This window comes from Garra rufa, chromosome 5 (genome assembly GCF_049309525.1).
Source record: "Garra rufa chromosome 5, GarRuf1.0, whole genome shotgun sequence".
NCBI lineage: Eukaryota > Metazoa > Chordata > Actinopteri > Cypriniformes > Cyprinidae > Garra > Garra rufa.
This window is the reverse complement of record NC_133365.1, coordinates 40,979,559-41,120,284: the sequence shown is the minus strand read 5'-3', so window position 1 is coordinate 41,120,284 and position 140,726 is coordinate 40,979,559. Positions and strand designations below refer to the sequence as shown.

General features: G+C 38.6%; 4 protein-coding genes across 6 annotated transcripts in view; 3 read left to right on the top strand and 1 right to left on the bottom strand.

The window, feature by feature from the left end:
- The first annotated feature begins 28,134 nt into the window (after positions 1-28,134).
- Positions 28,135-70,652, top strand: LOC141335357 (uncharacterized). Of its 2 annotated transcripts, XM_073840785.1 has the most exons (23): positions 28,135-28,226; positions 29,637-29,663; positions 31,691-32,017; positions 32,500-32,549; positions 37,540-37,594; positions 40,034-40,264; positions 40,472-40,518; positions 40,643-40,700; positions 50,538-50,864; positions 51,754-51,803; positions 54,841-54,895; positions 56,267-56,497; positions 56,705-56,751; positions 56,868-56,925; positions 64,919-65,245; positions 66,557-66,603; positions 67,589-67,643; positions 68,500-68,981; positions 69,136-69,163; positions 69,344-69,547; positions 69,651-69,844; positions 69,966-70,002; positions 70,178-70,652. In XM_073840785.1, the coding sequence occupies exons 2-23, from the start codon at positions 29,645-29,647 to the stop codon at positions 70,225-70,227; spliced, it is 2,979 nt and encodes a 992-aa protein (XP_073696886.1). In that variant the 5' UTR covers positions 28,135-28,226; positions 29,637-29,644; the 3' UTR covers positions 70,228-70,652. The 2 variants fall into 2 exon arrangements, with proteins under 2 accessions (XP_073696886.1, XP_073696888.1); XM_073840787.1 differs by lacking the exons at positions 56,705-56,751; positions 56,868-56,925; positions 64,919-65,245; positions 66,557-66,603; positions 67,589-67,643 and having other exon boundaries at positions 68,509-68,981.
- Positions 70,653-82,869: 12,217 nt separating this feature from the next.
- Positions 82,870-93,194, top strand: LOC141335553 (uncharacterized). Its single transcript, XM_073841054.1, has 8 exons — positions 82,870-83,040; positions 86,310-86,410; positions 87,812-91,494; positions 91,657-91,684; positions 91,873-92,076; positions 92,181-92,374; positions 92,491-92,527; positions 92,693-93,194. The coding sequence occupies exons 2-8, from the start codon at positions 86,311-86,313 to the stop codon at positions 92,740-92,742; spliced, it is 4,296 nt and encodes a 1,431-aa protein (XP_073697155.1). The 5' UTR covers positions 82,870-83,040; position 86,310; the 3' UTR covers positions 92,743-93,194.
- Positions 93,195-95,915: 2,721 nt separating this feature from the next.
- sptbn4a (spectrin, beta, non-erythrocytic 4a) lies at positions 95,916-132,488 on the bottom strand. 2 transcript variants are annotated; one of them, XM_073841121.1, is made up of 20 exons: positions 131,842-132,488; positions 131,579-131,729; positions 120,910-121,206; positions 120,618-120,821; positions 118,966-119,055; positions 117,488-117,766; positions 117,150-117,280; positions 114,137-114,341; positions 113,502-113,747; positions 113,262-113,396; positions 111,447-111,691; positions 111,147-111,285; positions 109,732-109,816; positions 109,460-109,650; positions 106,883-107,847; positions 105,702-105,762; positions 104,539-104,792; positions 103,664-103,834; positions 99,224-99,266; positions 95,916-99,125 (listed from the first exon to the last, which is right to left on the bottom strand). In XM_073841121.1, exons 2-20 carry the CDS (start codon positions 131,699-131,701, stop codon positions 98,760-98,762), a joined length of 4,230 nt encoding a protein of 1,409 aa, XP_073697222.1. In that variant the 5' UTR covers positions 131,702-131,729; positions 131,842-132,488; the 3' UTR covers positions 95,916-98,759. The 2 variants fall into 2 exon arrangements, with proteins under 2 accessions (XP_073697222.1, XP_073697220.1); XM_073841119.1 differs by having other exon boundaries at positions 131,949-132,488.
- Positions 132,489-140,085: 7,597 nt separating this feature from the next.
- rpl36a (ribosomal protein L36A) overlaps positions 140,086-140,726 on the top strand; it is a 3,101-nt gene continuing 2,460 nt past the window's right edge. Inside the window, exons 1-2 of the mRNA XM_073840314.1 lie at positions 140,086-140,134; positions 140,549-140,654. Of these exons, the coding sequence (XP_073696415.1) occupies positions 140,132-140,134; positions 140,549-140,654 (109 nt within the window). The 5' untranslated portion in view covers positions 140,086-140,131. The remainder of the gene's footprint in view (positions 140,135-140,548; positions 140,655-140,726) is intronic.

Here is a 140,726-nt window from a genome sequence, read left to right as displayed (position 1 = left end):
CAAAACTAGGCTATTTTACATATGTCTTTTATAAGAACGGATATAAAAACGGATGTATGGAAGCCCGTTTCCGCCAGGTCAGAAAAAAATCCGTGCCTTAAAAAAAATCGAAATTATGACATACCTACTTAAGTCATAATTACGAGATAAAAAGTTGAAATTATGACATTCTATGTCGAAATTATGACTTTAAAAGTCGAAATTATGAGATAAAATGTCGAAATTATGACTTTAAAAATCGGAATTATGACATACTATGTCGAAATTATGACTTAGTTAAGTCATAATTACAAGATAAAAAGTAAAAATTATGACTTTAAAAATCGGAATTATGACTTGCTGACCTGCAGGCTCATGATCTAACACGACGGACGTGTCCAATGAATTGTGAACACATTACGGAGTATTTTAAACGTGGATTTACCAATGATGATATTCTTGCCTTATTAGCGGAACAACATGGAATAACACTGAGTAAACGGACTCTCGAAAGGATTTTAAGCAAGAACCATCTTTGGCGCAGAAAGAACAAAACGGATGTGGCTGACGTGGCAACTTTCATTGAACAGCAACTTCAAACCTCTGGCCAATGCCATGGTTATAGATGGATGCACCAAAAATGTTGGTTGAAAGGTATTGTAACTGATAGGGAAACAGTGCGACTTCTGCTCCGGCTTTTAGATGGTGACGGGGTTAACCTGAGGTCAAGAAATCGACTGAGGCGGGGTGTGTATCATAGCCGTGGTCCTAACTAGATGGCAATGACAAGCTGAAGCCATTTGGAATAAGCGGATGTATAGATGGATTTTCCAGGAGCATGATATGGCTTGAGGCATAGGCTACAAGACCAACAATGACCCAAGACTTATTGCTGGATACTTCATGGATGCAGTAATTAAAGGTGGGGGGTGTCCTGCTAGAGTAAGGCTAGATTTAGGAACAGAAAATGTTCATTTGGCTGAGATGCAAAACTTTTTGACTTTTTCTGAGGATCGACCAGAAACAGACCATGTTATTTTTGGCCCAAGCTCTGGAAACCAGCGCATCGAAAGATGCTGGCTCACTCTGCGAGGTCAATGTGTTCAATTTTGGATAGACCTCTTTGACAAACTAAACGAAGATGGACACTACGCAGAAACATTTTTGGACAAATCCTTGATCCAGTTCTGTTTCCTAAACAAAATCCAGGTAAGATCTCATTTATATCAACTGGTTTGATTGCCTATGCATTAACTTGTTGATTTTTAAGTAGGGTAAATTCAAGTTGATTGGGACACATTTTCCAATTGAAATAACTTGGAAAAATTGTCCCAATAAACATGAATTCACCCTACATAACATTACGTGAGTAAGCTGTTTTATTTGCGGTATAAATACTTGGAAATAATATTTAACGTTTTCAAGTCCATTCATTATTTGTAGCACGCAACTCTCAGCCTATAAATTCTATCAATTTTATGATAAAATGCAAACAATAAATGTGTTTTTTAATCTGTAGTTGAGATAACTATATTCGCCTCAGATCAAGCGGCATGTGAATCAATGATCTTTTAATATTTGCAGCACGACATAAACATGAAATAAAAATATTTGAATGCATTTAAAAAAATAATAAACACAATGTCTCATGAAAGAGAGCAATCAGAGTTTCAGAAAAGTCAATGTGAAGTCATAATAATAACATTTAGCCTACCACATTGTTTTATTTTTTGTTTTATTTTTCTCATAAATCAGCTAGTTAATTGACTTGAAGCCTACTTTGTATTGCTATTTTTCATGTTAAATGTGAAGACAGGTGGAATTTTCACTTTAACTTTACGCAATAAAACATGATTTTATTACATGAATTCTGTAGTTTTAAAGTAGTAATTTAAAGCATTCTGAAGATATATTTATCATGTTTGGCTTTAGCTTCGTGTCCTGCAAAGCGGCTTTAGCTTTCACTCTCCTCACAAACGATTGGATATGTGTCTAACAGCTCACATTTATCTAGGTTAAATGTTTAAATTAATATCGTGAAATGCATCAAGTGTTTAAAGTCTATAGATATTTTTAGACAAGTCCTGTTGATTTGAAAAGGCTAAATTGATCAAACATGCTCGACGTATTGCCGCTGCCCGCTTGGTCATTACTTTAACAAAACAAAAGCTTGAATTTAAAAAACAAAAAATGTTCCAAACATATTTCTAAATTAACTTAATAAAGAGACGAAACGAAATCTAGCCACTTTGCCATTAGAATCCAAAACCGAACTATTTTAATTGCTTCAACACGGGCTCATATGGTCATACTTTCTAGTTCTAGCAAGAACTCTAGCTGCTGCATTTTGGACCAGCTGAAGTTTATTTATTAAGCGTGCAGAACAACCACCCAATGAAGCATTACAATAATCTACCCTTGAGGTCATGAACGCATGAATTAATGTTTCAGCATTTGACATTGATAGCATAGGTCGTAATTTCGATATATTTTAGATGGTAAAATGCCGTTTTGCAAATGCTAGAAATGTGGCTTTCAAAGGAGAGATTGCTATCGAATAGGACGCCTAGGTTCCTAACTGATGACGACGAATTTACAGAGAAGCCAGCTAGTATTAGACTGTGTTTTAGGTTATTACTTGTGGAGGTTTTAGGTCCAATAATTAACACCTCTGTTTTTTCAGAATTTAACAGTAAGAAGTTATTCGCCATCCAGTGTTTAATATCAGCTATGCATTCTGTTAGTTTTTCGAATTGATATGTTTTGCCGGGCTGCGAAGAAATATAGAGCTGAGTATCATCAGCGTAACAATGAAAGCTAACACCATGTTTCCTGATGATATCTCCCAAGGGTAACATGTAAAGCGTAAAAAGTAATGGCCCTACTGAGCCTTGAGGTACTCCATACTGCACTTGCGATTTAAATGATACCTCTTCATTTATTGGCACAAACTGATGACGGTCTGATAAGTACGATTTGAACCATGCCAGTGCACTACCATTAATGCCTACATAATATTCAAGTCTATTTAAAAGAATGTTGTGGTCAATAGTATCAAATGCAGCACTATGATCCAGTAGCACTAATAGGGAGATGCAACCACGATCGGTTGACAAGAGCAGGTCATTTGTTTGCCTATGTACAGTCTGATTATCAACTTTTCAAATATTGCAAAGAACATCTACATTTAGTGGCGCCAGTTAAGTACATTCTTGGAACCAATAGCCAAGGGAAGGAGGACACATTTCAGTACGTGCCTATAGATGTTCTAAAGACACAGTTGGAGAAACCAGACATATTTGAATCATATCGAAGAACCTGTGAACAAGCCCCAAGTACAGATTTTTTAAGTAGTTACACAGATGGAGAATTCTTTAATGAGAGCCCCTTTTTTGGAGATCCTAATACTGTAAGATTACATCTGTACACTGATGAATATGAAGTAGTAAACCCCCTGGGGTCTAAAAGATCAATTCACAAATTAGCAGCCTTTTATTTTACAAATGGCAATCTTGAATCTAACTGCAAATCCCAACTAAAGCACAAACAAATCTTTTGAAGAAGTATTCATACAGAGACATCTTGCTGCCCCTGATTAATGATCTTAAGCTGTTGTACAGTGAAGGACTGCAAATCAGTGTAAATGGTCAGAACATTCATTTGAAATGTGCTCTTGCCACTGTTTCAGCTGACAACTTGTCTGCTCACAGCCTTGCAGGTTTCACATGCTGCTTTAACAGTGGACGGATCTGTCGCTTTTGTATGATCAGCTACAAAGACTAGGAATGTACCGATACGAATCGGCCGATCATGCTTGCGCGTTTTGTCAGTAAAGCCGGTTCTGTAATCAGCGGTAAATGCCATCAGGTGCGTGATTTCACGTTGAGCCGTATATACTACACACAGTCGTTGTTTACCGACGAGTAACAGTGAACAACGGCTGTGTGTAGTATATACGGCTCAACGTGAAATCACGCACCTGATGGCATTTACCGCTGATTACAGAACCGGCTTTACTGACAAAACGCGCAAGTGATTGGCCGATACGGATCGGTGCATCCCTAACAAAGACCTAAGGTCTCACGTTAACGAAGATGATGTAATAATTCGATCTTCTCAGGTACATCAGTACCATCTGCAAGCACTCAGGGAAAGTGCTGGAATATCCAAACGGACATATGGTGTGGTTAGTGAGTGCCCTTTCACTGAGCTGAACTACTTTGATGTAACAAAAACTTTTCCCCCTGACTTGATGCATGATTTTTTGGAGGGTGTGGTGCCTCTTGTGATTACCAGAGTTATACAGGCATTACATTCTTTGCGAATTGTCTCATTAAGTCAAATAAATGCTGAATTGGATGCATTTACCATAGGGAAAAATGACCGAGCTAACCTCCCTCAGAAACTTCCACATAGTGTGCTAAAGAAAAACACACTACCGGGGTCTGCTGCTCAAGTTTGGTGTCTCTTCAGGATTTTGCCTTTTCTCATTGGAAACTACATTCCTGAAGGTGAAGTGCACTGTGACATTTACCTCAAGTGTAGGGATATAGGAGATGTAATTCTGGCCCCCACCATGCAAAGAAAAATTGTCCCTTTCCTAAGCCTTCAGATAGGTGAATTCCTGTCCTGTTTTCAGTCTGTATTCCCTGAGACTTTCACACCAAAACTACACTATCTCATTCATTATCCACAACTTATACTAAAATTTGGGTCACTGAAACAGCTGTGGTGCATGAGATTTGAAGGAAAGCACCAATACTTTAAGCGATTAGCCCACAACACTTGTAACTTCAAGAATCTCAGCTACACCCTTGCGAAGAGGCACCAGTTACGGCAGTGCTGGGAACTGACTTCGCTGGATATCCTGCATCAGAACAACTACACAGAGGGTGAACGGGCAGTACCTTTTCGAGCATTACCACTGGAGATACAGAAAGGTGTCATTGGAAGAAGTGAGGCACAGGACATTCAAGGCGACGAGAGGCTTGGTGTGTTTAACTCTCTTACAACCAACAACGTGAAATACTGTGTGGGAGACAACTTCATTATAGATGTCGTGGAGGAGGACATTCCAATCTTCATAAAGATCACAAAGATTTTGCTGTTCAGGGGTGCTTGGATAATCTTTGGCAAGCTGCGGATACCAAAAGCATTTGACAGACATTACCATGCTTTCAAGTTGGAGGACCAGAAGGAGTGGATTCTGGTGTAGCCAGGGGAGGAAAAAGAGTTTCATCCTCTTGATACATATGTGCATGATGATACTACGTACATTACATTACATCACAGAGTGTCTTCTAGGTAAAAATATTGTAGTAATATTATTGTCTCTTATTTATTATTTCAAAAAAATATTTGAGGTCATTGTTTAAAAAAATATAATCTATTTTGAAAGAAAGTATAAATGTGTCAACAGGACACCATGTTGGAATGCCTTAGGAACAAATTTAAAAAAGAAAGGGTTAACTCATCAGTCGTCTTGCAAATGAAGGAGAAGTATGGGATCAAAAGGACGTGTGACAGACAAAATGACTCTGAAGGACATAGTCAACAGCAAAAGGCAAGTACAGTTTAATACATTTTATGTCAAAGACAGGTTAAATTTATCTTAACATGAAACATATCTATTTATTATTTCAGAATGCAAAATGTAGAAGACAACCGTTGGATATGTCACTGAATAGCACCTAGGGTTGTTCAGATAGTCGAGAATACCGATACTTAGCTTTTTTAAGTAATATTACAATTTATTAACCCCACCACAGTTTTACATACACATTGGCGTATACACCAAAATGAAACATTCAACTGCAACACATTAATATAATCAATTTAACTGTGCCAATTTTATATTATTTTGATATTCGTTTTAATTGCAGTGTCATTTACATTTTATCCAAGAAAAAAGGAAACACTGTATTACAGAAACAACAAGGATGCCTACTGTTTTTAGATAATCACTTTGGGTGTAATTCATGAATGTTACAAATATTTTTTTTTTCGTTCAATGTGAATATAAACTAATTGTTTATCTTTACATATGCATTCGGGTTGCATGTGAATGTATTGATGTGAAACTATGGCGAAGCAAATCAATAATAATATAATAAACTAATAATATTATTAACAGTAGTAATAATTAGCAATATGAATAAAATAAAACTGCATATATGGGCCCAATTAATCGATTACTTTTTAACATTATTGCTATGCTTCTGGAGTGATGGTGCAAAAATACGCTGCGCAAAACGAATGAACCTGAGTAAAAAGGTTTAAATGAACAGGAGTTAAAATTCCAAAATATCTGTGAAAGTAAAATAAAGTAAGTCATTAAATAAATTGCTAAAAAATTAAGAATATAAATAGGTAGGTAAAAGAAAAAATATTAAAAGCTAATAATTGCCCCGCCCAACAAGACTATCGTGTATTGGCGATTGACAAGCTGATGATCCAGGCGATCTGACAAAGAGGGTTATTGTCCAACTCTAGAAATTCATAAATGTTTGTTTTACAGGAACCCAAAGATCCAACACCAACCATAGTGTTTCATGGCTCTCCTGATCCCCTCAAGGCTAAGAGTGTCAGCATCATAATGGACGGTGCAAACATCATAAAAGAGCCAGACATTGACATGACGCAAGCTGTGGAATGCCTGTTTGCGGTCTATTTTCTTTTCAATGTGCAATACTCAGTTGCCATTAAGCACACAATGACTTTTATTGAAAAATATATGCTCAAAATAAGGTGTCGCCATGACACAAGAACACCAATACCTGTACTAAAAATGTACAACCAACTTGTGTTATAAATTGTGTAAAAGATTGTTCATGTTTTTGTTAATGCATTGTTTCTTTCTGCATTGGGGTGTGTATTTCTTACTTCAAAGGTACATGTAAAAGTTAAGTACATAAATAGTAAAAAGTTAAATAATTTAAATTAAACATTTGAATGTAATGTAATGAAATGTTTACTTGTTTTAAACGAGTACACAGAGATGCAGTTTTTTAAAAATAATTGTAATTTTGCTGTCTGTTTAATAAAAAAATGTATTTTTAATATCTGTTTTTATAAAACAAATCAATAAATCTTTACGAATTTTCAGATTTTGTTATAATTTCTTATCCAGTTCAAGCTTTTTTGTAATAATAAAGAACCCTTTATGGTTCAAAAAAGAACCATTTGGCTTAGATTTAAAGAACCATTTGGGGTTCTTTTATTGAACCCATTCAAATGGTTCAATATAGAACCGTTTTGGGGTTCCATATATGAAGCAGTTGATAGAACCTTTTCTGGTTCTAAATAAAACCATTTGTTTTAAGAGTGTGCTTGCACATGACAAGAGTTCTCTCGCTAAATCTCACTTCCTGATTATCCTGGTAACATCCTGGTAACATCATCTATCAATGACATACTGTATACACTGCATTTGCTACACATAAACAGCAAGGCTGGAAAGAAAGCATAGTGTGAATATATGCATTCACATATATATTCAATGTGCCGAATGAGGCACAGAAATGTTCACTTGCAGTAATACAGTTCCAATATTTACAGGTGGAAAAATGTTCATTTAGCAGCCGAAGAAGGAATTCTGCAGAGCCCCTCAGATAATCCTCATTATTGCGAAGAATCACTTCCCTTTTGCATTTACACAGCCATGAAAATGAAAACCGGTGAGTTTGAAGTTTCATTATTAATCGACATATTCTCATTGTTTCCTTCCTTCACTTTTGTAGAATGTATTTAAACATATTTTATGTGGATTTGTCAACACTTAAGAGCAAGAAAATTTGCGTCTTGTATGTTGTACATAAAGTTCTAATGTACAGTATAAGGTTTATTATTATATCATCAAATAATCCATTGAATTATAACTTTATTATAATATATTATTGTGAAATATTTGTTGAATTAATGGCAATCATTTTTATCAAAAATATTTCGCTTTATTTTGATCCTTTGATTAGTGTATTTTACGGTCCTGTGAAAAATAAATAAAGTTTAACGGTGATCCGCTGTTACGGAAGCAGACCAACGAGACAGGTGAGTAGGTGAATACAAGGTTTATTTATAATCAGCAGAGCAGTGAAGATGATGGCGTGCAGGTAAGTTGGGCAGTAAAGATGAGTAGTGATACTTAATGAGCAGATAGTGGAACTGAGTAGTATTATTCTCGTTGCAGGAACGAAGATCGGAGGACGTCGACAAGATGCTGACTTATGGCACACTCACACGCTGGAGACTTGGATCAATGGACTTCGACAGACTTGACTGGAATAGAGCAGAGATACAGGTAAGTGAGCACAGGTAAGTTTTCAGGTAAGGTTTTCGTGAACTGACTGGAGTCACACGAAGAGTCCGCTTTCGAATGAACGAGCCTGGACAGTGATGGCTGTGTGAGGTGTGCTTTTGAATGGTGTGGTTGATTGCTGACAGGTGCGCGTGATTAGTAATCTGGTGAGAGTGATCGCTGAGTGAGGGAGGTGGAAGAACCTGGCCAATCCGTGACATCCGCTGACCCTTTATTTAGACATCAACATCATGAAGGGGTTTCCTTCTTCACAGCAGTTTATGCTAGAATTCACTTGGTAGTTTGGTCATCTCATCATTTTTCTGTCACACAAGATAATTATTAGCTCGAATTGCAGGCCAATATCGACTAGTCTGTTTGGTTGAAAGTGGTCAGGCGAAAACAAATATCAGAGACACTCAAACGACTGTGAAGGGCATGCAGTCTTAAATGCCTTTCCAACACATAAGCACACGAATGAAGGATCTAAAGAAACATATCTGGAGTAATATTTTTGTTTAATATGTTTTTAGAAAGACTCTCAAGACATCTAAGGCAAAACCCTGTTGTTGATGTTAAAAATGAAATCCAACAAAAATCAAGAGAGAGCAATGAACATTGTGTTTCTTGTAATACGTTTGTGGTGCATTACCTGTGATGTTGGTTACCCAGCAAGTGTGAAGCAAGATAAATTCTTGGTTTCTCTGGTAAAGGATAAGAATTTCTTGAACTCTAATTATGTGCAGTTTTTACATAATGAGAAGGAATAGTTCACACAAAAATGAAAATTTGCTGAAAATGTAGTCACCCTCAGACCATCTAATATGTAGATTTGGAGAAATTTAAAGGGGTCATCGGATGCAAAACTCACTTTTACATGTTGTTTGAACATTAATGTGTCTTGGCAGTTTGTGTACACAACCACCCTACAATGATAAAAATCCACCCAGTGTTTATTTTTTTATTTTTAAAAGTAATATCCCCTTTTTAAAATCAGGTCATTCTCAGCTTCTTGTCGAGGGCGCTCCCACGATAGTTGATTGACATGAGGGCCTTACCTTAGACCCGCCCTCGCTGAGCTGGAACAGTCCGACTCCGACAGCCATTGTGTCGACTCAGGTGCAGAGGAAAACAAGAATGCCTCCGATTGAGGTGTTCTGTTGTTGGATGTAATAATGAACATAGCAGTAGTCATTTACTCCCGACATCTGAGCCGCTGAAGATGAAGAGGATAACTTTACTTCTGTTTTCAAAAGGAAAGCGCCGATCCAGATCTACATATGCGTCTATGTTCGGGTCAGTCATTCCTGATGCAGCTTCACTCACAGCAGAAGTGAATATAAGGTTTTTTTATGCATCTTTGCATATAGCCTTTCTTAATAATGTTAATAATAGCTGCTAAATGCCACTTAACGAGGCTAAATTCGGCTAAAGTAAACATTACGGCTCACAGAGATGGGTACGGCGAGCAGAGCTCATTTGCACTTAAAGGGGCCATGCAATAAAATGAGTTGAGTTTTTGCAGAGCTGATTTTAAGAAGGTAAAATGGTGTTTTTTTACACTACTATTGAGAAATTTTAACCAAAGTATATTATAGACTTTTCATTAAGACCCTAAAGAATCATATGATCTTGTGGAAAATAGGCATCCAATGACCCCTTTAACATTACTTCACTTGCTCTTCAATGGATCATATGCTAATGAGTGCGATCAGAATAGGAGTCTGAACACCGGATAAAAACATTACAACAATTCACAAGTAATCCACATGACTCTATAGTCCATCATTTAATATCTTGTGAAAAGCTATGTGGTTGTATTAAACAAATCCATCAAGATGTTTTTAATTTTAAACCGCAGCTTCCAGCTAAAATACGAGTCCTCAAACCATAATATTGCTTCAGTGAAAATGTAGTCTAGTTTAATTTAGGAGAGAAATATACACAGGGGAAAAGGGATGGACTTTTTTCCCTGGAGGCTGCATTATTATGGATTATGGTCTGGTATTTTACGAGGTAAAATTCCTTGATGGATTTATTGCAAGCACACAGCTTTTCACTTGACAAGATGTTAACTGATGAACTGTAGTCATTTGGATTACTTCTGGATTATTGTAATGTTTTTAGCAGTTTCGACTCTTATTCTGATGACACCCATTTACTGCAAAGGATCCATTTTGTGAGTTTGCACTTACATAGAATCAAACTGAGCGAATAGTATTCATTTTTGACATGCTCTCCGATGGGAGGACTCAGAGGTCAGAACTTGAACATGCTCCAACTGTGCTAAATTAGTTGATTATCTGAATGTGCTCCTCCCGAACCTTGGTAATGATTATCATTTGTGAGCAAGTGATGTAATGCTAAATTTCTTCAACTAGTCGGATGGTCTGAGAGTAAGTAAATTTTCAGCATATTTTCATTTCCTTTAATGGCTATGTGCTTTGATATGTTTTTAGAACTAATTATCAGTTATCGGTGTTCTAAATCCAGATCTTCCCATTTTAGAGCTTTGATTTCAGCCACAGCCAGCTGGAATTTCAGAACAGAGATTATTCTAGCCATAGGTCGCACCTATTCACTGGAGCTCTCAGTGGGAGGTAGAGAGCCATCTGACTCAAAGCTGTTATCATCCCAAATGAGTGTCAGTCCTTTCATGAATTCTCAGCCTCACCTTTGCATTCATGTGTGGATTTATTTGGCTCACTGACCACAGCTAATGGCAGACTTCAGTGCCTTCAGTTCTTAAAAAGAGATACAGTGTTTAAATTAAATTTAAAATCATTGCCCCAAAATTGGAGGCTGCAGTATAAATGGAACAATGAGCATTTTAACCTTGCTTGACCTGTGTGCTTTTCTGTAAAGCACATTTAACATTTCGTGTCATGACTATTGCTGTTGACTATGACTAACGCTGTTAATAATGTTCTGTACAAAATATTTGCTCTCTCTCTCTCTATATATATATATATATGTGTGTGTGTGTGTGTGTGTGTGTGTGTGTGTGTGTGTGTACCTGGTATTCATCACGTTGTGGGGACCAAATGTCCCCACAAGGATAGGAATACCAGTAGATTTTGACCTTGTGGGGACATTTCTCAGGTCCCCATGAGGAAACAGGCTTATAAATCATGCACAATGAGTTTTTTTGATGAAGTAAAAGTATGCACAATCTCCTGTGAGGGCTAGGTTTAGGTGTAGGGTGATAGAAAGTACGGTTTGTACAGTATAAAAACCATTACGCCTATGGAATGTCCCCATAAAACATGTAAACCCAACATGCGTGTGTGTGTGTGTGTGTGTGTGTGTGTGTGTGTGTGTGTGTGTGTGTGTGTGTGTGTGTGTGTGTGTGTGTGTGTGTGTGTGTGTGTGTGTGTGTACCTGGTATTCATCACGTTGTGGGGACCAAATGTCCCCACAAGGATAGGAATACCAGTAGATTTTGACCTTGTGGGGACATTTCTCAGGTCCCCATGAGGAAACAGGCTTATAAATCATGTACAATTAGTTTTTTTGAGAAAGTAAAAGTGTGCACAATCTCCTGTGAGGGCTAGGTTTAGGTGTAGGGTAGGTGTAGGGCCATAGAAAGTACGGTTTGTACAGTATAAAAACCATTACGCCTATGGAATGTCCCCATAAAACATGTAAACCCAACATGTGTGTGTGTGTGTGTGTGTGTGTGTGTGTGTGTGTGTGTGTGTGTGTGTGTGTGTGTGTGTGTGTGTGTGCTTTTAACAATAGAAAATAATCATTAACAAATCATTAATCATTAACAATTCAGCATCTCTGCATGTTAAATTGCTCATTGACTATCTTTGTGTCCCTTTGTGTGAAAGAACAGCCATTGCACTCAGAAAGATCAGTACAGAGCTATGCAGCAGTGCTAACACACTCCATTTTGTTCTTGTTCTGCAATTAACTCATCTTTGCCAATTGCGTACAGTATAATCACAGGTTCAAATCCATGAACAAACACAAAGAACAGCAAACATATATAGTTAAACAAACTGAACAGAGCGGAATGTGAGATGCTTAGCCTTGAAGGCCCTTTGACCTGTGTAGGCGACAGTCCTTTCAGGCTATAACATTCCTAGAAACATATTAAGAATTCCACAAATAAGTCTTAAAGGTTCACTAATCAAAACGTAAAGCTCTTTTGATTTGATTAGAATGCTTTCCAGTATTTGTATGTAGGTTTAACTAAAAAAGTAACTTCTCCCAGCTCTGGATTACAGTTGTGTTATAGTTTATGTAGTGACTAACTAGACATCTTAACAGATATCATGGTTCAAAGAGGGTCATGATCAATATTTTTAGTTGATCCATTTCCTTTAATTAGGGGACAAGCACTGAAGGTGCGATCACTCCTATTGTATCCATTGACGTTCCTATTATTATTATTCCTCTTCTGCTCGGTAAGTCAATGGCAGCACATAGAACCGCTTGCGGGAAAATTATTAAATTTGGCACACTTATAGAGGACAGTCTCATCGTTAACCGCAGCAAATTTGGTTTCTCTAACTCAAACTCTCCAGCGCCAACACTTGTCCAAAGTTTCATTTATGTTTATGCTAATAATTTTTGAACCGTAAGATAACTTTTGAACCGTCTAGAAGGAAAATTCTTTTTTCTTCTGAATCCTTGACTGAGTCGAATGCACACCAAAATTTCAAATTCGTAAGATCAAGTTTTCTTGCCATTTCTAATAGTATGAAAAATCTACATTTTTGAATTAGTCCTTGATTGTTTTTCTGATTTTCATCAAAATTGGCTCAGACTGAGTTATAACAATCATGACCTGAGACTGCCTGCACAGTTTTGGCAGCACCACCTAGTGGTCAGGATATATGAAAGATGGCTATTTTTGCTCATAACTTCTGAATAGTTTGGCCAAAAATCAAAACTGATCTCTTTAGATTTGGTGGAGCATGCCAAATCCAAACATACCAAATTTTCCCATGTCAGCTACTTTGGGTGTCGGCCTATTTAAATTTTGTCGTAAAATGCTATATTTTACCAATGCATTGGCGTATTGTTACGGAACTCGGCATGTGTCTTCAGCACCATGCTCTGACAGTAATCAAAAAGTTTGGGGGCAGCGCCAAGTTTTTTAAAAAAATGCTGATAATATTTGAATAAATTGGCCTATTGTAATAAAAGTGATCTCAAAATATTCTTTGGGTCACGCCGAGAACATTGATATCAATTTTGCCATAGTCATTCGAACTTCTTGTCCGCCATTTTAATTTTGTGTTGAAAACTTTTTCGAACTCCTCCTAGACCGTTGGTCTAAGTTTTTACCAAATTTGATCATCTTCAGATCATGCTGACAAAAAGTTATGGATTTCACGTCAATATACAAAACAGTTATTTTGTATTCTGTAACAGCGCCACCTATTGGTCAAAAGTGATATACCATTCATTAGCGATTAATAATTACATTTCCAAAAATCCTAATAACTTCTGTTTGCATTAGCTTTCTGTAATGACACTGTTTTTTTTTTTGTTTTTTTTTAGTGCACCCTCAGATTCCAGATTTTCATATAGTTGTGTAGGATAGGCAAATATTGTTCTATCCTATCAAACAATACTTCAATGGAAAGCTTATTTATTCAGATTTCAGTGAACTGGTTTTGTGGTCCAGGGTCACATTTGTACGGTAAACAATTATACAAAATAGTACTTGTTATGGATTATCTGACGTTAACTGATGGACTAATTGTGATGTTTTTATCAACTGTTTGGGCTCTCATTCTAACAGCACCATCTGATCCATTGGTGAGCAAGTGATGAAATGCTAAATTTCTACAGATCTGTTCTGATGAAGAAACAATCTCAGCTACATTTTGGATGCCCTGAGGGTGAGTAAATTGTCAGCAAATTTTAATTTTGGGGTGAACTATTCCCTTAAACAGCTAAAATAATGGACATAAAAATATTGGACTCTCATTTCTGATTTCCCTTTATTTTTCTCAAGCAAAGACAGACATGTTGAGCATAAGAATACTACCTTTTGTAAGAGTGACACCCCAGTGACAGCTTTTGTACCTGTTTTTCTAAGAGTGCAGCATGATTTGCCATGGCACTTTTTTTCTTTTTTGTAGTTTTTAATGTTTTGCTATGCTGATTCAGAAGAGATTCTGTTATGTTGGGCTGTTATTTAGAGGGGTACCATCATGGTGACGAGTTGAGCATAAGCTTGGTTTGATATATGGTAGAGATATATGTTAAATTTTCTATATTGCCTTACCAACCTAATCTCATGGCAATTTGTACATATTTTACAAGGTGGCTTATTCATTCAAATTCAAACCTTTTTTTGCTAACTTGTATGTATTTTACGAGTTCCCCAATTCGTATGAATTTGTACAAATGACCAACCCCTAAACCTATCCGTCACTGGCGTCTAGACAAATCGTACAAAATCATACAAGTGTGTTCATACGAATTTGTACGAATTAACCAGCTAGTAAAATACATACACTGATAAAAAATATTTTGTGGTGAAGTAAATAATTCAGAAAAACAAATGTAATTTCTACATTAAATAATTTAGTTCAGGCAAGAATAAAAAAAAGTGTAAATTCAATATTAGTACTCAGTTTAAGCTTGTAAAATTTAAAATGTGATCAAATACAAGTATATTTTACTTGGAATTGTTTTTTTGTTTTTTGTTTTTGTTTTTTGTTTTTGTTATTGTTTTAAGTAAATATCGAAGTCATGATCCTGTTGTTCCCATCATGCACTTGGGCATGAATAATTAATAAGGTTACATTTTATTTAGCTGTTGTTCAAAATATATTTACACTGTTTTATAGTTGTTGTTTTTTTTGTTAGGTTAAGTAACTTGCTGTTTTGTAACATCTGGAGTTAATTTTCTACTCAAAATGACCCATTCATACTCAAAAACTATTTACTGATTGTTGCCAAGTATTGTGCCAAGTATTGAGGTCTCTGTGTTCATTTGGTTAGTAACTACACTGAGTCAACATATAACCTCAAAAACAGTAAGGAGATGTCTACTTGCTAATGGCCTTTTTTTGTGCTTTGATGTTTGAGTAAAGTTTACAAACCATGGCTAAATCAATTGTACTTAAGGACTGCAGGGTAAACTTAAATAATTAAGTAGAAATTACTTATCAAACTCTAATTGTACATGTTAAATTTACTTATTTCCTTTGCTAATTTTACTTAGGTAAATTTGACTTAATTCCATACTTAAATTTTACTTGCACAGGGGTAAAACAGGGCAGGCAGGAACACACGCGTAGCTTCACTCACGGCCAAAAAGATGTTTAACACCGGACAAAGGAATCAAACAAAAAGCTTTGTTCGTCTTTGGAACACAATTTAAGTTATTTTGGATTAAAACCGGGAGCTTTGTGGCTGTCCCATTGGCTGCCAAGTAAAAAACACTGTCAAGGCCCAGACAAGTATGAGAAATAGTCCATCTTCCATCAGTGATTCAACCATAATTTTATGAAGCTATGAGAATACTTTTTCTAAGCAAAGAAAACAAAATAACGTCACCATAGAGCCATTTTGGAGAGTATCCACTGGATGCAAACAGCGTACGCTGTTCTCTGTCAGCTGTGTCACACAAATATGCTGTTTTCGTTTAAATCAAAGTGTAAATAAACGTAGACAACATATCCGTGTGTTGCAGCTGACACAGAACAGCATACGCTGTTTGCGTCCAGTGGATACTCTCCAAAATGGCGCTATGGTGATGTGGAGGAGACGAATTGTTGAATAAAGTCATTATTTTTGTTTTCTTTGTGTACAAAAAGTATTCTTGTAGTATTATTATTGTGTATTATGGTTGAACAACTGATGGCAGATGGACTATTTTGACAACGTCTTTTATACTTTTCTGGGCCTTGACAGTGTTATTTACTGGGCAGTCATTGGGACAGCCACAAAGCTGGTTTTCATCCAAAATATCTTACATTGTGTTCGGAAGACGGGTTTGGAGAGACATGGGGGCAAGTGATTAATGACAAAAATTTTCATTTAACCTGTGTGAGTACAAATTTCCATAGAGTGTGCTTTGTATACTACATTGTCATTGGCATGTCTCATCACAAATTAATGTCAACTCGCCATACACATGCAATACCATGTGTAATGGTGGGTGGAAAATTGCAGGGTTTTGTCACCCACCAAAATTACAGCAGATCTATCAGAAGAGCATAATACACACCATGTACAGATTCAGAATAGACCACACAATATATACATTATTCACAATATAGACCCACACATAATGTACAGTGTGTGGGGTGTAAATACAAGTGTTCTAAACGGTGTCAGCAAGAGTGACAATATATTGATTGCGTTATATACAGTATAATGTATAAAGTAATGTACATGTGGGTTTCTAGTGGAGTGTCGGTATACTGTAAAACGCTGACAGTGGGAGAATTCAGCTTGCCAACACTGAAAATTAGGCAAAAGGCGATCTTTAATTTTGGAGAGTGATAACAGATTTATTAATTAGTGAGATGGGTACAAATAAATAGCCAAAACACATTTTGTCTTTCTATTCAGGACCATCTGGGCACTGTTGGAAACATGATATGATGACTTAGTTTACACTACAGTGAATGGTGGTAGACATGTTAATTAGAATTAGCCTTTATTGTGTTTATAAATGTGCATGAGTAGAGAATAAAAGCTGTTTATTTATTAAACTCAATGGGATCGAGCACTGGGATTCACTTCCCCCTGACTAGATAAACAGATTAAGCTGCAAATGGCTAATATACATATAGACATGCACACTGCTGTCAGTGTTGCATTTGTTGGCTCAGAGAATGTCACAGACCCATCTGCTGTAATTTGTTTTCAGATACGTCACTTTGAAGTGCATAACTCAAATTAGAGATTAATTATGTCCTACAGGCGTCTCAAAGGAGTATAAATTGGATTCTCAAACAAGGTGTGAATAGGAAATGTGTGCACAAACTTAATATAGACAACCATGCTTTGATTTATTTATAGATACACAATGTAGAAAGTGTAACCTCAGAGATCTGGTCGACTAAAAGCCAAAGTGTTGTCTTGACAGAATAACAATGATTATTTTCCTTGGAAGGGCTTTTACCCGGTTGACAGGTAGCTGTATGGTAGCTTCTATGCACTTCAGCCATCTTCCCGAAGGTGTTCTCTTTGCAGTTGGAAAAAGTCAGATTGCTTTTTCCATTTGGTGCAGTGAGTGTTTTTCTATCATTCCTGTATGTCCTGCTGAAATGAGTTAAGGCAGGTTTGAAGCAGCACCTCTGGGCTTGAGAACAGGCAGCAGTGCTGTCAGGTGTTTTCCACTGAACATTAATGGACATGACAGCTCAGGCTGCTTTCTCCTAGTCAGCAAGAAATAACTACCATGGTCATTAACTTCGTCTTACATTTCTTTAGCCACACGTCAGCTATACGGAAAAGAAGAAGAATTCAAAACTGAAAGCATTTCTGCCAGAAAAGGTATGTGAAAAAAAAAGATTTCCTATTACTGATTACCCACCATCATTAATTTGGTTTTGACTGTGATTGCTATCACTCTCCCTATTTAATATGCATCATTTGCATTTATGTGACAGGCTTCTTTGCTTTGCAGTTTCTTTTTAATGGGCTGTATTCACTACAGTTTCCCAGTAGGGGGCTCCAAACAAATCAACTCATGTCAAGTATGGGTAATACTAGTATTCATAACAGCGGATTGCCCTCCAAATGCACCTTCTGCACCACTCTAACCGTTGAGGGGTGTTTAGATAGTTGATTTCAGGTTATTTTAGGGTGTTAGTAAGAGTAAGAGCACATTTCATTTCTGCCTCTTCTGTATAATAAGATTATACCTGGTCTCTTTGTAAACATGCCTGGTCTCTACTGCCATCTAGTGGTGTGGAAAGCATAAAGTATTTTTTTTAAACAGCAAAACCACCTGTTTGTATTTGGTTAAACCACAACGTTCTTCTTTGTTTACAAAAGCCTCAATATCTCAGCTCAGAATGTTCCTGGCTTCTTAGAATAAAAACTTTCAAGGCACTGAAGCCACTTTTATGCGTCCGCCAAATGTATATGTAAGTACAGTTTGGTTTGTACTAATCAAAAATGAAGTGTAAATATCATGTATCATGTGATGCTTGTATAATGTGATACATGTATAATTTCTTGTGTCAGCAGGAAAGTATCTGGATGTTTAAATGAATGTGAAAACTCAACATCAGAAAGACCTTTATCTCACTAGCTGCAGATATTTAGAAGTGGATGGTACTCTCAATAATAAAAATTATGACACATTTCTCAACCATATTTTACCTGTTCCCTTCAGAGTAGTATAGTCGTAACTGATATTTAATATAATTTGTTTTATCTATAACAGGGCAGTAGTTTATTTCAACTCTAGAGTGCTTTGTCTGATCTGAATAGGAGCTAAAACACAAAACTTGTTTTTACTTTGTCTCTGTGGCTTAAAAGCAATGGCAGGAATGTTAACATTTTTAGGTCAAGAAACATCTCAGAAATGGGCCTATTCAGTTCACAAAGCTTTATTATTGAGAAAAAAGTGGAGAGACTCTGTATAAACGGGATGCAGGAGCCAGATACAAAATCAGATAAAGCTGTTCAAGTTCAACTCACAAAACAGTTTCTTAAACAGAAAACTATCCAACAAGGGTAACAGGCATCCAAATAAGTTTTGAGTTTGCTCACAAAACCCCTTTCATTCTCACAAAGGGCTTTCAAATAACCTGATAAAAACACAGGTAAATAAATCTCCCATAATGAATAATAAAAACAGCAAAAGCTGAGTGTTTTTTTTTTTTTTTCTTTGTGTGCAAGTGAAAGTAAATGTACTTGCAGTAAAAGTGAAAGAGATTTGAATGCTTAACTAGTGCTTTGACAGTTTTCACAACAGCAGCAACAGCAGGAAAGACGAAGACTGCTAACTTGCAATAACTTGCACTTTTTTCACACAACTCTTATGACCGCTTCAGGCCCTCTGCATTCTCGTCAACTGAGATAGGAGACTTTAGACAGAAAAGGTAAGTGGAGCAACAAACCAAGTAGCTGTTCACACAGTGTTTACGTGTTCAAACTAGAAAAGAATAATAAAAAAACAGTTTCAAGAATAGTTTTTCAAGTAGAGCTTATTTAGCATGAAACAGATTTATAATGTGGCATTTGTCAGTGAGATACTGAAAAAACTGGGGGAAAAACAATTATTTTGATTGAGATGATTCATTAAAACAAACATGTCCTAAACTGTAGTCAGACCTGTTATGTTACTGGTGACGACATACATTCCACAATACTTAATAAAGACAGTATAATACAAAAACATGACATAAAATTAATTAATTAATTTTGTTACTAGTTGATTTTTAAGTCAGTAAAGCCGATAGTATTGAAATACAATTTTTTTGTGATGGGGGGGATGTTGGGTGGTTAGATGGAAATCATTTATTTCTCTCACCATGTTTTTTGTCCCTATTTAGGAGAGAATAATGGCAAATGCAAGCAACAGTAAGTCTTTAATTATGTCTCATGACATATTATTTAATTATCACAAAATATAGCATAACTTACAGCTGAAAGTGTACAGAATCTGCTAAATTAATTATTTTACCAAAATAAAAAGGATCATACAAAATGCATGTTATTGTTTATTTAGTACTGACTTGAATAAGATATTTCACATAAAAGATGTTTACATATAGTCCACAAGAAAAAATATTAATTGAATTTATAAAAATGACCCCGTTCAAAAGTTTACATCCCCTTGATTCTTAATACTGTGTTCTTACCTGAATGATCCACAGATGTGGTTTGTTTGTTTTTTGTTTTTTTTGTTTGTTTGTTTGTTTGTTTTGTTTTTTGTTTTGTTCATGAGTCCCTTGTTTGTCCAGTTAAACTGCCTGCTGTTCTTCAGAAAAATTCTTCAGGTCCCACAAATTCTTTGGTTTTCCAGCATTTTTGTGTATTTGAACCCTTTCCAAAATGCTCACTGATGTTCCAAAAGGAAACGCAATGCATTAAGCCAGGGGGTTAAAGCTTTTGGACTTTGAAAACCAGGGTAAATTTAACTTTTTTTGTCTTCTGGGAAACATGTAAGTATCTTTGGTAGCCTCTGAAGGGCAGTACTAAATGAAAAAATATGATATTTAGGCAAAATAAAAAAAAAAATGTACACATCTCCATCCTGTTCAAAAGTTTTCACTCCCCGGCTCTAAATGCATCGTTTTTCCTTCTGGAGCATCAGTGACTGTTTGAACCTTCTGTAATAGTGGCATATGAGTCCCTCAATTATCTTTATTCTGAAAAGATGGATCTCAAACTCATACAGTCATTGTTGGAAAGGGTTCAAATACACAAAAATGATGGAAAGCCAATTTGTGGGACTTGACGAATTTTTCAGGAAAAACAAGGGACTTGTAAACAACTATCACTAAACAAACAAAAACACAATGCAGTATAAAGAATCAAGGGGATGTAAACTTTTGAACAGGATCATTTTTATAAATTCCACTATTATTTTCTTATGAGGTAAAATAACATAAATTTTCCAGATTCTGAAAGGGTGATGTAAACTAAACTCAACTGTAGATATTGGACATGAGTTCATGTGTTTTTCTCTTCCTTCACAGATAAGTTTCATCTTATTGTTCCTGATGAAGCTCAGAGTGCTGAGGTCAAACTGGGGTCTGATGTCACTCTACTATGTCACCTGTCACCTGAAATTAGTGCTGCTGACATGGAGATCAGGTGGTTTAAGGAGACAGACTGTGTGTGTCTCTATAAGAACAGACAGGTGACAGAGGGGAGAAGCTATGGGGCCAGAACAGGTCTGTCCACTGAGGAGCTGGACAGAGGAAATGTGTCCTTGACGTTGAGAGAGTTAAGAGAATCAGACATAGGAGTTTACCTGTGTCAGGTCATCAGTGAAGATGCAACAGAGGAGATAACAGTAGAAGTAGGAGGTGAGCATCCTTTAATTCCACTTTACATCAGCCTTTCACAATAATCTCCTTTGTGAACTAAAAGTGTAAATCAGTCAGCTGTTGCACCAAATTCAATCAAACACATGTTCAAATTATTTGTTGTTCCCACAGCAAGGAACGATTCTGGTGTCCAACCTGTGAGTAAGCCATCAAAGGTTGAAGGTGGACAAGTTAATCTTAAAATATATGAGGTAAAATGGCTTAAGAAATACTTTCTGTTGAGATGTACATTAACACTGGAGTACCAAAAGCTATGCTGAATCAGCTCTAATCATAAGTGTCTCTGTACCATGTTTACGTCATGTTTCCATCTGCAACTGTAGAGCCATCCCAGGTAAAAAAAAAGTGCACTAAAATGCACTTTATTTAAGTATACTTAGTACACTTTTCAGTAATGTACTAAAAGTGCTCTATTTTCGCACACTAATTTTGTACTTAATGTACTAAAAGATAGTATTAAGTATATGTTAAGATAAACTTAATACCATCTAAGTGTACTCAACTGTGCTATTTTGAGGCACCCTGAAATTGAACTAAAATGTGCTTTTAACATACTATATCTGTATTTTAAAAAATATATTTAGTTAAAACTAGAAATACACTTGAACCCTATTTTTAAACATTTATAAATATATTTAAGACTAATTTAAAGTATAATAGTAATATATTAAAAGAATATTCAAAATGTGAAAAAAGTGTGCTAAAATACACTTTAAGTATACTTAGTACACTTTTCAGTAATGTACTAAAAGTGCTCTATTTTCGCACACTAATTTTGTACTTATTGTACTAAAAAATAGTATTAAGTATATGTTAAGATAAACTTAATACCATCTAAGTGTACTCAACTGTGCTATTTTGAGACACCATGAAATTGAACTAAAATGTGCTTTTAACATACTATATCTGTATTTAAAAATATATATTTAGTTACAACTAGAAATACACTTGAACCCTACTTTTAAACATTTATAAATATATTTATGACTAATTTAAAGTATAACAATAATATATTAAAAGAATATACAAAGTGTGAAAAAAGTGTGCTAAAATACAATTTAAGTACACTTAGTGCACTTCCCTAATGTACTTAAAGTGCTCTTTTTTCGGGCACTGATTTTGTACTTAATATACTAAAAGTTATTCTTAAGTACTCCTTAAGATAAACTTAAGATCATCTAAGTGTACTCAACTGTGCTATTTTGAGACACCATGAAGATGAACTAAAACGTGCTTTTAACATACTATCTCAGCATTTCCAAAAATGTATTTTGTTACCACTTATAATACATTTGAAACATATTTCATAAACCTTTAAATATACTAATTATGCATAAAAAATAAACTTACTGATTATTTAAAATACAATAATAATATATAACAAATGTATACAAGGCGTATTTATAATGTATTGCCCACATGTTTTTTATTAATAAAAAATACACTTATTAATTATTTAAAATACATGAATAATATATAAAAAAATGTATACAAAGCGTATTTATAATGTATTGGCCACATATATTCATTAATAAAAAATACATTTGTTGACTATTTAAAATACATGAATAATATATGACAAATGTATACAAAGCGTATTTATAATGTATTGCCCAAATATTTTTATTAATAAAAAATACACTTGATGATTATTTAAAATACATGAATAATATATGACAAATGTATACAAAGCGTATTTATAATGTATTGCCCAAATATTTATTAATAAAAAATACACTTGATGATTATTTAAAATACATGAATAATATATAATAAATGTATACATAGCGTATTTATAATGTATTTTTTTATTAATAAAAATATGTGGGCAAGACATTATAATTACGCTTTGAATAAATTTATTATATATAATTGATATATTTTAATTAATTAATAAGTGTATTATAATGAATAAAAATGTATGGGCAATACATTATAAATACGTTGTCACGAAACGTGTAGGAAAGCAAAAAATAACGTCTTCAATAAAAAGTCTTCAATAAATCCTCAGGCAGAGTAACAATAGACAGGAATGGCGGGAGAAGACGCGCACACAACGAAGGAACATAGGTGTAACGCTTGTAGCCGGACAAAGAAACAAGGAAATCAAACAAACTTATAAAGGGGAGATAATTACAACAACAGGTGGAGGGGATCACACTAATGAGCAGGAAGACCAAAAAAGGGCATGGGAGAAACCAAACAGACAGTCCAATGGGGGAAACACTGGGAAAAACCAAGACAAACAGTCCAAGGGCGTGACATACACTTTGTATACATTTATCATATATTATTCATGTATTTTAAATAATTAAGAAGTGTATTTTTTATTATTAAACATATGTGGGCAATACATTATAAATATGCTTTGTATACATTTATTATATATTATTTATGTATTTTAAATAATCAACAAGTGTATTTTTTATTGATAAAAATATTTGGGCAATACATTATAAATACGCTTTGTATACATTTGTCATATATTATTCATGTATTTTAAATAATCAACAAGTGTATTTTTTATTGATAAAAATATCTGGGCAATACATTATAAATACGCTTTGTATACATTTGTTATATATTATTCATGTATTTTAAATAATCAGTAAGTTTATTTTTTATGTATAATTAGTATATTTAAAGGTTTATGAAATATGTTTCAATCCTATTAGAAATGGTAACAAAATACATTTTTTGGAAATGCTGAGATAGTATGTTAAAAGCACATTTTAGTTCATCTTCATGGTGTCTCAAAATAGCACAGTTGAGTACACTTAGATGATCTTAAGTTTATCTTAACATATACTTAATACTATTTTTTAGTACAATAAGTACAAAATTAGTGTGCGAAAATAGAGCACTTTAAGTACATTAGGGAAGTGCACTAAGTGTACTTAAATTGTATTTTAGCACACTTTTTTCACACTTTGTATATTCTTTTAATATATTATTGCTATACTTTAAATTAGTCATAAATATATTTATAAATGTTCAAAAGTAGGGTTCAAGTGTATTTCTAGTTGTAACTAAATATATTTTTTTAAATACAGATATAGTATGTTAAAAGCACATTTTAGTTCAATTTCATGGTGTCTCAAAATAGCACAGTTGAGTACACTTAGATGGTATTAAGTTTATCTTAACATATACTTAATACAATTTTTTAGTACAATAAGTACAAAATTAGTGTGCGAAAATAGAGCACTTTTAGTACATTACTGAAAAGTGTACTAAGTATACTTAAATAAAGTGTATTTTAGTGCACTTTTTTTTAACCTGGGAGAATTACCACACTCAAAATCAGTTTAAGTGTTAGTGCTAATAATGCATTCATATTAAGTGTACTTAAGTACAACTTTTGGGAAAATGTACTTCTACTACAATACATTACTAATAGATTTTTAATAAAATAAATTTAATGTAAACTTAAAATTACCACACTCAAAATCAATTTAAGTGTTAGTGATAATAATGCATTCACATTAAGTGTACTTAAGTACAACTTTTGGGAAAATGTACTTCTACTACAGTACATTACTAATAGATTTTTAATAAAATCAATTTAATGTAAATTTAAAATTACCACACTCAAAATCAATTTAAGTGTTAGTGATAATAATGCATTCATATTAAGTGTACTTAAGTACAACTTTTGAGAGAATGTACTTCTACTACGGTACATTACTAATAGATTTTTAATAAAATCAATTTAATGTAAACTTAAAATTACCACACTCAAAATCAATTTAAGTGTTAGTGATTATAATGCATTCACATTAAGTGTACTTAAGTACAACTTTTGGGAAAATGTACTTCTACTACAGTACATTACTAATAGATTTTTAATAAAATCAATTTAATGTAAACTTAAAATTACCACACTCAAAATCAATTTAAGTGTTAGTGATAATAATGCATTCATATTAAGTGTACTTAAGTACAACTTTTGGGAAAATGTACTTCTACTACAATACATTACTAATAGATTTTTTATATATTAACTTATTTTAAACTCAAGATTAGTATGTAAACAGTGTACTAAAAATCAACTAATGTTTAAAGCATTTAAAGCACACTTTTGAAAAACACACTAATAAAACTCTTTTGGATGTTTTTTCTGTAGTGTACTTTATTGTAGTACACTAAAAAAATATTTAAGTATTACTGGTATTTAGTATACTTTTGTCAAGTGTACTAAAGTCCTACTGAAGTATAAACATACTTTTAATTAGTAAATTTATAGTGTATAACCATCAAACTTTTATTTAACACAAAAAAAACAATGTACTAAAAATGTATTTGCAGGTATTTAAGTGTATTTTAATTGCATTTAAGTATATTTTTTTTTCACCTGGGATAATGGACTCTTAAGGCTGTTTTCTTTATACTTCCACAGTCAGACAAGACTTGGGGGGAGACTCAGAGAATGAAAATGGAGGAATCTGCTTTAATGACAGGTGAGTGTTGTGAAAGTTCACTTTCTTTGTCTGTTATAAATCAGGAAAGACATTCAGTTTCATCTGGTAGACTAGACATCATTAGTATGATTTCCCTTTTCAGAGCTTGAAGTAAATTATGTGAAGGTACTTCATCAAACAATTTTTAAGGTTTTCAAAAATCAAGGGAAGAAACTGGAACAAACCGAAATTCAGTTAAAGGAGTCCAAAATGGATTTGGAAAGAGTCCTGCAACAACTACAGACAATCACAGAAAAATCTGGTCTCCTACAAAATGAAAAACACCTTGATATGAAAGATTCACTAATTCAGCAAATAGAAAAACAACTGCTACAGATAACTAAACACATAGAAGAGAAACAAAATCAGCTCCAGGAGAATGACACACAACTGGAGAATATAAGCAAACAGATGAGTGAGAAAGAGAAACTGCTGGAGAGCACAATCAAAGAGATGGAAGCCAGTAAACAACAACTGGAGACACTGAGACAGGAGCAAATGAGACATGAGGAAACATTGGAGAAGAGGATTTCAGGTAAGAATTTTGATCTAATTTTATCAAGCACATATTAATATGAGTGCTTGCTAAGGACATAACTTGATGTTACATCTGGGATTGTTTCTTTTTTCTTCTCTCAGAGATGAATGAAAAATCGAAATGTCTTGAAGAAACAAAATCTCTTCTAGAAGAAAGAAATAGAAAGATTCAGGATCTGGAGAAAGAGAAAGAAAGACTCAATGAAGAACTTCAAGACAAGGATAAACGTCTTAAGGACATTAATGCTAAACTGATGCAGACAGTCAGAGAGGTTGAAAAGAAACAAAATCTGCTTCAGGAGAATATGCACAAAATGTTGAGTGAGAAAATAAAACGCCCAGAGAATAAAGTGATAGAGCTGGAAGCCAGTAAATGCCAATCAAAGGAATAGGAAACTAAAAACACAAATCTGGACATAAAACAGCTAAAGTGTTCAGGTCAAATTACATGCATGATTTAAAGACGATGTATTTGGTGTTTTTATAAATCTGCATGTATGAATAAAAACAAAACAAAAAAGCATACAATTATTTTAAACAAAAGATTTCCCCTTTAATTTTAAATTCAGTTTTCACAATATCCCAGGAAATAACAGATATAAAACTGATACTTTTTTGTTAAGATCACCCTTAGCATCAAAATAAATGATTTGTTTAAACTAATTAAGGATTACCATACAAATCCAGTAGAATATATATATATATATATAATAAACTGTAAGAAACATAATGTGAAACATAATGTTTATGTGGTGATGGGTGTCCATTATTATACTGTATTTCATTTGTGGGATGTGTTGATAGTTAGTACTGTGCCTTTCCTCTACAATTTCATTAAAAGTTGTGTATAATGGTAATGTGTGTTTCTTTTTATTTAACTGAGTTTATGTAATAGGGTCAGATGACATTCCTATAGTTTGCTGCAAGACTATATATGAGATACGTCTGCATCCTCAAATTTTATAATATATTGTTTGTCATTTATTTTTATAGTTTCTTTAATTTTTAAATCATTATATGAGGTATAATATGGTCCTTAACATGTCTAGATGTTACTAGCATGTTGTTATTAAATGCATAGAGACTTTTGTAATAGCTGCCCTTTTCCTCCAGGGCCATGCTGTACAAAAATGAAACCTGCGGTGCCAGTTTACTATACATTCAATCTTTTTTAATAAACCAAAACCAAAGGGAATAAAGTACAAAATGACCAGCAAACATTACATTACATTACATTTATTAAAAATGTAGTGAGTAGAAAGTAAAAGTTTATAATTTGTGTGATACTGTCACGAATTGAGTCGTCCTGTCTTCATAAACTCTTGCACTACACATCATGGACTTCATTCCCCACAAGCCACTGCACTAATCACCGCATTCACCTGCTCCTTGTTTCTCACTGCACTGATTACCGCTCACACCTGCACCTCATTTCTAGGACTGCATTTAAGCCACTCTCACACTCAGCTTCTTCGCGAAGTCTTGTATTGCCCCGGCTGCATTTCTTCCCATTTTTGTTTTCCCGTGTTTGATTCCTGGACTCCCTCCCACGTTTGATTCTCGCTGCCAGCCCCAACCTTTCTGCCTGTGTTTTGACTACGATTTCTGCATGTCCCTGTGTGTTTGTTTTGTTTTGTCTTATCTAATAAATGCTGCGAATGGATCCGCTCGTCTCCGACCGTCCCTGTGACAGATACTCAGTAAAACTACAGAAGATACTCAAGTACAGTTATTAATTACATTTACTCAAATACTTTCCATCTCTGCTGCAGGGGGATTTTAAACTGTTTTCATTTGGCAAAAATCCAAACACCAAAACAGCGCGTGGGAGGTGTAACTGCAGTTACAGAGAGATTGAAAGTGAAAGAATTTTTCATCTGACATCAGACCAGCCTGAGAGGTTGTTCAGGTTATTTCTCCTTTGCACTTAAGCTGGATAGACAGCATATTTAAAGAAGAAAGGTAAGTGAAGTTCATGTTACTCAGCATCGAAATCTGCAAGGTAACATTTAGGCTACTGCAAATTCATTTAAATATCCTTCATTAAATTGACGGTTCTAAAATGCATCTGGAACCGTGTCCTAGCTGAGACGGCGACACGCGAAATTTCTATTTTAGAAACGGTTTCTATTTCAGCGACGTCACGGCTAGAACAACAACATACAAACTATGACAGTGATAATCTCGAGTGCTTATTATGTGCTTTATTCAATGTTAAAGGTGTCTAATGAGAGTTTAAATATCATATTGCGTGACATTTATAGCCATACTGAAAGCAATAGCTTACCTCAGATCTTGAAAATACATTAAAGCAAACAGACGTTAAAACTGCGAACCAGACAGTCACTCAGTATGTAGTTTTAATAATGTTAAAAAGGTTTAAGATTTATGAATTCGATTATAAACGTGTCCATTTCGTTAGGAGTGCTGTGCACTTCTGCAGTTCTGTGTGGACAGGCAAATTGCTTGTCGCTGGAATATTGTCTATTCGCGTGTTAGGACACGGTGTTGAACTGCCCATAAAGATTCGACTTAATTATATTTTCGGGATGTAGTCTACATGTTGCATATCGAAATCTTCCTCTATCTAGCCCTATAACCGTCTGTTGAGATGACTTGTGATATCATTGCGCTTCTATAAACAATCTCATACATAGATTCAATGTAGAAACAATTTTTTGCAACAGCTATATGTACCTACGAATGACTGTGCTAAGATTTTTAATAACGACTTGCTAACTTGGGAAAGTGGGTTTCTCAATGTGCAGTCGTTTTTTTCATTTCGCTTTCACTTTTGAAATCAGTCATTAGGGAGGGGAGGGTGATGGGGGCGTAGTAGCCTAAGGGCAAAAAAAAATTATATCCGATAATGACGGCTTATGCAGGAAGGTGGAAGCCTATTGTGGTCATCTCTTACAGTTCAGATGAGATGTTATAATTGTCATTTGTGTACATAACGCCAACTTTGTCCGTCGATACCTGATTTGTATCGAACAGTTCAGGAAGCAGTCCTTAGAAAAAGGATGAGAAGAACACAAAAGTATTAAACACAATCACTTGCCTTGTTGGTGTTTAAGGCTGTCCCCATTTGGCATGGACTTTGTGTTTTGTTACATATTATTTACATGCACAAACATTTATATTAAGGGGCGTCTGACAGGGGGTAATAGTGGAACAGAGTAACTGGAAAGACATCATTCATGAAAAAAAGATTTTTCTGCCATATGATGATACAGATTAAAAATGATTAAAAAAATGTTTTTACTATGTGTTGTAACAGTAGAGTCTTGTGAGAATGAAGTTTGATGGGGTGATGTTGCAGTCAGTCTGAAATCATTCTGTTCTTACTATGAGTCTTGTGCCCATGTTTAGGAGAGAAAATGGCCACTCCATGCAAAGGTGAGTAATTTTAAAGTAAAGTTTTTTTAAAAACTTTTAAAAGTATTTAAAAGTAATTATTCTAAAGTAGTTTATTTTCAGCCATACTCATAAATAGCATTAATATAATGCTTTATATAAATACAGTGGGGCAAAAAAGTATTTAGTCAGCCACCAATTGTGCAATTTCTCCCATTTAAAAAGATAAGAGAGGCCTGTAATTTTCATCAAAGCTATACCTCAACTATGAAAGACAAAATGAGAAAAAAAATCGAGAAAATCACATTGTTTGATTTTTAAAGAATTTATTTGGAAATTATAGTGGAAAATACGTATTTGGTCAACTACAAACAATCAAGATTTCTGTCCCTCACAGACCTGTAACTTCTTCTGGAATAAGCTCCCCTGTCCTCCACTCATTACCTCTATTAATGGCACCTGTTTGAACTCGTTATCAGTATAAAATACACCTGTCCACAACCTCAAACAGTCACACTCCAAACTCCACTATGGCCAAGACCAGAGAGCTGTCAAAGGACACAAGACACAAAATTGTAGATCTGCACCAGGCTGGGAAGACTGAATCTGAAATAGGTAAGCAGCTTGGTGGGAAGAAATCAACTGCGGGAGCAATTATTAGAAAATGGAAGACATACAAGACCACTGATAATCTCCCTCGATCTGGGGCTCCATGCAAGATCTCACCCCGTGGTAGAGCCCTGCGCGGGACTGTTTTCTTCATCCCGCTCCTGCCCGCGCCCGCCGAATTTCTGACCATTACCGCCCCGCTCCCGCAACGTGTGTGTTACACTTCCGCCCGCTCCCGCAATATGTATGTCCACTCCCGCCCGCACCCGCAAAACTCTGTGAATTTATTCCCGCACGATAATAGAAATGCATTGATTTTGCCTCTTCTCCCGTCCCGCAGGGAAAAAAACGTATTTGAATTGCTGTTATTAAAGAGATTCATGTTTGTTTCTTTCCCTGGCCTGCATGTATTTTGACAAACTGGTAGGGAATAGTAGCCCGGGTTATCGGGGACATCTAAAACGCTTAGGCTACCGACTTCAAGTACTTTTTTTCACGTAATCGCCGTATGCAGCCAGAGGAGGGAGCGCCGCGCCACTCATTACAACACACAGACTAATCCAGCGCGTTGTGCCGTAGACAGGCCGTTAGAAGTACAAAACGGATTTGCATCGGGTTAGGGAAGAGGGAGGGCACTGCGGGGCAGCCCAAACAACGGGAAAAAGGCGAATGGACGGAAGAAAACTGGACAGGTTTTCCCGAAACCCTCTCGAAATCCCCCTGCAAAACAAGTTAAGCTGTCCAATGAATGGAGTTGCACTTTACCTTATTGGAATACCTCCGTATCCTGAAAACGAAGTAAGTGCAAGACTTTTTTCCTCACTGACGCAAAGCGCGCTGAGCATCCTGATCCCGCAGTGCTTGTTTTTAGCCGCCCATTCCCGCCCGCAGCAAAGTTCAAACCGCCCGCTCCCGCGAGATTTGCGTTGGGTCCCAATCCCAATGCAGCCCTCTACCCCGTGGGGTCAAAATGATTACAAGAACGGTGAGCAAAAATCCCAGAACCACACAGGGGGACCTAGTGAATGACCAGCCGAGAGCTAGGAGCTAGGACCAAAGTAACAAAGGCTACCATCAGTAACACACTACGCCACCAGGGACTCAAATCCTGCAGTTCCAGACATGTCTCTGGGCCAAAATACCAACAACAGTGTTTGAAAACCTTGTGAAGACTTACAGAAAACGTTTGACCTGTCATTGCCAACAAAGGGTATATAACAAAGTATTGACCAAATACCTTTTGTTATTGACCAAATTTTTATTTTCCATTTTATGGATTTTTTTTCGTGTTGTGTCTCACATAGTTGAGGTATACCTATGATGAAAATTACAGGCCTCTCCTTATCTTTTTAAGTGGGAGAACTTGCACAATTGGTGGCTGACTAAATACTTTTTTGCCCCACTTTAAGTGTAAACATTTGCTTTGTGTTTACATGAGTCTACAATCTTTTCCATTACAGATGAGTTTCACCTTATCATCTCTGAGGAAGCTCAGAGTGCTGAGGTCAAACCGGGGTCAGATGTCACTATACCGTGTCAACTGTCTCCTGAAATCAGTACTGTTGACATGGATATCAGGTGGTTTAAGGAAACAGACTGTGTGTGTCTCTATATGGATGGACAGATGATACCAGGGATGCTCTATAAGGGCAGAGTGGCACTGAATAAGGAGATAGAGAGAGGAAATGTTTCCTTGGAACTGAAGAATGTTAGAAAGTCAGATGGTGGCAATTACCTGTGTCAGGTGACAAGTGGAGACAGAACAGAGGAGCAAATAGCAAGAGTATGTGAGTATTCCATGTAGCTTAATTCTACATCATTGGTTATTCAAACGCAAGTTTTAAGCAGAGTAGTGCTTATTTGTCGTATTTACAATCACAAATGCAGACATGGTGTTATGTTAATGTGACGTAATGTGTAAAAAGACAGTATGAGTCATTATAATCAGTAATTAGGTCCTCACTGGATGCAACAAATGCATAATTTATAATGGGTTTTATTGTCTCATTGCATCAGGACACAGCTTCACAACATAGTAATGGGCATGACATTTCCGTCACATGCATGTTCTTTTTAGCAACATCATATGACCCCTTTAAAAGTCACCCTCAGCCATACAAATTTTTTTCTGATTACTTTCACTGTAAGTGTTTCAATGTAATGTTATTAGGGGAAAATACATTTGGTTTATATATTTGTTGTGAAATTATATTCTCTGTATTATTTATCTAAGCTTGCTATAAAAACTTAGATCTTTGTTTCTCAATAGCATTAAAGGCCAATGAAGGTACTGAAATGCTTCAAAAAACAATTGAAAAGGTGAGAGAACTTTTACCTTATACTGAATGTGAAATTCTAAGATTTTGAACCTTCGTTTCATTCTGACTTTAAGCAAATCATTTTCCACATAAATTCAGTATTTACAAAGTTGACTCCACAGCTAGAGATTCTGGTTTATGTAAACTTTTGTCTGTGAACGGATAGTTTACGTAGGTAACCCATGTTCCCTAAAGGAGGGAACGGAGACGTTACATATGGGAACTCGCTAGAGAGACCTATCACCTCTGAGCTAAAGAAAAAAGGCCAATGGGAATTGGCGAGTGAGATTTGCATGCACAGCCACTCCCATGTACATACAGGTATATAAGCTGGTGGAGTGCACTCACTCATTCAGGTTTTTCGCTGAAGAGCCGAGCCGGAGCCCAGCGTACAGCACAGCTCAGGATTCTTGCAAGGGGATGTAATGTCTCCATTCCCTCCTTCAGGGGGGACAACGTTACATATGGGAACTAACCCATGGAAAACGACACAATCCTGGAGCCGCATTACGCATGAGGATCGGATAGGGGCCCACCAGGGGTGCTAGTTACTTTGGAACTGAAGCAGATCTTCGGGGGGCGGAGCACATGTGGTTAGGCATGTGGAATAGCGGGAAATTACATCTATTCTAGCTATAGATATATGAGGGGAACGGTCTCTTGATGACCATGGATACTGAGACATGGTGCCACAACCGGCTGGCCGAAGGAGACCCAGCTGGAACACAAACCAGACTACACCGTCTATTTCAGACTGCAGGGCACGGAGGAGCCAGAGTTCACACAGGGGGGAACAACTGGGGGAACGGTGCACAGATCCGTGAGGAGAGGTGCAGCAAGCCGACACCGAGCCGGCCTCTCGCAAATTATCTGATGTTACCTTAACACACGGGAGGACACAGGCTCAACACAGAGATTGTAGAATCTTGCAAAGGTATTGGGCGTCGCCCAGCCGCAGCTCTACAGATGTCTGAAAGAGAGGCGCCATGCGCCAGCGCATAGGAGGAGGCAACACTCCGAGTGGAGTGAGCTCAAACTCCTAGAGGACACGGCTCACCTTGCGACTCATACGCCAAGGTGATGTCATCAACCACCCAATGGGCCAATCTCTGTTTGGAAACAGCATTCCCCTTCTGTTGTCCTCCATAGCAAACAAAGAGCTGCTCGGAGTGGCTGAAGCTCTGGGTGCGGCCCACATAAAGACGCAAGACGTGAACGGGACACAGCAACGCTAAGGCAGGACCTGCTTCTCGTCCTCGCTGATCTTGGTCTGTGCAAGGAGGCTCACTGGGGGAAAGGCGTACTTGGGCCACGAAGGCCAGCTGTGTGCCAGGGCATCCCTGCCAAGGGGGCCTCGCTGAGGAAGTAGAAGAGCTGGTAGTGGGATAGACTCCTGGGACGCAAACAGATCTATCTGAGCCTGCCAGAATTGACTCCAAATCAGCTGGACCGTCTGGGGATGGAGTTGCCATTCTCCAGGAAGAGTGAGCTGTCGTGAGAGCAAGTCTGCAGTGCGATTGAGCTCTCCTGAGATATGAACGGCACGCAGCGACTAGAGCCGCGTCTGACTCCAGAGGAGCAGATGGCGGGCGAGTTGCGACATGCAACTGCAGCGTAGACCCCCCTGGTGGATGATGTACGCTATGGTTGCAGTGTTGTCCGAGTGGAAGAGCATATGCTTGTCACGCAGCATCGGAAGGAACTGATGCAGCACAAGAAGTACTGCTGGCAACTCCAGGCAGTTGATATGCCATTGAAGTTGAGATCCCGTCCAGGGATGCGTTTACCAAAAGCATCGTTAGCCAACTATGGTCGCAAGTTCCGTCGTTACCAACATTGTTTCCCGAAATCATAGTTCAAACGAACATTCGCAAACAGCGTCGCAAACTTACGTGGTTGGAGCTACAGCTCTCAACCTGTGGTTAGAAGCATAGACATATGGGCTCAATAAATTATTTTCTTGGGCACAATAACCTAGCTAACATGCAGTATAATCTATATCGTCCATTCAATGTAAATATAAATGCATTTTAATCTATGTATTTTTGTGCGTCCTTTTAACCGTTTCACACGTGAGTTTAAAATATTCTATCTAACCCCAAAGAGTGAGTTTTTTTTAGGCGACCGTTATTTTAGAATGTTTCGCATTACTGTTTCCATGGCGACGCGTCATGTGACACACCGCAGCCACAACAGCACTGTAGGACACATGGATCGCTTTTATTTCCTTTTTCCTTTTTTATGATTAATATTCACAAGCATGCTCACTATATTATGAAATATCTGATATTCCAATTTCAATTGCAAGTAAATGTATTTAAAAGTTCAAACACTTTTATAATGACCGCGTTAGTTAATCTATACCGGGTGATGTGCGCCGCCATGTTTGTTCGCGCTGAATCCGAGCTGTGGGATTAACAACACGCAAATTCATCCTCTCCTCCCGAAAGACATTAAAGTAAGTCTCTGGTGAGCTGGGAGAAGAGGAGAGCGAACTTTATAGTTACCTACATAATGTATGTATACCTGTATATCATATCAATAAAATATGTTGTCAGAATATATTTGTAGGATCATTATTGCCGCTTCCATAGACATTAGTGTGCATTTTACAAACTATAAATTTATGGTTTTGCTAGTACTTATGTGTATTTAAATGTCTGAAACCTAAAATAAGCATTATATGGTTGAAAACACTGAATAGTTGTGATAATATGACAAGCACACAGCGCGTCCGATCTGGCTCAGCGCCAGCCAACGCGCCAAAACAGATTTGAATTCAGCAGCTAATGACGTGATGCGGCAAACGTTCGAATCACACCGGTGTGATAGTACGCTTCAAGGACCAGCCAAGACAAATCACACGGGTGTGATCGTACGCGCTAAAGGGTTAAGTGCCGTTTTTGATAAGTGCGCATGTGCATAAATGTCTAACGGAACCCCGGAGTATGACGTAAGAGGGAACCCACGATAAATCAAACATCAAATAAAGCGGAATGGCAGGGAACACAAAATAGTAAACCGAAGAAACGGTCTGTGTAGAGGCAGAATCGAGACATGAAAGTACGCGTCCTTCAGGTCGATGGATGCAAACCAATCCTGGTGACAAATGCATGAAAGAATGCACTTCGAGGTAAGCAGCTTGAGCGGTAGCTTGTGAAGAGACCAGTTCAGAACTCGAAGGTCCAGGATTGGTCGTAACCCACTGCTGTATTTGGATACAATGAAGTAAGGACTGTAAAACCCTGACTTCAGCACGCAGGACAGAGGCATCCGATTCCGAGCAGACAGCTGTGAAAAGGATGCCCTTGAACCTGGGTGGACGCTTCGCGAACTGAATCACATAGCTGAGACGTACCGTCCGGATCAACCACCGAGACGGGCTGGGGAGCTCTAACCAGGCTCCCAGATGGCGTGCTACTGGGATCAGCTGGACGTTGACCGACGTGACCATGGTGGGGCTTTGTCGACGTCAACCATCTGCGCCAGGTTGAGCCAGAGATGGTGCTCCTGGGCCACCATGGTGGACATCACCTGACCAAGGGACCGCGCCGTGACCTTTGTCACCCGGAGTGCGAAGCCGGTTGCCGCACACAGTTCCTGCATCACACCTTGGACAGAGCTACCCTCGTGCAGCTGTTTTAATGCCTTGACCTGGTAGACCTGCAGGGTGGCCATGGCGTGCAGGGTGGTGGCAGCCTGGCCCGCAGCGCTATAAGCCTTGGCAGCCAGGGCTGACGAGACCTTACAGGCTTTGGACGGGAGACGTGGGATGTCCCGCCAGGTGGCGGCGTTTTGCGAGCACAGGTCCACCACAACCGCAAGCACCACCGGCGGAACGCCCATGTACCCCCTGGCCGCACCACTGACGAGGGTAGAGAGGGGTGAGGAGGCAGGTCGAAAACGGGCCGTGTGAGGGGCCCGCCATGTCCTAGTTAGCTCCTCATGCACTTCTGGGAAGAAAGGCACTGGAGGGGAGCGCGGCATTGCCGTGGAACCCGCCCCCAGAAATCAATTGTCCAGCCTTGAGAGATCAGGTGAAGGCGCCTTGGGCACCTCCAACCTGATCCTGTCGGCCCGGAAGAGCATAGCCAACAGTTCAGCATCCGCCTTGGACAGGGCAGCAACCGCGGACGGGTGCATTCCAGCTTAGGCGTCCTCCTCTGCTGCCGATCACTCCCCACTCTGATGCAGCGACAGATATTCTGTCTCCCTCGGGTGCCCCAAAGGAGACGCTAGGCCCGCTGGGCAGAAGAGCAGCCTGCTTCAGAAGTACCACGGGACTATGTGATAACACAGAAGTCTGTGGGGTTTTACCCGGCATAGCATTGCGGACCGTTACCGTGAGGTCCCTTTACGGCTTGCCGAACTGACCCGGGTAGACAACGAGGGGAGCCGTCTCACTCTTTTAGTAGACCCGGTTCGCCCAGGGAGGACCGCGGCACAACTGTGCACTCAAAAATGCTCACTGGAATGCAAATAGCCTTTAAAAAGGCTTGCAAATGTTAGTGGTGGCGGCGGCGCGGAGACTCCACCCAGACAGCAGTGCAGCGGCACAGCAGCAGCTGGAGTAGAGAGCGTTGTTTCTTTGTTTTGGTTTCGTTTTCTGAAAATAGCAAGGCGAGGCTCTGAAGCAGAAAATCTGAATGAGTGAGTGCACGCTGCCATCTTAAATACCCGCATGTCCGGGGGAGTGGCTGTACATGCAAATCTCACTCGCCAATTCCCATTGGCCTTTTCTCTTTAGCTCAGAGGTGATAGGTCTCTCTAGCGAGTTCCCATATGTGATAGTAAACGACTAAAGAGGAACTGTATTTCTAATTGTAATATAATGTTAGTTTTTAGACAGTAGTATCAAGCATAATTTACTGACAGCTTCAGACAGAAGTGATACATTGACACATCATAAATAAGTATAATAATAATAATAATAGTGTGTTTCCCTCACATTATCAAACATGAATCCTTTAAATCTTTCATCTCGTCTACAGACTGTTTCAAAACAGACTGATGAAAAGAAAATGGTAAAATCTGCATTTATGGCAGGTAAGTTTTGTTACAACTTTCAGATCTTTTTTGTTGGGATTTTTCAAAGATCAGGACAGAAAAAAGAACTTGGTGGAGTCAACCCAAAAGACAAAGAGCACCTTAAAGAAACATTTATTTTGCCAAATAAACATATTTTCTAAACTCATTTAATGTTAAACCTACGAAACTTGTTTTAACAAACAAAACAAAAAAGAACATGGCAGCAGAGTTTCACCACTTAACAGTTTCACAAGGACTGTCTTTGACTTGCTTGTCAGAGATTAATGAGTCTGTAGATATGAACCAGGTCGTACACTGTAAAAAAAATCCGTAAAATTTACGGTAAAAAACTGGCAGCTGTGGTTGCCAGAATTTTACCGTAAAAAATACGGTAGCAATGTTTTACATTTTAAGGTTTTCACTTAAATTTACAGGTAAATACCGTAATTTCGTACTAAAAACCGTAACTCATATAATGGTAATTAACTAACTTTTTGAAGCACTGAAATCTGTTTTGTACCTTTGTAATACAATGATAACCACCAAAAGCGGGTGGTGATGACAACATCACATGATGAACCAAAGTCCATCGCACGGAGGTTTTAAATAATAACATACATAGAAGGTGCACAGTGTCATTCACACAAACACTAAACACCATCATGGTAACACACATAAAACTGAAATAATGCAAAAAACATTAATTTAACAACATTAGATGTAACATACAACCCTAATGTACAAAACTGCCAAGAAAAAAATTAAGATGACATTATTTCAACAAAAAAAAAGCATCAAATAAAAAAATGAAATTCAGAGAATTCTGGGAATGTCAATTTACGGTTATTCACTGTAAATTTTACGTTCTTTTTCACTTCCAAAAGCGGTATACTACCGTAAAATTAAATGCAATGTCCAACACAGTTTTTCACCGTATATAGAAGGGGAACTTACCGTTAACCTTTCCACAGGTTTTTACCGTAGCATTTTTACAGTTTTTTACCGTTAAATTCACTGTCATTTTTTACAGTGTAATAAGCTGCACTGAAAACAGATGAGCACTCATATCCTACACACAGCTTCTGATCGGGGTGAAGTTCAGCGGATTTTGTCAACAAAATGATAAGAACACAAATTATTTTATAATTTTACATTTTTCTCTTGTCAGCCTTTAGCATTAATGCAAGGCATACATTGCCGGACACAGACAGATTTGCTGGTGCTCAAAACATGGTTTTATGGGAGCCAGCAACAACACAGTTTAACCCTTTGAACATTTTAACATTTAGTTATATTGATAAAGTTATAGTTATTTAGTATATATTTTACCCTGTTTTAACATGGGTTTCCATAGAGACATGACAGCATCAAAACAGGAACAGGTTTTGGTACAGGAAAACGTTTATATATATATATATATATATATATATATATATATATATTAGGGGTGTAACGGTACGCTAAAATTGTATTCGGTTCGGTACAGTGTCTTGGAGAGCTCGGTTCGGTTCATTTTCGGTACAAAAAAATAAGAACTTACAAAATCTTTATTTTGAAAAGCTGCCAATACACAATAGAATTCTTGCATAAAATAAATAAAAGCGACACATTTGGGTGATATTTTACATAATATTTTTTAAGGCTCTGAAATGAAGCGGTTGCAATAAATGTTGTTATCATTATACAAATTAGAGTGTTTATGAATGGTTATGGCGATTCATGTTACATTTGCATATTGTATTTTATGAATGAAAGTAAAACTGGCAAGGTGAATCTCTGTCTTGTTTTATTTAATGTTATCACAGGATAGTTAAATATAGGCTGTGTGTGGGGAAAAAAAACTAAGACCACAAAAATCTGTTAATGTGTTAACGGTCTAAACATATACATTTGGACTATATTTTTTAGATACATGCGTTTATATGTATTTTATATGTATTTAAATTTGAAAGTAAAATAAATTACAATATTTATTTATGTTAAATCATAATCTGCGTGACGCTGCCGTTAAGTTGCTTTGATGACGTTCCAGGGCATTCCAAATGAGCGATTATTTTCAGCGAAGGCCAGCGAAGGGAGCAGTGAACACTGCGTAGGGACCCTGTCGATCGGAACGCACCCAAAGAGTATAGAATACCCTATAGCCATAATATGTCAATATTTGTTCTTTGACGCACCTTAACCAAAGTGCGGTATTACTGTTCGTCACTCAATAGCGTCCGTGCGGAAACTCGCCTAGGAGCATTGTTCCGCTGCGCTTAATATCACGCTAATAATAAATGTATATTATTTAATGAAAAAAAAATGTACCGAAACGGTACGCAAGTGGACCGAACCGAACAGGCCGTACCGAAACGGTTCAATACATCCCCGTGAACCGTTACACCCCTAATATATATATATATATATATATATATGATATAACATTCTTGATTTAATTGTTGAATGTGTATATAGTTTTCACAGAATTGAAAGACGCATCCAGATTTCTTGAAAATGCAAAACAGGAAATCAAAGAAAAAGATGCAGAAATTCAAGATCTTAAGGTTAAGTTGCTGCGAACAGATGCAAAAATCACACCACTGGAGAACATGCAAAAAACATCAAACGATCTGGAAACCAGCACATTTACACCGGATAATTTGGAAACCAAAAGTACACCTCAGGAGAAACAGCTGCTGAATATTGGTTGGTATTATTGTTGCAATTGTGTAATAGCCTATATTTAAGTAACATTTGTAATTTGACTGGATACATTTGAAATTTAACCTACTTCAAAGTAGATTAAAGTGATTTTTTCAGTAAATGTTGCCATATTTTTTAAGCTATATTATTTAAATGCTCCTGATTGTTTTATCTTCATTTCTACTTATTTAATTACAAAATGTTTTACAGAACCAGTACATGGGCAGGGTCGTGTAAGGTCACAGAAAGTAAAAAAGGTAAGTCTGATTTTGCTACATGCAAGTTTTTTTTTTTAAATGCTGGATAATTGATTTCTCTGTTTACAGTTTTTTTATTAAGATACCGTGACTGAATTTTACCACAGCTGTTGTATGTTTGCAGGATCAAGATGAATCTGAATCATTGGAGACAAAAAGGCAGAGAAAGTCAACTGAGACAAGTGAGTCTGTTTAATGAGGGGCCTCCCACAATAACAATGTCCCACAATGTTTAGTCATGAGTATTACAGAACAATATTTCAGAACATACAACCGCTTGGCATGAAGAAGTGATTTAATAAGCTTTCATTTATTAAGATGTAATTCATAATCTGGCATTTTAAAATGTAAATGAACAGAGTACTTTTACTGAATTGTTATCATGTTGAAAATTATTATGAGCAGGGATTCATCCAGATAAATTACATCAACAGTGTATTTGTTGTTAAATGTAGTACACCTCTGGAGTCTAGAGTATGGCTATGATCCATATTCAGATATATCATCATGGTTTTATGATGATACTGCATGTATCCACCTTTTTCCTGAATGAGGAAGCCTCACCCGACTCATATCAGAACAATGCATTACATTTCTGGGCTCTGGGGTTTCTACTGCACGCATTATGATAGACCTATAAAAAATATTTGACTGTTTTTCTTTTCTTAGAATGGCTTAACTTGAAGTGATGTAAACATTTTTTTTTTAAGGTACTTTATGATATGTTGCCATATGGCAACAACATCCAATAGTGGATTTCCTTATAGTCCTTATTAGTAGTTTCCTTATAATTGTAACGTGGACGCTGAGGCTGAGTTGGAATCCATATGCGGGCGTTTATTAGAAATAGCCGAAACAGCAAAGTACAGAAGGGCAGGCAAAAGGTCATTAACAAGAGAGGCAGTCCGAACAGGAAACAATACAGCGGGGCAGTCCGAGAAACAATAGTAAATAGGCAGGCAGTGGGTCCAAAACGTGATGACAGTCCAAACGAGCCAACAAAACAACAGGGATAATCCAAAAGACGATAGAGAGGAGGCAGGCTAGGTTCAAACCGTAAATGCAGTCCAATCTGGCAAACAATCCGAAGGGGTAATCCGTAAACTTGTAAATCCAAGGACAAAGCAAAACAACAACAGGTAGTCAGACGTAAAGAACGCTCGGTAAGGCAGGTTTAACTGGCAATACTTCGCGAAGAGCGAGCACATGGTCAGTGTCTTTACTACCAAACAGGAAGTGACAGTAGAAGCAGCAGAGGGAGCGTGGGCAGTCAGTACTCAGGTGAGGGCTCCCTCTGCTCGCTTGGCGTTACAATAATTAATAATTTTGTTGTTTGAAATGTTTTTTGTGTTGATTTAATTGGTGTTGCAGTATTATAAGCTTTAACACAGAACTTAAAAATGACACCTTTTATACAGTGCCTTGCAAAATTATTGATATTATTGAGCAATATTTGAGAGACACTATAAAGTACAGTCGGGCCCACTTGAATAGTGGAAGCAAAACTAGGGTTGTGACTGTAGCAATGACAACCATGCCTCCGTGTTTAAATGCACGCAGCAGCAAAAATAATTACCATGAATGTGTCAGGGAAAAAGTAAGGATATATTTGAATTATTTATTAATAAACTAGTATTTGACACAAAGATGAAGTTGACGATCCTGACTCGCCATTTGCTCATTGGACGCGCCTTTAACACCTAAATGCATATTTATGGATTAGGCCTATAGCTAATGAAAGAGTTTTGTTTTCGATTTGAATTATTTAAAAAAAAAAAAAAATTCAGTTCTGGATGATATATTAGTCTTACCTTTATGAGCAAAAATGAAGTTTCACATCGCACCGGCACCTCCATGTTCAGCAAAGCGCGCTTCAGCTTTACTCTCCGCACAAACGATTGGATATGCACCTAATAGCACACATTTATCTAGGTTAAAAGATTCAACTAATATTGTGATATGCTTTAAGTTTTTTATATCTATGGATTTTAATCGAAATCGTGATGACTTGACAGGGCTAAATTGATCAGTCTGCCGCTGGCCGCTTGTTCGTTACTTTAAAACAAAAACTTAAATATAACAAATAAAAAGTGTTCCAAATATATTTCTAAATTAACATTATAACCTAAATAAATGAAAATAAATGTAATCACTTTGCTATTAAAAACAGTAGCTGTGTAATGGGAAGAGAAAGAGAAAAAGACCGGTTCCAGTCGGACTGTCACGGATTGGTCATGTTCTACACCCACAATCACGCCAAGATCACTGTCACCTGAATACTAATTCACGCGCACCTGCACTCAATCATCTACGCACTATAAGAACCCTCTCCACACACCACTCAGTGTCCGGGCTCGTTCTCGCGAAGCGGACTGTTAGTGTCTCTCACTACGAGTATCACTATCTGAAAATTTACCTGATTATACTTGCCTGAACTCTGTCTTGTTCCAGTCCTCCCAGTTCCTGTCCTCAGCGGTGTGTGGCCGTAAAGCTGACTTCCAAGTCAGCGGTAGATTCGTGGATTCACGGACACTCCAAAGTTCCTCCGACGATCGTTCCTGGAGTCTTCCTCTCTCGCCATCTGCAAAGAAAAGGATCAGTCATCGTCATCACTCTTTAACCCGGCTCAAGTCTTTCTAATTCAGTTATACTCACCATATCTGGATCTCGTCTGATCTCCGGCACTGCTGCTTAATAATAAATATTACCTGCATTAATCCTTACCTTGTTGTCCCGTCTGCTTCATAAAAGGAAGCCCGGACCTATTACAGTAAGCAGCATGAGTGCTCAGGATCCGTTCCAGGAATTGGTGGACTCTCTGAGAAAGATCTTACTGTCCACGCCATCTATCACGCCTTCCGCACCACCGGCACCCACTCCATCATGCACTTCTTCGGAACCTCTACCATCCAGTCCCATGGCCCGACCAGCGCCCTACGCAGGCGGGGCGGAGGAGTGCAATGGATTTTTGCTGCAATGTTCTCTAGTCTTTTCTATGCAACCTGCGCTCTATCCCACAGATCAGTCTAAAATAGCGTTTATCACCTCTCTTCTCACAGGAAGTGGGCCGATTCGATTTGGCAGCAAAGCGGCCCGGCCACTCGTTCCATCCAGGCGTTCATCTCCCACTTCAAGGAAGTGTTTGGCCGTACGGATGGGGAAATATCAGCAAGTGAGCAGCTCTATCACTTGTCACAAGGATCGATGTCAACTCACGAGTATGCTTTGCGTTTCCGTACTCTTGCCGCCGCCAGTGGATGACCACCTATCGTCTTGGTCTCGAACCCCGTCTTCGCCTACAACTTGCTGCGTTGGATGACGCTATGGGATTAGAGCGCTTCATACAACAATCCATCAGATGTTCTGACCGCATGCAATCTTATCAGTCTCAATCGGACCCATCGTCTCAGGCACTCCTCCTCCCAGTCGAAGCCGCCAACCCTCCAGAACCAGAACCCATGATTCTTGAATCTGGTAGAGTTTCGGCAGCTGAGCGACAGAGAAGGCTGACCCGGGGTTTGTGTCTATATTGTGGAGCTAGTGGGCATGTTCGGATGAAATGCCCCCTTCATCCAGTTCCAACAGCGGTGGGTGTTATCCAGTCAGATGATGAAAGATGTATCCTCTCTCTACATGTGTCCAGTTAACCACACCCACGTCCTCTGTTGTAGCCCACGCCCTCATTGACTCCGGGTCAGCGGGAAACTTCATCTCGGGGAGCCTCTGTCGCCAGCTACAGCTCCGAACCGAAGCCTCGTCGAGCATCTACCAGATTCAACCCATAACACGCTCCATCACTGCAAAACCCCGCATCCATCGAAAGTGTCAACCCATCAACCTGCAAATCAGAGTCCTACATCAGGAGGAAATCCAACTGCTGGTTCTGGAGGGCGCCAATGTGGGCATCATTCTGGGGCGCCCGTGGCTGGTGAAGCACAATCCCATCATCTCTTGGGGCAATGTCAGGACATGACATCCCACTGCTTTCCAGCCTGCTTTCCTGAAATCCCACGCCCTGTTCCAAGATCTATCCCGGTCTATGTTACATCGATCGAAAGTCCCCTGGAGAAACAATCCACCAAGATCCCGGATATCTATTCCTCATTCCAGGATGTCTTCTGCCCCAAGAGAGCTTCCCAGCTACCTCCCCATCGGCCATGGGACTGCGCCATTGACCTGATTCCTGATGCTCCTTTGCCCAGGGGAAGAATCTACCCGTTGTCACTTCCGGAAACCAAGGCCATGGAGGAGTATATTCAAGAGGCTCTTCGTCAAGGTTACATTCGCCCTTCCACTTCTCCCGCAGCATCCAGCTTTTTCTTCGTGGGGAAGAAGGATGGAGGGCTGCGGCCGTGCATCGACTACCGTGTCCTGAACCAAAGTACAGTAAAATTCAAGTATCCCCTTTCTCTTGTCCCCGCGGCCCTAGAACAACTCCGGTCTGCCACCATCTTCACCTAGTTGGACCTCCGCAGCGCCTACAACCTGGTGAGAATACGGAAGGGGGATGAATGGAAGACGGCTTTCGTGACCCCTACCGGCCACTATGAGTATTGCGTCATGCCCTATGGCCTGGTGAACGCCCCTTCCGTATTTCAAAACTTCATTCATGAAGTCCTCCGGGAGTTTCTCCATCAATTCGTAATCGTCTATATAGATGACATCCTCATCTACTCCCGGAGTGAAGCCGAACATCGCCACCACGTTGCGGAGGTCCTCCAGAAACTCAGGGAACACCAGCTCTTTCTAAAAGCAGAAAAATGTTCATTCCATCGTCCATCCGTTCACTTCCTGGGATACGTCATTGACCGTGAGTGTATCCGTATGGACGAGAGGAAGGTATCTTCTGTCACCTCATGGCCCAGACCTTCTTCAATCAAGGAGCTCCAAAGGTTTCTCGGTTTCGCCAACTTTTACCGACGCTTCATTCAGGGTTACAGCATCATAACTCCATTAACCAACCTGCTCAAGGGAAAACCGACGAAACTCGTCTGGACCCCTGAAGCCGCCGCAGCCTTCCAATCCCTCAAGGAAGCCTTCACCCAAACTCCCATCCTGCGACATCCTGATCCTGAACTCCCTTTCGTCGTCGAAGTGGATGCCTCTACCTCGGGAGTTGGAGCAGTTCTCTCCCAGCATCACGGAACCCCTAGTTTACTCCATCCATGTGCCTACTTCTCCCGGAAGTTTAGCCCAGCGGAGAGGAATTATGACATCGGCAACCGAGAACTCCTGGCTATCAAACTCGCCCTGGAGGAGTGGCGACATTGGTTGGAGGGAGCCAATCACCCGTTTCAGGTACTAACGGATCACAAAAACCTTCAGTACTTCCGTGATGCAAAAAGACTGTGCCCACGTCAGGCCAGGTGGGCACTGTTCTTCTCCAGGTTTCATTTTACCATTTCCTATCGTCCCGGTCCAAAGAATGTACGAGCAGATGCATTATCCAGAATCCACGACTCCCCTGATTCTCCTGAGCCTCCCACCAACATCCTCCCTCAAGACATTTTTGTTAATCCCATTGAATGGTCAGCTCCTCCAAGTGTCGCCACTCCTGAACCTCGACCTACGCCGGGCTGTCTCCCTGATCGTCGTTACATCCCAAGGACACAACGGGTAGATCTCATTCGCTCCATCCATACTTCCCTGGGCACTGGACATCCCGGGACCAGCAACACCCTCTCGCTGCTATCCGAACGCTTCTGGTGGCCGGGTATGGCAAGGGATGTGAGGCGATTCATTCAAGGCTGTAAGGAATGTGCCATGTCCAAAAGTCCCAGACAGTTACCTGCAGGAAAGCTCCATCCCTTGCCAATCCCGAACCGCCCCTGGTCACACCTAGGAGTGGATTTTATGATGGACTTGCCAGCATCGGATGGAAACACCTGCGTCTTTGTCATAGTGGACCGATTCTCCAAGTTCTGCAAGTTACTACCTCTGAGAGGACTACCCACTATCTTGGAGACGGCAGAACTCCTGTTTAATCACGTCTTTTGTCAGTATGGGATCCCTGAAGACATTGTATCGGACCGAGGTCCGCAGTTCATATCCCGGGTATGGAGATCGTTCTTCCGACTCCTAGGTGTGACAGTCAGCCTCTCCTCTGGCTACCAACCGCAGACCAACGGCCAGACGGAGAGGAAGATCCAGGAAGTGGGGCGGTTCCTCAGGACCTTCTGCCATAACCATCAGAACTCCTGGAACCAGTTTCTGGGCTGGGCAGAGTATGCTCAAAATTCACTGCAGCAACCTTCCACCGGCCTCACACCATTCCAGTGTGTCCTCGGGTTCCAACCTCCGTTATTTCCCTGGAATGGTGAACCATCTGAGGTCCCCGCAGTGGATTACTGGTTCCGGGAGAGCGAGAGGGTCTGGGACGAAGCACATCATCATCTGCAGAGGGCAGTACGCAGACAGAAAACCTTCGCGAATCGGAAGAGGACTTCGGCTCCAGAATATGTCCCAGGCGATAAAGTATGGCTCTCCACTTGTGATATCCGTCTGCGACTGCCCTCTAAGAAATTAAGTCCCAGGTTTGTTGGTCCCTTCAACATCCTGGAACAGGTCAACCCCGTCACCTACAGACTTCAGCTCCCACCACAGTATCGTATTCATCCTACCTTCCATGTGTCATTGTTAAAACCTTCACGGACTCTCCAAAGTTCCTCCGACGATCGTTCCTGGAGTCTTCCTGTCTTGCCATCTGCAAAGAAAAGGATCAGTCATCGTCATCACTCTTTAACCTGGCTCAAGTCTTTCTAATTCAGTTATACTCACCATATCTGGATCTCGTCTGATCTCCGGCACTGCTGCTTAATAATAAATATTACCTGCATTAATCCTTACCTTGTTGTCCCATCTGCTTCATAACACGGACTCGGGCTAGTAATTCTGATGAGCTGTTGGACAAGTTCCGGGCGAGGTTTTAGGAATTTTTGCAATGAATGTGTGTTTAATAGCCTATTTAACATTCTTATTGATGTTATAGTTTCATATTTAAATGTATTATTTATTTGATTTATTTTAGCGTTTTGTAAGCTGCTTATACACTGGCGGAATTGCTCAAATAAACACGCACGTTTGTTAATTATGTTTGAGCCTCATTTATTTTGGGTTTCAAAATAATATACATATGTATTTTATTTATAGGCCTATATACACAAACGTTATATATAATGTATATATATTTATTTATAAATAATTTAGATATAAATAATTAATTTATATATAAACACCGCACCATTGTTTTCTTTCTTCTTTTATTTAAATAGCCTACGCTTTACGGTGTCAGTAATTACTGTGCTGCTAATTTCTGATTTGGGAGTGATTTGTTTGTTAAAAAATGTTAGGCTACCATATTAAAAGTATTGCTCTTAACAGACATTTGTGTTTTTTTTATCACTAACGCAGTGTCCGTTCTCAAAGCATGTAAGCTCTGCCTGCTTGAGGCGCGCCGCTTCCAACTCGCAATGTTCTATTAAAATTTAGTAATTCTGAACGTGTTATGTGTCCATATTGCACCAAAATGCAACACTGCACTCCCTTGGGTCCACAGCAAAAATCGTTTGGTTGAACTGTTCTCGACATAATAAAAATGCAAACAAGAAGACATACAGAGATTCCTGCCTTTATTAGAGAGAAGAATATGTTCAGCCCCTCCCACCGAAGCTTCGAATATTCGGTGTTGATTACTACCGAAGCTTCAAAGCTCAAAAAATGGTATTCGGACCAGCCCTAGTTGCTGCCTTATGTTAAACTACTTTAAATTACTTTTTTTTTTCCCCACACGAATCAACACTCCCCACTCCATAATGGCAAAGCAAAAAATAGGTTTTTAACATTTGTGCAAATGTATTAAAAATAAAAAACTGAAAAGATCCCATTGCATAAGTATTCATACCCTTTTCTGGGACACTCAAGGATCTCAGGAGCATTTATATTGCTTCTAGATGTTACTACACTTCGAGTGGAGTTAAACTGTGGCAAATTCATTTGCATGAGTATGATTTAGAAAGGCACACACCTCTCAGAAAAGGTCTAACAGATGAAAATGCATATCAGAGCAAAAACCAAGTCCTGAGGTCAAGATAACTGCCTGTAGAGCTCATTGACAGACTTGCGTTAAGGCAATGATCTAGGGAAGAGTTCAGAAAAAAATCTGCTGCATTGAAGGTTCACAGAAGCATGTAGCCTCCATTATCCATAACAAAAGATTGGAACAACTAGGACTCTAGAAAATATCTGTCATCCCCCATCCAAGCTGACAGAGCTTGAGAGGTGAAAAGGTGAGGCAAAGAATGGCAGATAATTGCCAAATGCAGATGTGCAAAGCTTGTCGCATCATACCCAAAAAGACTTGAGGCTGTAAAGGTGCTTCAACTATGTACTGAGTTAAGGGTATGAATACTTATGCAATGTACTTTTTTTTAGTGTTTTATTTTTAATACATTTGTAAAATTTGTAATTTTAATTTTTTGCTTTGTCATTACTATGGTGTGTGGAGTGTAAATTGATGTGGGGGAAAACTAATTTAAAGCAGTTTAACATAATGCTGCAACAAAACAAAATGTGACAAAAATGAAGGGGTATGAATACTTTTGCAAGGCACTGTATACTTTTCAACAACTTATATTCCAACGGCTTTTATTTATTCCATTCTTTCTTGCTGAATATTATTGAAAACAATTATAATATTGTATTATCATGTATCATAAACATTGGTATAAAACCAAAAGCATTGCAGTTCATGAAAATTCATATTTCTTCTTTCCATTGCCATAGAACATGGTGGCGCTCACTGATATACTATTCCCTGTATTCATATCTAATGAAAAGTAGCATTGCCATTAAAATTTGATTTTATCCATAATACGAATTCCATTAACATACCACTAATCAACATTATATTACTAGCATTAATGTTGTTATTGTTACAACTTAAAAGATCACAGCCGACCTTCCTAGCTAGCTAAACTATTGCAATATTTGTTTTTCCTCTCTTTCTCTGTTTTTCCTCTCTTTCTTGATCTTCTCCTTCTAGCCTGCACTCTTCTAACAACGCCTGATATATGGTATTTTTGAGCACTTCCTATGTTGATCTGCCTCCTTAGGATGAATCACTTGTTGTATTCCCAATTGTAAGTCTCTTTGGATAAAAGCGTCGGCTAAATGAATAAATGTAAATGTAATGTAAATGTAATATTGCACATTCCACTATTGTACAGTGTTGCCATTTGGCAACACATACATTTGATCGATTTACAAAAAACAAATTTCATAAACTTTTTTGAGTGGTGAATATGTCATAACTTGCTGGAGGTGATGTCTCTGATTTTTTTGTGGATGTGACACGAGTTGATCCTGTGTTTTTTGATGCTTTCGTTTGCATTCAGCAGCTACTCACAATAGACATCAGTCTGTCAGAAATCGCACCACAGAAAAACACTGCAAGTTATGTGACTTAACCAAAGCACATCATTGGCTAAACTAAGGTCTTATCTTTCCAACAAAAAAATAGAATGTCTGTCTTAAAAAAATAGTGGCAGGGAAATGAACATAAAGAGCATCATTGCCATATGGCAACACCGTGCAGTAGAGGGTTAAACATAAAACCTCTGAAAGTAGTTTCAAAAAGCAAATGGCTCCAGAGTTTCATTACTTTACAGTGTTGCAGTGACCCTCTTTTTGCAGTAATTTGCTTGTCAGAGTTAAATAAGTGTGTGATCGAACAAAGGTGGTGGTGTTATTATGCTATAAATGCAATGGGTATAATGGAACTAAAGGCAGGGCTAAAAAGTGAGTCCCATACTCTGAATTTGTGCTCTGCATTTCACCTATCCAAGTGCACACACAGCAGTAAGAATTATACACAAACACTCGCCTTGTTGGAGTTTAAGGCTATGCCCATTTGGCATGGACTTTGTGTTTTGTTACATATTATTAATACAATATAATACTGTATAAATAAATGTAAACATTTGCTTTGTGTTTACACAAGTCCACAATCTTTTCCGTTACAGATGAGTTTCACCTTATCATCCCTTGTGAATCGCAGAGTGCTGAGGTTAAACTTGGGTCTGATGTCACTCTACCATGTCACCTGTCTCCTGAAATTAGTGCTGTTGACATGGAAATCAGGTGGTTTAAGGAGACAGACTGTGTGTGTCTCTATATGGATGGACAGATGATACCAGGGATGCTCTGTAAGGGCAGAGTGGCACTGAATAAGGAGATAGAGAGAGGAAATGTTTCCTTGGAACTGAAGGATGTCAGAGAGTCAGATAGTGGAGATTACCTGTGTCAGGTGATCAGTGGAGACAGAACCGAGGAGAAAACAGTAAAACTATGTGAGTATTCCATGTAGCTTAATTCTACATCAGCTCTAATTTCCTCTCAGGAAAAACTGAAATCTGGAGTATCATATCAGGGGGAGGGGATACACCGTTCTACAGTATTTTGAAAGTGGTTGCAGTACCAGTTTTGGCCACAATCCTACATACGGTTCATGCTAGCTGTTGAAATCCAAAATGAGATCCATTAATATGATGAGCAGAAAAACATTTACTAAAAGCAACAAACAGTCTCTCAGATCACATCAGGTCATAATGTTGCTTAAAGGGGTCATATGATGTGATTTCATATTTTCCTTTGTCTTTAGAGTGTTACAACCTTTTTGTGCCTATGTAAGATCAGTAAATTTGCAAAGATTAAAGTCTCAAACCCAAAGAGATATTCTTTATAAAAATTAAGACTTAGCCACACCTTCCTAAAACAGCTTATTCAAACACGTCACGGTGTGGAAAAAATGTGCACAACACCGCCCAAATGTACGTGCAAAGGAAAAAGGCCTAACTTTTATTCTCTAGTATTGTTGCAGCCGCCATCATGTTATGGAGATTCTGTTTCATTGCAAACGTTATAGTACTTTATTTGGCCTTCCATATGAAAACACAATTAGAAATCAGTGGTTAAGTTGTATTTGCAGCACTGGTACATATTTGAGTGTGTTGCACACACTGCTTTTCAGAGCAATGAGCTTTGTACAAATCAACGTATTTTAGAAAGGCGGGGCAGAGAGGAGAAACAATAATGATGATTATTCTCACTGTAAGTGTTTAAATGTTATGTTATTAGGGGAAATTTGGTTTATATATTTGTTGTGAAATGATATTCTCTCTATTATTTATTTAATTATGCTTGCTAAACAAACTTCAGTTGATCTTTGTTTCCCAATAGCATTAAAGGCCCATGAAGGAACTGAAATGCCTCCAAAAACATTTGAAAAGGTGAGAGAGCTTTTATTTTGATCTATTCAAGAAATATACAGTTGAGGTCAAAGGTTTACATACCTTGCAGAATCTGCTAAATGTTATTTTACCAAAATAAGAGGGATCATACAAAATGCATGTTATTTTTTATTTAGTACGGACCTGAATAAGATATTTCACATAATATTAGATAGATTTTGATTTTAATCATGTATCTCTTTCCTCCACACTCCCAACTTTTTACCAGTTTGTTAACTGTAAAACAAGAGAAAATAAGACTCTTGATTTGCTGTATGCAAATATTAAAGATGCCTATATTTCTTCTGCCCTCCCTCCATGGTCAGATCATAATTTAGTACTGCTCACACCATCATACAGGCCTGTTGTTCAGCAGCAACCAGTTATAGTGAGAACTGTGAGGACATGGTCTCATGATGCTTTGGAGTCACTGCGTTGTGCACTAGAAACCACCGACTGGAATGTCCTGTATGAACCGCATGGTGATGATATTGATGCACTAATTGACTGTGTCTCTGAGTATATCAATTTCTGTGTGGACTGTTCCATCCCTAAGAAGGAGGTCCGCTGTTACCCTAATAATAAACCTTGGGTGAGCAGTGATCTGAAGGCTCTACTTAATGAAAAGAAGAGAGCTTTTAGGTCAAAAGATAAGGTTCAATTAAAGCAAGTACAAGGAGAATTAAAACGAAGAATTAAGGAGAGCAAGAATAATTACAGAAGAAAACTGGAGGACAGTCTAGATAACAACAAGCCTAGGGATATGTGGAATTGGATACGGAAGATTACTGGTCTTCAGAGAAAAGCTGGAGGTGTTGTGGAGGGTAATGTACAACAAGAAAATGAGTTTAACCTGTTTTTTAACAGGTTTGATACGGGTTCCTCAACCTCTAGTAGCCATTTTTCCAATGCTACCTTTACTACTTCTACTTCTGCATCTACTACCTCTTCTACTCCTGCTGGCCCCCCTTCTCCTTCTCCTAGTGCTTCACTGACCTTTTCCAGATCACTCTCATATTCTTCGTTGTCCTCTACAAACTCTGGCGTCCCTTTCAGTCCAATTATGCCATCTCCACGTCAGACCGGATTATATATCTCAGCCGACATGGTGAGAAAAGAATTGGGAAGCTTAAATCAGAGTAAGTCGGCTGGACCGGATGATATTAGTCCACGAGTGTTGAAGACATGTGCTAACCAGCTGTGTGGAGTACTTCAGCACCTCTTTAATTTGAGTTTAAATCTTCAGAGAGTACCATTGCTATGGAAAACATTGTGTCTGGTTCCAGTGCCTAAGAATAGACATCCTAAGGCACTGAATGACTACAGACCCATCACATTAACCTCTCACTTAATGAAGGTTATGGAGAGATTGGTTTTGGCATACCTCAGACCGCTAGTGTATCCATCACTTGACCCTCTGCAATTTGCTTATCAGCCCCGGGTGGGTGTGGAAGATGCAACTATCTATCTGCTGCAGAAGGCATATTGTTCACTGGATAGACCTAACACCATAGTTCGCATCCTGTTTTTTGATTTTTCCAGCGCGTTCAATGCTATTCAGCCAAGATTGTTGAAGGCAAAACTGGACGAGATGCGAGTGGATGCTTCATTAATCACTTGGATCCATGATTATCTAACGTGCAGGCCTCAGTTTGTGAGACTACATGGATGTGTGTCTGAACGTTTGATAAGTAATATCGGTGCCCCCCAGGGAACTGTGCTATCTCCTTTCTTGTTTACAATTTACACTGCAGACTTTAAGTACAGTTCTGAGTTATGTCATCTGCAAAAATACTCGGATGACACAGCCATAGTAAGCTGTGTGGAGAACCAGGAGGAGAATGAGTACAGGGAGTTGGTTGATGGCTTTGTGAGGTGGTGTGGGGTAAATTGCTTGAAGTTAAATGTGGCGAAAACAAAAGAAATGGTCATAGATTTCAGCAGGAATAAGACCCCACCATCTCCAGTCTTCATCGGGGGGACCTATGTGGAACATGTGAAATCATATAAGTACTTGGGAGTTGAGTTGGACAACAAGTTGGCATGGTCTACCAACGCCGAAGCTGTTTATAAGAAGGGCCTAAGTCGGCTATATTTCTTGAGTAAGCTAAAGTCTTTCAATTTGTGCAACAGGAAACTTAAGATGTTTTATCAGATTGTTGTGGCGAGTACTATCTTCTTTGCTGTGGGGTGTTGGGGTATGGGACTTAAGACAAAGGATGCCAACAGATTAAACAAACTCATCAAAAAGGCTAAATCTGTTGTCGGTTCTGAGCTTAGTCCTTTGGAGGAAGTAGCTAAGGATAGAATGCTGACAAAGCTGTTATAGCGATCATCGGCAATGAAACTCATCCTCTCAATAAGACTCTGGACAATCTTAAGGGTAGCTTTAGCAAAAGGCTCATTCAGCCTCATTGCTTGAAGGAACGTTATAGGAAATCATTTCTACCTAGCGCTATTAGAGTGTATAATTTGTCTGTCTAGAGAAGTTGTGTTGTCAAAGTGTATTGTTGTCACATGTACAGTATTGTTTATTGATACAATAAGTGTTTATTGATGTATTGAGCTGCCATTACGATTTAATTTCCCTTTGGGATTAATAAAGTTCATCAATCAATCAATCAATCAATCAATAAAAGACATTTACATATAGTCCAAAAGAGAAAATAATAGTTAAATTCATAAAAAATGACCAAAAGTTTTCATACACTTAATTCTTAATACTGTGTTGTTACCTTAATTCTTAATGCTGCATCATGCAAAATGTAAAATATATCTAATTCAGGTCAGTACTAAATAAAAAAAAAATAAAAAAAAAATTGTAGATTTAGCAAGGTTTATGTAACCTTTTGTCTGTGAACTGTATTTCTAATTGTAATTTTAGACAGTAGTATCAAGCATAATTTACTAACAGCTTCAGACAGAAGTGAAACATTGACATATCAGTGTAAATAAGTATAAAAATAATAGTGTTTTCATGTGTGTTTCCCTCACATTATCAAACATGAATCCTTTAAATCTTTCTTTTCATCAACAGGCTGTTTCAAAACAGACTTATGAAAAGAAAATGGTAAAATCTGCATTAATGGCAGGTAAGTTTTGTTACGAGTTTGTTACTAGATCTTTTTTTGTTGGGATTTTTCATGGATCAGGACAGATAAAATAAACAAAGTGACAAAGAGCACCTTAAAGAAACAAAGCATTTCTTTTGCCCAAGAAATCAGATGTCCATATCACAGACTCAATTACAGAAGAAATTAAACATTATGTTATGATGATATTGTGTGTATCCACCTTTCTCCTGAACGCGAAAGTCTTACTTGATTGGCTCTGGTGTTTCTAGTCAAATTTCTAGTACAAAACTTGTTTTAACAAAAAAAAAAAAAAAACATGGCTGCAGAGTTTCACTATCCTGGAAAAATCTAGACCCTAATCTATTAAGATTAAGGGTCTGGCCTCGGGCAATGAAAAGGGTCTAACTCAAGGGGTGGCACCAAGCATGCATTTTAAACTCTCTCTGCACGCAATTGGATAACGCCATGACCAATCACTAAGTTTTCACTAAGCCACATACGCTTAGCTACCAGCGGAACAGCAAAAAAGTCCTTCTTACAAAGGAATGATATGAGCGTGGTAATCTGTTACTCTTTTATATGAAAAGCAAAGTCTAACTCGTTCATTGTAGCGGCCAAAGCCATTTCAAACAATTGGTGTTCATCTGTTTACTAAATGATTCTGGACGTCGCAGCGCTGTCGTCATCAGCTTAGCTCGCCTCTTGCCCGCCTACATCAGATACACCGATTTGATTGGTTCCCAGAACTGCTTACGTAATGCAGTAATGTGGATCATTGCTCGATGCCAGAGTGTCTTGCAGAGACAATTCAAATTGTGCTCTCGCGAGACCTCTGGATTTCCAGGGTAGAGTTTCACCACTTAACAGTGTCTTTTTGCAGACTTGCTTGTCAGTGTTTAATGAGTGTGTAGATGATATGAACCAGGTCGTAATTAGCTGCACTGAAAACAGATGAGCACTCATATCCTACACACAGCTTCTGATTGGGGTGAAGTTCAGCGGAATTTGACCACAAAAGGATAATAACACACATTATTTTATAATTTTACAGTTTTCTCTTGTCAGTCTTTAGCATTAATGCAAGGCATACACTGCCGGACACAGACAGATTTGCTGGTGCTCAAAACAAAGTTTAATGGCAGCCGGCAACAAAACAGCTTAACCCTGTGAACATTTCAACATTAAGTTATATTTAAAAAGTTTTAGTTTAAGTAATTTAGTATATATTATCACCCAGTTTTAACATGGGTTTCCATGGAGATATGACAGCATCAAAACAGAAGTTAGAATCCATCATGGCTAACAGGAAAACGTTTTTTTAAATATAGGTGTATACCTATTTAATATAGGATATAACATTCTTGATTTAATTGTTGAATGTGTATATAGTTTTCACAGAATTGAAAGACGCATCCAAATTTCTTGAAAATGCAAAACAGGAAATCAAAGAAAAAGATGCAGAAATTCAAGATCTTAAGGTTAAGTTGCTGCAAACAGATGCAAAAATCACACCACTGGAGAACATGCAAAAAACATCAAACGATCTGGAAACCAGCACATTTACACCGGATAATTTGGAAACCAAAAGTACACCTCAGGAGAAACAGCTGCTGAATATTGGTTGGTATTATTGTTGCAATTGTGTAATAGCCTATATTTATGTAACATTTGCAATTTGACTGGATACATTTGAAATTTAACCTACTTCAAAGTAGATTAAAGTGATTTTTTCAGTAAATGTTGCCATATTTTTTAAGCTATATTATTTAAATGCTCCTGATTGTTTTATCTTCATTTCTACTTATTTAATCACAAAATGTTTTACAGAACCAGTACATGGGCAGGGTCGTGTAAGGTCACAGAAAGTAAAAAAGGTAAGTCTGATTTTGCTACATGTAAGTTTTTTAAATGCTGGATATTTGATTTCTGTTTACAGTTTTTTATTAAGATACCGTGACTGAATTTTACCACAGCTGTTGTATGTTTGCAGGATCAAGATGAATCTGAATCATTGGAGACAAAAAGGCAGAGAAAGTCAACTGAGACAAGTGAGTCTGTGTCTTATGAGGGGCCTCCCACAATAACAATGTCCCACAATGTTTAGTCATGAGTATTACAGAACAATATTTCAGAACATACAACCGCTTGGCATGAAGAAGTGATTTAATAAGCTTTCATTTATTAAGATGTAATTCATAATCTTGCATTTTAAAATGTAAATGAATAGAGTACTTTTACTGAATTGTTATCATGTTGAAAAATATTATGAGCTGTCACTGTGATTCATCCAGATGAATTAGTAAATACATCAGTAGTGTATCTGTTGTTAAATGTAGTTCACCTTTGGAGTCTAGAGTATGGCTATGATCCATATTCAGAGATATCATCATGGTTTTATGCATGTGTCCACCTTTTTCCTGAACGAGGAAGCCTCACCCGACTCATATCAGAACGTCTAGGTTACGAAGGTAACCCACGTTCCCTGAAGGAGGGAACGGAGACGTTACATGGGATCTCGCTTGAGAGACCGATCATCTCTGAGCCTTATATCAAAAGGCCAATTGCAAATTGGCGAGTGGACGTGCGCGGCGGCCACGCCCCCGTACATACGGGTATATAAGATGGCCGCGCGCATCACTCAGTTAGGCTTTTGCTGAAGAGCCGATCGAGCCGGCGTCAGCGCGACGCCAGGGCGTGGCAGGGGAATGTAACGTCTCCGTTCCCTCCTTCAGGGAACGTGGGTTACCTTCGTAACCTAGACGTTCCCCTTCAGTCGAATCACTTCGACGTTACATGGGAACTAGCCCTATGGAAAAGGCCACGACCCTGACGCCACGTTACGCAACAACTTCACGTGCTGACAAGTATACGTGCCGGCAGGCGAAGTGTAACGTAACCTTCCCAACGCCCTGAGGCCCAATAAGGGGGCCCTTCCAGGGATGCCAGTTGTACTGAAGCATGGGTTGGGGGGGCGGAGCACATGAAATCTTTACATGTGGAAATGAGAATAATTCAATATATCCATAAAGGTTTTTAGGGATACACGAGGGAAACAGCGGTCTCCTCCGCTGGAATAATAAAAACTAAGCCACAACCTGCGGGGCGAAGGAGACCCAGGCAGGATCACAGTCAGGGACTACTCCGCATCTAGGCCGGACTGCGGGGCGCGGAGGACCCAGGGTTCGCCGGAGGGAACATTCTGGGAAATAGCGCACGGATCCCCGTGGGAATGGCGCAGCAAGCCGACACCAGCCATCCTCCCGCTCGCCTAAGTCTTATGTCAAGACACGGGAGGATACGGCCTCTACGCGGAGGTTGTAAAACCTAGCGAAGGTGTTGGATGTCGCCCAGCCCGCAGCTCTACAGATGTCCGCTAGTGAGGCGCCATGAGCCAACGCGTAGGATGAGGCAACACTCCTAGTGGAGTGGGCATGAACACCTAAGGGGCATGGCTCTCCCTGATATAAGATAGGGAGATGGCTTCTACCACCCAATGGGCCAACCTCTGTTTGGAGACAGCATTCCCTTTCTGCTGACCTCCGAAGCAGACAAAGAGCTGCTCGGTGCGCCTGAAGTGCCGAGTACGGTCTACGTAAGTACGCAGAGCACGAACGGGGCAGAGCAGCGCAGAAGCTGGGTCTGCCTCCTCCGGGGGCAGAGCTTGCAGGTTCACCACCTGATCGCGGAAGGGCGTGGTGGGAACCTTGGGCACATAACCGGGCCGGGGTCTCAAGGTGACGTGAGAATCTCCGGGCCCGAACTCAAGGCACGTTTCGTTGACAGAGAAAGCTTGTAGGTCCCCTACCCTCTTGATGGAGGCCAGTGCAGTCAGGAGCGCTGTCTTAAGAGACAGAAATTTTAGCTCAACTGAGGCAAGTGGCTCGAATGGGGCGTCCCGTAGGCCACGGAGGGCGACGGAGAGATCCCAAGAGGGTATGAGGTGCGGTCTGGGAGGATTAAGTCTCCGGGCACCTCTAAGGAACCTCACGACCAGTGGGTGCTTACCTAGGGATGTTCCATCTACTGCGTCATGATACGCCGCAATAGCAGCGACGTAGACTTTGAGAGTCGAAGGGGACAGCCTGCGCTCCAACTTCTCTTGCAGGAAGGAAAGCACTACTGCAATCGTGCATCTCTGGGGGTCCTCATGTCGAGAGGAGCACCAGTCAACGAACAGACCCCACCTCAGAGCATAAGCCTGCCTGGTAGAGGGGGCTCGGGACTGAATGATGGTGTTTCTCACGGCCTGGGGAAGGCCGGCGAGGTCTGACGCGTCCCGTCCAGGAGCCAGACATGAAGGTTCCACAGGTCGGGACGCGGGTGCCAAATCGTGCCCATCCCCTGAGAAAGAAGGTCTTTCCTCAAGGGGATTTTCCAGGGAGGGGCTGCCGCGAGGGAAATGAGTTCTGGAAACCAGGTCCGGGTGGGCCAATAAGGCGCGACCAGCAAGACCTTCTCCTCGTCCTCCCGGATCTTGCACAGGGTCTGTGCAAGGAGGCTCACTGGGGGAAAAGCGTACTTGAGCCCCGGAGGCCAGCTGTGTGCCAGGGCGTCTCTGCCGAGGGGAGCCTGGGTCAGAGAGAAAAAGAGCTGGCAGTGGGAGGTTTCGGGGGAGGCGAACAGATCTATCTGAGCCTGGCCGAATCGACTCCAAATCAGCTGGACTGTCTCGGGGTGGAGCCGCCATTCTCCGGGGTGGGTGGACTGCCGTGAGAGCTGATCCGCTGCACGGTTGAGTTCCCCTGGAATGTGGATGGCACGCAGCGATTTCAGCCACGTTTGACTCCAAAGGAGCAGACGGCGGGCGAGTTGTGACATGCGAGGTGAGCGAAGGCCGCCCTGGCGATTGATATACGCCACAGTCGCAGTGCTGTCGGTGTAAACAAGCACGTGCTTCTGACGCAGCGTCGATCGGAAGCGACGAAGGGCCATAAGCACGGTCAACAACTCGAGGCAATTGATATGCCACTGCAGCTGAGGTCCTATCCAGGAGCCCGGGGCTGCTTGCCCGTTGCATATAGCACCCCAACCCGTGGTGGAGGCATCTGTGTGCACCACGACATGCCTGGAAACCTGTCCCAAGGGAACTCCGGCCCGAAGGAAAACAGGGTCTGACCACGGGCTGAAAAGGCGGCGACACTGCGGGGAAACGCCAATCCGAAGTGTGCCACGGTGCCATGCCCGTCTTGGGACTCGATCGTGTAACCAGCGCTGAAGCGGTCTCATATGAAGCAAGCCCAGCGGCGTGACCGCGGCTGCAGCTGCCATATGCCCCTGGAGCCTCTGAAAAGTTTTGAGAGGGACCGCTGGTTTGTGTCTGAATAAGTCCAGACATCTCAGCACCGACTGCGCGCGCTCGTTTGTGAGGCGGGCTGTCATATTGATCGAGTCCAGCTCCACGCCGAGAAAAGAGATCCTCTGCACTGGGGAGAGTTTGCTCTTTCCTCGGTTGACCTGAAGGCCCAGATGGCTGAGGTGCCGGAGCACCAGGTCCCTCTGCTCGCACAGCAGATCTCGTGAGTGAGCTACCAAGAGCCAGTCGTCGAGATAGTTGAGAATGCGAAGCCCCGACTGCCAAAGAGGGGTCAGAGCGGCTTCCGCAACCTTGGTGAAGACGCGGGGAGAGAGGGACAGGCCAAATGGGAGGACCTTGTACTGATACGCTCGGCCTTCGAAGGCAAACCGAAGAAAGGGTCTGTGACGAGGAAGGATCGAGACGTGAAAGTACGCGTCCTTCAGGTCGATGGCTGCAAACCAATCCTGGGGACGAATGCAGGTTAGCATGCGTCTCGTCGTGAGCATCTTGAACGGCAGCCTGAGAAGGGACCGATTCAGAGCTCTGAGGTCCAGGATGGGTCTTAACCCACCGCTCTTTTTGGGCACGATGAAGTAGGGACTGTAAAACCCTGACTTCATCTCGGCTGGAGGGACTGGTTCGATTGCGTCCTTCGCCAGTAGGACTGCAACCTCAGCACGCAGGACAGTGGCGTGCGTGTCCGAATGGACAGTAGTAAAATGGACACCTCTGTACCTGGGCGGACGCCTGGCGAATTGAATCGCATAGCCGAGACGTACCGTCCGTATCAACCACCGCGAGGGGTTGGGGAGCTGAAGCCACGCCTTCAACCGGCTCGCTAGCGGTATCAAGGGAACGTTGACCGACGTGACCGCGGTGGGGCAGCCTAAGGGGGCGGGGGGAAGGGGACTGACCCCAGAGAACGCTGAGTTCTGGGGGAGAGTCTGGCCGCGAAAAGCAGCGCTTACCTTCTTCCCTGGATCCCGCGCTGGCGATGCCGGGCTCCGAGTCCGACGTCGAGGAGTGTAAGTTCTGCTCGAGAGGGGAACTCGGGGCCGAGGCCCCAGAGGTGAGGAAATTTGCTCTTTTTGTGAAAAAGTGGGTACCGCCGACCTTCTGTGTGCACAGAAGCTCCCGGCCCTCCACCAGGAGTGGGGAAGTTGATGTCACTGTCCCCCGAAGAGCAATCTCCACCATCTCTGGGTTGCCCGCATCAGGGACGCCTCGCAGATTTCTTGCGGGGGGTTTTCTTGGCCGGTCCCTGAGAGGCGGGCGGCGCCGCTCTCCTGCGGCCGGCTCTGCGCCGGGTAGCCATCCCGGCTTCGTGACCCTCGGCGGGAGCTGGAGTAGACTAACTGGCCGCAGGGGGGCGCCCTCGGCGACGGGCAGGCGGAGGCGGGGCCACCGGCGGCGGGATGTTGACTTCGCGGCGGGGCAGGATATGTTTGATGGCCTCCGTCTGCTTCTGGACTGCCGAGAATTGCTGGGCAAAATCCTCGACAGTGTCGCCGAACAGGCCGCTCTGGGAGATGGGGGCGTCGAGAAAGCGAGCTTTGTCGGCGTCCGCCATCTGAGCCAGATTGAGCCACAAGTGTCGCTCCTGGACCACAGCCGTGGACATCACCTGACCAAGAGACCGCGCCGTGACCTTCGTCGCTCAAAGGGCGAAGTCGGTGGCGGCGCGGAGTTCCTGCATCACTTCTTGATCAGGACCACCCTCGTCCAGCTGTTTCAGCGCCTGCGCCTGGTAGACCTGTAAGGTGGCCATGGCGTGGAGGGCAGAGGCAGCCTGTCCAGCAGCGCGGTAGACGCGGCCCGCAAGGGCGGACGAGCGCTCACACGCTTTGGAGGGTAGATGCGGCCGGTCCCGCCAGGTGGTGGCGCCACGCGGGCACAGATGCACCGCGACAGCGCGCTCCACCTGGGGAACCGACTCGTATCCCCGGGCTGCCCCGCCATCGAGGGTGGCGAGGGGGGAGGAGCTGGGGTGGAGACGCGATGAAAACGGCGCCCGCCAGGTTTTGACCAGCTCCTCATGCACCTCCGGAAAGAATGGAACGGAGGGAGGGCGCGGCGGAACCGCAGGCGCCCCCCTCAGGAACCAGTCGCCAAGCCTAGAGGGATCGGCAGGAGGTAGATCTGACACCTCGAGGCCGATCCCCCTGGCGGCACGGAGGAGCATAGCTGACAGCTCAGCGTCCATGTCAGCCGGAGCAGCAACCACGGGAGGGCGCTGGCCCGGCGAGATATCCGCCTCGCCGTCAGACTCACCCTCTGACGCAGCGACAGACATCTCTTCCTCTGGTGGAGCGCCAAAGGAGATGCTCGGCCCGGATACCGGGGAAGCATACTGCTCTGGCCACTCAACGGGGCCACGCTGGGGTGCAGACGGCCGCGGGGCTTTGGAAGCCGGCGGCGCGCTCTGCACCGTAACCTTTAAATCCCCCCTTTGCCTCGCCACGGCGGCCGAAAAGCACTGACGGCTTAACGACGGGCCGCGGGGCGCAGAGGGGAGCCGTCTCGCAAAAGAGCGGCGGTTTTTCAGCGTGACCATGCTCATGCACTCACAATGCTCGCATGAACCATCCGTGAACGCTGCCTCAGCATGTTCTAAGCCCAGACATGTGAGGCAGCGTTCATGTCCGTCCTCAGAAGTGAGGAAACTGCCACATCCAGTAGCGCACGGCCGGAATACCATCCTGAAAAGGACGCTTCACGGCCGTGAGAAATTGCTCTTATAGATCCTGGTCTGCCCAGGGAGGAACCGCGGCACTCTGTGCACTGCTGGGGCTGCTCGCTGGAGCGCAGGAGGCTTTTAATGGCCGTTAAAACGGCCGCCCGCAGGATACCGCTGACGGCTGCCAAAGACACTCTTTTAGTCAATCTCTTTTAGATGGCAGCACGTCAGCGGAGAAGAGCTCAGGAACGTTGTCTTTCTTTTTCTTCCTTCAATTGAAGTCTGTAGGCTCGAGCAGAAAGGCTCTGAAAGCAAAAGTCTAACTGAGTGATGCGCGCGGCCATCTTATATACCCGTATGTATGGGGGCGTGGCCGCCGCGCACGTCCACTCGCCAATTTGCAATTGGCCTTTTGATATAAGGCTCAGAGATGATCGGTCTCTCAAGCGAGATCCCATGTAACGTCGAAGTGATTCGACTGAAGGGGAACAATACATTACATTTCCTGGCTCTGGTGTTTCAAATTAACTAATAATGTAATGTTAAGCATAAAACCTTTGAAAGTAGTTTCATAAAGCAAATGGCTCCAGAGTAGAGCCCTGCGCAGGACTGTTTTCTTCATCCCGCTCCCGCCCGCGCACGCCATTACCGCCCGCTCCCACAACGTGTGTCCCGCCCGCTCCCGCAATATGTATGTCCACTCCCGCCCGCACCCGCAAAACTCTGAGAATTTATTCTTGCACGATAATAGAGATGCATTGATTTTGTGCCTTCTCCCGTCCCGCAGGAAAAAAAACGTATTTGCATTGCTATTATTAAAGAGATTCATGTTTGTTTCTTTCCCTGGCCTGCATGTATTCTGACGCACTGGTAGGGAAGAGGAATAGTAGCGTGGGCTATCGGGGACATCTAAAACGCTTAGGCTACCGCGCGTTTCTTTAGACTTCAAGTACTTTGATTTCTCTGTAGTTTCTTGTTTGATGTGTGTAGGGAGTTGTTTTTTATCCTTGAAAACCAGTTTACTTTGACTGGGGAGAACAGAGCAGGTGTGTCGCCTCAACCCAGACGTGCCGGATTTGTGCCCATTGTAGATTAGAACTTTAGTACATTTGTCACATTGAACAAATTCCAGTTCCTTTCCATCTTTATCACAAACTATAGAGAAATTTCTCCAAATGTCAGACTTGCCTTTTTGAGGTTTTTTTCCACATCATTTGTTGACAATGACATTTCCATCATGTCGCTAGGCTACCTCCCGATCCCGCAGTGTTTTTTTTTAGCCACCCATACCCGCCCGCAGCAAAGTTCAAACCGCCCGCTCCCACGAGATTTGCGTTGGGTCCCGCAATCCCAATACAGCCCTCTACTCCAGTGTTTTATTACTTTACAGTGTTGCAATGACCCTTTTGTAGTAACTTGCTTGTCAGAGTTAAATAAGTGTGAGATCGAACAAAAAGTTGTGGTGTTATTGCTATAAATGCAACGGGTATAATCTAAATGTGTTACATGGTGACATGTACTGGAATGTGAGAAAGTGAGCCCGATACTCAATTTGTGCTCTGCATTTCACCTATCCAAGTGCACACACACAGTAAGTAAAACACAAACACTCGCCTTGTTGGAGTTTAAGGCTATCCCCATTTGGCATGGACTTTGTGTTTTGTTACATATTATTTACATGCACAAACAGCTATAATTAGTGGCATCGGACAGGGGATAATAGTGGAAGAGAGTAACTGCAGAAAGACATCATTCATGAAAAAAAAAAATCTGCTATAAGATTAAAGAGATTAAACATAATGGGGTGTAACAGTAGAGTCTTGTGAGAATGAAGTGTGTGGTTAGTGATGGGGTGAAGTTGAGGTGTCAGTCTGAAATCTTTCTGTTCTTACTATGAGTCTTATGCCCCTGTTTAGGTTAGAAAATGGCAACTCCATGCAAAAGTTAGCTATAAAATAACTTATTTTATTTTCAGTCATACTAATTTATAGCATTAATATGATACTGTACAAATAAATGTAAACATTTGCTTTGTGTTTACACAAGTCCACAATCTTTTCCGTTACAGATGAGTTTCACCTTATCATCCCTTGTGAATCTCAGAGTACTGAGGTTAAACTTGGGTCTGATGTCACTCTACCATGTCACCTGTCTCCTGAAATTAGTGCTGTTGACATGGAAATCAGGTGGTTTAAGGAGACAGACTGTGTGTGTCTCTATATGGATGGACAGATGATACCAGGGATGCTCTGTAAGGGCAGAGTGGCACTGAATAAGGAGATAGAGAGAGGAAATGTTTCCTTGGAACTGAAGGATGTCAGAGAGTCAGATAGTGGAGATTACCTGTGTCAGGTGATCAGTGGAGACAGAACCGAGGAGAAAACAGTAAGACTACGTGAGTATTCCATGTAGCTTAATTCTACATCAGCTCTAATTTCCTCTCAGGAAAAACTGAAATCTGGAGTATCATATCAGGGGGAGGGGATACACCGTTCTACAGTATTTTGAAAGTGGTTGCAGTACCAGTTTTGGCCACAATCCTACATACGGTTCATGCTAGCTGTTGAAATCCAAAATGAGATCCATTAATATGATGAGCAGAAAAACATTTACTAAAAGCAACAAACAGTCTCACAGATCACATCAGGTCATAATGTTGCTTAAAGGGGTTATATGATGTGATTTCATATTTTCCTTTGTCTTTAGAGTGTTACAACCTTTTTGTGCCTATGTAAGATCAGTAAAATTGCAAAGATTAAAGTCTCAAACCCAAAGAGATATTCTTTATAAAAGTTAAGACTCAGCCACGCCTTCCTAAAATGGCTCGTCCAAACATGCCCCCACATGTCTATGACACAGTGTGGGAAGATTTGCTTAACACCGCCTAAATTCGAGTGTGTGCTTCCAATTTTATGGAGGGCTGTTTCCTGAACCTTAGAGAGTAGCCTGCAATGCGGCTGTGCACACTTTATTGTGGGACAATTGTTACTTAGCAGTCTGGCGCGTTTGGCTCACAGTATGTAAAAACATTTTCATATTTGAAGAATTTGCTACTTTTGAGCAGTGTAGAGTACTGCTTGTTTGTCATTTCTACGATCACAAATGCAGACATGGTGTTATGTTTATGCGATGTAATGCATAAAAAGACAGTATGAGTCATTATAATCAGTAATTTTGCTCTCACTGGATGCAACAAATGCATCATTTATAATGGGTTTTATTGTCTCGTTGCGTCAGGACATGGCATCACAACATGGTAATGGCCGTAACATTTCCGTCACATGCTTAAAGTATTCGGCCAATCACAAGGCACCGGATAGCTGGCTAATCAAAGCACACCTCACTTTTCAGAGCAATGAACTTTGTAAAAATCGAAGTGTTTCAGAAAGGTGGGGCAGAGAGGAGAAACAATAATGTACAGTATGTGGAAAATAATGTATTTTTTGAATCTCAAACTGCATAAACACATTGCATTACACCAAATATGCAAAATAATGTTCTTTTAAGCAACATCATATGACCCTTTAAAAGTTATCCTCAGCCTTATAAAAAATTTTCTGCTTACTTTCACTGTAAGTGTTTCAATGTAATGTTATTAGGGAAAAATACATTTGGTTTATATTTTTGTTGTGAAATTATATTCTCTCTATTATTAATTTATTTATGCTTGCTATACAAACCTCAGTTGATCTGTGTTTCTCAATAGCATTAAAGGCCCTAGGTACTGAAATGCTTCAAAAAACTATTGAAAAGGTGAGAGAACTTTTACCTTATACTGAATGTGAAAGATACTGAACATTCGTTTCATGCCGACTTTTAGCAAATAAATGTTCTCATCCATTCAACATTTAGAAAGTTAACTCCACAGCAAAATGTTAATTATTTTACCAAAATAACAGGGGTCATACAAAATGCATGTTATTTTTTATTTAGTACTAACCTGAATAAGATATTTCACATAAAAGACGTTTATATATAGTCCACAAGAGAAAATAATAGTTACATTTTTAAAAATGACCCTGTCCAGAAGTTTACATACACAAACCCAAAAATATATGGGACCTGAAGGATTATTTTCTTGAACAACTATCACTAAACACACACACACACACACACACACTGGTTTACATGTTTTATGGGGACATTCCATAGGCGTAGCCCTCACAGGAGATTGTGCAAACTTTTACTTCCTCAAAAAAACTCATTGTGCATGATTTATAAGCCTGTTTCCTCATGGGGACCTGAGAAATGTCCCCACGAGGTCAATTTACTGGTATTCCTATCCTTGTGGGAACATTTGGTCCCCACAATGTGATGAATACCAGGTACACACACACACACACACCTGTGGATTATTAAGGTAACACAGTATTAAGAATCAAGTGTATGTAAACTTTTGAACAGGGTCAATTTTATAAATTCAAACATTATTTTTTTGACTATATGTAGACATCTTTTATGTAAATAATATATCCAATTCAGGTCAGTACTTAAAAAAATAAAACATTTTGCAGATGTAGCCAGGTTTATGTAAATGTTTGTCTGTGAACTGTATTTCTAATTGTAATGTAATGTTAGTTTTTAGACAGTAGTATCAAGCATAATTTACTGACAGCTTCAGACAGAAGTAATACATTGACACATTAGTGTAAATATGTATAATAATAACAGTGTTTTCATGTGTGTTTCCCTCACATTATCAAACATGAATCCTTTAAATCTTTCTTCTCATCAACAGACTGTTTCAAAACAGACTGATGAAAAGAAAATGGTAAAATCTGCATTAATGGCAGGTAAGTTTTGTTACGACTTTCAGATCTTTTTTTGTTGGGATTTTTCAAAGATCAGGACAGACAAAATGAACTTGTTGGAGTCAACCCAAAAGACAAAGCACCTTAAAGAAACAATGCATTTCATATGTCCAAGAAATCAGATGTCAACATCACAGACTTAATAACAGAAGAAATTAAATATTATCTTACGATGATATTGTCTGTATCCACCTTTCTCCTGAACACGAAAGTCTCACCTGATTCATACCGGAACAATACTTTGCATTTCTTGGCTCTGGTGTTTCTTCAAATAAACATTTTCTAAACTCATAATTTAATGTTAAACCTACAAACTTGCTTTAACAAACAAAACAAAAAAAAGAACATGGCTGCAGAGTTTTAACAGTGTCACAATGAGTGTGTAGATGATATGAACCAGGTTGTAATTAGCTGCACTGAAAACAGATGAGCACTCATATCCTACACAAGCTTCTGATCAGGGTGAAGTTCAGCGGATTTTGACCACAAAAATGATAAGAACACACATTATTTTATAATTTTACAGTTTTCTCTTGTCAGTCTTTAGCATTAATGCAAGGCATACACTGCTGGACACAGATTTGCTGGTGCTCAGAACATATTTTAATGTCAGTCAGCAACAACACAGTTTAACCCTGTGAACATTTTGACATTTAGTTGTATCGAAAAAGTTTTAGTTTAAGTAATTTAGTATATATTATCACCCAGTTTTAACATGGGTTTCCATGGAGACATGACAGCATCAAAACAGAAGTTAGAATCCATCATGGCTAACAGGAAAACGTTTTTTAAATATAGGATATAACATTCTTGATTTAATTGTTGGTTGTGTATATAGTTTTCACAGAGTTGAAAGACAAATCCAAATGTCTTGAAAATGCAAAACAGGAAATCAAAGAAAAAGATGCACAAATTCAAGATCTTAAGGCTAAATTGCTGACAGATGTCGATCAGTCCGCAAAACAGCACACAATCCATCCTGGTTCCTGTATTCTCCTCTTTGAGAATGGATCTGATGAGGCCATTCACTTCACTCTTCCTTCAAAACCAGCTTGTCCAGTCATTGAAAAGAACAGTGGTCACAGTGTGGTTGTGAAGGTGTCTCCAGCATGTAATGCCACAGAAGAGCTCAGGTTACTGTACAAAATGAAGAAAGAGAAAGATTGGAAATCTCGGTCTGTTCAGAGTCTTGACACAGTCACTCTGACAGATCTCAGTCCAGACACTGAGTATGAGATGAAATACACAGCTGTGGGGAAGCTGAACTTCTTCGTAGATGGTGATGTCATTACAGTTACTACACGCACAACCATCAGAGCAGTATGTTACTAATTCATGACATACTAACATTTTTGAGAGTGTTTTATTGTACAGTAACTTAATGTAACTATATGGGACCAATAAATGTTTAATTGGTAAAAGTTACTTCTTGCAGCTCATTGTTAGTGATATTAATGATATTTTTTTCCTTTAGGAGAGTACAAGGAACACAATATTTAACAGTGAGTATAACAACCAAAAGAAGATTTGACCAATATAATGCTTTAGTTGTTGTTTTATAGAAGAAATGTATTGGATGTAAAAGGAAGAGAAAATAATCCTGATATTTGATTTTGATTATCATAGTCATCTATTATTGTAAAATCATATTTGTACATATTTCATCACAATTTATTTTTCAGAAGGGGTAAAAGTCTGGTCCATTTTGACTGGAAAAACAGCTATGTCGCACAAACACATTATTAGTACTCTGCAAACCCGAATTGAGGATCTGAGGGAAGTTCAAACAGTGGACAAGAGTGACATTGTTATGGTTTTTTGTCCTATTGTTTCTCGAGTTGGAACTGACATTGATGCAGCTCTGAAAGCTTTCAGTAACTATACAGGTTTGATTATCATCATCATCACAGTTTTAAATGTAGTTCATTTTGAGCATACTCTGGCTCAGTGTGATGCTTTTTTCTTAAATATGTTTATGTCCTTGAATAGAAACTAAACTGGCTGTTCTGGTGGTGATTCATCACACATTTGACCCAGAGAAAATGGTCCCAGAAAGCAGCAAATGTGTGAACAGGACAGACATACTCACAGTAGACTATCTGTTCTATGAGGATACAGGATTACTGAAGTGCCAGAAGAATTCAGATTCCACTGACAAAGTTGTGAACTGGCTAATACATGAGGTATTTAACAAGATGCTCCAAAATATAAGAACTGCTTTAAAATGTGTCATTTGAAAAACATCACTGTTTACAGAGGATCATCATGTGCTCATTGTGCTCATGTTGTGATGGTTTTCTGTAGGGGAGGAAAAGAGGTGTCCAAATATGTCCACGTCAAAGTAGGTTAAAGCCACTTTTTGTCATATAGTCTATATTATTTAATTTTTGTCAAGTAAATTAAACCTTTTCTGGTTTAATGTGAACAATCAGGTGCTTATTTATGATTGCTGTTTTCTCTGCTGTATGTCCTCATGCTCAGTAATGTACCTTAAACGTCTTTTTTATTTGAAACAGACAAACATGTTTCAAACTGGAAATCACTTTGGCCACTGGGAAGACCATGACATGACGAGGGTTGATACACACCTGTCAGTCTGTCTGCTGGTGCAATGTCTTGCTTGGTGCAATGCTTCAAGTTCTGTATCACAAAGACACAAATATAATTAATTTGTTTAACAAATGATAAGTAGCTAGACATACATAGAATCACCTTGAAATTATCTTTAATGCAACTTAATTGTGTTTTTCTTTAATTTCAGAACTGTCTTAAAATAAAGGAGAGCAGCCTCCACTCTCCATCTATAATAGATTAAATTAAATCTAAAAACTTGCTGGTGAAGGGAGAAACAAAGCAATGCTTCCTGTTCTGTATTGGACAGAGACAATTCATTTGTTCTTTGTATTCTAAAGATTTTTTGACAAATGATTAATATTAAGTGTGTGCAAATAAAAAAAAGAAATAGCCTGATTAGCATATAATAATTGAAACCATTTATGTGATTTGAATGATAAATTACAATAAACTGTCCAATCTGCAGCTGGCATGTTTACTGATTAACTATATCTGTTTCTGCACCCCTGCCTGAAGACAAAGGGATATAATTTTCTTTTCTTTCCTTTTTTTTTTTTTTTGGCTCATCAGTGGGCCATTGTGACTTCGGACTTGCAAATAATTTATTCACAATTAATTTTCATTTACGTGTTGTTTCACGAGTTCACCCTTACATCTAATCTGCTTGAGCCAGTATTAAGCATATTTTGGCGTGCTGTCCGGGGGAAGGGTTCCGGGCCGGAATACAGGCCGGAACCAGAGAACTCCCCCTGCTAGTGTAGGATCGAAACAGATTAGAAGTGGGGAGTAGGGGTGGAGGAGGGATGCCAAGAAACTATCGCTGGATGGAGGTAAGACGGCTGGTAATATATAGAGGATGCGCTGATTGAATGATTGGTTAAACAGGTTGCACCTGTGCCGAATGGGTTGATTATCTGATCGTGCTCCTCCTGAACCTTGTTTAATCAAACATCATTAAATTACGCTGTTTCACATTTAATTAAATTTTTTTCATCTAGAGGGAAAACTTGTAGAGTAACTATACGTCTTCCTGTAGATGCTAGCAAACTTTTTATAGATTTATAATAAAAGAAAAAAAGAAAAGAGTTACAGCCCATCTTCTGAAAATAACACAAATTTGTTGAAAATACACAATGTAGTTGTTACAATGAGGAGTCGGAGGTGGATCCAAATGCAAACTGTATTGGTAGACGTGGTCAAAACAAACAGGGTCAAACACCGGCAAACAGGAACAACAAAGATAATCCAAAGCGTAATCTGTAATACAATGCGAAATGGTCAGGGGCAGGCGGCTAGAATCAATAAACAGCAAAACAGTGCAGAATCTAAAACCCAAGAAAACAAGAAAACACAATGAACACAGGAACTAGAAAAGCTAAACAACGATCAGCAAACACAGAGGGGGAGGAGAGGCCTTTATACCAAACACTAGGGGTCACATGACACAAACAACCAAATGGGAGACGAACACATGGAACAGGGGAACCAATGACAACATGACACAGACAAGAGTGAAACATGGTTGGTTGAGACAACACATAACATAGAGTCCATATTGGAGTGCCCTCTAGTGGGGCTGACGGGCACTCCGTAACATACCCCCCCAAAGAGCGGCTTCCAGACGCTCCCAAAGGGCTTAGAACGACAGATCAGGGGGAGCTGAGGACCCCCACAGTTGGACATGTGGGAGCGAAGGTACCCACGGCGGAGCGGACAACCACCAGAGCCAGACAGAAACCCACCACAGTGGAGCAGAAACCCACCAGGGCGGAGCAGACGGGGCAGGAGGCCACCAGGGTGGCGCAGACGGGGCAGGAGCCCACCAGGGCGGTGCAGACGGGGCAGGAGCCCACCAGGGTGGCGCAGACGGGGCAGGAGACCACCAGGGTGGCGCCAACAGAGCAGGAGCCCACCAGGGTGGCGCCGACGGGGCAGGAGCCCACCAGGGCGGCACAGACGGAGCAGGAGCCCACCAGGGTGGCGCAAACAGAGTAGGAGCCCACCAGGGCAGCATAGATGCGGCCTCCATGGCCGTAACAAGGCAGACAGGAACGGCCTCGATAGCCATGACAGAGCAGACAGGAACTTCAGGAACAGCCTCCATAGCCGTGACAGGGCAGACAGGAACTTCAGGAACGGCCTCCATAGCCGTGACAAGGCAGACAGGGACTTCAGGGACGGCCTCCATAGCCGTGACAGGGCAGACAGAAACGGCCTCCATTGCCGTGACAAGGCAGACAGGGACTTCAGGGATGGCCTCCATAGCCGTGGCAGGTCGGACGAGGACTTCAGGAGCAACCTCCATAGCCGAGACAGGGCGTACGAGGACTTCAGGAACGACCTCCATAGCCGTGACAGGGTGGACAGGAACTTCACCTGGACTTGACCTGGACTTGAAGGAACAACTGCAACTTGGCTTGACTTTGTTGGGGCAGCTGCTACTTGATGTGATTCAGGAGGTGCTGTAGTATCTTGAGGTAACTTGGGGTGTGAAACCGTGACTGGTCTTGGCTCAGGAAGTGCTGTTCTGTCTGAACTTGACTCAGGATGTGAAACTGTATCCTTGCTTGACTCAGGATGTGCAGCTGTGACATGACTTGACTTTACAGGAACAGCAGCTGTGACGTGACTTGACTTTACAGGAACAGCAGCTGTGACGTGACTTGACTTTACAGGAACAGCAGCTGTGACGTGACTTGACTTTACAGGAACAGCAGCTGTGACGTGACTTGACTTGACTTTACAGGAACAGCAGCTGTGACGTGACTTGACTTTACAGGAACAGCAGCTGTGACGTGACTTGACTTTACAGGAACAGCAGCTGTGACGTGACTTGACTTTGCAAGAACAGCAGCTGTGACTTGACTTGAATTTACCGGAACAGCAGCTGTGACGTGACTTGACTTTACAGGAACAGCAGCTGTGACGTGACTTGACTTCGCAAGAACAGCAGCTGTGACGTGACCCGACTTTACAGGAACAGCAGCTGTGACGTGACTTGACTTTGCAAGAACAGCAGCTGTGACGTGACTTGACTTTGCAGGAACAGCAGCTGTGACGTGACTTGACTTTGCAGGAACAGCAGCTGTGACGTGACTTGACTTTGCAGGAACAGCAGCTGTGACGTGACTTGACTTTGCAGGAACAGCAGCTGTGACGTGACTTGACTTTACAGGAACAGCAGCTGTGACGTGACTTGACTTTACAGGAACAGCAGCTGTGACGTGACTTGACTTTGCAAGAACAGCAGCTGTGACGTGACCCGACTTTACAGGAACAGCAGCTGTGACGTGACTTGACTTTGCAGGAACAGCAGCTGTGACGTGACTTGACTTTGCAGGAACAGCAGCTGTGACGTGACTTGACTTTGCAGGAACAGCAGCTGTGACGTGACTTGACTTTACAGGAACAGCAGCTGTGACGTGACTTGATTTTACAGGAACAGCAGCTGTGACGTGACTTGACTTTGCAAGAACAGCAGCTGTGACGTGACCCGACTTTACAGGAACAGCAGCTGTGACGTGACTTGACTTTGCAGGAACAGCAGCTGTGACGTGACCCGACTTTACAGGAACAGCAGCTGTGACGTGACTTGACTTTGCAGGAACAGTAGCTGTGACGTGACTTGACTGTACAGGAACAGCAGACATGACGTGAGCAGGCTGTGGCTTAGCTGATGTGATGCTAGCGACCGCTGGCTTGGCAGATGCTGTAATGTAAGGTGGTCGTGGCTTGACAGACATGGCGTGATCTGGTTCTGGAGCAGCAGACTCAATGTAGGCTGGTTCTGGCATCAGGATCGTGGCTTGGCATGGGTCCGGCATGGCAGCCATCATTGCGACAGGCTCTGGCGTGGCGGCCATCTTGGCGAAAGGCTCTGGCGTGGCGGCCATCTTGCGAGGAGACATTGGCGTGGCGGCCATCATGTGAGCAGGCACTGGAAGCGCGGCCATCTTGTGGGCAGACTCTGGAAGGGCGGCCATCTTGTGAGCAGGCTCAGGGATGGTGGCCATTTTGTGCACAGGCTTTGGGATGGCAGCCATCTTGTGAAGTGGCTGGCAGACATCTTGCACTGTGGCTCTGGGCTAGCAGACATCTTGCACTGTGGCTCTGGGCTAGCAGACATCTTGCACTGTGGCTCTGGGCTAGCAGACGTCTTGCGCTGTGGCTCTGGGCTAGCAGACGTCTTGTGCTGTGGCTCAGGGCTAGCAGACATCTTGCGCTGTGGCTCAGGGCTGACAGACATGACATAAGGCTTGTGACAGTCGGCTGTGATGTGACGTGACTCAGGAAAGTTGGCTGTGACTGGAATTTTTTCAACTGACTCCTCAACAGTGCCCACAGTGAATGAGGAGCCAGTGAGCAACAAAGCAAAGTACAAAAACTCACTAAGCGACCCTCGAGGACCACTGACTATAAGCATGGTTTGGAGTGGTTCATTTAGTCCATGTGAAAATAAGTCCATGAGTGCACAGTCCGGGAAATCAGAATATTGAATGTCCAGAAAATCTTTGATGTGGTCCTCGAGGGACCGATTACCTTGAGGGGTGAGGGCGAAACTGATGACTGAGTCCATGTTTGCGCTGGTGGTGGAAAAAAGCTGCTGGATCCGGGTGTGGCTGATCGTTCTGTTACAATGAGGAGTCGGAGGTGGATCCAAATGCAAACTGTATTGGTAGACGTGGTCAAAACAAACAGGGTCAAACACCGGCAAACAGGAACAACAAAGATAATCCAAAGCGTAATCCGTAATACAATGCGAAATGGTCAGGGGTATGCGGCTAGAATCAATAAACAGCAAAACAGTGCAGGAACAAAAACACAAGGGAACAAGAAAACACGATGAACACAGGAACTAGAAAAGCTAAACAACGATCAGCAAACACAGAGTGGGAGGAGAGGCCTTTATACCAAACACTGGGGGTCACATGACAGAAACAACCAATGGGAGACGGACACATGGAACAGGGGAACCAATGACAACATGACACAGACAAGAGTGAAACATGGTTGGTTGAGACAACACATAACATAGAGTCCATATACGCCTTATTCAGCCCGCTGCCATTTTGAATCGAAAACGAGGCTGTGAGGGATAGCAGTCCAGCAGCGCCCACTGTGGCGCATTGTTGCGTACCGGGATGTAGATCGTATAGCCGTAAAATAATAGGTCATTTCACATTTTTCCACAGGACAAAGCGCTCCAGAAAACGTGGACTGATCGACAGGACATATAACCTAACTTTCAGGTAACAATATTGCATTTATTTAAGAAAATGACTGTGGAAACTAGCCGGTTGGCTAATTGCTAATTTATAATGCGAGCATGTTTATCTTCCTTTAAACGTTTACGCAGAGCTAACATGTGATGTATTACTACAACAACTAAACTAAATAGATTACAAAGAACACAAGAGTGCTCAACATTTTACTCAGGATTGTTTTTCAAAAACACTGACTGGAATTAGGACGCTTAAGGAGGGTTCAGCTCCGTCTGTGTTTACCTGGACTCAAAGACCTCACGAAAAGAAAACCTTGCGATTGTAAATGAAAAAGATATTCTTTTTAAATTATGTTTTAAAGATCAACATGTTTAATAGTTTGTGTTAAGAGCCTGCAGTTAACGTTAGATCGTAAGCCTCTTTCAGACAACATGTTAAGTCATACAAAAAACAGTGGGTTGAAAGTTTATTTTTATGCAAAGAGATCAAAAGATAACAATTATTTATTAGTTTGCCATGTAGTGTTTGATGTCAACCCCTTTTAAAATCGCTAAATGATATTCAGAACATTATTTTTTTTTTCTGTCTTGCTTTAGACAAGGAAAATGTCATGTTTATCGTAATTTCATAATAAAGGTCGGGAAGACGCTTATGACCTACCTGCAGGCTCTTAACACAAACCATTAAGCATTTTAATCTATATAACATCATTTGAAAAACTCTATGTAAGCGTTTAAAGGAAGATAAACATGCTCCCATTAGAAATTAGCAGTCTTTCCACAGTCATTTTCTCAAAAGAAAATGCAATATTGTTACCTGAAAGTTAGGTTATTTGTCCTGTCGATCAATCCACGTCTTCTGGAGCTCTTTGTCCTGTGGAAAAATGTGAAATGACCTATTATTTTACGGATATACGATCTACATCCCGGTACGCAACAACGCGCCACAGTGGGCGCTGCTGGACTGCTATCCCTCACAGCCTCGTTTTCGATTCAAAATGGCAGCGGGCTGAATAAGGCGTATTGGAGTGCCCTCTAGTGGGGCTGCCGGGCACTCCGTAACAGTAGTAGGTCAATGTAGTAAGCAATTATACTGTCAAAATCTCTTTGGAAGGTGGTGCCATCTTTTGGTAGGTGTCTCAATTGTTTTCAATGGTAAAATGGCACCAAAGTTCTTTAGAATAGCCTTTAAAGTGAACACAAAACTATTAAACATCTATAAAAACCTAGAAATCCTCAGTTAAAGCAAGAAAATAAAAACCATCCAAATTCTTGACAGTACAGATTTTAAAAGAGAAGGCTATATTTTACATTGTTGCTAAATGTTAGCTGTTAAAAAGTGACTTAGAGACATGCTCTCTTTAAAAGAGACATCTACAGGCCTATGTCTTTTAAAGACATGTTTTAAAAACATTTACATCATCTTTGAGGGATTTTTAGATATTATGTAAATATAAAGATACTTTAAAAGTAGACTGTAAGTTATTTATTAGTGAATGGTCAAATATGTTCAAACACATATTTGTGTTTAGAGTTGAATAAACAATTTAAGCACACCTGCTGATTTAAACAGTCACCAAAATCAAAACTCCACAGCAGACTGATACAACCTGTATTTATGAATTAGTGCAGTATACATAAAATATTTAGTGTCTAACTCAGCTATACAAGTGATCTGCTCATTCCACTAATTTCTCCATCATCAATCTTTAATCGTCATCAGCATCATCCAAACTCAGTGCTTTGCTGAAGATTTAAACCCTTTTGATAAACATGCACAGCTGTTACATTGAAATCACCTCTATATTCTCTTGTATGCACCTTAGTGTTTTTCTTTAATTTCATGTGTGGAACTATTTACCTTTAAGTAAAGAAGGGCAACCCACTCACTCAATTTTTTTCAGGGCTTGTTCTCTATTCTTTCAGTAATTAAATAAAATATATTTACTTATGGTGAGGTCAAGCTGCAGAGAAGCAAGGCTTAGCAAACCAAAAACTGACCACAAGGTCTAAAAATCACAGACAAATATGTTGTTGTAGTGACCCTAAAATTGAAGTAGAAGTTTGAAGAAGTAGAAATTGAAGAATTTGATGCTGGGCACAGCTGCACATTTATAAAACACAGATACATAGTGCAATACAAATTTAATCTAGTTATTCAGTTTCTACACTCTTAAAAATAAAGGTGCTTCACGATGTCATAGAAAAACCTTTTTGGTTCCATAAAGAACCTTTAACATCTGAAGAACCTTTCTGTTTCACAAAAGGTTCTTTGTGGCAAATAAGTTCAGTAGATTATAAAAAGGTAAGCAAAAAATGGTTCTTTAAAGAACCTTTGTCTGAATGGTTCTTTGTGGAACCAAAAATGGTTCTTTTACGGCATCGCTTGAAGAACCTTTTGAAGCACCTTTGTTTTAAGAGTGTATAAAAATGATCAAAGACATATCCAATCAGTAGCAGATTTGACTCTGCATGACTAAAAGGTGTGTGACTGTTTTTTGTCGTCACAGGGTATGTGTTCTGTGTTAGCAGGAACTCAGAACGCAGATCAATATTGCATGTTTTACTGGAGCTGTTCAAGTGTGTCTGTAAGCTTCTGTAGTCAATCTCAGCAATCTAAAGTTCCTTTTTTGTTAGAGTTGTGGGGAGGTCGGCTGAACTGGCCCTTTGATGCTGGGATACATTCATGTACTATTCATTTCTTATTCTTTCACATATGTTCAAACACATATATAAATTAAGGGATAATTATGTCTGTCCTGAAATTGTCAGTTGTCAGGACAAACTGAGCGACAGAGACAGAGAAAAAGTAGTGTCTTCCTCTGGAAAGATGGAGGAATGGATGAGTAAATAAAGGTGTCGAGAGATTAGTCATTTGATTTTTCCCAAAGTGCTGGAACCCTTGGAGCCCCGATCTCTTTGTTCACATCTCTCTCCTCTTTCACTTTTCAATTTCTCGGGTATGTTCCTCTTTTTCTGAGCTATTGTCCGATTGTTCTAATTTATCTGATCGGTCTGAAATCTCAGACTTCTCTGACCTCTCTGACCTCTCCGCCGCGTTGAATGGCTCCGCGCCTTTAGAACTTCTCAACAGACAAGATATTTTGCTATTAGACAGTGTTTTCATTGAGGGCAAAGGACTGCCTAACTGCAAAATTAACCAGTTTCTAAGTACTATGGTGACCTGATGTTTTTATAAGGAATTCATGATTGCATATTTCAAACTTTAGGAAAAGGATCATTCAAGGGTAATGGCTGAATGTATGTCATAATAATAATACATTTTGTGCTTTGTATAGATTATCAAAGCTATATAGTGGAATGAAACAGGATCAATAAAACTGTTGCTCTGTTCACCATTCAGAGAGATGCTGTGACACTAACAGCTACATGCATCAACCCTCTCTACTTATGAAACCCCCTTTTAGCTTGAGTGTATCAGCTACTTGTCAGATATACTGTAGATGTTTTTCAGCCAGCGTAATCAGTCCTTTATCACATATTTGACATCATCTACTTAGATGTCTGGTAGTTAGGATCCATCCAGTTCTTTCCAGCCACAGCACCTATAAACTAAAAAACAGCTTTGCAACCAACAGGAAAATGCTTTATGAGATGCAATGCTTGAAGTTCTATGAATAAGTCCAGTTTAATGACGTGCTTTTACAAACCATAAAGCTGCATAATTCATAAGTCCTACTGGATACTATGGAATTAAGCCTATTACTTTAAATGAATGACCTAAAATACACCGCGTTCCAAATTATTATGCAAATTGGATGTAAGTATCATAAACATACATTTTTTAGTTTTTCAATTAAACTCACGGATGGTATTGTGTCTAATGGCTCTTTGGACCACAGAAATAAATCTCAGACACCTGTGATAAATAATTTGCAAGATGAGCCCAATTAAAGGAAAAGTACTTAAAAAGGACGTTCCACATTATTAAGCAGGCGACAGGTTTCAAGCAATATGGGAAAGAAAATGGATCTCTCTGCTGCCGAAAAGCATCAAATAGTGTAATGCCTTGGACAAGGTATGAAAACATTAGATATTTCACAAAAACTTAAGCGTGATCATTGTTCTGTGAAGAGATTTGTGGCTGATTCAGAGCACAGATGGGTTTGTGCAGGTAAAGGCAGAATGAGAAAGGTTTCTGCCAGACAAATTAACCGGATTAAGAGAGCAGCTGCTAAAATGCCATTACAAAGCAGCAAACAGGTATTTGAAGCTGCTGGTGCCTCTTGAGTCCCGCGAACATCAAGGTGTAGGATCCTCCAGAGGCTTGCAGTTGTGCATAAACCTACTATTCGGCCACTCCTAACCAATGCTCACAAGCAGAAATGGTTGCAGTGGGCCCAGACATACATCAAGACTAATTTTCAAACAGTCTTGTTTACTGATGAGTGTCGTGCATCCCTGAATGTTCCTAATGGATGGAGTAGTGGATGATCCATGTCCCAACAAGGCTGCGACTTCAACAAGGAGGTGGTGAAGTCTTGTTTTGGGCGGAATCATAGGGAGAGAGCTGGTTGGCCCCTTTAGGGTCCCTGAAGGTGTGAAAATTACCTCGGCAAAGTATTTCGATTTTTTGACTGACCGTTTTCTTCCATGGAACAAAAAAATAACCATGCCTTCCGTAGCAAAATCATCTTCACGCATGACAATGCACCATCTCATGCTGCAAAGAATACATCTGTGTCATTTGCTGCTATGGGCATAAAAGATGAGAAACTCATGGTGTGGCCACCATCCTCCCCTGACCTCAACCAGATTGAGAACCTTTGGAGCATCCTCGAGCAAAAGATCTATGAGGGTGGGAGGCAGTTTGCATCAAAACAGAAGCTCTGGGAAGCTATTCTGACATCCTGCAAACAAATTAAAGCAGAAACTCTCCAAAAACTCACAAGTTCTATGGATGCAAGATTTGTGAAGGTGATATCAAAGAAGGGGTCCTATGTTAAGTTGTAACTTCCCCTGTTAGGATGTTTTTGATTGAAATAGCTTTTGATTTCAGTAAATATGACCACCCAATGCTGCAAATTCAGCAAATGCCTGTTTTCAGTTCTTTACAACCTATAAAATGTTTTAACTCTGTTGTGCATAATAATTTGGAACAGTGCATTTTCAGTTTTTTATTTTTGAAATAAATACTGTGATCATTAGGAGGTTTGTTCAATAAAATTCGAATTATACCCGAATGGTTGATTACTTGAAAATAATACTGACTGTCATTTGCATTGACTAATTATAAAAATCAGGGAAAGATACCATTTGCATAATAATTTGGAACGCGGTGTAAGTGTACAAAGGCAGTTCAATTCTCCATCCTACTGCATGGCAAAGCTTGTGTATAACCATTAAACTTAATGTTCAGTACCATTGTTTAATGCAATGCGTTGTTAATGCAGAGGCAAAAAGAACAAATTTGTTCTCTCTATACATTTCACTGAGAGATTTTTAGTGAAGTGTTTTGGTGTTAAAGGGGTCATCTGATGCAACATGTTGTTTGAACATAAATGTGTACAAAAATTTGTAATCTCTATAAATAATATCCCCTTTTTCAAATCAAGTCATTCTCAGCTTCTTGGCTATGTGATGTCACAAAGACCAAGGCCGCTCTTGCGATAGTTGACTGACACGGCCATCTTACCTTAGACCCGCACTGAGTGAGCTTTGAACAGTCCATTGTTTCGAGGCCGGAGCAGGGACATAAACAAGAATTGCTCCTAAGCGATTGAAGTGTTCTGTTGTTGGATGTAACAATGATAGCAGTCGTCATTTACTCCGGACATCGGAGTTGCTGAAGGCGCTGAGGATTAACGTTACTTTAATTTTTGAAGGGAATGTGCCCTCCGATCTACCTAAATGCATCTATGTTCGCCCTAATAATTCGCAATCCAGCTTCATCTACAGTTTTTATAAATTTTGCAAATCGCCTTACTAATAATGTGCTAGTTAGCAAGTTTAGTAGCTGAAGTAAACAGGACTGCGCCTCACCCCACAGAAGAGAGTGGCAGAGTGAGCAGAGGTCTTTAGCATTTAAAGAGACATGCAACAAAATGGGTTGCTGTGTAAAGAGCTGATTTTGACCAGGTAAAAAAGGTGTGGTTTTACACTATTGAGAAATTTTAACCAAAGTATGTAATAGACTTTTCATTAAGACCTTAAATAATCAAATTAACTTGTGGAAAATGTAGAGGAAGAAGGGTCTTATCTAGCCAAACCATCAGTTATTTTCATAAAAAAATACAACTGAAATACTTTTTAACCTCAAACACTCATATTTTCTTGTTCTCCCTGAACTCTGTGTCTTCTGAACATGAACGTGAGATGGGAGTTTTTTTAAATACCCAATCGGTCTTGAACCAGAAAAAAAGCAGAGTTCAGAGAGAGCAAGACAAGACGAGTGTTTACCATTACAAAGTATATAAATTGTGTGTGTGTGTGTGTGTGTGTGTGTGTGTGTGTGTGTGTGTGTGTGTGTGTGTGTGTGTGTGTGTGTGTGTGTGTTTATTTTTTTAATAAAAATAACCGATCGTTTTGCTAGACGCTTCCTCGGCTGGGATCCTTTACAACTGCATTTGGGATCGTTTAAAGCCGCATTTAAACTGCATTTTGAAAGTTCAAACTCAGGGCCCTCTTGAAGTCCACTATATGGAGAAAAATCCTGAAATGTCTTCCTCAAAAAACATAATTTCTTCATGACTGAAGAAAGAAAGACATGAACATCTTGGATGACAAGGGGGTGAGTTCATTAACTGTCATTTTTCTGGAAGTAAACTTCTCCTTTAACTCATTTTCAAATGCATATATCCCTGAGATTTATTTGCAGTGATCGACCTGAAGAACACAGACTTTCATTATGATTTCATTTTGAGTTTTGGCAGGTTACATTGGCAATGCAGAGAGAGTAAAAAAGCAGACGGGGTAATTAATATTCTTTTTTTAAATGTGACAGGCTCATAACTCCTAAGACATGGGAAATACAGCGGTCTGTAACCGGGCTTCGCGTTTCCATTTGAGATTTTTGGCAGCCACTATATGCATTCGCAAAAAAAAAAAAAAGGAAAAAAAAAAGCGAAACGCATTTTCACAATTTATGCGTCCACAAAACGCAATTGAAATTACAGTTTGCAATTTCTTTTGCCAATTATCTGTAATATCCTTTTATAATTGATGACTTTTTGAATGGGCAATTTAAATGATTCGCTGATATTGCTTAACTACACAGTATGTTTTCAATATCAAACAAGTACTGCGTAAAAAAAGGATATATGAAAGTGTGAAAACTGCAGTTACGTATCGGGGCTGGTTAGATTGATTTGTAAGTCGGAAGCGTTTAACTACAGCTAAAGTGAAAATGAAAGTATGCATGTGTTCCTGGTGTTAAACTCACGGTAGGGCTGTGTGAAAGTCACAAATAACAGCAAGTTTGTTTAAAGCTTTTTTTATTTTTATTTTTTAAAAGGGTAGAGACACAGTGTCAGAACTTACTCATGAGCCAGCTCTAAGTTGACTATGCCTACTTCAAATGATCTCCGTGTGAATTCTACAGGTGAAGCAGCAAAAAGAGCATAGGTAAGTTTGCTTTATGCTAAAATTGTGCTAAGCAACTGCAACGCAAAACGTGTTGTTTCGCTATAAAAATCATGATGACCTCAACATGAAGCTTCATTTTTATGCATTTGTCTATATTATTGTGCTTTCATCATTGAGGAGAAGTGGGTTTTAAAGTACCTAAAATGTAAATAGGCTCACACCAGGAAAGGGCTGTTGGATGACATGGAGCGCCCTAAACTCACAATCAGTGCTTGAATTTCTTATGCTTTCCTCACTGTTAGTTTATTTGGTGGGATCTGTGTGGGGGGTTATGCTTATAATATAAATATATTTATAATACAAAATATTATAATATCTTTGTTTGAACATAATATCCACAACTACATAACATTTACTAAAACAGTTTTACATGAACACTTTTGTATCTAAAAAAAAAAAAGTCCAGTCCAGACAATGGTTTATAGGTAAGTCGCAGAAAGCAGTAAGTAACTTGTTTGTGAAAATGTCACTATTATAGCCCTAAACCAGGCATACATTGTGTGATTTCAGCAGTGTTTTAATTAAATATCAACTCTAACTGTGTGAGTAACTTACATGAGATATAAAACCAGAGATCATGATTGATGATTTATCACACAGACTGACAGGCTGTTAGATAAAAAGAAAAAAATGTTTTTAATAAACAATAAGCACACTGGTGCAACATTGTGTATACCACAAACACAAACAACAACAAACTAATAACTGGGATGGTTAACGAGTGTCAGGAAGGTGATGGGAGATAAACTAAAAGTCAATGACAATGAAATTATATATGCCATGATCATCGAGGTGCAACTTGACTGCTCACACTATACATGTAAAATTAAACCTGGAACTGTGTATGATATGATATGATATGACTTATATTGTCAGACGAATCTGAAATTTTTCTTGCGTAACGGTATGTTGACACTCTTTACAAACAGACAAAACATGATTTACAAAAAACATACAATATAATCAGGGGGGGGGGGGACGCTGGAGCTTTCATTTTACATGGATCTTGTTTAGCTCTAGGACAGCCTGGTGTACAAAGGAATGTTTTAATTTCACTCGATTAAATCTTGGAACCTTATATCTACGCTTAGATGGCAAAAGTACAAATTCATTATACAACACATGACTAGGATTAGAAACAATATTCATAGCCAGCCTTAAGAGGTTCTTATGATAAGAAAGTTCATATAGCTTTTCAAGAGGCTGTCCTACTACCTTTGAACATATTTTAATTTGGTTCCTCAACTTTGTCTTTAAGCCAACAGACAAACTCCTGTACCAAACAGAATTGCAATACTGTAGGACACTCATAATTACAGACATAAAGAATAGTGCAAGAATCTGTTTTGATGCTCCAAAAGACCTGAGACGATGAAGAAAATAAATTCTCTGCTTTGTCTTATTACACAAACCATCAATATGATCCTCTCATGACACCTTATTGTCAATTGTTACACCTAAATACCTATAATTTTCTACCTGTCTGATGTTTTCATTATGTATCACTACAGGTTTTATATATACATCAGATGTGGACCTAAATACAATTTCCTCATTTTTTTTATGTTAATCACAAGAGCATTGTTGTCACACCATTCCACTAAATTATTAACTCCATGTTGGTGCAGTCCCGAAATTTCCAAATCACTTAACACAGATATTAACACAGTGTCATCAGCATACTTTAAGATGAATTGATTAGACCTATCTATACGACAGTCGTCTGTGTACACAGTAAAAAGCACTGACACAGCCTTGGGGTGCCCCAACATTTGTTTTAACTGCAGTTGACAGAACTGTATTCAATTTAACCATCTGAGTTCTATTTGTAAGAAAAGGAACATACCACCGAATCAGATAGGGATTTACACCCATCCTAAGAAGTTTAGACACCAAAATATCAGCTTGAATTGTATTAAATGCTTAGGAAAAGTCTAAAAAGAGAGTTCTTACCATAAGTATTTGGTTTATCCAAATGTTTGGAAACAATATGCTCCAAAGCTGCCACAGCATCCTCCGTACTACAACCTTGCTTTTAGGCAAATTGACATGGATCAAGTTTTTGCTTAATAGCGCTTACCAGATGTTTAAGTAAAATTCTTTCCAAACATTTCATTATTACTGAGGTAAGAGCTATAGGTCTATAATCTTTGCATTCCTTTGAACATGAAATTTTAGGCAATGGTTTTATATAAGAGGTTTTCCATAACCATAAGGGACAGTGTGCGTATCACTAGATTCCTGAAAAATTGGTTGCCACACTGGTGCCAACTCGTATACAAAATTTTTAATGAGACTAGGACTACATCCATCAGGTCCCGCCGCTTTTCTTGTATTTATAGACTTAAACATCCTAACCTCATCATCACCTATAACAATCCTCTCTCTGAGGAAGAAGATACAACTGTGCCAAATAGTTCACTATAGTTGACACAATTATCAGTCACCTCAAATCTAGAAAAATAAGTATTTAGTTCATTGGCAAAACAAGCTAGATTATCTGTTATGATTGATTTATTTATAGATAAATCATATCTATAGATGAACAGCATTTAGCCTCCTTCCATACCATGGTTTAAATTCAGTTTTTGCTCAGGTGCAGTGAGGGGGAAAAAACATTGTCAGTTGTCATGTGAGATTCATTTAGATTTATTTTTGAATTTTTTGGTCACAATACAATTAGTTTTTAATGCCATGAGTCAGTTTTTATGACTTTGCAATAATTATAAAAAGTTACATATCCTCCTGAAAATTTAAAAATACAAATTTTGAAAAATGTATTATTATTAATATTATAGAATTAATTAATATTATTAATTATGGGTGTGACAAGACACTTATCTCATGAGACGAGACACGAGACTGGGTTCATGAGAATTAGACGGGATCAGATTTTGTAACTTTTTAAAATGATAAAATTTATGGGGAAAAATAGTATTCTATTCAACTAAAAAACACAAAATGCAAAAAAAATGGAGGTGTATTTTCATAGGAAGCGACCATATTGAGCGTTGTATTTTTCCCCATGCAAAACTATTCAAGTCTTTATCCACATCTTAATTATTCTATTTGAGTAAGAAGAGTGATAACACAGCCCAGACCCAGTGGGGCAAAAGATGGTTATATCCAGTTGTTGTTGTTTTTTTGTTTTGTTTTTCATTACACTGTCAGGCTTTAAATAATTTGACTTTGTTTTTCATGATAAATATCAGTAATACAGTTCTACTGTTTCACCCTCCTGACTTCAGTATGGATTCAGTGGGAGTAAATGTCATTGAAACTGCAGCTCTGGGGAGACCCTTCCAGCTGGGGATGCTGTATGACTGCAGAAAAGATGCACTTGTACCAGGTACCAGATCAAACAATTCTCTCAGATCCAGATCCAGATAAATTATCGTCTTGCATAGGCAAGATCATGTATTGATTAAATTGGTTATCTTGTAGATATTTATATAATGTTTACATTTTCTATAATGTTGTGGTGAGTAATGATATACAGTCATGGCCAAAAGTTTTGAGAATTACATAAATATTGGAAATTGGAAAAGTTGCTGCTTAAGTTTTTATAATAGCAATTTGCAAATACTCCAGAATGTTATGAAGAGTGATCAGATGAATTGCATAGTCCTTCTTTGCCATGAAAATTAACTTAATCCCGAAAAAAACTTTCCACTGCATTGTTAAGAAGGCTTCAGGGTGTCCAAGAAAGTCCAGCAAGCGCCAGGATCGTCTCCTAAAGAGGATTCAGCTGCAGGATCGGAGTGCCACCAGTGCAGAGCTTGCTCAGGAATGGCAGCAGGCAGGTGTGAGCGCATCTGCACGCACAGTGAGGCCAAGACTTTTGGAAGATGGCCTGGTGTCGAGAAGGGCAGCAAAGAAGCCACTTCTCTCCAAAAAAAAAACATGAGGGACAGATTGATCTTCTGCAAAAAGTATGGTGAATGGACTGCTGAGGACTGGGGCAAAGTCATATTCTCCGATGAAGCCTTTTTCCGATTGTTTGGGGCATCTGGAAAAAGGTTTGTCCAGAGAAGAAAAGGTGAGCGCTACCATCAGTCCTGTGTCATGCCAACAGTAAAGCATCCTGAGACCATTCATGTGTGGGGTTGCTTCTCATCCAAGGGAGTGGGCTCACTGACAATTTTGCCCAAAAACACAGCCATGAATAAAGAATGGTACCAAAACACCCTCCAACAGCAATTTCTTCCAACAATCCAACAACAGTTTGGTGAAGAACAATGCATTTTCCAGCACGATGGAGCACCGTGCCATAAGGCAAAAGTGATAACTAAGTGGCTCGGGGACCAAAACATTGATATTTTGGGTCTATGGCCTGAAAACTCCCCAGATCTTAATCCCATTGAGAACATTGGTCAATCCTCAAGAGGCAGGTGGACAAACAAAAACCCACTAATTCTGACAAACTCCAAGAAGTGATTATGAAAGAATGGGTTGCTATCAATCAGGATTTGGACCAGAAGTTGATTGAGAGCATGCCCAGTCGAATTGCAGAGGTCCTGAAAAAGAAGGACCAACACTGCAAATACTGACTCTTTGCATAAATGTCATACATCACAAAAACAACTGAAACAAAGATCTAAAAGCAGTTTAGCAGCAAACTTTGTGAAAACTAATATTTGTGTCATTCTCAAAACTTTTGGCCATGACTGTACATATTTTTTTAAAGATAAAGGGGGAAAATGTCCATAGTTGCCTTTTTGAAAATGCAAATGTTTTGATGCATTTTCAGGAATCACACTATGGGATAAAGAGCAGCTGCAGCAGAGTATACGGCATCATTCTCAAATTAATACAGATTTCAGTGTTACAGCTTCAGATTCCATTGAGGATAAATCTCACTTAATGAACATTGATGTTTATCTACAACTGAGCCTTTTAAGTGGACTCATTAATGTTAGAGGAGCAGCCAAGTATCTCAGTGACACCAAGAAGTCATTCAAACAACAGAGACTGACCCTACATTATCATTCAACCACCAAGTTTGAAGAACTGACCATGAACCACTTGGCTTCCGGAAATATAGCTCACTATGAAGTGTTTGATAATGATACAGCCACACATGTGGTGACAGGTGTGCTGTATGGGGCAAATGCTTGCTTTGTTTTTGATAGAGAAGTTGCATCAGATGAAGACAAAAGCACAGTAGAAGGAGAAGTAAAGGCTGCCTTTGATAAACTAAAGGGAATTTCAGTAGGTGCACAGATTGATCTGAGCCTGAATGACAAGCAGAAAACTGCAGTTCAAAAATTCAGTTGCACATTTTATGGTGACTTCCAGTTACAGTCTAACCCAGCCTCTTTTGAAGATGCTCTGAACGTTTTTGCTGATCTACCAAAACTGCTGGGAGAGAACAAGGAACTTGCAGTTCCATTGAGAGTGTGGCTTTATCCCTTGGACAAACTACATTCACATGCTGCAAAACTTCAAAAAGACATCAGCATAGGTCTAATCAAAAATGCTGAATCAGTATTTGAGGCCCTAAGTACAACTGAAATGAAATGCAGTGATCTTCTAAAAGACACACCGTCTTTGGCCTTTGCAGGATTTTGTGACAAAATAATGCATATGAAGCAAAACTGCTATATCTATAAATTGAGTTTCATGAAGAAACTTGGCTCTCTGTTGCCAAAAATACGTGGTGATATAGAAAAGGAAACAGCGTTAAATGAGCTTCTGCGTGATCATGAAGAATGTCCATTCAGAAGAAGAGATCTTGAGCAATGGATGAAAGAAAAAGAGCAGGAATCTGTCATAATTAAAACACTTCTCAGACAATTGATTGATTCTGGAGCCACAGTGGAAGAGAATCTAGATACAATTTTATTGGATCTGGAAGTTGAAAATGTGGTTAGCTACACTTTCACAACATTTGAGTGGCCAGATGTGCTCCTTTCTAAACAAAGGGCCTTCCTGAATGCTTCAACAGAAGGAAACAATGGTGAGGATACACCTAATTCCAAGCAAAAAACTGGATTCACCCCTGAAATAAAAAAAACTATGAAGAGTAACTTGAATATCTTTAAAAACTTGATTAAATCAAAAACGTGTAAGCCAGCCAAATTTATTGTTGCATCAAAAGAGATGAAAAACAATCCAGGTTCCTGCATTCTTCTGTATGAAAATGAATCTGATGAAGCCACCTGTTTCATTCCTCCTTTAAAACCCGCTTGTCCGGTCATTGAACAGATCAGTGGTCACAGTGTGGTTGTGAAGGTGTCTCCAGCATGTCCTGCAACAGAAGAGCTCAGGTTACTGTACAAAATGAAGGAAGAGAATGACTGGAAATCACAGTCTGTGCTACAGAGTCTTGACACAGTCCCTCTGACAGATCTCAGTCCAGACACTGAGTATGAGATGAAATACGCAGCTGTGGGGAAGCTGAACTACACCGTAGACAGTGAAGTCATCCACCTCAGAGTCATAGACAAGAAAGTTATCGATGCCACAGAGTCTGTCTTAGAAACACTAAGCTTGGTTGAAAACAAGTGCAGTAAACTTTTGGAGGACAACAGTGCTGTCACATTCAGTGCAATTCACAGGAAGTTTCAAGCCATGATGAAATACTGCCAAATCTACAAACAAGATTTATGTAACAAAATTAAATCAATGATTCAGTCAATTCAAGCCTGTAAAAAAGATATTAATTCTCTGATAGACCTTCTGCAAACTCATGAGAAGTCTCCATTTAATGAAAGTGAACTTATGGAGTGGATCACAGTGAAAGAAAAGGAATCAAATGCAGTTAACAAGTTTCTTCAGCAATTGTGTGACTCTAGAGCTGATGTGAACAATACCGTTGATACATTTTTGTTAGATATTAGCGTAAAGAATATTGTGTGCTACACATTTAGTTCTCTTGATCTGCCAGACAACCTGATTTCTGATCAAGAAAATTTTCTGAAGCCTCAAATGATAAAGAGAAATTCTGAGAATAAACGTAATGCAGTGCCTCAAACATGGCTCACTGGAAGCATTAGGGAGATAATGAAAAGGCATTTGGAAATATTTAAAGAGCTGATGCTTTTACATGCTGATCAGTCAACTAAATTTTTGGTCACCTTAAAAGATCACACAATCCATCCTGGTTCCTGTATTCTCCTCTATGTGAATGGATCTGATGATGCCATTTGCTTCACTCCTCCATTAAAACCCGCTTGTCCAGTCATTGAACAGATCAGTGGTCACAGTGTGGTTGTGAAGGTGTCTCCAGCATGTCCTGCTACAGAAGAGCTCAGGTTACTGTACAAAATGAAGAAAGGGAAAGATTGGAAATCTCAGTCTGTACAGAGTCATGACACAGTCACTCTGACAGATCTCAGTCCAGACACTGAGTATGAGATGAAATACACAGCAATGGGGAAGCTGAACTACACTGTTGAAAGTGATGTCATCCACCTCAGAGTCATAGACCAGAAACTCATCCATGCCAAAGAGTCTGTCTTAGAAACACTAACATTAATTGAAAACAAGTGTATTAAACTTATGGAGGGCAACAGTGCTGTCACATTTAGTGCAATTCACAAGAAGATTCAAGACATGATGAGATACTGCCAAACCTACAGACAAGATTTAAATAATAGTTTTAAATCAATGATTCAGTCAATTCAAGCCTGTGAAAAAGGGATTAGTGCTCTGACGGACCTTCTGCAAGCTCATAATGAGTCTCCATTTAAAGAAAGCAGTCTTAAAGAGTGGATCACATTGAAAGAAAACGAATCAAATGTAGTTGATCAGTTTCTTCAAAAACTGCATGACTCTGGAGCTGAAGTGCATAATAACTTAGATACATTTTTGCCAGAAAACAAAGTAAGGAATCTGGTGTGCTACACATTTAGTTCTCTTGAGCTGCCAGACGACTTGCTTTCTGATCAAGAACATTTCCTGAAACATTCAACAATGAGGACAAACTCTGAGAAGAAACCTAGTGCAGTGCCTCAAACATGGCTCACAGGAAGCATTAAGGGGAAAATGACAGAACATTTAGAAATATTCCAAGAACTGATGCTTTTACATGGAAATCAGTCTGTAAAATTTTTGGTCACCTCAAAAGAGCACACAATCTGTCCTGGTTCCTGTATTCTCCTCTATGAGAATGGATCTGATGAAGCCACTTGCTTCATTCCTCCTTCAAAACCAGCTTGTCCTGTCATTGAACAGATCAGTGGTCACAGTGTGGTTGTGAAGGTGTCTCCAGCATGTCCTGCAACAGAAGAGCTCAGGTTACTGTACAAAATAAAGGAAGAGAAAGACTGGAAATCTCAGTCTGTGCTACAGAGTCATGAAAAAGTCACTCTGACAGATCTCAGTCCAGACACTGAGTATGAGATGAAATACGCAGCTGTGGGGAAGCTGAACTACACCGTAGATAGTGATGTCATCACAGTTACTACACGCACAACCAACATCAGAGCGGTATGTTACTTATTCATGAAATACTAATAACATTTTTTGAGAGGGTTTTATTATACAGTAACTTAATGTAGCTATATATGGGACTACTAATAGGTGTTTAATTGGTAAAAGTTACTTCTTGCAGCTCATTGTTAGTGATATTAATGATATTGTTTCCTTTAGGAGAGTACAAGGAACCCAATATTTAACAGTGAGTATAACAACCGAAAGAAAATTTGTCCAATATACTGTTTTAGATGATGTGTTGTTGTTTTAAAGAAGAAATGTATTGGACGTAAAAGGAACAGAAAATAATTCTGACATTTGATTTTGATTATCATAGTCATCCATTATTGTAAAATCATATTTGTACATATTTCATCACAATTTATTTTTCAGAAGGGGTAAAAGTCCATTCCATTTTGACTGGAAAAACAGCTATGGCACACAAACACATTATTAGTACTCTGCAAACCCAAATTGAGGATCTAAGGGAAGTTCAAACTGTGCACGAGAGTGACATTGTTATGGTTTTTTGTCCTATTGTTTCTCGAGTTGGAACTGACATTGATGCAGCACTAAAAGCTTTCAGTAACTATACAGGTTTGATTATCATCATCATCACAGTTTTAAATGTAGTTTTTTATTTTGAGCATACTCTGGCTTAATGTGATGTTTTTCTTAAATATGTTTATATCCTTGAACAGAAACTAAACTGGCTGTTTTGGTGGTGATTCATCACACGTTTGACCCAGATAAAATGGTCCCAGAAAGCAGCAAATGTGTGAACAGGACAGACATACTCACAGTGGACTATCTGTTCTATGAGGATACAGGATTACTGAAGTGCCAGAAGAATTCAGATTCCACTAAAAAAGTTGTGAACTGGCTAATACATGAGGTATTTAACAAGATGCTCCAAAAAACTGCTTTAAAAATGTGTCATTTGAAAAACATCACTGTTTACTGAGTATCATCATGTGCTCATTGTGCTCATGTTGTGATGATTTTCTGTAGGGGAGGAAAAGAGGTGTCCAAATATGTCCACGTCAAAGTAGGTTAAAGCCACTTTTTGTCATATAGTCCATATTCATTTTTGTCAAGTAAATTAAACCTTTTCTGATTTAATGTGAAAAATGAGATGCTTAATTATGATCGCTGTTTTCTCTGATGTATGTCCTCATGCTAATATACCTTAAATCTTTCTTATTTGAAACAGACAAAAGTGTTCCAAACTGGCTTTCATCTTTGTCACTGGGAAGACCGTGACATGACGAGGGTCGATACACACCTGTCAGCCTGTCTGCCACTGCTTGGTGCAGTGCTTCAAGTTCTGTATTACACAGACACAAATGTAATTAATTTGTTTAACAAACGATAATTAGCTAGATATATATAGAAATCACCTTGAAATTCTCTTTAATGCATCTTAATAGTGTTTTTCTTTAATTTCTGAACTGTCTTAAAATAAACGAGGGCAGCCTCCACTCTCCATCTATAATAGATTAAATTAAATCTAAAAACTTGCTGGTGAAGGGAGAAATGCAATGCTTCATGTTCTGTATTGGACAGAGACAATTAATTTGTTCTTTGTATTCTAAAGATTTTTTGACAAATTATTAATATTAAGTGTGAAAATTAAAAAGAAATAGTCTGAGTAGAATATAATAATTGAATAATAAATGATAATTAATTATGTGATTTGAATGATGAATTAAAATAAACTGTCCACTGTAACTGGCATGCTTACTGATGAATTATATCTGTTTCTGCACCTCTGCCTGAAGACAAAGGGATATAATTTTCTTTTTCTTTTCTTTTTTTTTTTTTTTTTTTTTTTGCTCATCAGTGGGCCATTGTGACTTCGGACTTACTTGCAAATAATTTATTCACAACTCATTTTCATTTACATTTTGTTAATTTATGCTGTTTCACGTTTAATTTAATAAACTTTATATACATTTATAATAAAAAAAAAATAAATAAATAAAAGAGTTACAGCCCGTCTTATGAAAATAACACAAACTTTGTTGAAAATAAACAATGTAGTAAGTCAATGTAGTAAGCAACTGTGCTGTCAAAATCTCTTTGGAAGGTGGTGCAATCTTTTGGTGTCTCAATTTTTTTCAATGGTAAAAATGGCCCCAAAGTTCTTAAGAATAGCCTTTAAAGTGAACACAAAACTATTAGACGTGTATAAAAACCTAGAAATCCTCAGTTAAAGCTAGAAAATAAAAACCATCCAAATCCTTGACAGTACAGATTTTAAAATAGAAGGCGATATATTACATTGTTGCTAAATGTTAGCTGTTAAAAAGTGACAGAGACATGCTCTCTTTAAAAAGCAACACCAACAGGCCTAAGTCTTTTAAAGAAAAATACTTCTCAACCAGCTTGATTTTGGGGCCACGGTGGAGGAGAATCTAGATAAATATTTAATGGATCTGAAAAGGTAAAATGTGATTAGCTACACTTTCACATCATTTGAGTGCCCAGATGTGCTCCTTTTTAAACAAAAAGCCTTCCTGGGTCCCTTAACAACAGGAAACAAGGATGGACCTGATTCCAAACAAAAAACTGTCTTCACCTCTAAAATTAGAACGACTTTGAGGAGCAATTGACTATCTTTAAAAACTCGATTGAATTAAAAATGCGTAAACCAGCCAAATTTATTGTTGCATTAAACGAAATGAAAGACAATCCAGGGTCTTGTATTCTCATTTACGAGAATGGATCTGATGATGCCACTTGCTTTACTCCTCCATTAAAACCAGCCTGTCCAGATAATGGTGACAGAGTGGTTTTGAAGGTGTTCCCAGCATGTCCTGCAAGAGAAGAGCTCAGGTTACAGTACAAAATGAATGAAGAGAAAGATTAGTATAGACAAGAACAAGGAACCCAATATTTAACAGTGAGTATACCACTCAGATTATCATTTGTCCAGAATACTGTTTTAGATGTTTTTTTAATGTATTCATTTATTTTTGTATTTGATGTAAAAGGAACAGAAAATAATTCTGATATTTGATTTTGATTATCATAGTAATCCATTTTTATGTCCACATCAAAATATTCAGTAGTCATTAATATAGTCTATATTATTTCATTTTCTGTCAAGTAAATTAAACGTTTTCTGCTTTAATGTGGAAAAATCAGATGATTTATGTTTTCTCTGATGTATCTTTATGCTCATTAATACACCTTAAATGTCTTCCTTATTTAAAACAGACACATTTCTCAGTGATGCTCTGTCAAACTGGACTCCACCACCTTTTCTTTAATTTCATGTTTTGAAGAACCGACTGCCGTAGACAGTAACCCACACTCTCCATCAATAAAAGGGGTTGTTTTCCCCTATTCTTTCATAAATAGTCTGATTATAACAATTGAAACTATTTATGAGATATGAATGATCCACTCAGTAGGTGTCATTACATTATTAAATAAATAAATATGGTGTAGAAATTTGTTTGTAGTTACTTAGGACTTACCTGCAAATAATTTATTCACAATTGATTTTTTTTAATATTTTGTTCATTTATTTTGTTAATAATCTTTTTTTCAATCTAGAAGAGAAAGCTATAGTAACTATACATTTGTAGATGCTTGCAAACTTAGATTAACTTGCAATACGGACCGTATTCTGAAAATAATACAAAATTTGTCGAAAATTACCAACATTGTAGTAAATCTGAGCAATCCTACTGTTAAAATCTCTTGAGGAAGGTGGCGCCATCTTTTGGCAGGTGTCTCAAAACCTTTATCAACGGTAAAAATGGACCCATAGTCCATCTGAATGGCTTTTAGATTAAAGTGAATACAAAATTATGGCTATAGAAGCAAATAAATCCTCAGTTAAAGCCAGAGTATAGCTGTTCATTTCAAGTTACGTGGTCTTTATAAAGGAGACATCTACAGGCTGATCCACTTTATGTCCCTCATAAGAATGGCGTGGCTATTTGCAAATGTAATGTATCTGGCTTCCTGTCTCATCCTTCCTATTTTTAGCTGTATAAAGCATCTCGTTTTGCTGCTTGATATTGCAAACTAGTGTCTCTTACAATAGTATTTTAATGTATTATCTTAATTGTAGACATTCGTTTAGTGCAAACAGTTTTACCGTTTACTGCACTTTGTTATTCTTCTCATTATTCCCCTACAGCGGCCAATGAACCGGAAGTCTCACACATTTACAGAAAACGGCTTCCGCGTTGAAAATAAGGTGGATGCATCCCAAAAGACGTCTCTTAAAAACGCTGAAATTAACTGTTTAGGGATTTTATTATTATTATTTAAATATAAAGGTACTTTAAAAGTGCACTGTAAATTATTCATTAGTGAATGGTCAAATATATTCAAACACAGTGCAATTTTTGTAGTTGAATAAACAATGTAAGCACATCTGCAGATGCAGTCTCCAAAATCAAAACTCCACAGCACACTGATATATACAACCTGTATTTATGAATTAGTGCAGATATCAGTACATAAATGATTTAATGTCTCATTTCAGCTATACAAGTGATCTGCTCATTCCACTCATTTCTCCATCTCCATCATCATCAGTCATCATAATCATCATCCATCATCTCAGTGCTTTGCTGAAGATTGAAACCCTTTTTGATAAACATGCACAGCTGTTGCATAGAAATCACCTCTATATTCTCTTTCATGCAACTTAATAGTGTTTTTCTTTAATTTCATGTGTGAAACAACTGACTTCAAAATAAAGGAGGGCAACCCACATACTCCATGTATTTTAGGGCTTTTTTCTCCATTCTTTCAGTAATGAAATAAAATAGAAATACTTACTGGTGAGGTCAAGCTGGAGAGAAACAAAGCCAGGCTTAAAGCAAAAACTGACCACATGGTCTAAAAATCACAGACAAATATGTTGTTGTAGTGACCCTAAAATTAAAGTAGGGTAAATTGAAGAGTTCAAATAAAAATTATGTTAGCACTGAAATGCCTTTGCAACACTGACCTCATGTGGCAGATTTAAGAAATGCAGGGATCATGGTCTTTTCTAATACTCCAGATTGTTGTTCAGGGAGAAATTGTGCTTTTTGCAGGCAGACCGTAGTCAAGGTCACTAAAACAAATGTTGGATATGTAGAAGAGTCAAAAGGTTAAAAAGGAGTCCAAATCCGGGGGGGAAGAGTTGGTTAGGAGCAAGGTTGCTTCAGCAAAGGTAAGACAGAGACATACACAGCAGCAATTTGGTAACAGACATTCATCCCCCCTCAATCACATTTATCAGACACAGATACACAGTGCAAAACAAGTTCAGCCTCTAGTTATGCAGTTTCTATGACAATGATAAAAAAAACAGATTTGACTCAATCAGATCAATATTGGACGTTTTACTGGAGCTCATCAGGGGTCAAGCAATGTTTTATGTCATGAAAATAATATAATCTGTAAATGAGTGTTTTATTCGGAACATACTGAATACAATAATGGAGGCGGTGCCCACATCTCCTTATTACATGCATTCATAAGGCACCCACAGTGAGAAAAAACAAACACATTAGATGAGTCCTAATGTTATTGATCTTCCAAGCAGAGGTTTGTAGACAGTGCTGGATTATTACAAATGTGATTATTCACAGATTTAGGTAAGGACTAGGTGTAATCTCAATTTCAGATATTGGTTTTAGTATGATTAGTATGATTTTGCTGTTGCACAATGAGGCCTGTCAGAGTTTGAACTCAGAAGAACAAGTTTGTGCGGTGAAAATAAAACTAGATAGGAAAAGCTTGACCTCACCAATGTGATTTACAATGTAAATTAAAGCCATAGGATCAGCAGTACAAATAAACACAGACTGATTTCATTTTTTTTTTTTTTTTTTGTAATGATCCTGGTTTACTCTGATATTTTTTAACTCTTTAACAGGGAAAATCATTGTCTTTGTCATAGGAATTGCAACAGCTGCCAAGAGACAGTTCTCTTAACATCTAAATTAAACACAAAGCAGTCTCTGATGAGGGTTTTAATGGTGATTTCTTTTTACAAGGATCCTGATCTTTTGCCCTGGCCAAAAAAAGAAACGAACAGAAAAAACTTAAACAGTAAAAGTTGCGTTTCCGTATACAAGAGATTCCGGGAAAGGCGGCTAACGCGCATGTTTACCGTCTTAATTCAGCCAGGGGCACTTTAAACAACTCTTTTTAACTTGTTACAGTTTCATACGTTGATAAAAATGATTTTTTTTTTTTTTGTAATTCGACGCTGCAGCTCATAGAAGTAAATCTCGTTTACTAGTATATATACAAATATATATATATACAATCTTTTTCTTTATAGCATGACAAAGTCACAGACACCCTATTTTATGTGTACTAATCATTTTACAATCAAAGAGTGATGTAAGGGGGCAGAGATGATAAAAAGCAGCATATTTGTACAAGTACGGGGAGTGTTTGATCATACTTCCTCTTAGTTCGAGGAAGATTAACCTTGCGTTTAAAATTTGTATTGTGATAACCTAATAAATACGATCAATGAGATTATACATAGTACATTTGATCTCCTTCTGGATGGAGCTGTATTCACACACACACACACTGCCACATTATATTCACGTATTGTGATCGAGACTCTTCATAGAGTGTAATTTGGACTGAATCGCGCTCACCACAGTACTGTGAAGCGTCTCGCATGATTAAAACCATTACTACAAGCAGCAGGTGGAAGACGTGTACGGCCTCAGGTGAGAGAATGGTGTTCCATACCAAACATTTTCCCATGATGCACTGTGCGTGTGCGTATGCATGTGTGGGGCTGTGTAAGGATGTCGATCAGGAGGAACACTGTCCCTGCTACCGCACCAGATTTCTCTCTGAAAGACTTCTCTCTGTCACTTTCTTTCTCTCTCTCTCTCGCACTCGCTTGGAAGAGCAGAGCGGCTAAAACAAGCGGCATCGGTTACAACGCATGGTATATTGCTTCAAGAAAACGCTTCTAAAATATTAAGGGCTATAGTCATCCTCAATAATCTAAAGTGCCTTTTCTGTGAGAGTCGAGCAGGGCGGCTGAACTGGCCCTCTGATGCTGGGATACGTTCATATACTGTTCATTTCATATTCTTTCACAGACGTTCTCTTGGACACATTGGCACACGCACACAGACACACATCGACACATTCAAGGGACAATTACGTCTGTCCTGAAATCAGGCTGTCAGGACAAACAGAGCAACAGAGACAGAGAAATGCAAGTCCTGTCTTCTCTCTGGAAGGATGGAGGGATGGATGAGTAAATAGAGGTGTCGAGAGATGAGTCATTTGCTTTTTCCCGAAGTGCTGGAACCCCTGGAGCCCCGGTCTCCTCGTTCGCCCCTCTCTCTCTCCACTCGTTCTCCCCTCTCTCCTCTTTCACCTCTATCTGCTTTCTCCTTCTCGGATGTGTCCCTCTTTTCTGAGCTTTTGTCCGATGCCTCTATTTTATCTGATCGGTCTGAACGCTCAGACTTCTCTGACCTCTCTGATCTCTCCGCCCCCTCGGATGGCTCCGCCCCTTCAGAACGCTCCTTGCGCTCTGATTTGTCGGGGTCGGTGGAGGAGTTTGTGGCTTTCTCCCACTTGGCAATTTCCTCGATCTCTTTCAGGCTGGCGTTGATGCTGTTGACCCAACCTTTCAGATCCTCCTGTGAGACAGAACACACACAGACTTGTAATATTTACCAAACAATTTTGAACATCTTTGATCTTTTTTTTCACTCAGGTGGGGCTTTGTATGACATACCTCATCCTTAGCCAGGAAGATGTAGTCCCCTTCAGCAGTGGTCCTAAAAAAAATAAAAATCACATAAACATATAAATAAAAAGTGTTTAAAGGGATGGATGTGGCTTTGACATACATTACACTGCAGTTTAAAAGTTTTGAAAGAAGTCTTGTATGCTTACCAATGCTGCATTTAATCAGAAATACAATATTGTGAAATATTACATTATATATATGAGAAATATCACATGAGTAGACTTGAGATATGGCTGTATTTTGGCAGGGCTATGACTCGGTCGTAGGTAATCACAGTGTGCTGATGTACAGCCATATCTCGAGTCTACTCCTGTGATATTGCATTTATACAACAGTTCAACAGCACGAGTGTGTAAATAAACAAAATAACAACATTGTCTTTAAGTCCTCTTTTGTGTGAACTACTTAGTTCCGCCACGTTTTCAAATCAAAATTTGACAATTGAACAGCTGAGCCCAAAGCCCCCGTTACTAATTCCAAAAAGTCATTTTAGTAACATTTTAGTAACTAGTAATGAAGGAATTTTGAGTTGCTTCATTGAAAGCTTATTGTATTACTGCAGTAAAAGCTTACTGTAACAGAGTATTATGAGAGAGAGATTGACTAAGCGCGTGTGATTAACTTACTTACATCTAATACAGCATTCAGATCGGTCTAGTCCTGTATCAAGCTGCTGTTGAAGCTAAAAATAACTTCCGCTTATAACTTTTCCGTTTAAGTCTTTACCAAAGTCCCGTCTTTACTGCAGACTCACTCATAAAAACAGTCTGTCACCATCTAATGGCGGAACAACATAACTAAAATCACCATCACGGACATGCACCTTTTCTTAATACTAAACACTATGATTGAATTTATTTTTTATATAACATTTTATTCATTGAATAATAGTATTTAATAAACAACAATAACAGCCATCAAAAAAGTTGCTAGGCAATTCAGTTTAAAAGTACAAAGGCAGCATTCTGATACAAATAATAGATTGAGACCAAAGACTGCCTGTTAGATTTACCCAAAACAAAATACATCTCATGTTTAACCACTATAGAGACATCAGAGCCAGTGGTAAATTCCAGAAGATCTGGCCGTGTTGAGGTTGCTCTCCATAATTTATGTTCCATAGTTCATGTTAGGCCATTGTAGCCTAAATGTTTATGTATAATACATTTTATGTTAAATCAAATAAAATATTTATTTTTAAAGCTATAATTTATCATGTCTACTTGATACTTTCTCATTTAACACAAAAATAGCTTTAAATAATCTTTTGTGGGTATTTTCACAGTCAAATTGATTTCGCAATTTATTTAGATTAATTAATCGACACATCATGTAATAAATTAATTACAAATTTGAATTGACTGACAGTCCTAATTACCATATTTAAAAATATAATATATTCCTGTATTAAAAAAGCTGAATTTTCAGCAGCCAGAACTCCAGTCACATGACCATTCAGAAATTGTTCTGATACTTTAGTGCTCAAGAAACATTTCTTATTATTATTATTAATGTTGAAAACAATTGTGCTGCTTAAAGAATTAGTTTACACCAGAATTAAAATTTCCTAATGATTTACTCACCCCCATGTCATCCAAGATGTTCTTGTCTTTCTTTCTTTAGTTAAAAAGAAATTAAAAGGTAAAGGAAAACATTCCTGGATTTTTCTCCATATGGTGGACCTCAATGGGGACCAATGAGTTTAAGGTCCACATTGCAGTTTCAATGCAGCAATCCAGCCAAGGAACAAGGGTCTTATCTAGCGAAACGATCTGTCATTTTCTAAAAAAAATCGATACTTTTTAACCATAAATGCTCGTCCTGCACTAGCTCGACCTTAGAAAAGTCAAGTGTGACTAATGGTGCGTTCACACCACACACTTTGTCTGCGTCAGGCAACGCACCTAACGCATCTAGTTTGACGCATGTACGTTGAAGCTGGCAACGCTTGCTTTTGGGTGCGTTCACACCGCACACGTCAGGCAACGCTCCCAACGCATCTAGTTTTTTGCACACTTCCCCTGAATAAACCATGGCAAACTATTGGGACTGGACATTTTGGAATCCTCTCATGAACATGTTTCGCTAGCTAACGAAATGGGAAATAATTACGTTGAGAAAAAAATTTGACATCCCGATCTCTTCAGCGATCTTCATCCAAGCAAGTTCCTTTACATTCCTGTCTTTATACAACAACGAGGACGGATCATACAATTCTCTGCGATTGCAGACGGCTAGAATAAGCTTGTAGCCGTCTGCAATCGCAGAGAATTGTATGTTGTTGTTTTTTCTGCTCCCGCTTCATTCAAAATACGTGTGGTGACGTCGCTACAGTGAGATGCTCTGATTGGTTGACGCACTGCGTCAAGTGCGTCAAGTCCATCAAAAGTTCAGCTAGCTGAACTTCTGCGTTGCTTGCGTTTGCTGCGTTGACGCATGACATTTGGAGCGGTGTGAACGCAGCATTAGGGGGAAATAACGACCCAGTGTTTACAAAGCGAACATGCAAAGAAAGTCAAACGCCCTTTACAAAAAGGGTAAAACAATGTTTTACGATTTTAAAGTTGGAAGAGAAAATTAGATGTTTTTCACCCTACCCTACCTTTTTGAACTGAGCTACACAGACGTAGATCTAACCACACATGACCTTTCTAACAAAAGTACTTAATGCGTCATAAATGCGCATCGCAGAGTTAGTGTTAGACAAGCATTTACGGTTAAAAAGTATAGATTTTTTTTTTTTTTTTTTTACAAAATGGCCGATCGTTTTCAACCCTTATTCCTCGGGTGGGATCATGGAGAGCCCTTTGAAGCTGCATTAAAACTGCAATTTTGGACCTTCAACCTGCTGATCCTCATTAAAGTCCACTATATGGACAACAATCCTGGAATGTTTTTTCTCAAAAAAAACAAAAGTCAAACGCCCTTTACAAAAAGGGTAAAACAATGTTTTACGATTTTAAAGTTGGAAGAGAAAATTAGATGTTTTTCACCCTACCCTACCTTTTTGAACTGAGCTACACAGACGTAGATCTAACCACACATGACCTTTCTAACAAAAGTACTTAATGCGTCATAAATGCGCATCGCAGAGTTAGTGTTAGACAAGCATTTACGGTTAAAAAGTATAGATTTTTTTTTTTTTTTTTTTACAAAATGGCCGATCGTTTTCAACCCTTATTCCTCGGGTGGGATCATGGAGAGCCCTTTGAAGCTGCATTAAAACTGCAATTTTGGACCTTCAACCTGCTGATCCTCATTAAAGTCCACTATATGGACAACAATCCTGGAATGTTTTTTCTCAAAAAAAACAAAAGTCAAACGCCCTTTACAAAAAGGGTAAAACAATGTTTTACGATTTTAAAGTTGGAAGAGAAAATTAGATGTTTTTCACCCTACCCTACCTTTTTGAACTGAGCTACACAGACGTAGATCTAACCACACATGACCTTTCTAACAAAAGTACTTAATGCGTCATAAATGCGCATCGCAGAGTTAGTGTTAGACAAGCATTTACGGTTAAAAAGTATAGATTTTTTTTTTTTTTTTTTTACAAAATGGCCGATCGTTTTCAACCCTTATTCCTCGGGTGGGATCATGGAGAGCCCTTTGAAGCTGCATTAAAACTGCAATTTTGGACCTTCAACCTGCTGATCCTCATTAAAGTCCACTATATGGACAACAATCCTGGAATGTTTTTTCTCAAAAACCTTAATTTCTTTTTGACTGAAAAAAGAAAGACATCTTGGATGACATGTTCATGATCAGGAAATTTTAATTCAGGAGTGAACTAATCCTTTAATAATTTTTTTGGAAACAGATGGCCTTTTTTTAGGATTCTTTGATGAATAGAAAGTTAAACGAAGGCAGTTATTTGTAATGCAAATGTTACAAAGTAACTGTTACAAAGATTTCTGTCACATTTGATCAATTTAATGCATCCTAATTTATAAAAAAGAAAAAGGCAAACCTTCAATATGTCCACCCCATATCTTTTTAATGGAATCTACATTTAAAATGCACTTCATGAATGAATATTTGTCATTATTTTGTTTTTTCTATTAATAGGATGTACATTAATTATGATTTGGGTATTGATATATTTGTAAATTGTCAATGAAGTAAATGGTCTGTTACTGATTAATTAATTGGATTGATTAGATACACTCGTGTTGAGATGTGATGAATTAAACAGAAAAAAGGAATCGTTTCAATGGTATCTGAACACTAAGGAAGGTCCTGCGTGACCGAAACGTCTGTTGTTTTTAATATGCACTGAGCACTTTTTGCACTTTATACAAATAAAAAAAGACTGCTAGTATCTCAGTGTGTAACCCTTTTGTTTGGATACACAGCAAACGAATTTCAAGAATTTTGCTTTCTGATGGAGGATAGTAGTCATTAATCACACTGAGTTCATTTTACCTGAGAATGAAGACATTCTTCTTCTTTTTATATCCATTGGTAGTGTCAAATTCGCAAATGGCCAAGTTGAGAAGTGGCTCATCGTTATAGGGTGTGGTTTTGTGTCGTGCATCCTTGTAGAAACCGATCTCCCCTTGTTTGAGCACGCAGAAAAGATTTACCCACGACTTGCTGCAGGAGGTGTAAAAGGTTGGGAATAGCTTTGTGAGTTACTAGACTTTTAGCAGACAAACACACTAAGAACTACATTTCTAATACACTACTGGGCCATTACTACTATTGACAAGCCCCTTCCAATATTCAAAATATTAGCTGATCACAATATGGTTATAAATGACAAATTTGTTCCCACAATCTTAAATATTACATCTTTGACTATTCATATTACATTTGAATGACGAAACTCAGTATGCTGTATACAACCCTAACCCTATAATGGATGTAGTGTAAATTCAGTATGTAATAATCCAGATCACTCGAAATACATCAAATTCAGTTAGCGCTCACTCAGTGGTTATTTACCATGATGTACTTCATTTACCAGAATCTAATCTTTCTCTAGCTTGTAAAATGGCAGTGTAGGTCATGCAGCAACAATTTAATGTACAAAAATGAATGTAATTTATGATTGCATACTGTGTTTGTATACTATCTAGCAATGCATACTATTCTGAACACAGTGGATAACATTAGCATAATTACCTATTAGCTTGGTAACAGGATTTCTAGTGTTTTAGCAGTAGCGACAAAAGGCATTTCCATTATTCGTAATAAGATTACAGTGATCGGGGGAAAAATCATGAAAAAAGTCAACAGAGATGATGTCAGGGCATTGCAATCAGTTACTAGCTATTAGCAGCCAGTAAGAAACACACCTGTTTGGGCTTCTCTCTTTTCCCTCCTCTTCGTGCTTCCTGTACAGGAAACCCTCATGATTAACGGTGTGGGTAGGAGGCTGAGGTGTGGATGGGACGCTCTGAGCAGGTGCAGAACGGGACCTCCGTGGCTCCTCGGGTTCTTTTGGACGAGGTCTTCGTCGTGGTTTGGGGCGGTCTCGAGCTCGAGGGCGATCCAGGCGGCTCACTGGTGCAGAGAGGCTGCTGGGTGGTCTGTACACCTCTCCCCTCGCCTGAAAAATATTCTTTGTGAATATATGACGCAGAATTGTTTATTATAAGAAAACAAAAAGTGAATTATAAAATAAATACGAAATGGGTGTATATGAAAAGTATGGAAGTGCTGTACCTTCCATCTCTAAATAAAAATATATAAATACTATACCACACCATTTGTATCAAAGTCTGCATAAGATCATTCATACCTTAACAATAAAATGAATTGGGATACTTAAGAGTCTGAGCTGCTGACTAAAATGTTTAGGGATCAGTCCTAAGTTTCAGAGGATGCAAGGTGACCCAGAAAGTGGAGAATTACTGAGATCACAATTCTGCTCTATCACTATTGTGCCCTTGAGCAAGACACCGAACCAAGGTAAACCAGAGGCACTGTACCTGCAGTAAGTCTACTCTTATTTCTCGTTGGACGACACAAATGCTAGAAAAATCCTAAACCTTTAAATCAGTGGTGTGTGGACTGATTTTCTGCAAAAAGAAAGTCACATACTCTACTGCTGAAAGGTTTGGGGTCATTAAGATTCAATCTTCGTTTAAAAATAAATGACAATTTAAAAAAAGAAACAGTTAAGATCTTACATGGGTACAAAAAAATATATATATATATCAAATAAATGCTGTTCTTTTGAACGTTCTTGAGCACTAAATGAGTATATAATGACTTCTGAAGGATCACAGGACACTGAAGACTGAAGTTTACATAGAAAAAAGTTTTCTTTTTAGTTTAAATTGTAGTAATATTTCACAATACTATAGTTTTTACTTTTCACCGACCCCAAACGTTTGAACGGTAGTGTATTACTATTTGTGTAGATGATGCATTCAAATGGTGAGGGAGAATATGATGCATGATGTGATTTAAATCTATGACAAATATTAAAATCCAATACAGACACGCAACATACATTGCAAGCTTCTCTCTCCTGCACTTGCTCAACAATCTCAGCCATAGTGGAACGCTTCTCCCTAAAAAAACAAATGAAATCGAAAGATGAGAATGTTAGCTACCCATTATCATAAGATAAGAACACACACGCACACACACACAAACACTTGTTATTTGAGCATGGCAGGGACTTTGACTTCTATGTTTTTATATTGAGCTATTTATATTTTCCAGACTCAAACTTAATTATTATTGTTTATATAATATTATTAATATTTTTAATGCGGTTCTGCTTTTATATTTTCGGTTTTCATTTTAATTAGTCATTTAGTTTTTTTCTATTCAGCTTTATTTTAAATTTTAGTTTTCATTTGAGTAAAATTTAAATCACCTCAGCTTATTTTATTTCAGTAAATTACCACAGCACAGCAACTGTTTAGTTAAAAGGTTAGTGGTTACACTTTACAAAAAAGGTCTCATTTGTTAATATTAGTTAATGCATTAACTAACATGAACTAACAATGAACAATATATTTTTACAGAATTTATTTATCGTTTTAGTAACACTTAACAATAAGGTGTCTCATTTGTTGACATTAGTTCATGTTTTAACTAACATGAATAAACAATGAACAATCCATTCATTACACTATTCATTTTAGTTAATGTTAGTTTATAAAAATATAGTTGTTCATGATAGTTTACAGTGCATTAAGCAATGTTAACAATTAATAATAATGGATTAGTAAATGCTGAAATTACCATTAACTAAGATGATTAAATGTTCATGTACATTCAGTACATTAACTAATGTTAATTATATACATAGATACAACTTTATAATTTAATAACGTATTAGTAAGTTTTAAACTTAATATTAACATTAAATTATCTATAATTATTGTTTATGTTAACTAATATAGTTAATTAATGTTAACAAATGAAAGTTTATTGTAACATGTTACAGTTTTAGTTAACAATAACAACATCGTTCTTTACTTATGTTTATTAAGCTTCATTGCAACTGTCAGTTTTACTCTCTTTGTGGGGATCTTTAACACTTACCCAAACCCTAAACGTACCCCTTTTTAGAATAAAAATGTAGCTAATTTCTGAATTATTTTTACCTCTAAGGTATCACAGAAAGGAGGTTTTGTTCCCAAAATACAGCCAAGCAAACACATTTACAGAAAAACTCACCCGGATGGTCTCTTGTCAGATGGCTCTTTCCCAGATTCTGCATCGCTGGAGTCATGTTTCTGTACTCTCTGCCTACCGCTGCCCTCCTGCTCACTGGACGACTGTCTCTCCATTCTTCGACGGTAGCGTTCCTGCCTAACGATCAGCGGGAGCTCGTTAAGTCGTGCCTGGATCTCCTGCTCACTGGAGGTCTGTCGGCCAAGCCGGTACTCTCTCTCCCGCCGCAAGTGATCCATCTGCGGGTCAGAACGGCTACCACGGGGGTCTCTCTGTAAACGGCTGTGGATCATCTCCAGGGAGGGGTCCAGGCCCATTGGAGGAGCTGGCATGTTTGGTCCTCCACCGGCGAGCTGTGCTCGGTGCGCCTCCAATAAAGGTGGAACAGCTTTGTGAATGTGGTTGATTTTAGGCTGATGGCAGTCCGCTTTCAGGTGCTGCCAAGCATATCCCATTTTGGGCTCTACCGCTACCCCCACAGCACCTAAATGGTTCAGGCTGTGGTAGCTTGAGCTGTCCTCTCCTAAAACACCCTGTTGGTTTAGTCCAGTGTAGCTGGAGCTGTTCACCCCCAAGATACCAACTTGTTGGTTTAACCCCTGATAGCCTGAATTATCCAACCCTGAAAGACCCTGTTGTTTTAGCCCATGGTATGTAACACTCTCCACCACGACCCCTGATGGCTGGTTTAGCCCGTGGTAGGAGGAGCCATTCATGACGGGCATGTAGGGGTTCAGGTTAGACCCGAGCCGCTGAGCGAGTGTCGCCATTGTGTGTTCTGTGGCGTGCATGAGGTCCGGCCCGGGCTTGGACTCCAGAAGTGAGTCCTGAAGAGGGTTACGGAAGAGAGAGGAGGACGATGATGAAGAAGAGGAGCTGGGCACAAGACAGGAGAGAGGGAACATCTGCCTGCTGAGGAGAGAGGAGGTAGAAGGTGGCTTGTTCATTTCCTCCTTCATCTTCTCTGCCTGCAGATGGAAGAGAGAGGCAATGAGATAATGAGTGTGTTACATTACTGAAATGGTCCCAGGAAATGTGTGTTTTTATATTAAAGCAGACATAATTATTTACATTTGATGGTTGAAGTATTATGGTACCTTGTCTGTAATAAAGGGGTCATGACATGAGAAATCAAATTCACCTTGGTCCTTTAGCATATAAGAGGTCTTTGTGCCATTAAAACATCCTGCAAGGTTCCTAGCTTAAAACATCCTCCTCGTTATAAACAAAGCATTTATTTAATTAAGCAATAAAAATGGTTCGTTTGGATCTGTGGTGCCAGATGACATTACAGAGGCACAAACATTTGCAAAACACTGCCTCCAGCGCAAGACATCGAGAAATAGTAATCTTCTCGCCATCTCACTATTTCCTCGCCCATTGGCGTTTAGTCGCTTAATGGCTTGACACTTGATTACGTTAAATGCGAGTGTCGTGTCGCGTCAAAAGCAAAGAGAAATTACAATCACTGCCACAGTCTTGTCTACACTGGATACAGTATACAGATGCGCATTCACTTTCAGGCACAGTCCACATGCTTGTGTGTGTCATCAATAGGACAAATGGAGTGAAAGAACATTCGCTTTGATGCATTTAGTTTAAACAGTGTGTTCCCGTCTTTGTACAGATATCAGAATGATTCCAGCTTAAGGAATAATTGGATAGTTTATTCTTAATGGCATCCCAGGTCATGTCTGAGGATTGATCTGAGCATTTTGTTTTGTAAACGAGTCACAGTGTCATGAAGAGTTCACAAAGAAACATTTGTTGAAAGATGAGGTGGAACTAGATCTGACTGCAGCTGCATCACAAACTGTAAATAAATGATTTCATAATGTCTGAAATTACTGATTTTTTTAAGCATGTTGTCAAAACACATGCAACAGCAAGGGGGCAATGATACCGTTTCCTATGCAATGACGTTAGCCAATCATAACAGTGGCTGTTTTCTTACATGCCTTAGAGCAGTGGTCTCAAACTCAATTCCTGGAGGGCCACAGCTCTGCACAGTTTAGCTCCAACCAGCTCCAACTCACACCTGCTTAGAAGTTTCTAGTTACCCTGAAGAGCTTGATTAGCTCAATCAGGTGTCTTTGATTAGGGTTGGAGCTAAACTGTGCAGAGCTGTGGCCCTCCAGGAATTGAGTTTGAGACCAGTGCCTTAGAGGATGCACTCCTTAAAAACAGATAGTTTTAGACAGGGTCAAAATAAGAGTTGAAAAGATTTTTTAGGCATTATAAGTAAACCTCAAGGAACAGGTTAAAATATTTTTTATGGTCTAAAACATGTTCAATGAATCAAAATTTTAAAATATGCTGCCCCTAGGCAATTTTTGTTTTATGTAATAATATTATTAAATGCTTTGCTATCTGTTAGTTGCTCAGTAGCTTTTAGTTTCATAGTTGTAGTAATAACAGGTTTGCTTATGACAGATGTCAAATACATGAAAGGGGCACTTCACATATATCTGGGGATACTCTGCGTTATATCATTGCCCCCTCATGGGGCAAATCAAAACCTCTTCAGTGCTGTGCTGGTGCTGTACACATTTGTACATAAGTCTTTGTTTCCATATTGACCTGTCGTAACGAGCTGAAATGATCCTTCCATGTAGACGCAGCCTTCCTGAACGCTTCATGGCGGCGAATCAGCTCCTCCACCTCGTCTGTCCCGCCCCCTGCCTCACGGGTATTTGGAGTGATTGGTTCCTTGATTGTAAGCCAGGACTGCTCTGCCGATCCCAGCTGGGTAGACTGCAGCCTCTGCTGGGCTGAAGGGCAGAAATAAAGCTTGTAGGAAGGATCTGATTGGCAGACCTTTACCATGACGTTACAACAATGTCATCACTGACCTTGCTGAAGCTTCTCCCAGTGCTGTTCCCATCGCTCATTTAGATCTTTCTGCTTTGCCATGATGTACTCCAGCTTTTCCTTAACCTGGATCAGAGGATTTGTAATCATTTGTGAGCAAAGCACTGATCGCAAATGATGCATGTTCAATGCAAAATGCAAAAGTGTATTTAATGCAAAAGTACTTTTATTTAATAAGGACGCTTTATATTAAAAGTTAAGACATTCATAAAGTTACAACATATTTTAATTTCACATTCTATTCTTTAGAATTTTCTGTTCATCAAAGAATCCTGGAAAAAAAAAAAATCATGATTTCCACAAAAACAGATGGACACTGGACTGGAGTAATGGCTGCAGAAAATTGAGCTTAGCCATCGCAGGAATAAATTAAATTTTAAAATATATTAAAACTGAATAAAGTTATTTTAAATTTCAATAGTATGCCCCAATATTATTGTTTTTACAGTATATTTGATCAAACCCTTGGTGCTCATGAGATTTTAACAAATAATAATAATAATATAAAATAACAAAAACAGCCTGTGACATTAAGCTCAGATAAAGCCAAACTTTAAGACATCAGCCTGATTATTTGTGTTTTTGGAAAATGTGTTGGTACCTGAATGATCCACAGCTGTGTTTTTTTTTTTTTTGAGTGAAGTTTATATTTAGTGAGTCCCTTGTTTGTCCTGAACAGTCTCTCTGCAACTATTTCAGAGGTTTCAAATGCTCACTGCTGCTTCAGAAGGAAACACAATGAATTAAGAGCCAGGGGTGTAAACTTTTGAACAGAATTAATTAATTTAGTATTGCCCTTCAGAAGCTACAGAAGATTCGTACATGTTCCCCAGAAGACAAAATAAGTTACATTTACCCTGATCTTCAAATTCAAAAAATTTTCACACCCCGGCTCCTAATGGATAGTTTTTCCTTTTGACGCATTAGTGAGCGTTTGAACCTTCTCTAATAGTTGCATGAGTCTCTCAGTTGTCCTCAGTGTGACAATTTCATACAGTCATTGTTGGAAAGGGTTGAAATACACAAAAAATGCTGAAAAATCAAAGAATTTTTGGACAACTATCACTAAACAAAAAAAAAATAGCTGTGGATCATTAAGGTAACAACACAGTATTAAGAATCAAGTGTATGTAAACTTTTGAACAGGATCATTTTTATAACTAATTTTGTCCTATGGACTATATGTAAACATCTTTGATGTGACATATCCTATTCAGGTCAGTACTAAATAAAAATGACATAAAATTGCATTTTGTATGATCCCTCTTATTTTGGAACAATATTTTAGAATTTTGCAGATGCTGCAAGGTGTATCTAAAATTTTGACTTCAACTGTGTGTGGTGAAATGTTTTAAGGTATTCAAGGTATGGGTTTAGTGTTTGAGTATTTGTGTACCTCTTCAGCTGCAGGGTTGCGTGCAGCGAGCAGCATCTTTCCCATCTCCACGCAATGCACAAAGTTCTTGCTCTTGTTATCTATCTTACTCTTCAGATTCTGATGTTGGGACATCATGCCATCCAGCACAGAGAGGTCCCTGACACGTACACAAGCACCCCCCCAACACCAAAGCCCACGCCCAGACACAAACAAGAAACACGCACACACATTATCCTGATGTAAATTGTCTACTGTGATTGGTTTAAATCCAATTGTAGATTCAGGATACTTCAGATGGTTTTATAATTGATCTGGTACCTGGCATCATCAGTCGAACCAATCTGTCCCATGATTCCATCCATCCACATGCTCAGTTCCCGCACCACAGCGAAGAACTGGATCTTATCGGTTACTGTTGTGACCTGCACACGGCTGCCCTCACATGCAACAAGGAGCTCTTTCCAGGCCTGCATCACTTCCTGCTCACGGGACAAAATGGCATCTGCCTTCTCTCCAGCATAAATTGCACGCAGCTGAGCTGCGTTTTCTTGCAGTTGGCGCACCTGAAGTAAAAGTAAAAACATAGGTAAAATTACTTGTCTCTATTTACTGACACCTGGGGTCATCTAAATAAATTTGTCACATAAAATGTTATTTGTTATTTACAACAGCATTTTGGTGGCACGTTACAAAATAAACACATCTAAAATTACGAGATTAAAGTCGTAATATCTTGAGAATTTATTCGAAATATTTCGAAAATAAAGACAAAATTCTGAGAATAAAGTTAAAATTTTTCACACAGCTTAGTTTTCAAACAAGGAGATCAGACACAATAAAAAAAGTCTCATTGTAATAGGAAAGATGACTGATTCACATGCTGCTTAAACCAAGTCACGCCCCATTAAAGAGTGTGAAAAACACATTATTTTAATAGACATATTGTTTTTATTTTGCTATAAAACTGACAAAATTTGAAAGCTGAGGGCCATTTGCATACGCAATAGGTGAGAATATACTCTCAAAATATTATGACTTTAATCTCATAATTGCTATGAAATAATTCTCGTAATTTTGACTTTATTCTCAAAATATTTAGATTTTATTCTCGAAACATTCCGACTTTCTAATAATTTTTTTTCTTTATTCTCATAACTGTGACTTTATTGTTGAAATATTTTTACTTTATTCTCGTAATGTTTACTTTATTCTCAAAATATCTGACTTTATTCTCAAAATATTTAGACTTAATTCTCGTTTTTCTTGTAATTTCGACTTCTAAAGTGCCTTTGTAGTTGTAGTTCACCAAATGCTTTTTTATTAAATCCTTTAATAAAACTATTAAAACTACTACTGATTAAACAATTTAAATTCAATTTAATTAACAGCTACTTGTTTACCTCATTCTAATTGATATTTTATAGAAGCTTGTTTCAGCCATGGGATAGAAAAGCCTTTTTGACTTTTTCCTCTAGCAGAGTTTATATCTCATAATTCTGACGTTTTCTTGCAATCCTGAGAAAAAAAGTCAGATATGTGAGATATACACTCAGAATTTTGGGAAACTAAGAATAGTGACATATAAACTTGCAGTTCTGAGGCAAAAAGTAAGAAATGATAGATAAACTCGCAATTGAAGACGAATAGTCTGAACTGTGAATTATATATATATATATTTTTTTAACCAGTGGCAGAAACAAAAAAAGAACAGAAATGCACATTGTAAACTTGAAATTTAGGGGGGAGAAACGTCAAAATTGCCAGATGTAAACTTAGAATTGTGAGAAAAAACGACTTGCAAGATGCAAACTTAGAATTCAGAAAGAAAAAAAATTGAATTTCGAGATGTGAACTTGCAATTACAATACAGAACTGTGAGAGGAAAAAAACAGCAATCACCTTTTTTATTTTTATTTTTATTCTATGGTGGCAACAAGTTTTCATAGTATTCTGCACTGTGTGATGGTTGTAACTGTGTTTCCGAATGTTATTATGCTCATGGATTGAAATGGGAAGCACCCCTTGCTGGGTCAGGAGGATGAACCAGCCTAAACACTTATTTATCACGACTGCTGCACCTGCTCAGAACAGGTGTTGTTGTTTTGTGTGTGTGTGTATTAGTGTGTGCCTTACCTGTGAGACCAGCAGCTGTAGGGAGTGCTCAAAAGAGTGCAGGAGTCTCTGCAGTGTGCCAGGGTTGGCCGAGCTCACCTGACATGACCTCACCTCTGGCAGTTGTCTCATTTTTCCCTCAATCTGGACAAGCACCTACAAAACACCAACACAGACACATTGATGATTCCTCATATTGCAATGAACTGTGAATGTGTTAAAAAAAAAATGTGTTTTATGCCTGTATGTGTGCTTGTATACCTCCTGACAATCGGTGAAGAATTTGTGTAGCTGGTACGAGGCCGCAAGCATCTGCGCTCTGGTCTCCATGAGCTCCAGAAGATCTGCCCAGGACTCATTCAGCCCGTCTTTCCACTCTGCAATGGTGGCAGCATCAGAGTGACTGCAGTCAATCATCTCATTCACCATCTTATTGACTGAATCCATCTGTTTCTGGCCGACTGCACGGGTCTCAGTGGAGAACTGAGTAAAGCTGCTCTGCAGAGCCTTGGAAAATTAAACAGGACAAGAAGAGATGTCAGAGATGAGCTCACAGAAGTATAACAGTATAACAGAATGCTCAACATGGCAAAACAATACCGAGGGACTTGGTTTTATCCATCTGGAACATTAAATGTGGTATCACTTTCCTTCAATAACCTAAACAGCTATTTGGTTAACATTATTTCCAGCCTAAGTGACATTAGCAAGAAGATTTCTCAGTGGCAGAGTAATGAAAAAGGTGATTAATAAAGTATACAGGCTCGATCTTGATATCGGTATACTGCATCCCTGAGTTAAAAACACTTGACATTGTGTGTGTGTGTGTGTGTGTGTGTGTGTGTGTGTGTGTGTGTGTGTGTGTGTGTGTGTGTGTGTATGTCAGTCGGTGATACCGAGACATGCTCCAGGTCCTGGCCGAGTTCAGTGGAGCTGGCGACAGCCTCCCTCTCAGTGATCCATTTCTCCAGCGCCTCCACCTCTCGCTTCAGCTGATACAACCAGTATTGCTGCTCCAGCTTGGTTTTCCTCTGTTCCACCAGGTCTTTTAGAGATACATATAGCCGGTCTATATGAGCCTGCTGTTTGGTGATTTGCTCGCTGAGACAGAGATGAGTGAGAGACAGAGACAGACAGTGGATAATTCTGGTTACACTCTGTCCTTAAAAACAGTTAAATCTGACATTCAAATTTTGGATATTATTTAAATATTAACACACTTTAAAAGAACAGTTTTCTATTTTAAAATGCTATTTATTACTGTGATTGCAAAGCTGAATTTTCAACAGCCATTACTCCTGTCCTCTGTGTCAAATGATTCTTCAAGAGTTAGTTCACCCAAAAATGAAAATTCTGTCATTAATTACTCATCTTCATGTCATTCCAAACCTATAAGACCTATTCTTTGAAAACACAAATCATCTTCAAAACACAAATTAAGATATTTTTGATGAAATCCAAGAGCTTTCTGACCCTGCATAGACAGCAACACAACTACCATGTATTACGGCCAAGAAAAGTAGTAAGGACATTGTTAAAAGAGTCCGTGTGCCATCAGTGGTTCAACCAAATTGTTATGAAGCTATGAGAATACTTTTTGTGTGCAAAAAACTTTATTCTTTCTTCTGTTCCCTGTAAGACTCCACTGCAATTCAAAAGAGTACCATGATGCATATGTGTGGTGCTGCTAAAACAAGAGTCAGTGTTCTAACGTAAAACCGGGATGCACTGCGCCTTGTTTACAAGCAAAATACGATACACGCTCTATATTTAAAGTTCTTCATAACAGAGAGGATGACTTGCAATTTTTGGCAAAGCCTTACTTATTTATCCCAGAATATACAGACCATGAACTATGAGAGATGGACGTTCTACGTCAGAACATCAGCTCCTGTTTCAGCAACATCACACGCATGCTGCGTCTGATACAAAAGAGAAGAAACTGTTGATTAAAGTTTTTATTTTTGTTTTCTTAGCCCAAAAAATGTATTCTCATAGCTTGATAATACATAGATTATCGTAGCTTCATGGCTGAACCATTGATGTCACATGGACTATTTTAAGTGTCCTTAAAGGATTAGTTCACGTCCATAACAAAAATTTACAGATAATGTACTCACCCCCTTGAAATTCAAGATGTTCATGTCTTTCTTTCTTCAGTCATAAAGAAATTATGTTTTTTTAGGAAAACATTTCAGGATTTCTCTCCATATAATGGATATGTATGGTGCCCTCAAGTTTGAACTTGTAAAATGCAGTTTAAACACAGCTTCAAAGGGCTCTAAATGATCCCAGCCGAGGAAAAAAGGTCTTATCTAGTGAAACAATGTTTTTTTTTTTAAACAAATTAACAATTTATATACTTTTTAACCTCAAAATGCTTGTCTTGTCTCGTCTCTGCGATGCGCATGTGTAGTCTGTGTAATCCAGGTCAATACATTTGGTTATGTCAAAAAACTTGTTTTCGTCTTCACCTTTAAAATTGTCCTACAATGCTGTTTTACCTTTTTTTGTAAAGGACGTTGATCTTCTATGTATGTTCACTTTGTAAACACTGGGTCGGTACTTCTGCAGTAATGTAGGACGATTTTGAAGTTGGGGAAAAAACGAGATGGGAGTTTTTCGACATACTCTAGCTGTACTGACCCCGATCACATAGACTACGCATGCGCATCGCAGAGATAAGACAAGACAAGCATTTGAGGTTAAAAAGTATATAAATTGTCAATTTGTCTCAAAAATAAGCGATCATTTGGCTAGATAAGACCCTTCTTCCTTGGCTGGAATCTGGGATTTAGAGCCCTTTGAAGCTGCATTTAAACTGCATTTTGGAAGTTCAAACTTGGGGGAACCATACATATACATTAAATGGAGAGAAATCCTGAAATGTTTCCCTCAAAAAACATAATTTCTTTACGATTGAAGAAAGAAAAACATGAACATCTTGGATGACAAGGGGGTGAGTACATTATCTATAAATTTTTGTTCTGGAAGTGAATTAATATTTTAAAGGCACAATATGTAAGATTTTTTTATTAAAATACCCAAAAAACACTAAAACATTGTTAAATATTTTGCTGACTTGTGTACTTGAAGAATGTTTAAATCCAGAGAAATAAGCAATTTTACCTAGTGTAACGGACCGTGTCATTGCGTCACCTGCCAATGACGTCATACACCTTTGTTTTTACAGTTTTATTTTTGTAGAAAACATGGAACTTCAAAGACACTTTAATATGTTATGCTTTTTATTAGACAGGTGACAAACGCACAGGGTAGCATTGTAACAAAACTTTTAACACACTCAAATGAATTTAGTATGATAAAACAGCACTGCTTTTTCCTTCATACACATGACTGGAAGTTGGGGAAGCTGTTGACTGTGGCATAATTAAAAGCTTCTTTTTTTTGAGCCATGTATTGCGTTCATCCTTTATTAGCAATCACTCCAGCGTCCACTGTCTGCTTCCATGACTTTAAGCCCCAACTTGCTTCATACTAGTGACCTTAATAAGTCTTTAATACATTAGCTCATCCATGGACATGATTTCTGCCCGAGTCCCGACTGATTGAATCGGCTGTGGGGGGGGTGAAGACACTTAAGCCTTTGGTTCTTTGTTCGTTTTAATATTCACCCTCGAGTCTAGCAGAAAAAATTACATATTGTGCCTTTTATACCTTTCTGGGCCTTGTATGTGTCAGTTGCGTTGCTGTCTATGCAGGGTCAGAAAGCTCTTGAATTTCATCAAAAATATCTTAATTTGTGTTCCAAAGATGAACAAAGTTTTTACGGGTTTGGAACGACATGAGGGTGAGTGATTAATTGCAGAATTTTCATTTCTGAATGGCTATCCCTTTCAGGAATCAATCATTTTTACTTTTTTCAGAGTCACACATCTATTTATTTACCTGTCTGGATGTCCCAACTCAAGCATGCGACGGCACTGCTGGGACAGTGAGCTCACTGTCTCTGCATAATTCTCCACTGTTTGCTCTAAGGCCAACTGCTCTTTCAGTAACCTAAGAGTGCTGGCCTCATCCTACAGACAAAGAGGAGAGAGAGACAAAGAATAAATCTTGGTTTACAAAATGAAAGACAAGCAGACCACATCACACTGACCACAGATCACGACCCTGCTATAGTCTGAAGACTTTTAATAAACACACAAAGATGTCAGTGTATTAACACACTGTAATAAAGTAACTCAAGATTTCTGAGTGTTGTTGTATAAATAAATGGTGCATACATTTCCTTTCTCTTCATTGAGGACCTGAAGTTTCTGTCCACTAAGCCAAGACTCCGTCTTCGCTGCTTGGGTGTAGTACTGCTGGGCGTGGTTCACGGCATCCAGCATCACTGTGCGACGTTCCATCTCTACCTGAAGCACCTCCCACAGCTGCCTCACATGCCCCGCCCCCTCCCGCACAAGCTCCACCTCTGGGGTCCGCAGGGCAGCAACAGTCTCCGCCCTTTCCAGCACGTCCTCGATCCGCCCCCTCTGAGCCTGTATGTCCATTTGCAGCGCCTGCATGCCCAATCATACACACAATTGAGATTTCAGTCAAAGCACTTTGGCCAAACAAAATACATCAGTGGAAACAGAAGCCATGGGAATAGGCTATTAAACACAGGTCAGCTAAATTAAAGAGACAGTTCACCAAAAAACTATTTTATCAATATCCTTACTACCTTTCTGGGTCTTGAACGTGTCAGTTGCATTGCCGTCTAGGCAGGGTCAAAAGCGCTCAGATTTCATCAAAAATATTTCAATTTGTGTTCCAAAGATGAACGAAGGTCTTACGGGTTTGGAACAACATGATGGTGAGTAATTAATGACAGAATTTTCATTTTTGGGTGAACTATCCCTTTAAATATCCACAGGCTTAAACCTCAAGTGTATCCATAAATCTGAAACAAGACTAATGAAATATCAAACAATGACAAGCAATTAAAAATTAATTAATAGTTGGCTTTAAAACTAAAACTTATAAATCAAAACTAATAAACAAAAAATGAGCGACCTTCACAAATTAGGATGATAGTCAATCCAACAGATTGACTAAGTGAATTGATTGACAGACTCTAAAAGGCATTTGTATCATATTTGGCTCTTGACCTATAATAAAGCACTGAGATACATCAATTCCCAGACCTCTCATTTACTCTGCTCCCTCTGTCTTTTATAGTCTTGTAGTTGACGGATGCTGGCAGTAAATATCTTCTTACATCATTTTATGAATGTACAAATCACGTGCATGAACATACAGAAGATGTAGAAGTTACATCAGATGAGTTGCATTTATCCGTAATACATATGGTGTCCCAAAACCAGACAAAACCTTCATTGTCTCAATGCAAAGAGTAGTATTGACTGTTTAAGTCATGTGATCAATGCTAACCTTTCAAATTGTTTAGATCGTCACTTTCTCTGAAATAATTTGGGTAGGTGGACATATGAAAACCTGAATTAAGGTAATATAAAAGTTGTGCATTCTTTGGCATTCATAATGATTTTAGTCTGAAAGCTGTTCATTTAACACATTAATTGAATGTGATTGATTGTAAAAAAAAAAAAAAAAAAAAAAAAGGAAGCACTGTGATTGTCTTTACTCTTTATCACAGAAAAACTACTGCCTGGCTGAAAATGTACTAGAATCGTGTCCTATATCAGTGTTTAGAAAAGGGATACAATAGTTTTTCTTTCAAAAGGTTTGTGACTCTCACCTTATGGTTGATGATTAAATGTTGGACACTCTGCAAATTAGTCCCATATTCTGTCGATGAGGCCAAAAGTAACCGATCCTGAATCCACACCTAAAAAATCCAAAATACAGAAAGAGAGGACTTTAGGTACAGTACATAAATAAATGTGATATTTTCCCTGCACATGCAGAAATCACAGACTGACATTTCATGTTTTAAAATGAAGAAATTAAATAAGCCATAAATATTAGTATTGTAATTTTACAGTTTTACTGTATAATAAAATTATATTATTTTTCTCAAATAATCTGCATTTTTTATTTTATATAGCAATAATAATAATATTAATTATTATTACTATTATGATTTCTATTATTATTACACATTTATATTGATATATAATCACAACAATTTTGGCCAAATTTTGCAACTCTACAAACAAACACAGCAAACCTGGAGCTTTTTTTTTAAATCACATTTAAGATTGAATAAAATTGCTATTTATTTTTTCTCAGTTGTTTTTAGCATGAATTTATGCAACTGCTAGAAACTGATAGTTGTTTGCTAACATTCAATGGAGTTAATAAGTGAATGGATTGCTAGGCTGTACTGGGCAGTTGATCTCACCTCAAGATTATGATATTCTGGTTCCTAAATATGGTTTGGGTTCCTTAAACGAGAAGTTCACTTCCAGAACAAAAATTTACAGATAATTTACTCATCCCCTTGTCATCCACGAGGTTCATGTCTTTCTTTCTTCAGTCGTAAAGAAATTATGATTTTTGAGGTAAACATTTCAGGATTTCTTTCTATATAGGGGACTTCTATGATGCCTGCGAGTTTGAACTTCCAAAATGCAGTTTAAATGCAGCTTCAAATGGCTCTAAACGATCCCAGCCGAGGACGAAGGGTCTTATCTAATGAAATGATCGGTTGACACAACTTATATACTTTTTCAACCTTAAATGCTCGTCTTGTCTAGGTCCGTGTGTACTCTGTGTATTCTGGTACAAGACATTTAGGGTATGTTGAAAAACTCCCATCTCATTTTCTCCTCCAACTTCAAAATTGCCCTACATTGCTTTTAGCTTTTTCGTAAAGGCCGGTTGAGGTCGTCGTCTTTGCACGTTCACTTTGTAAACACTGGCTCTGTACTTCTGCAGCAATGTAGAACAATATTGAAGTTGGAGGAGAAAATGAGATGGAAGTTTTTCGACATACCCTAAATGTCTTGAACTGTAATACACAGAGTACACACAGAGCTAGACAAGACAAGCATTTGAGGTTAAAAAAGTATATAAATTGTCAATTTGTTTAGAAAATAATCGTTTCGCTAGATAAGACCCTTCGTCCTCGGCTGGGATTGTTTAGAGCCATTTGAAGCTGCATTTAAACTACATTTTGGAAGTTTAAACTCACGGGCACCATAGAAGTCCACTATACTACATGATGGTGAGTAATTAATGACAGAATTTTTCACCATTTTCATTGTTCTTCTATTACTTAAATACAACTTTACTCTTCAACAAGCAGCAGGATTTTAAATATGCATCATGTCCACAGTGTAATATGTGCACAATTTAATACTTCAGGTAACAATGAGAAAATAATAATAGTGATGGTCGCCTTAAGAAGCATCACAAACTATACAGAGTAAAGAAAGAGCCACTTACAATCTCATCCTCTAGGTCCTGGGTGACTTGGTGCATTTCCTTTGAGGCGAGAAGGATCCGCCTCCTTTCCTTCAGAGGCTCAATAAGACGCACAATTCGGGTCTCCGTTACGCATCCTTGTTCTTCTCCCTCTAGTCTCCGGTGATCAACACTAGCTCTGACTTCACCAACACCTTGATAAAGCTGCATCTGGGCTTCCATTGACTAAGAGACGAAGACAAAGTGAGTTTACAAATGGTTTTACAATTTTCCAAATCAAGAAAAAACATATAGTGGCTGCTGCTGGTCTCACTTGTATCCTCTGGAGTTGCTGGCTGAAAGTGGGGCGGGGCTGAAGGAGGGTGGGTTGAGTGCTGTGGGTGGAGCCTAGTGTGGGCGGCTGCTCCTGTATGGCGTTGAGATGCTGGTCCAAGTCGATGAGGGTATTGGTGGGCAGGTCGGTAGTGCGGTGGTTCTGGGTTTCAAACAGCTGGCGGGCCTTGACTTTGGTGGTGTTCTCCAGGTGAGACCAGCACTCTCTGATTTCCTTCAACTTCACCTCCACCACCGATCGCAACTCTGGCTGCTCCTGGATCAGCTCCTCACCCTCCTACACATACAAATGTAACACAATCCGCGTACGTGTTACTGCTCTGACCCTCAACCTTCATCCTTGCCAGTTTATGCCCGTGTGTGTACGTGTAAGATGGAAAGAGATCAAAGTAAAGAGAGTATCTGTCTCTTCAGAGCCATGGCTGAAGTCCAGCCTCCTAAAATAGGGCGCCATCACACACACAAGCACACACACTCACTGTCTCTCTCTCTCTGCATCAGTGTGTAAAGGTTCATTCTTCCCTGCAGAACCACATGAAATTAAATTCACTCCTGATTCTCTTTTCAAAACGATCTACATCCCTCTTTCCGTCACAGAGCTGTCACTGTGTGTGTGTGTGTACACGTGTGCGTGGCCCTACGTGTGTGCGTTTGTGTTTCATAATGCAGTGCAGCATTTCTCCTTTTGGCACAAGTCGCCTGCTCCCCTGTACTGCAGAGAGGGAAAGAGTGTGTGAGAGAAGGAGAGAGAGAAACAGATGGAGAAACAAAGAGATAAAGGAAAAAAAGGAAAAGGGGGACGTTTGGATGGAAAACAAAAAGATGAGGAAGAAGATGAGACTGAAGGTGGAAATTAAAATTTGTGCTGGATGCTAAAGTATTCCGACTGGCTGTTAAGCATTGCTAGGGTGTTCTAGCTGGTTGCTAGGCATTGTTAGATGTCTTAGCTGGCTGCTAGAATTTTCTAGCATGGCTAAGCCTATCTGGCTGTTTGTTAGGGTGTTTAAGACAGTTGCTAAGGAGTTATAACTATAGATAATGTATATGTAGATGTCTGTTTCTATAGGCGCTATATGCAAGCCGTCTGCAATATTGTATGTGAATACTCAAGAGCAAGCTGACTGTGCGTCTGCGACTGTGGTTATACATATGTATATCTGTATCTGCAACCGACTTCAGCAGAGGATTTTGCTAATACTAACACAATACAACAAATCAAAAGCCGTTAGCTAAAAGAATATTAAAAACATACCATAGTTCAAAAACTTGTAACATTGAGTTAAAGGAGCAATTCACTTCCAGAACAAAAATTTACAGATAATTTACTGACCCCCTTGTCATCCATGATGTTCATGTCTTTCGTTCTGCAGTCTTAAAGAAATTATGTTTTTTGAGGAAAACATTTTAGAATTTCTTTCCATATAGTGGACTTCTATGGTGTCTGTTTGAAATTCCAAAATGCAGTTTAAATGCAACTTTAAAGGGCTCTAGACGAGAAAGAAGGTTCTTATCTAGCGTAACAATTGGTTATTTTCTAAAAAAAAAAAAAGAAAAAGACAATTTATATACTTTTTAACCTCAAATGCTCGTCTTCTTTAGCTCTGCATATATTCTGTAATTTTAAAAAAAAAAATTTTTGAAAATAATCGATCGTTTCACTAGATAAGACTCTTCTTCCTTGGTTGGGATCGTTTAGAGCAGGCACCACAGAAGTCCACTACATGGTAAGAAATCCTGAAATGTTTTCCTCAAAAAACATAATTTCTTCACATGAACATCTTGTTCTAGAAGTGAACTTCTTTAATTTTAAACCAGCATATTTTTCCCAGTGAAAGTTTATACTTGCTCTGGTTAGTTCTAAGGTTGTCTAAGGTGTTCTGGCTGGATGCTAGACATGGTTAAGTGGTTGCTAAACATACATTAATTTCTAAGACAAACAGACATCTACTCAAATGGATGACAGCCACCATTTAAATTTCAGCAAACAATTGGAGTAGAAACGTTAATATTCACTTTTTCTTCTTGTAAGAGCAGGCACAGCCATTTGTAAATTTTATGGGTATGATTTCCAGTTTCACCTGTGTCCAGCTATTTTTAGCTGTGCAAAACAGCTCGTTTTGCTGCTTAAAATTGCAAATTGGTGTGTCTTACCATATTATTTTAATGTATTGTCTTAATTATGACATATTATTATAATTATCTCACCCATAGGCTTACTACCGCGTTAAAGAATAAGGTGGATAGCATTAACAAGTTTATATAAAAGCTATGTTATATGTATGTAAATTTAGATGTTCATGTTTTTTGAGTGTTAATTATTATATTTAAAAGTAGGGAGCAACTAAAAGTACTCTGCTGGTTATTTTAACCTCTAATATTACACTGATGTACTAACTGATATGCATATTTTACAGCATTAGCTGAGAAAGATTTTTTCCTTAAAAAACGACTTACTGCACCTGATATATTTGAATAGATGGATTAGAAATAAATCAAGATCTTGTATAAAAAATTGCATCAAATCATAAAATCAGTGTCAATACTCAGCCCTGATAGATAGATAGATAGATAGATAGATAGATAGATAGATAGATAGATAGATAGATAGATAGATAGATAGATAGATAGATAGATAGATAGATAGATAGATAGATAGATAGATAGATAGATAGATAGATAGATAGATAGATAGATAGATAGATATAATACATTCATTTTTAGTACTTAATTAGTACTACAAAGTACTTAATCTGCATATGTGTGTGTGTGTATGTGTGTGTGTGTGTGTGTGTGTGTGTGTGTATAAAAGACGGAGAGAGTGTGTGTGGGTCTAGAACTATTATTGTGCACAATATAGTACATCATGTGTTCTTGTGAATGACCTGGTGAAACAAGGAGGCAAGGTCAGCTCTAAGGACATCGTCATGTTCTGTGATTGGTCCAGCCGCCTGTCTGTCATTGAGGATGCTGAGCTGAGTGAGTCTGGAATTGGGGGAGGGGGGCGGGTCTCTTCCAGAAGGATGAAGAGTGCTCCAATCACAGTGGGACGTGGTGTCATTGCTTCTGCTGTTTCTCAGGTTACAGCCTCATTAACTCACGTTTCCGCGGCCACGTACCACTATCTAAGAGTGAGCGCGTTTGTGTGTGATGCTGTAATTGCTCTCAAGTCAGGCAGTTCCTCAGGGCTACAGAAATCAGGTTCAGGAAATACTGGCAGCCATCTTAGTCCAGCTAAACATGAAGAAACTTGTTCCTGCAAAACATGCTATTTCTGACAACATTTCTGATACGTATTGGCATGACAAACGTAACATATCCACCTTATTTTTGCGTTGGAGCGGCTATTTGTCAATTTAATGGGTCTGGCTTCCGGTCTCATCCGTCATCTGTACAAAACAGCTCGTTTTACTACTTGATATTAAAATTGGTGTGTCTTACCATATTATTTTAATGTAATATTATCCTAATTATGATCACACTGGTTTGTAGTGCAAATAGTTTTACCATTTACTGCACGTAGTTATCCTTCTCGTTATTTCCCTACAGCGGCTAATGAACCGAAACTCTCTCCCATAGGCTTACTTCCACGTTAAAGAATAAGGTGGATAGTATATATATATATTTTTTATTTATTTTTTTGTTAATTTGCTTAACTTTTGATGTACTGTAACAATGCTTGTGATTGCTCAAGTGATTAGACTTGAATAAATTCAAAGCCCCCCATTACCGAAAAATGAATATACACTACCAATCAAAGAGAATGGGGAAGTGTGTCCAAACTTTTGACTGGTAGTGTAGATAATATGAAATGTATGAACTTAAGAATTTTAAATAATTAACCTTATATTTCAAAAACTTGACCCTTATTGACTGGGTCACAAATGTATATTCTCCAAAAATGCTTATGCATTAATAGACATCTAGAATTCTACAGAATAAAATATTCTAAATTTTAAATTCTACAATGACCTGCATATCCGTAAAACAAATCCTAGATTTCTGACACAGCTGTGGTCCTGAAACAAAATCCTGAAGAACAGGGAGAGAAAAGGAAGCATGTTCCAGATTGCACAGAAAGCAGAATTAGACTCTCCTTCTTCAAACCAAACAGAACAAGCAAACGTCTGACAATTCAAAGTCAAACGCACAACACCAAAAGACATAAAACTTTGACCTGACTTAGTGAAGCAAAAACTATTTTCTACACAACGACACAGAATGTTCAACGTATACACGTACTCCCATGCATCTGCTGATGAATCTAATTCACTGCAGGATTTAGATTATAAAAAGCTATTTTACTCATGAGATTGGTTTGCATGTTTGATATGGTCCACTGAAATCGCTTGAATAAAGCTTGCTTTTAAAAAATGCTGGCACTCCAGTACCAGAACAACATTAATCACAAGTTTCACAAAAGGCCTGGAGATACATGAGAGTCACACCCACAGAGAGTAGCCGAGAAGCTGCTGATTTCCACTGGCATTTACAGATTGAGAAAAGAAAAAATCGTGCCATTTATTATAGTTGCGGATATTATGTAATACTATGACATTAGACTTTCCCAACCCATGATCTGACACTGATCCATGTCACATTAAGGCTGGGCGATCCATTGAATATTCACAATACATATTCACAGTGACTTTTATAATGATATCAATTTATGCAACACAGACAATACAGTGATAATTTGATGTGCCTTTTTTATTTGCACCATTTTTTTTTTCATTTCCCAAGACTACCTGTCTTTAGACTAGTACATTAGCAGTGTAGATGATGTTTCAGTAATGTTCACTTAAGACTGATTGTAAAGGATTAGAAAGCTGCAGTAAAAATAAATAAATAAATATATATATCAATAAATGTGTATTATTTATTATATGTATTACTGTGTTGGTGTTTATAAATTATATATAAGGGCACAGAATTGGTGCAAACTAATACTAGTATTCAAATCTTAGATGTTTACTAAGATCCTTCTATTATCTACTGAAACCCACAATAATATTTAAAATATCAGTAAGCTTAATATATAAAATCATAATTTATTGAGTACTTTCAATTGGGAGGTGGCTGTCCTGAACTTCCATTGTTGTTTTTAAAAGTTTATTTTTAATTCTTTTTATAAATAATTATTTTATATTTTCTTTGTAAATTAAGAAACTTTATGTAAAAATTATTTTTCGCATTTTTCATGTCACTATACTGAAAAAATACTGTGTATTTTTTAGTCCATTGGCTAAGGCTGATTTTAACTACACCCTTAAATTTATGATCAGGAAATATTTCTGTGTCCCCCTCTGAAAATTCTGTGTGTAACTTTAAGGAATGATACTACCGAACACTTTTTTTCTATAATTAAACACTTTTTTGGGAGTTATTCCACAACAGTTAGTTTTTGTATGTGTGCCACTGTTCACAGTGGAACTGTGCTAGCTAACCATGTGCTGATTAGCATCTTTGAGCTAGGTTCAAAAGTATCTGCACTGTCACTACCGAAACAGTCATGACCGAAACATGTCATTATTGTTTCGGTAGTGACAAAAGGGAACACGTAATCCTTTATTTGGAGGAAATAAACAAAATTTTAGTACAGTTATACAATTTTTTGTATTTTAGTATGTTTTAGTAGTGTTTTAGTATGTAAGTTAAAATTCTGTAATGTAATGTGGTCGCTACCAAAGCATTACTATCACTACCGAAAATGTGCTTCACGACCAAAACGGGATGTTTTGTCAAAAATAAAGTATACTGAATTATCAACTAAGATGTTATGATAGTTTTTGGTTCAATGTATATTAAAACTAATGAATCCTTAAATTTGAAATCAGTATGATCAACTATTTGTCTTTTACAAAGAAAATTTGGATTCAAAATACAACAAATCTCATAGATTACACTTGAAATATTGTTAATAATGTAATTGTTATTAATTTACTTCTTTTAAAAAATGTAATAAAAATGCAAAATATATATATTTACGATGTAGATGTAAGCAAAATCTTAATAGGTTAATATAATCCTTATAATAAAATGATTATTAACCGTGTTTCACTAGTGACAAATTTGGGGAAATATTCCCTCTGAAAATACAATATGAAAATTAAATGCACAATTACTACAAATGAGTACCTTGGATATTATACAATATGCATACAAACAATTTGTTAGGAAAAATACTTTTTTTTCCAACAGGTTTCCAACCCTGACTTTGGACCTAATTTGTAAAAATGCTCTTAATGAAAAACGGCGTGGATAACATGGCTTTATATTTATATTATTCTTACTTTTTTACATTTTTGAATATACCTGCTAAAATATCTGTTTGTTTGAAGTGTTGATCTTTCTTTCTGATAAAAAAAATCATAATTTTGTGCCATTTCAAAAAGAATATATATAATATTTCAGATATATAAAGATTTTCTAAGTGCATAAACCAGTCTGATTGCTGTCTGAAAACTGATTGTTGACTAGACTTTAATAATTCCAGTAAAAGCACTTCTCCTCCAGGCAAGCTCTGACACAGAAGTATCAGAAAATAAACAGGAGTGACATTTAAAAATCAGCTTGAATAAAGATTAGCTTAATTATTACAAAGTGCATCAGCCTAGAGGCTATGGAGTTTACAATCTTACATCATGTATTCCTTGGCGAACTGTAAATAGCAAACTTCAATAGTGATACATGGAAAGAAACATGAGAAGAGAAAACAAGGCCAAAACAGAAGGATAGCAGGCCCACGACATCTAATAAAGCACTCAGAGTGTTGTAATTCAGAGTATTGTGGTACAAATCCACCACAAGAACACAGTGACGAATCAGCAACAAGGCATTTGAGATATTATTCACCAAATCATCAATGCAGCAAAATGCATCTGAGATTTCTAGTCAGAGCTGGATCGTTTACCGCTTACAAACACACTATTCAATCAGGACAGAAACCTTGTGGCAGAGCTCCTTCACCTATATTTAATTCTTCTGGCCATCGTAACCACAATGTGATACAAAGACAACACTACCGCATACTAGCACTGATGATGCTGTTCACACAGCATCATACATCTACCATAAAAACACACACTTCAATCCATGGATAATACATTTATATTTGCACAGTTTAACTCTTTAAGGCAATTTAGCATTTGCGAAACATTTAGCACATATCAGTAAGGCTGTGTGTCAGCTTTTCACCCACTGTCAGCATGAAGGAAGAACAGTTGCAGCGTCTATGCAGTCATACAGTGACACACGATGCATCATGTCACATGGTTTCTTGCCATTTTCTGTGATCAGCAATACTAGCAGATATCCCATTAATATCCATCATACCTTTAAACTGATTTACATACTAATCATATTAACATCCCTGCCATCACACAAGGTGCTATGTGGTTTCAGACAATACAAAGTGCCATTCGAAACCCGGCCATCACACTTCAGCCGCACTAGAATGTCCTGTTGTGTATCAGGCCATGATAAGCAATCTTCCAGGACAGCATGTACCGGATCTGAACAGGTCACCTGGGATCAAATATTGTATTGCAGAGCATCATAAGGCACCATAGACCAACTGAGACTGAACATGTTATACAACATTTAATGGCAAGTGATAGTAAAAAAATTTGATGTGAATATACATGCAGATGTGAAGACAATGTGGTTGTACATTAAGGACAGCAGTGGATCCTTCTTTTCCAAAGGCCTACTGCTTTTCATTTCCACTACCAAGCTTTCAATGACCATTGTCACCAAAGCTTTTCCTCATTTACATTGCCAAGGTTTTGAGTAAAAACATCAGCTTCATGCTGACTCTCAGCTCAGCTTAATGAGTACATTGAACGAGCGCTGAACACTGGAGGAAACGTGTCCTACCACCACATGAAGACTAGCCTGAGAAATGTTTAAGCCAACCCTAAATGGGAACACACCAAAAAAATTTAGCTCATACCAATAAGATGATAATTGCTTCATAACCAACACAAGGCCAATAACATGCTAAAATCTAAAATCAACAGTCGTCTTCAATGTCAGATCAGTGTTTCGGTGTTTAAGCAAAATATAAGGCTCACAATTTACGGTATTAAATACATACACTCCTACAAATAAAGGTGCTGTTTCACAAAAAGCTCTTTGTGGCGAAAGAAGGTTCTTTAGATTATACAAATTAAGAAAGAGATGGTTCTTTAAAGAACCTTTGACTGATTGGTTCTTTGTGGAACCAAAAATGTTTCTTCTACACTCTTAAAAATAAAGGTGCTTTAAAATGTTCTTTAAGTGATGCCATAGAGGAACCATTTTTGGTTCCACAAAGAATCATTAAGTCAAAGGTTCTTTAAAGAACCATCTCTTTCCTACCTTTTTATAATCTGAAGAACATTCTTTCACCACAAAGAACCTTTTGTGAAACAGAAAGGTTCTTTAGATGTTTAAGGTTCTTTATGGAAACATTTAGACAAAAAAGGTTCTTCTATGGCATCGTAAAGCACCTTTTTTTGCACCCTTTGATTCCAGATTTTCAAAGTTGCATCTCAACCAAATATTGTCCTATCATAGCAAACCATACATCAATGTAAGCTTATTCAGCTTTCAGATGATGTATAAATCTCTAGTTAAAAAAAATTTGACCCTTATGACTGGTTTTGTGGTCCAAGGTCACATATGTATAATTTTGAGAATATGTAATGCTCTATAATGTAGTGTTATACCTATTAGCATTAGTTGACAGCAAAAGCAATCTAAAATTTTAAAAACAGTATAAATGAGTATCCATAACTAAATATCCAATACCTATTGATAAAATGTGTGTATGATCTGTAATATATGTATATATTTATTTAACTTTGTTTAAAAGTAATACATTTGGAAGTACTTTAGCACTTTCATTTAATGTTGTTTAGCACAGTGGCCAACTATTGTTGTTTTATTGTGCTTTAGAAATAAAATGGTTGATTGAACGATTGAGTGATTGATTGCAAAAAATCAGGCAGGGGTATTCAACACCGAAAATATAACGAAGAGAGAAGAAGAAAGCCTGTGCACTGCCATGTGTGCCATGTCTCTGCTTTTACATGCCTGATGAAGGTTGCATAATCGAAAATTTGCTGTTTCAACAAACATTGGATTTCCTGCAATCTACAGCAATTTGGGGATTTTTTCTTATCTCTAACATCGGTTTAAGAAAAAAACAAACATGCATGATTACAGAGGACACTAGTTCATTAGCTCACTTCCAAATAAACATCCCAAAGTCTACACCTATATGCCAGAATTTGTCCTCAGTCCATCTTTAATCAATCCCAAATTTATTCAAAACCCATTCTTAACCAACCTATAGTGAAGCACTCACCTCAAATCTATTGTCCGTTCATCCTCAATCAAGGCCAAATGTCTTCAACTAAATCACAACCCAAGCTAAATCTGTGCTCGGCCCATTCATAACCAATTTTCAATCAATCCAAATCCTTTTTTCAACCATTCCCAAACCTTTTCTCTATTCTTTCAAAACCAGTCCTAAATCTTTCCTCAAAAGATACTGAATCTGTCCTCAACCCATTCTTAGCTAACCCTGAATCTATTCTCAATCAGTCTTAACAGACTTAGTGTTATTTCCTTTATACTTCTCATGTGCTCTGTAATGTTTTCCACAATTTCCAGAATAAAAGTAAGGCCTAGAAACTGCATTTAAATTTATTAGCCAAGACCAGTCACCAAGGCTGCATTTATTTGTGACCCTGGACCACAAAACCAGTAATAAGGGTCATTTTTTGAAATTAAGACTTATACATCATCTGAAAGCTCAATAAATAAGCTTTCCATTAATGTATTGATAGGACTATATTTAGCTGAGATGCAGCTATTTCTAATCTGAGGGTTCAAAAGCCTTAGCAATGCATATTACTAATCAAAAATTAAGTTTTGATATATTTACGGTAGGAAATGTACAAAATATCTTCATGGAATCTAATACCCTAATGATTTTTGGCATAAAAATCGATCATTTTGACCCATCCAATGTATTTTTGGCTATTGCTTCAAATATACCCATGCTACTTCAGACTGGTTTTGTGGTCCAGGGCCACATTTGATCAAAATTACAGTAAAACAGTAATACTTAAAAATATTTTTACAATTTAAAATATTTTAAAATACAGTTTATTCCTGTGCTGGCAAAGCTGAATATTGAGCAGCCATCATCTCAGTGTTCATTGACATGATCAATCAGAAATCATTCTACATGAAGATTTACATTTCTTATTATTTCCCATGTTTACAGTTGTACTGCTTAATATTTTAATGCAAACCATATAAGGATCATTAGATGAACATAAGTTTCAAAAGAACCGCATGCATTTAAAAAAGAAATATTATGTAACATGTCACCTTTGATTAATTTAATGCATCACTGCTGTAAAAAAAAATCTTTTAAATAAAATGTATTTATATTCTTAAAAATGTATATATATATATATATATATATATATATATATTTACAAAGAAGCTGTGCTCATATAGCTAATGTGTTGGAAAGGACTTGGAGCCCATGCAGTTACCTCAAGAGCACCTTGTGTAAGTAGTGCCCATCTGTATATTAATTTTTCCCTCCTTTATATCATTCCATTTCTTTAATTTCATCCGTTGTGACTCACCTGTTCGATCTTGGCGAGCCATTCTTTGTTGCGGGCCAGTTCGGCCATGAAGGCCTGGTGCTTCATCCATTTCCTGTGCAGCTTCTGAGCTTCATCTCGAGCTCCATCCCGAGCTGTCAGCATCCTATCGGCCTCTGGGAGCTCTGCTCAGCTACACCATACACACATGCACAGAGCAGTCAGCAGACAGCTACGACACAGACACACTCTGTCACAATCTTTTAGCCATCATTTCCACACGCACACAGCACTAGGCCCCATACCCTCAACATCAGTACAACACTGCAGCACCACGAAAAACCTCTTCACCTGCACCACCAGCACACACACGCATCCCAAAAAATGTCCAGAGCAGAGGAGAGAGCAGCACCTCAGCAGAATTTGCAGAAGCAGTGGGGTCTGGAGCTCAGGGGTGGGGGATCCACTGGGTCCTCATGTCCTCCAGGTTAGCGTCCAGGCCCCTGCAGTTCTGCTGCAGTATCCGTGCGTCAGTCCAACGGCTCAGAAAAAACAACCGGTACGCACGCACACGCAAGACAGACACCCACTGAAAGCGCTCGGTCTCCTAGAAATCTTCAGTGAGGAACACACCGGCTTCTCCCTGTAAAAAATCACTGCGTTATAATCCTTCAAGCCACACGAGAACCAAAAGCCGCGTCAGGGGCGAAGCTCTGGTTTCAGCGCTGCGTCCGGAATCGCTACGCCGTCCTGCTGTCGACCTGGGTGGATGGGGGGTTTGGAGGAGGAGTGGGAGGAGTCGCTGATGTGCGTGTATGTTGGGGAGGAACAGCAGATTTAGACACCTAAAGACACAAGTTACCCTCTTTGAATGAGCTCACGCACTCGCAAACATCGTGCTGCGGAGGATGCGACGGCTGAATGGATGCACACGTGTGCTTTTGTGGGCAGATTCTCATGTGCTCTAGTGTGATTGCAATGCAGCATGCTGCAGTCTCTCTCTCTCTCTCTCTCTCTGTCAGCGCAGAGAAAACCGCCTCAATCCTATCAACAGACTTTACTGCAGTGCCTCAGAGTGAGGGAGGGAGGGAGAGAGCAAGAAAGAGGGAGAGGCAGAGAGAACGAGAGAGAGAGGGAAAAAGGGAGGGGGTGGAAGAGGATGAAGGCAAGGGGGGGTGGCAGAGACTGAGGAGAGATAGAGAGAGAAAGAGAAAGAGAAAGGAAAAGACGAGGCATAAGGATGGCACATTGGCTACAAAGGGAGATAGAAATACTGTGGGAGAAACACCTTGTATAGTTAAGAAAAATGGGAAATGGGAGAGACAGGTGTAAAAGGAAGGGAAGCATAAGTGGGTGACATTTTTCAGTGTCACTAGGGATGTTTAACTGCACCGCGGGGGCGGGTGTTTGTCTGTTTTTGCGTGTGTGTGTGTGTGTGTGTGTGTGTGTGTGTGTGTGTGTGTGTGTGTGTGTGTGTGTGTGTGTGTTGGAGGACAGTAAGGAAAAGAGAACAGATTGGTTTAGAAAACAACCACAGGGATGCTGAGGCACTGGAGGTCACAGCCTCAGCAGTAGTGTTGGGTAGTTGCCACAGGGATGTATGTGTGTGTGTGTGTGTGTGTGTGTGTGTGTGTGTGTGTGTGTGTACCTGGTATTCATCACGTTGTGGGGACCAAATGTCCCCACAAGGATAGGAATACCAGTAGATTTTGACCTTGTGGGGACATTTCTCAGGTCCCCATGAGGAAACAGGCTTATAAATCATGCACAATGAGTTTTTTTGAGGAAGTAAAATCTCCTGTGAGGGCTAGGTTTAGGTGTAGGGTAGGTGTAGGGCGATAGAAAATACGGTTTGTACAGTATAAAAACCATTACGCCTATGGAATGTCCCCATAAAACATGTAAACCCAACATGTGTGTGTGTGTGTGTGTGTGTGTGTGTGTGTGTGTGTGTGTGTGTGTGTGTGTGTGTGTGTGTAAGGACATTCAGAAAGGGATATTTGTGTATTGTATGTTACATGAGCACTGAGAAGAGACTTACCTAGGGAGGTGGATTGTGTTATTTTAAAGGTAAAAAGGGACACCCATTGTTTTAGTGGGAGATATCTTGACTGTGTGTCTATAACGAAATCTGTCATCATTTCAAACAGCTGAGTGAGAGCAGAGGGAAGGACACACACGTGTCGCTGTAGCATCGCTGCTTCCGATTTAAAGAGACAGACACGTGTTTTAGAAATGCACACACCCAGGAAGCAGGTTTGGGCTGGAATACATGTGCAGAAATGGATGGATTTTGATTTTAGGAACAATCGAAGCAATTAAGCATCAGTGTTATTAACTGCGGGATTTGGATGAACAAGAAATAAGAGACAAGGATTGTACCGTGTGCCTTACAGAATCTGTATGAAACCCTGTGTGCTCGGCATATTTTTGCTGTTGCTGATAGTCTAATTAAAATTACAGTTTTGTAAGCCTATTACATTTGAGATCACCTATATTCAAGCTAGTTTATGCAGATTATATGAGAGCAAAAAATAATTACAATTTACATTTTAACAGTGAATATATATATACATACACTACCAGTCAAAAGTTTATGAACAGTATGATTTTTAATGTTTTTAAAGAAGTCTCCTCTGCTGACCAAGCCTGCATGTATTTCATTCAAAATACAGCAAAAGCAGTCAAATTTTGACATATTTTTACTATGTAAAATAACTGTTTTCCATTTGAATATATTTTAAAATGTAATTCATTCCTGTGGTTTCAAAGCTGAATTTGTAGCATCATTACTCCAGTCACATGATCCTTCAGAAATCATTCAAATATTCCAATTTGCTGCTCAAAAAATCATTTATTAATATTATTATCTTGAAAACAGCTGAGTAGATTTTTTTCAAGTTTCTTTGATGAACAGAAAGTTCAGAAGAACATCATTTATCTGAAACAGAAATTTTTGTAACACTATAAATGTCTTTATCATAACTTTTGATCATTTTAAAGCATCCCTGCTAAATAAAAGTATTAATTTCTATAATTTCTTTCCCAAAAAATATATTTCCCATAAATATACTGACTCCAAGCTTTTGAATGGTATAGTAAAAACCTTTTATTTCAGATAAATGCTTATCTTTGGATCTTTCTATTTATCAAAGAATCCTAAAAAAATATACCTAACTGTATATGTTAGATATTTATAATAATAATAATAATTATAATTATAATAATACATGTTTCTTGAACAGCAAATCAACATATTAGATTATGATTTCTAAAGGATTGTGTGACACTAAAGACTGGAATAATGATGCTGAAAATTTTGCTTTAATCACAGGAATAAATTACATTTTAAATATATATTCAAATAGAAAGCAGTTATTTTTAATAGTAAAAATATTTCAAAATTTCAAAAGTTTCTGCTGTACTTTGGACCAAATAAATACAGGATTGGTGAGCAGAAGAGACTTCTCTAAAAAAAACATTAAAAATCTTACTATTCGAAAACTATTGACTGGTAGTGTAAATGCAACAACTATTTGTATTTTTTGGCCTTAAAAATATGTTAGAAAAAAATATATATACATATTATAGAAATTAAGAAAAGACTTTAGAAAATTACATACAATTGAAATTATATTTGGCTCATGTTTGTAGGCTGAAAACCTCAACAGTCATTTAAAAAAAATGTTTATAGTTTTATATGGATTTAAAACAAAATAATACACCTAATAAAATAAAAACCTGGTACAATAAAAATCTTTCTAGAATGAGAATGTTCCAGGCCACTAATTAATAATTACCTCCCCCGCTGATTTAATGTTCTTAAAGTAAGCAGACAGTAACTCCGAGATACAAAATCATAAAAAAATGGTTTTGAAAACCTACCACTCAAACAGATCAGAACCGCCAGCCTCAGATCTTGGTTTGAATAGATATGGCTGTACTCCAAAAATGAATCAGTGTCCCATTCTGGCAAGTCTGCAGGTACATGCAAAGGTGGTGGTGAGGAATCATTCAAATTCAAATAAAAACTGTTTTTACTGCTTCTTTTTATGATACAAGTTGCTGTATTATTATGAAAAGACATTAACCATATTGTTGCAGTGTCACTGCATCAGGACATGTGCTAATACTACTAACATTATGCTTAACTGAGGAACACAAATAAGTTTTTTTGTTTTCATTATTCCACTTTTTTTTACTATAAAAAAATACAAATGAAAGGTTCTGTAACCCAATGTGCCTAGTCAAACAATTACAGATTTGAAAAATGACCAAATTGAACCATAAAGCATATATGAGCATAAAAGAAAGTTCGATTACTCACCTTCGTTTTTGTAATTTGCTGGACGTCAGCATAAACTTGTCTCCTTCCCCGTTAAATTAAATCCAGAGGCCTTCAGCTTTTTGGCGCCACCCTGTGGACAATGCACTACCACTACAAGAAATCACATAATCAGGGATGAAATAACAGCAGGGGTTTTCAATCCTGGTCCTAGGGACCCAATGCTCTGCACATTTTGTGTGTCTCCCTTATTTAACACAGCTGATTCAAATCATCAGCTCTTTAGTAGAGAGATTCATGTACTTAACTGTGTCAGATAAGGGATGCATACAAAATGTGCAGAGCAGTGGTCCCCAGGACCAGGATTGAAAACCACTGGATTACAGAATAGTACAAAAATGCAAAAGAAATGTTCATGTGAAATGTTCAGGAACATATGTGAAACCAATGGAAACACATAAGAATTTTACAACAAGCATATCCTATTATATTTCATTTATAGCTTAATTATGTCATAAATAACTAGTTAGCACTACAAATACAGGTACAGCATGCCAAAGAAAGTCACTCACTTAAAGGGGTCATCCATTGTGTCGACTCAGGTGCAGACAAGAATGTCTCTGAGCGATTGAGGTGTTGGATGTAATAATGAACACAGCAGTCATCATTTACTCCTGACATCTGAGCCGCTGAAGACACAGAGGATTTTTAAAAGGAAAACGCCGATCCCGATCGACATATGTCCTCTATGTTCATGCGAAACGTTCCTGATGCAGCTTCACCCACAGCAGAAGTGAGTATAAAGGTTTTTTACGCATCTTTGTGAATGGCTTTTCTTAATAATGTTCTTGTTGGCAAGTTTCGCCGCTAAACGCGGCTAATGTAAACATTACGTCTCATAATCCCAGAGAGGGGCGGGGCGAGCAGAGCTTGTTTGTATTTAAAGGAACCATGTCTTAAAATGAGTTGAGTTTTTGCAGAGCTGATTTTGACAAGGTAAAAGGCTGTTTTTTTTACACTACTAATGAGAATTTTTAACCAAAGTATATTAAAGACTTTTCATTAAGACCCTAAACAATCATATGAACTTGTGGAAAATGAGCATCAGATGACCCCTTTAAAAAGATTTTTTTTATACGTAAAATATGTACAAATATACATTAAAAGGTAAATTGAACAATGGTGCACAAACATTACTGGTTTTCAAAAATATAAATGGCCAGTGTTGTGTCAAGGATTGATGACTCGCCAGTGATCCTGCAACATAAAACTTTGCTTTATATCAAAGCTTTAATATCAACACATGAATGTTAATTTCCTTTTTACCCACCTTATTCTTCAAGGTTAAGGTGACCATATTTTAGTCTTCAAAAAAAGAAGACGTGGGACCAAAAAAAATCCTACTTTTGGTATCAAAATATGTCATTTCCATACCAAAACTACATATTTTACAATCACCGTTTCGCAGATTAATCATAAACACAGCTAAAAAGCTTCCTACCACAGTGGCCATCCTTCACAAAACTAATATCTACCACAGTTTTATCACAGGTAGAATGTAAAATGTTTTAATATACAAGCATTTCAGTCAAATGGAATTTATGCAATATTTAAAACTTTTTACCAACATGAGAAAATCAACCTCCCGCAACAGTTTAAAATCCTGTGGAAAAATATGGATTTGGCAACCCTACATCCAACACAACCTGCATCCAAAGCGATTTAAATACTTTGCATATTGATAGCGACTCTGTGATGTGCAAAAATTATATTCAATATTAGAAATAAAGAAAACAGTCCTGTGCAAGGCTTTAATACAAAAATCCACGCGATGAATGGCGACTGTAGAAAGCAAAAGCCGAATCCCGGACATTTTGGGCGATTTAGGAATCCCAGCTGGACACATTTTTTTAAGTCCAAAAAGAGGTCATTTGGGTCTCACGATGGGAGACTTATAGGGAAATAAAGAGAAGAATAACAATGTGCAGTAAACAGTAAAACTGTTTGCATTACAAACCAATGAGTTCCTAATTAATACGTTAAAATAATATGTTAAGACACACCTATTTGCAATATCAAGCCCACTCTTACGGCAAAAATAAGGTGGATAGGCTTGCAAATCAGACACATTTCCTCAGTCACTGGCCCTTTAACAACTGAGCAACATCCCTTCACACATGCACTGTTTGTTCTTTGTCTTTTCAAATTATTTCACTTTAATTAACCCCATTAATCTGCATGAAGGGAGCCATAGGCGAATATGCACAATCAGGTGTTATTAATCAAAGCTCTAGGACATGCAGCGCGTATTGTGGATGGTTGAGTGGAAGTTTTTTCAGAGGGCATGTCAATCTAAACCCTGAATGTGCAGGCATGATTTTCTAGTAACATCTAGCAGGCTAGTATAATGTGCAAAATGCACCTTGAAGTCACTGGGTCAGGCAGATGTTATTACAGCTCATCAGGAATGACCTAGTGAGTGTCGCCATGGTGATACTGCCGGCCAGCAGCATGCTGCATGTGCCAGTCCCAATCAACTTCTCAGGCGGCCAGAGGGCACACAACAGCACAAGCAGTGTGGTTTCTTTTTTTGCTGGCCGTTTGTTCTCTATACTTATTCACTGACAAAACAAGAATTACAACAAACGTTAACAAATGAGAAATAGCGGTAGAAAAAAAACAGTTGTTTAAATTAAAATATTACCATGTTTATAACCTCATTTCTGATTTCAGTATTCATTACCAGTCAAAAGTTTTTGTTTTGTAAAGAAGTCTGCTCACCAAGCCTACATTTATTTAATCTAAAATACAGCCAAAGCAGTAATATTGTAAAATATTTTTACTATTTAAAATAATTGCTTTCTATTTGAATATATTTTAAAATGTAATTTATTCCTGTGATCAAAGTTAAGTTTCCAGCATCATTACTCCAGTCTTCAGTGTCACATGATCCTTCAGAAATCATTCTAATATGCTGATTTGCTGTTCAAGAAACATTTTCTATTATTAGTATTATTATCATCAATATTTAAAACAGTTGAGAACATTTTTTTCAGGATTCTTTAATACATAGACAGTATAATTTTTTCTGTCAGTATAATTATAGAAAATGAATACTTTTATTTACCAAGGATGCTTTAAATTGATCAAAAGGGATGGTAAAGACATTTATAATGTTACAAAAGTTGATATTTCAGAGATCTTTCTCAAAGAAACCTGAAAAAATATATACTCAGCTGTTTTTAACATAATAATAAATGTTTTTGTTATTATTATTTTATTTTATTTTTTGCTAATCAGAATATTAGAATGCTTTCAGAAGGATTATGTGACTGGAGTAATGATGCTAAAAATTCAACTTTAAAATCACAGGAATAAATTCCATTTTAAAATATATTCAAATAGAAAACAGTTCTTTTAAATAGTAAAAATATATTTTTAATATTTTTAAATGTTACTGTTTTTGCTGTGCTTTGGATCAAATGAATGCAGGCTTGGTGAGCAGAAGAGACTTCCTTAAAAAAAACATACAAAAACTTTTATTCAAAAACCTTTGACTGGTAGTGTATGTTTTGGTCAGTCGTCATTTAGTACAAACAGCAAAGCCATACCTGTTACATCTTTCTTCCTCATTATTTCCACAATAACCACGGCAGATTCATGTCTGTATAATAATAGAGCACACAGGTTACAAAAATTAAATTTAACATAAGAATTCAACACAATTCAATACAACACTGTATATTGTATACTTACTTTCCTGGTCTTTGAAACTCTTCTTTGTTTTTGAGAACAGACTTCCTCAGTGTCGTGATTTCAATTCTAAAATGTTGCAAAAGTACTTTAAATATAAATATTTGTCATTTCTTTTCTTTTCGTTATGAAGAAAATATCATACAAACATCAGCTTATTATGTGATACTGTATGTCGCATTTTAAGTCATTTTAAGACATGTTGATCTTTTTTTCAAAACAATGTTTGGTCGATGACGCACCTCATTGCTTTTTCTGAGTATTTATCAAAAAGGAATTCGCGTTTTAGTCACGTTTCGAAAAAACATAGCCATAAACAGCGATGCCTAGTTACAATCGCGCTTATCCGTGATCTGTGTTAAAATTAGACATAAAACTAAAAAAATAACTACTTATTATTCACACTCGTATGTTTCATATGTATACTTGGTATTTCGACCATTAGGTGGTAGCATCGTGCAACAGCAAACTGCGCAGATCCTCTCTTGCACGACCCGGTACTAATGCTCTGAGTGACGTCTATACTTCCTCTTTGCTCCTGCGCCGCGAGGGCAACCATGGTGCGTAATATTGTCCTGTGAAGTTTCATCCGAAATCTGTTTTAATCCTAAATCTGTAAACAACCTAGACCCAATCAAAATGTATTGTGTGAATGTATACATCCTTGGCATTATATAAAATGTTGTATTGTGTTGTTTATGTGACGATTTAGATGATTATTCTCCTCTATTTGCCGATTTCCCATCTTGTAATGTAGATGAAACAGTGAAGCCGCCTATGAGTTCTGTTTAGTATAATCTTAATAAAACACTCTCTTTTTTCTCTTGACATATTCGAATTTAATATTGACATCTCTTAGATTACGACATGTTTTGTACATTTAGCGAAAATGCAGATTAGCTTGAGCGCTAACGCTATGTGATAGAACGAACTCGGGCTGCATGAGATCTGACAATATCCACGTTTATCTGTAGGTCAACGTACCGAAGACCCGCAGGACTTACTGCAAGAAATGCAAGAAGCATCAGCCACATAAAGTGACCCAGTACAAGAAGGGCAAAGACTCTTTGTACGCCCAGGGTATGTTCACAGAGCTGAGTTGAGACGATCAGTGTGTTCCTTGTCTGTACACTTTTAACTTGCTGCATTTGT

Bases quoted from the DNA above. Each gene is read 5' to 3' on its own strand.
- LOC141335357 (XM_073840785.1), top strand. The intron at 32,018-32,499 runs GTGAGTATTCCA...GTTTCTCAATAG, and splicing joins GGAGCAAATAGCAAGAGTAT to CATTAAAGGCCAATGAAGGT. The intron at 37,595-40,033 runs GTAAGTTTTGTT...ATGTGTATATAG, and splicing joins AAAATCTGCATTTATGGCAG to TTTTCACAGAATTGAAAGAC.
- LOC141335553 (XM_073841054.1), top strand. From the start codon at position 86,311: ATGGATTCAGTGGGAGTAAATGTCATTGAAACTGCAGCTCTGGGGAGA. The intron at 92,077-92,180 runs GTTTGATTATCA...ATCCTTGAACAG, and splicing joins AGCTTTCAGTAACTATACAG to AAACTAAACTGGCTGTTTTG. The intron at 92,375-92,490 runs GTATTTAACAAG...GATTTTCTGTAG, and splicing joins TGAACTGGCTAATACATGAG to GGGAGGAAAAGAGGTGTCCA.
- sptbn4a (XM_073841121.1), bottom strand. From the start codon at position 131,701: ATGCTGACAGCTCGGGATGGAGCTCGAGATGAAGCTCAGAAGCTGCAC. The intron at 119,056-120,617 runs GTAAGTGGCTCT...TGGATTTTTTAG, and splicing joins AGGACCTAGAGGATGAGATT to GTGTGGATTCAGGATCGGTT. The intron at 111,692-113,261 runs GTAAGGCACACA...CTTTTACTTCAG, and splicing joins TACAGCTGCTGGTCTCACAG to GTGCGCCAACTGCAAGAAAA.